At 38.3% G+C, this 144,179-nt stretch overlaps 1 protein-coding gene across 1 annotated transcript; it reads left to right on the forward strand.

Moving 5' to 3' along the window:
- Positions 1-100,661: 100,661 nt before the first annotated feature.
- Positions 100,662-100,958, forward strand: LOC308514441 (putative monooxygenase p33MONOX; the record flags this gene model as incomplete). The annotated part of the gene is made up of 1 exon (XM_081084608.1): positions 100,662-100,958. One exon carries the CDS (start codon positions 100,662-100,664, stop codon positions 100,956-100,958), a length of 297 nt encoding a protein of 98 aa, XP_080940734.1.
- Between the last annotated feature and the right edge of the window lie 43,221 nt (positions 100,959-144,179).

Below are 144,179 nucleotides of genomic sequence, written 5' to 3' on the forward strand. Positions count from 1 at the left end.
CCTCAAAGATGGCAGCCCCCACAGCCAATAAGGAGGGAATATGCTAATTGACTGTTCCACCCTCAAAGATGGCAGCAACCACAGTCACAAGATGGCGGTGCCCAGTCCCCTCAGCCCTGCCAAGGTGGCAGGAGTGTGGCAAGGCCGGGCCCACTCCCAGGCAGGCCCCGCCTTGCCGCCCTCTTGCCTTCAGAGTCTGCCAGTCCCCTCAGCCCCCTAGCCAGCCAGGGCCAGCCCGAGGCACAAGCAAGCCTCTGTCCAGTTTCCCAGGGCTGCCCAAGGCTCAGGTAACCAGGGCCGGCCGAGGCTTGTGCTGCCGGCAGTGGCAGCAGCAGAAGTGTGATGAGGGCGTCACCTTCCCCTGATTGCTGGGTTGCCTCCTGCTTCTAGGGCTCCTGTGCTGTGAGGGGGACAGGCCTGGCTGAGAGAACACCGGCTTCAGTGCATGAATTTTCATGCACCGGGCCTCTAGTTAATCATAACACACCATTTTGAAGCCTAGGTAAAACTGTAGCGTGGTGTACAAAGTTGTGTCTACCAAGTAACAGTCATTTTTTTTTAATCCTCACCCGAGGATTTTTAAAAATTGATTTTAGAGAGGGAGAGAGGGAGAAGGGAGAAGCATTTATGTGATAGAGAAACCTATTGGTTATCTCCTCTACATGCCCTCACTGAGGATCGAACCCACCATCTAGGCATGTGCTCTGACTGGGAATCAAAACCCACGACCTTTTGGATATGGGACGATGCTACAACCAAATGAAAGCCACCAGGCCAGGGCAGCAACAGCTAGTTTTATTATTTATATCTATGATCTGGTCACCAGGGGACGTGCACATTAGCTTAAGTAATGAAACCACATTGGTACAGTAGCCGTAATTGTAGTTACCACCTGGTTAAACCTATGGTAATCTACTTTAATTTCCTAAGAACCATCTGTCTTCTGCACAGGCCAAGCAGATGAACTGAATGGGGATATGGTGGGAATCACATCTACAGCCTTCAGTTTCTTGATGGTGGCACACATATCAGCAAACTTTCCAGGACTGTGATATTGCCTTAGTTTACTATTTTACCAGGTAAAGGAAGTTCTATTGGCTTCCATTTGGCCTTTGCCATGATAATAGCCCTCACTTTGCAGATCAGGGTGTCTATGTGGGGGTTCTGTCAGTTACTATGTCTATTCCAAGTATGCATTCAATAACGGGGTAATAACCACAAGATGGGTTTTGAGACCCATTGGACTCACTGTAAAACAGACCTGAGCTAAAACTCTATTGGTCATCTGACCTCCACAGCCCCTATTCTGACGGAACCCTACATTTTGGGTCTTCTGGAATTAGTATTAGTTCAAAGCCAGTGTTCAGAAGTCCTCAAAAATTTTTATTACTTCCTTTTCTCTAATGCGCAGTTACTCTGGTGAAAGTCCATCTGTCCCTTTGAAGAAAGCTAGGAGAAAGATAAACAGCCTACATTTTTGGCAGGGTATTGGGATCCTTCTGTCAAGGGAACCTGGTCTCCCCTTCATTCAAGGGGTCCTAGGACTGACTGTAAACTGGCTCACCTTTAGTCATCGATTGAGGGGTCATGACTTTTGTTCATTTGACCTAGAACTTTTCTGCTTATTCAGATCAAGCAAACATTTACTAGGCTTCCTAACTATTTCACTTCTAAGAACACCACAATCAACTATTAATAAGTCTGTGTGAGTCAGACTGTTGTGCTCTTTGCTTTTACTCTGCCCGTTAGAGTAACTATGCCCACTTTGTCTTTGGCAGTGGAGTGCTGTCACTTGGCCTCTGCCACCCTGGGATGCAATTACTCCCATTACATTTCACTTTCCCAGTTCAGTGACCATTGCCCACTGTCAGGCCTGGATCACAGAGAAGAGAGATTGCTGAGCTCCTCAAGGATGATGAGACCCTTCCTCACAAATTCATTTCTCATCGTAAAGGTATGTCTCCGGACTCCTCAATTGTGAGGGAGCAGATGATGGCAAATGACAAATCCACTCTAACATTCCAATCTCCCGAAGACTTTTAATCTTAATCCCTTCTTCTACTTTAAACCAAGGCAGATCTGGAATTTTCAACTCACTGTGGGCCACCTTGTGATTCCTGTTTTAGCCAACCAAGCAACCAACCAGCCAGTCTTTTTCATCTCCCTGAACTGCAGCATTAACACAGAATCTCTGCGTGCTGAGCCCACCAATAAATCTGGCCTGACTCAATTTTGTGTTCCTTTCATTATTCCATATATTTAAAAGCCATACCCATGCATGTTCCCCAAATTTCTTTCTGAATAAATTAGAAAACTTGAGTGGTTCTTTTGGAATGTGGAGCACCTCTTTATGGATCACATTTGTACCTCATCTTTAGGGGCTTGTGGCGACATTAATTTAGTTTTTAGTCTAGAAGCAAAGATGGGTGGTGGGGTGGGTCCTGAAAAGAACCAGCATTATCTTGCATGGCAACTACTTCAGGGGGGGTTATTCCAGTTTCCTTGGCCAATGCAGGGTTCACACCTCAGAAGGGGTGGAGAGGTCGCTTCCATGGGGGGTGCAGAAGCTGTTTCCACTGTCAAAGAGGTTTCATCAAAATTAGGGGCTCATCATCCCCAGCTTCATCAATGTCTTCCCACATGTACACATCCCAGCTTCCAGGAACCCATTCCTTGCCAATCAATATACTCAGTTGAACAGTAGTCACGCTGACAAACTGGGAGTTCAAGTTACATTTTGTATCAGCCACATGCAGGATGGATGAGATTATGAGTTTGATTTTTAGCAATCTCAGCCCTGCTGCTACGGAAGATAAGGGTTTCCTTCAGGGCACACATAGAAGTCTTCAGGCCTTTAATACAGCACATAAACTGGAATGGAAATTCCTGAGCTCAACTGTTTCTTTTAGCACTTTGTTCGGTTACATTAGGAGCAACCAGACAATCTCATCCCATTTGTGACTTTGTAAAAAATATCCATAGGTAGTATATACGCAGTCTCCCAGCTCCTTGCTTCGTATAAGTAGTTAAGGGTATCCAATGGTGATATTTTGCCTATATCTTTTGCCAGATTGCCCCATGGATTATCACTTCCCTATATTCTATTGGAAAGAGAATCATGAGCACCCTTTAATCTATTTAGTTTAGAGAGCCAAATCCAGAAACCTTCCTCCTCAGGGGAAGGTCAGTATTTTTATTCCATTCAGGTCTTTAGTTGACTGGATGAGGCCCATCCACATTGAGGGCAATCTGCTTTACTAATTTTACCAATTTAAATGTTTATCTCACATAAACACACAGGATAATGTTTGATCAAATATCTGGGCATTTCATGACCTAGTCAAGTTGACACACAAAATTAATCAGCACAGACAATCTGTATTAACAGTTTATAATAAATAATTCGAGGAGAACACAATTTGTTTATAGGCATACATAAATATGATAGATTCCTATTGCTGTATAATAATGTCTAGTATTTTAGATCAACCCACATTAGTTGTCTCATAATTTCCTTGACCAGGAAGCTGTGCATATTTAAGCTGGGTCCTCCAGGTACTTGATTTTAAGGTTGAGATCAAGATATTGACTGGGCTGAGTTCTTGAGAAGCTTTGAGGAAGCATCCACTTCAAATCTCATTCCAACTCTTGGCAGAAATCATTGCCTTTTGGCTGTATGACTCAGAGTCCAGCTTCTTACTGTCTGTTAAATGCAGGTCACTCACAGGTCCTATAGTCCTAGTGCGGTTACCTGCCATTTGAACTTCTCACAAGCAGTTCACAGCATAGTAATTTATTCCTTATTATCTTGTTTTTAAAATTATTCAGTGATAGCCCTGACCGGTTTGGCTCAGTGGATAGAGCGTCGGTCTGCGGACTGAGTGGTCCCAGGTTCGATTCCGATCAAGAGCATGTACCTTGGTTGCGGGCACATCCCCAATAGGGGGTGTGTAGGAGGCAGCTGATTGATGTTTCTCTCTCATTGATGTTTCTAACTCTCTATCCCTCTTCCTTCCTGTCTGTAAAAAAAACAATAAAATATATTAAAAAAAATTATTCAGTGATAAAACAAAAGATTCAGCAAATAGATTAAAGGCTATGTGGCCCTAAGATAAAGGAAAATCCACATAAGTGTTATAAATTTTGGAGTATCACAAAGTTGTTAAATAAAACACAAGAAATGGTGATGTTATTATGGAGAGGAAGTCTAGATTGTAGCCATAAATATCTCAGTAATTTAAAAGTAAAGTAGAGGAAGGCTTACTGTGAATTTAGACTGACATGTGTTTGGTGAAATATGAGGATCTGATGTCACCTAAGGCTGGCTTCATGTGCATATGATCTGTGCAGTTACATAGGGCCTCACACTGGGTTTAATGCTCTGCTATCACCATTTTGAAAATTTTACTAATTTAGGAACAAGGCACCCCACATTGTTTTGTACTGAGCTCTATAAATTGTGTGGCTGGTCCTGGTGCTGTTAAGCTGAGAGAAAAACAGGGATTTCTCACATGGGTAGATGTGAATGGATATTTAATAAGATAGGGATTAAAATAATGGTGTTTTGCTTGTTTTGACAACATGGAAGTCAACTACTGACTTAGCAAATATCTATGAGTAAAATTTTGAGAGTGAAGCCATTTACACTAATAAAAGACAAAGATGCTAATTGAACATACCTTCGCTACACCCCCAAGCCATGCCTACCAGCCAATCAGAGTAACTATATGCAAATTAACCGAACCAAGACGACAGCCAGCAGCCACGGAGGTGGAGCAAGCAGGAGGCTTGGTTCCCTGGGTGATGAAGGAAGCCAAGCTTCCTGCCTGCCCTGAGCTGGCTGTGGTCTCCGTTCATGGCAACAAAGTTTCAATTATAGAAGACAAATAAATCCCAGATACCTGCTTCTAGCCAGGCTCCATGGGGAGCTTGGGTGGCTGGGGGCTGTGGCCAGCCTGCAAACAGCCATCAGCCCCTCACCCAGGATGGCCACACCATCATGGGGTGAGGCTCCCTGCTGGGGGGCTTAGCCAGCCTGAAAATGGCCCTCAGCCCCTCACCCAGACTGGCAAGGCACCCCAGGGGGGAACCCCACCTTGAAGGGGCTGTGGCCAGCCTGAAAACAGCCATCAGCCGTTCACCCAGGCTGGCCAGGCACTCCTGAGGGACATCCCCCATGCACAAATTTTTTGCACCAGTCCTCTTAGTACAGGGGTCCTCAAACTTTTTAAACAGGGGGCCAGGTCACTGTCCCTCAGACCGTTGGAGGGCTGGACTATAGTTTAAAAAAAAACTATGAACAAATTCCTGTGCACACTGCACATATCTTATTTTGAAGTAAAAAAACAAAACGGGAACAAATACAATATTTCTATTTGCATGTGGCCCGCGGGCGATAGTTTGAGGACCCGTCTTAGTATATATGTATTTCTCAGGCATGCTAGAATATAATGGGTAAGAATCTAGTAAGAAGCTGAAGATATAGTCAAATGGAAGTTAACAAAAAGATTGAGGTTCATGAAAGAAGTCAAAAGAATGAGATTTAAAACATGTGTAGAAATATTGGCATTTCAGTGGAGAATCACTTTCCTTTGTTTTAACAACAGGGAAGATACAGACTTACCCAAATTCAGCTAGGATTTTATTTTTATTTTTATTTTTTTGTTTTAAATTAAATCTTCATTGTTCAGATTATTACATTTGTTCCTCTTTTTTCCCCCCATAACTCCCCTCCTCCCAGTTCCTGCCCAACCCTCCGCCCTCACTCCCCACCCACTGTCCTCATCCATAGGTGCACGATTTTTGTCCAGTCTCTTCCCGCATCTCCCACACCCCTTTCCCCCACAAGAATAGTCAGTCCATTCCCTTTCTATGTCCCTGATTCTATTAAAATCACCAGTTCATTCTGTTCATCAGATTATTTATTCACTTGATTCTTAGATTCACTTGTTGATAGATGCATATTTGTTGTTCATAATTTGTATCTTTACCTTTTTCTTCCTCTTCCTCTTCTTAAAGGATACCTTTCAGCTTTTCATATAGTCCTGGTTTGGTGGTGATGAACTCCTTTAGCTTTTCCTTATCTGTGAAGCTCTTTATCTGACCTTCAATTCTGAATGATAGCTTTGCTGGATAAAGTAATCTTGGTTGTAGGTTCTTGGTATTCATCACTTTGAATATTTCTTGCCACTCCCTTCTGGCCTGCAAAGTTTCTGTTGAGAAATCAGCTGACAGTCGTATGGGTATTCCCTTGTAGGTAACTGAGTTTCTTTCTCTTGCTGTTTTTAAGATTCTCTCTTTATCTCTTGCTCTTGGCATTTTAATTATGATGTGTCTTGGTGTGGTCCTCTTTGGATTCCTTTTGTTTGGGGTTCTCCGCGCTTCTTGGACCTGTAAGTCCATTTCTTTCACCAGGTGGGAGAAGTTTTCTGTCATTATTTCTTCAAATAGGTTTTCAATATCTTGCTCTCTCTCTCCTTCTGGCACCCCTATAATTCTGATGTTGGTACGCTTGAAGCTGTCCCAGAGGTTCCTTACACTATCCTCGCATTTTTGGATTCTTTTTTCATTTTGCTTTTCCGGTTGGGTGTTTTTTGCTTCCTCACATTTCAAATCATTGACTTGATTCTTGCACTCCTCTGGTCTGCTGTCGGGAGTCTGTATAATATTCGTTATTTCAGTCCGTGTATGCTTAATCTCTAGTTGGTTCCCCAATATAACATCGAGGGTCTCATTAGTTTTCTTCTAGATCTCATTAAGTTTATCGGCGGCTTCTAAACAGTTCTTGAGAGACCTTAAAAGTGTGGTTCTGAACTCTATATCTTCCACTGACAATTTTGTCCTGTTTCTTTGTCTCCGCATTTTGTTATGCTTCCTTGGTGCACCCTTTAGTGGTCTTTGTGCGCAGTCTTGTTGTAGTTAAGCCTTGATTGTTTTTGGCAATACCGGGGGTGATTTGACCCCCAGGCTAACTGGCTATGAGAGTCAGCTGTGTCTGCAGTGGGAGAGCTTCTGTGCTGGATCTCTAGGGTGGTGCTAATCTAGCATTTGCCTGAGGCTATCCGGCAAATGGCTCTGAGCAGGGCTTGGGCGGGGCGGGTCCCCGGGGATCTACAGGGCGGGCAGAGTGAGCAGTTATGGCTGCTTTCAGTTCCGTCCCTAGGGGCTCTGCCTCACAGAGTCCCAGCAACCGCTGCAAACCTTGGAGAGAAAGCTGCCTTCGAGTTCCGACCGAAGCCAGACAGTCCCGCTTCTCCCGTTTGAGTCTGGGTCCCTAGAGACTCGCCCAGATCTGGAGCTCAGAATCTGAAACTCCCTCCCGATTGAAAACAAAAACCGCGCCCTCCGCCGCCAGCCTGCTCCTCGCGCACTCCACACCTTAATATTTCACTTCAGCACTGCGCCTCCTCTGAGTCTGGGTATGATATTCTCTTTCCTCCTAGTTGTAGAATTTCCACTCAGCCAGCCTTCCTGTGGTTCTGGATGATGTCTGTTCCGTCTTTTAGTTGTATTTTTGATTGGTTGTTCGAGGCAGCAATCTCCGGCGTTAACCTATGCCGCCATCTTGGGTTCTCCCTTTTCTGTCATTTGTGATCTGTGTCTTTGTCTCTGAATTTTGGCTCCTTCCCTGTGTTGATAGAGTGGTTTTGTGTGCTAGGTGTCCTATAGGGCCCAGTGGCTCAGCCTCCCCAATTACCTGAGGTGGACACTCTTCTTGCACCCCTTTGTGGGCTTTGTGCACAGTCTTGTTGTAGTTAAGCCTTGATTGTTGTTGGTATCACTGGGAGGAATTGACCTCCAGGCCAATTAGCTGTGAGAATCAGCTGTGTCTACAGTGGAAGAACTTCTGTGCGGAAGACACCCTTATGGGGCAAGACCTGCTTCAGTGGGGCTTTGGTGCTCACTGAATCTGCCCCCTGAGTGTGTCTTTTATGGATCTGAGGAGTTGTAATCTGGATGGTCCCACTCTGACCACTAGGTACACGGGCTCTTGGATCTCTAAGGAGGTGCTAATTTAGCCTCTGCCTGAGGCTACCCAGCAGAAGCTATGGAGAGATCTGCAGATTCCTTTTCCTTGTTTGGCGTTTGGAGATGCTCAGATGAGGCCCAGCTGTGAAGCAATGCAAGCTGCTATGGGGCCTTGAGCCTTATTTTGGATGTTCTGGGTCTCTCTGACCCAGCTGCAGTTTGTTAGGTAATTTTAGATCTCAAAGGGCCAGCCCATTTATATGCAAAAGCCTCTGCTCGCAGCTTGGGTGAGGCGGGGCCTCAGGGAATCAACAGGGTGGAGCAAGCAGCTATGGCTGCTCCTCAGCCCTGCCCTAAGAGACTGCCCTCAGTGTCCTGCGGTAGTTGCTGCAAGCACCTCTGAATTCTGCCCTCAAGTTCCGCCTGCTGCCAGCCAGTCCAGTTTCTCCCCGTATGAGTCTGGGTCCCCAGAGACTCACCCGGAACTGGAGTCAGGTGGTCAGGAGCTTGAGACTCCCTCTTGATTGAAAAAGACACTGGCCTCCTCCGTTGCCAGCCCTTTCTGAGCGCGCTCCTCCGTACCACTGCACTTTACTTCCGCACCTCTTGAGTCTCAGTGTGCTTTTCTCTTTCCTTCTAGTTGTAGAATTTCCACTCAGCCAGCCTTCCTGTGGTTCTGGGTGATGTCTGTTTTGTCTTTAGTTGTAGTTTTGAAGTGGTTGTGTGAGGCAGCAATTTCAGGTGTTTACCTATGTCGCCATCCTGGTTTCTCTAAACATACATATCTTTTGTTGAATATGTAAGGACACTTTTTGGGGGTGAAAACATTTCCAAGACCCAGGTGAAAACTTTTTAATATTCTTACCTTCTGGAATTACACAGTAACATACTGAAATGGAAAGATTCTCACATATGATAATAAGATGGGTTGTGTTGGCTGTGTGGGCCTGGGTAGCAAGGGACAGCCATTTTGTCCAAAATCCTAAAAGGCACAAATTATTAATAGACATTTTTCTTTTTCGTTCAAACCCCCAGATAGACGTGAGCCATAAAACATAATAATAATTTGAATTATATTTGTGGAAGTAGGCAAGTTATACATAGGAAGTGAGAGATGTAAAGCAGTGATATTTCTACTACTTATGAAATTTAATAAAAGTACATACGGTATTTGTCTTCAATATATTCTGTAAATATACCATGAAAATATTGAAACATTTCAGGAAAACATTTAAAATTAGGGTTAAGGATAATATTTCATTTTAATTCCACAAATGGAGGAAGTTTGCTTAATTTTTGGACACATCCACCCTACTCCCCAACTATACATGTAAACTTTCACTTCCTATTGCTAACTCAACAAATACAATGACTGAAAAGTAATCTTAAAATAATTAAAATACATTTCTCTTTTTCCATAAAAGAAAATAGCATTTGATATAGTTGCATTGATGTGCATCTCAAAAATGAGTGTTATTTTAATTAGGTAATTATGCATGATTGTAATTATACACATGAAATTATAATTATACATTATTTGAATTATACTGTACATTATGTAATTACACATAATTTTAATTATATATTTGCCATAAAATCTAAGAAGTTAGAGATAAAATATCTATGAATTCACCTAGTCAACATTTCAGAATTCTGCCCAAAGATTTTCTTATCTGAAGAATTATCCTTATTTTTCAAAGTAGATAATGAGACTGATCTGTGTTCCATTCCATGATTTTTCTTGTAGTCAATCAGTAGTTTATTTTTTAAAGCCCGACATTATGCCCCTCAGTATGCATTGTGTGTTATGTTTCTAAAAATTTCATGTAACTCATCTCATTTAGAGAAAGGTAAGGTGTATTAATTGAAGCTACCTGAGAAATTCCTTTGTTTAGCCTGATTGGTATCTCTGGTGTTTGACAATCAGAATGGAAACCTACAGAAGTGTTGCTGAGGAACTTTGACATCCAACATCCTTGGCTTACATTACAGTTATCCCTGACTAAATTGGAAACTTGCTTTTTTTCAGTCTTGAACTGGTGACATAGATATTAGAATACTATGGTGCACATACAAAGGTTAAAATTGATGCTACCCCCACAGCCACTAAAATGGCATTTACTCTAAATGCTGGGTTTTGACATCCAGATCATTTGGGCAGATACTTTTAACTTGAAAATAAATTGAATACATAAGTTAAAGCTTTCCACAAGCAGTATTAACTTACATGATCAGCACTTTCTTAGAAATCACCTCAGGGCTACTGATCTTAGCAATATGTTTGCAGTATTCGCACATGACTGAATTATTCTTTTGCACTATTGCTAAATTAGAAATAGACACTACTTTCCTATCAGTGACAGGCAAGGTAAGCAGATTTCTGCTGCTGCCTCTCCCTTCATCTTAAAGTGTGTGTGTGTGTGTGTGTGTGTGTGTGTGTGTATGTGCATATGCTTTTATATTTTTATGTATATAGTGTGTGTATATACATGCATTATGGATGATAATTTACTTTTATTTTCTATGAATAACTGTTTAGGATTATTTATCTCCCTACCTCCCTCCCTCTTCCCTCCCCCCACTCCCTATCTATTCGTCTATCCATCAATTCACCCACCCTAAATTGCAATCACCATCCAATAGTGTTTTACGTAAACTGTAGACACATGCCTTAATCTCTCATGTAGAGAGAACAGAGGTGTCCTGCTGACAGCATTTACAGTGATAATTACTAAGAGAGCACTTTTTTAAATCAGGAAAGTCGAATAATGCATCTTCTATTTGTTATCAATGGATTTGACTCCTAATAGTCATCTGCTACCAATAGAATGTGTTCCATTTGGCAGTGTGTCAAAGTGCAGTGGAAAAAGAATGAGCTTTGTATCCATGAGAACATCTCTAACATTGAATAAGTTATATAATCAATTTCAACCATCAGTTCTTCACCCATGAATTAGTATTGGTTATACTTCCCTTCTAAATCTTAAGTGAGAGTTTTCTCTAAGCCACTTAGCAGAATGTGTAGCACAAGATAATTGCTCAATTAATGTTGATTTTCATCCATATATCTAGTCAGCATGTTCTATTAAAACCTGACTTATGAGATCTGTCCCGGACTGAGCCATCTGGTTACCTGCTACATTCTGAATACCTGGATCCTGCTCAGGATGCCTATGTTTATATGTTCCCTTGGTAGCCGTTAGCATTTACTGTGTGTCAGGCAATTATGTCTTAAGGATTCAAAGATGAAAAAAGCATGCCTTAGATATATTAGTATTTTAATAGAGAATTTAGTCCTAAGCCCAAGCTGAGCAAACATCGAGACCATAATTATGTCTCATGCATGGAAATAAGGTAATAGAAACTTAATTTCTACATCATCAGGGATGTTATCTCCATTTCCAAGACAGTTTCCATTTTCCTTTCTGCAAATTAGAATACTGATGGTACCTGTCCCATAGGATCTTTGTGAGGATTGAATGAGTTAATAGTATATGAAGAAACATCTCACATACAGTAAACTCTAAATGGTTTGAACAAGAAAGGAATTTTGCTTTAACTCCTGGATTAAGGCTTTCTTAAAGAATTAAAAAAAATAATAACAATAAAGTAAGGTCTTCAAATCAGGCACCGAGCCAGGTAATCTGATCTTTCTAACTTGCCTCTTGTCTGAGCTTCTGAAGCCGTCTTGATTTTTCTCAACCAGCAGTGTATGGGCATAATTTGTAAAATAAATTGTGATGAGATGCCATAGTTGCCTCTTCCTATGTGGTTTTACATATTGGTTAGTATGCTTTTAATTTCACACTGTATGTCATGGCCCTAGCCAGTTAGGCTCAGTGGATAGAGCATTAGCCTGCAGAACAAAGGGTCCCAGGTTTGATTCTGGTCAAGGGTCCATATCATGGTTTCAGGCTCCTCCCCGTCCTGGGTTCGTGCAGGAGGCAACCAATTGATGCATTTCTCTCACATTGATGTTTCTCACTGTCTTTCCCTCTCTCTTCCACTCTCCCTAGAAATCAATAGAAAAATATCCTTGGGTGAGGATTAACAACAACAAAAATACTGTAAGTCATGAAGTGTACACAGTGCCAGTGTACTGGCATATTAAGTGCTTTGATCAAATATTTGTCAAGTGCCCTAGCTGGTTTGGCTCAGTGGATAGAGCGTAGGTCTGGGGACTGAAGGGTCCCGGGTTAAATTCCGGTTCAGGACACATGCCTGGGTTGCGGGCTTGCTTCCCAGTGGGGCGGCATGCAGGAGGCAGCTGATCAATGATTCTCATCATTAATGTTTCCATATCTCTCTCCCTCCAGAAAAGCAGATAGCTAAGTGAAATAGAGGAATGCAACATGTCAGAAAAAAGAATTCAGAAGGTTCCTAGAGTTTATATTCCGGATGAAGGAAAAAATCAACAACTTGTGTAAGAATCAAGAAGAAATGGATTAAAAAATCAACAACTTATGTAAGAATGAAGAAGAAATGGATGAAAAAATCAATAACTTATGTAAGAATCAAGAAGAAATGAAGAGTGATATAGCTGTAATAAAAAACACCATTGAAAGTTTCAACAGTAGACTAGGAGAAGCAGAGGACCAAATTAGCAAATTAGAAGACAGGGAAGCAAAACACACTGAAACTGAACTGCAATTGGAGAAAAAAATTAAAGGACAGGAGGAGAGCCTAAGGGAGCTATGGGACAACATGAAATGAAACAACATATGAGTAATAGGGGTGCCAGAACAACAGGAGGAGGAACAAGGGTTAGAAAACCTATTTGAAGAAATAATGTCAGAAAACTTCCCTGAGGTGAGGAAGAAAAAAGTCACACAAGCACAGAGAGTCTCAAACAAGATGAACCCGAAAAGACCCACACCAAGACACATCATAATTACCATAGAAAATGTTCAGGACAAAGAGAGAATCTTAAAGGCCGCAAGAGAGAGACGGAAAGTTACATACAAGGGATCTCCCATTAGATTATCAAATGATTTCTCAACAGAAACACATCAGGCCAGAAAAGAACGGACAGAAATTTACAAAGTGATGCAAAGCAAAGGACTGAATCCAAGAATACTCTATCCAGCAAGGCTATCATTCAGAATTGAAGAGGAAATAAGAAGCTTCACAGACAAAAAAAGGCTAAGGTAGTTTATCACCACCAAGCCAGCAATGCAAGAAATGCTAAAGGGACTGGTGTAAATAGAAGAAATAAAAACCTAAGAAAGGAAACAGGTACAAAAAATAGAAATGGCTACAAACAAGTACCTTTCAATAATAACTTTAAACGTAAATGGACTAAATGCTCCAATCAAAAGACTTTGAGTGGCTGAATGGATAAAAAAACATAACCCATACATTTGCTGTCTACAAGAGACGCACCTCAGAATAAGGGTCTCACACAGACTGAAAGTGAAGGGATGGTAAAACATCTTTCAGGCAAATGGAAATGAAAAAAAAGCTGGGGTAGCAATACTTATATCAGACAAAATTGACCTCAAAGTGAAGGCCATAACAAGAGATAAAGAAGGCCACTTCATAATAACTAAAGGGATTGATACAACAAGAGGATATAACCCTGATAAACATATATTCACCCAATGCAGGAGCACCCAAATACATAAAAAAAAAAACACCTGGAAGATAATCAAGGGAGAGATCGACAACAATACAATCATAGTAGGCAACTTTAATACACCACTGACAAATCCTCTAGACAAAAAATCAGCAAAGAAACAGCAATTCTAAATGGCTCACTAGATCAGATGGACTTAATTGACATCTTCAGAACATTTCACCCAAAAGCCACAAAATATACGTTCTTCTTAAGTGCACATGGGATATTTTCAAAAATAGACCACATATTGGGTCACAAGCAAAGTCTCCCCAAATTCAAGAAGATTGAAATCATACCAAGCATCTTCTCAGACCACAATGGCATAATATTAGAAATAAACTACCATAAAAACAACCCTCGTGCACTGCTGGTGGGAATGCAGACTGGTGCAGCCACCATGGAAGACAGTATGGAGTTTCCTCAAAAAACTAAAAATGGAACTCCCATTTGACCCAGTGATCCCACATCTAGGAATGTATCCCAAGAAACTAGAAACACCAATCAGAAAGGATATATGCACCCCTATGTTCATAGCAGCACAATTTACCATAGCTAAGATCTGGAAACAGACTAAGTGCTCATCAGCAGATGAATGGATTAGAAAACTGTGGCACAACTACACAATGGAATTCTATGCTGCTGTAAAAAAGAAGGAATTCTTAGCATTTACAACAGCACGGATGGAACTGGAGAGCATTATGCTAAGTGAAATAAGCCAGTCAGAGAAAGATAAATATCACTTGATCTCACTCATTTATGGATAATTAAGACCAATTTAAACTGATGGACAAAAATGGATACAGAGGCAGAGCAACATCGAACAGACTGTCAGACTACAGCGGGAAGGCCGGGGAGGGTTGGGGGGATCGGTAAGAGATCAACTGAAGGACTTGCATGCATGCATATAAGCATAACCAATGGACACAAGACACGGGGGTTGGGGGGTATGGGAGGTTAGGGGAAGGTCAAGGGGAGAGAAAAAAGGAGACATATATAATACTCTTTGTAATACTTTAAGCAATAAAACAATTAAAAAATATCTCTCTCCCTCTTCCTCTCTGAAATCAATAAGAATATATATAAGAAATATTTGTCAAGTACCTGGATAATGCACATGCAGTAGAATAAAATATTTAAAAATTAATTCTGGCTTAGCTAGTATGGCTCAGTGGTTGAGCATCAACCCATGAACGGAGGTCACTACTTTGATTCCTGGTCAGGGTATATGCCTGGGCTGCAGGCTTGATCCCCAGTAGTGGGTATGTTCCTCTTTCATTGATGATTTTTTCTCTCTATCCTTATACCTCTCTCTCTCAAAATCAATAAAATAATATTTACAACAAATAATTCTAATTGTAGTATATTGTTCTACACAGACTACAATCTGAATCCAAGAGGAGTTTTATTACTTTATTTTTTTCCTTTTATTGATCTGAGTTTCTTAAATTTCAGTCCACAATCTCTTTTTTCTCTATACACTGGGATGACAGTCTTAAAGTTATAGCTTCAAGGACGCAAATTCCAAGTTTGTTTCACCCACATTGTATTTCTAGTGGTCTCTACAAGAATCACTAATATACCAATGACCTTCAAATATACATATTTCAGATCCATTTCCTAGGCTTCACTCCCGTATTTCCTATGCCTACTGGATATTATCCATTGGATACCCTATAGGCATCTTGAATTCATTTTGTCCAAAGTATAAATCATCACTTTTTTCCACTTAAACTTAATATATTTTCTATCTTATTTAATAACACTGTCACTCATCCAGTTGCCCAAGGCAATTTTTTTTTGGGAATCACTCTCTATTTTCTCTCTCTCCTTCTCAAATGTAAGTTTTCCTGTCTCCAACTGAGTGTCTCCAATTGCACAGAGACTGTCTTATAGTCATACTATCTCTAGTGCAAATTATGATGACAGGCTGCTGGTCTTCACCTTCCAGTCTGTCCACTGCCCTGTCAATCCTCCATAATTCTGTCAAGGCCTTTTTACTAAATACAAATCTGATTCTGTCACTGTCCTACTTAAATTGCTTCTTTCCCCATTTCCTGAGGGCTAAAATTTAATTTCTTAGAAAGTCTGTAAGAAGTCCATGATTCAGTGCTATTCTACATGTTTTGTCTCATATCAGTAACAACCAAAAAAATAAAAAAGCGCTTCAGGCATTCTAAACTTTGTGAACTATACCGAGTGAGACATATCCCATCAAACCTAACACTCTTTCTCAGGTTTTTCTTTAGTCTTCATTGCTCTCTTCTACTTTTGTTGCCTCCTGTTACTCCTTTAATCTGATTGAAGGTTTCATACCCTCAAAATCCTTTTTTTCTAAGAGGCATAGGCAATGTTTGCAGTTCTATGTTCTTGATAACTGCTTAAACATAATTCTAACATGGAAAATAACATATTACAAATGTATATTGGGATTTCATCACATCTTTTCTGTTGAAAAGTAAATATATAGGCATTCACTTGGATAGTATTTGATGCATTTGGAAATATGGGAATGAAACATAGGAAATGGGTCTGAAATATGTATATTTGAAGGTCATGAATATATTAGTGATTCTTGTAGAAACCACTAGAAAAACAATGTGTATGAGACAAACTTGGAACTGGCATCCTTGAAGCTATGACTGTGATTAAGACAGTCAACCTAAGTGTACAGAGAAAGAAGACAGACTGTGGCTAATATTTAATGATTGTTTTTAAGCAACACATCCTAAGAATAATATACTGCTTTTCGTGTTTTGCAAAGATACAACTGAGACATGAAATCATGGTTTGAAAAAGTCAATGTTATATGTAAACAGCAATAAATTGTATTTGAGGTAAATCTTTTTCTTCAAAATTTTTGTAACCTCTATTAACATTATGTTTGGAAAATACATGAATAATTAACCAAATTTGTAAAAAAATCAGACCCAGAACTTTTTCTGAAAAATCCCTAGGGTGATTATTAGAAGGCATGAGAAAGAAACCAATTCATAACTGTTACAGAACAACCTGGGGTAGACTGTAAATGGATCAATGTGGTGTCATAGCCACAGATCACATCCTGTCAAAAGGTCCTCACAAACTAGTAATGAAAGACAACCTCTGTCAGCAGTAGTCATGGAGTTGTTATACACTTTTAACAGAGCAATTTTGAGATGATGATGTGCACAGAATCCTACTTGAAATGGCTCATATGAGTTCCCCTGTCTCAGCAACACTATAACTCAATTATGAAAAATTTTCCACATACATTTAGTTTTAGGCTACAGGTATTTTAAAAAGTCACTGTCCCAATTTTGTTTTTAATTCTCATGAACCTCAACTGCCCCCAAAATTATGGATAAGAATTACAGCAAACATTTTGGAAAGAATATAATATATGGTCAACTTTTTTTAAATATATTTTTTATTGATTAAGATATTACATATGTGTCCTTATCCCCACGCTATCCCCTACCCCCCCACTCATGTCCTCATCCCACCCCACCCCGTTGTCTGAGTCCATTAGTTAGGCCTATATGCTTGCATATAAGTCGTTTGGTTGATCTCTTCCCCTTACCCCCACCCTCCCCTACCTTCCCTCTAAAGCCTGACAGTCCAATTAATGCCTTTCCGTCTCTGGATCAGTCCTTGTTCATCAGCTTATGATGTTCATTATATTCCACAAATGAGTGAGATCATGTGGTATTTATCCTTCTCTGAATGGCTTATTTCACTTAGCATAATGCTCTCCAGTTCCATCCATGCTGTGGCAAATGGTAAGAGTTCCTTCTTTTTTTACAGCAGCGTAGTATTCCATTGTGTAGATGTACCACGGTATTCTAAGCCATTCATCTGTTGATGGGCACTTAGGCTGTTTCCAAATCTTAGCTATGGTAAATTGTGCTGCTATGAACATAGGGATGCATATATCCTTTCTGATTGGTGTTTCTGGTTTCTTGGGATATATTCCTAGAAGTGGGTTTACTGGGTCAAATGGGAGTTCCATTTTTAACTTTTTTGAGGAAACTCCATACTGTCTTCCATAGTGGCTGCACCAGTCTGCACTCCCACCAGCAGTGCAGGAGAGTTCCTTTTTCTCTGCATCTTCTCCAGCACTAGTTGTTTGTTGATTTGTTGATGATATCCATTCTGACAGGAGTGAGATGGTAGCTCATTGTTGTTTTGATTTGCATCTATCAGATGATTAGTGACTTTGAGCATGTTTTCATATATCTCTTGGCTTTCTGAATGTCCTCTTTTGAAAAGTGTCTATTTAGGTCCTTTGCCCATTTTTTATTGGATTGTTTATCTTCCTTTTGTTAAGTTGTAAGAGTTCCATATAAATGCTGGAGATTAAACCCTTATCAGAGATAACATTAGCAAATATGTTCTCCCATGCAGTGGGGGTTCTTGTTGTTTTGTTGATGGTTTCTTTTGCTGTACAAAAGCTTTTTATTTTGATGTAGTCCCATTTGTTTATTTTCTCTTTAGTTTCCAATGCCCTAGGAGCTGTATCAGTGAAGAAATTGCCTCGGCATATGTCTGAGATTTTGTTGCCTTTGGATTCCTGTAGTACTTTTATGGTTTCCTGTCTTACATTTAAGTCCTTTATCCATTTTGAGTTTATTTTTGTGTATGGTGTAAGTTGGTGGTCTAGTTTCATTTTTTTGCATGTATCTGTCCAATTTTCCCAACACCATTTATTAAAGAGACTGTTTTGATTCCATTATATGGTCAATTTTTACGTACTTACTTCCCCTGTTCTTACATTTCCTTTTCCATGCCATCAATTTTTAGATTTCAACTTATTTTTCCATATTATAAAATACTAGTAGCCCGGTGCACCAAATTTGTGCACATTAAAACGGAATTAATTGTCCTAACCGGTTTGGCTCTGTGGATAGAGCATCAGCCTGCTGACTGAAGGGTCCCAGGTTCGATTCCGGTTAAGGGCATGTACCTTGGTTGCGGGCACATCCCCAGTGGGGAGTGTGCAGGAGGCAGCTGATCGATGTTTCTCTCTCATCAATGTTTCTAAGTATCCCTCGCCCTTCCTCTGTGTAAAAAACCAATAAAATATATTTTTTTAAAAAGGGAATTAATTAGCAGAGGTATTTTAATATTTCTATTTGCCCTTTCTCTATAATAGAAGTGTGAGAGATGAAAGGAAATTAGTGAAATGTATATGAAAATAATATATAAATTTATTAATAAATAAACAGTAACAAAAGGATATAACAATAGAGGCATGATATAAAAATGACAAAAACATGATATGAAAACAACAGTGATGCAAACAATGACTGATAAAGTGATTAAACTTATTCTAATATCTTCCTGTACACATTAAGAGTGAAAACACTTTCAGAATGCTTGACTAATTTCCCTTGTGATGAAGTACTTAGAACTTTAACTGTAACATCACATGCTCTTCAAACTCGAGAGAAAGCAACATATAACTGACCATGTGCAAAAACGGGTTCAGGTAGGAGTATGCCTTCTCTGTCTAGAGTTTGTCCTTGTGATTTTTTTTTTTGAATATATTTTTATTGATTTTTTACAGAGAGGAAGGGAGAGAGATAGAGAGTTAGAAACATCGATCAGCTGCCTCCTGCACATCCCCCACTGGGGAAGTGCCCGCAACCCAGGTACATGCCCTTGACCGGAATCGAACCTGGGACCCTTCAGTCTGCAGGCCAAGGCTCTATCTACTGAGCCAAAAAGGTTTTGGCTCCTTGTGATTTCTTAACACATTGTATGAGGGAAACGTATTTATACGTTTTATGTTGACTGGTAGTAGAGCAGTGCGGGACACGTATTAATACGTTTTTTATAGACTAGCAGTAGAATGCGGGTAATGTATAAATATGTAAACTAAAGTTATCGTAATTTTACTGAACGTTGCCATTTGCACAAAAAATTAAGAAAAATGGCCTGCACCACCTGTTAGCATGCGATAAAAACTACCCACAAACAATGTGTTAATAGTCATCACAAATGCTACCATCATGGGAAACCGTTGTCAAATCAATTTAAATGGGAGGCCAGTATCAGATGGGGACAAATTAATTCTTTGAATCAGAACAGCCTCTCAGTCTGCAGATCCTGTTAATACTTCAGTTTCGATAATGTTAGGTTGTAATCTTTTGATAATAAATCTGGTACCAAAGAAACCAAGATGGCGGCATAGGTAAACACCAGAGTTTGCTGCCTCGCACAATCACTTCAAAAATACAACTAAAAGATGGAATGGACATCATCCAGAAACACAGGAAGGCTGGCTGAGTGGAAATTCCACAATGAGAAGGAAAGAGAAAGCATACCAAGACTCAGAGGAGGTGCAGTGCAGAAGTAAAATACTAAGGTATGGAGGTGCATGCAGAGAGGGCTGGCGGCTGAGGGTGCGGTTGTCATTTTCAATTGGGAGGGAGTCTCAGGCTCTGAGCTCCAGTTCTGGGTGAGTCTCTGGGGACCCAGACTCATACGGGAGAAGTGGGACTGTCTGGCATCGGTCAGAACTCAAGGGCAGCTTTCCCTTGGAGGGGCTTGCAGCAATTACCAAGACATTGAGAAGCAGAGCCTCTGAAAGCAGCCATAACTGCTAGCCCCCCCCCCCCCCCGTAGATCCCATGTGACCCGCCATGCCCAAGTCCTGCAGGGAGACTTTTGCTGGATAGCCTAAGGCAGAGGCTAGATTAGCACCTCCCTAGAGATCCAGGAGCCAGCAGCCACCCAGAGGTCAGAGTGGGACCATCCAGTTTGCAGCTCCGTGGAACCATAAAGGACACACTCAGAGGGCAGACTCAGTGAGCACCAAAGCCCCATTGAAGCAAGTCTTGCCCTGGAGGGGTGTCTCCAGCACAGAAGTTCTCCCACTGCAGACACAGCTGATTCTCACAGCCAATTGGCCTGGAGGCCAATTCCTCCCAGTGATACCTACAACAATCAAGGCTTAACTACAACAAGACTGTGCACAAAGACCACAAGGGGGTGCACCAAGAGTGTCCTCCTCAGGTAATTGGTGAGGCTGAACCACTGGGCCCTAGAGGACACTTAGCACAGAAAACCACTGTATCAACACAGGGAAGCATAAAAAATGCAGAGACAAAGAAAAAGGAAACAAATGACAGAAATGGAGGAAAGCAAACGACTGGATATAGAGTTCAAAACCACACTTTTAAGGTTTTTCAAGAATTTTCAAGAAACTGCTGATAAACTTAATGAGATCTACAAGAAATTGAATGAGACCCTCGAGGTTGTGATAAAGGACCAACTAGAAATTAAGCATACACGGACTGAAATAAAGAATATTATACAGACACCCAAGAACAGACTAGAGGATTGCAAGAATCAAGTCAACGATTTGAAATATGAAGAAGCAAAAACACCCAACCGGAAAAGCAAAATGAAAAAAGAATCCGAAAATACGAAGATAGTGTAAGGAGCCTCTGGGACAGCTTCAAGCGTACCAACATCAGAATTATAGGGGTTCCAGAAGGAGAGAGAGAGCAAGATATTGAAAACCTATTTGAAGAAATAATGACAGAAAACTTCCCCTATCTGGTGAAAGAAATAGACTTACAAGTCCAGGAAGCGCAGAGAACCCCAAACAAAAGGAACCCAAAGAGGACCACACCAAGACACATCATAAATTAAAATGCCAAGAGCCAAAGACAAAGAGAGAATCTTAAAAGCAGCAAGAGAAAGAAACTCAGTTACCTACAAGGGAGTACCCCTACAACTGTCACCTGATTTCTCAACAGAAATTTTGCAGGCCAGAAGGGAGTGGCAAGAAATATTCAAAGTGATGAATGCCAAGAACCTACAACCAAGATTACTTTATCCAACAAAGCTATCATTCAGAATTGAAGGTCAGATAAAGAGCTTCACAGATAAGGAAAAGCTAAAGGAGTTCATCACCACCAAACTACTATTATATGAAATGCTGAAAGGTATCCTTTAAGAAGAGGAAGACGAAAAAGGTAAAGATACAAATTATGAACAACAAATACACATCTATCAACAAGTGAATAATCTGATGAACAGAATGAACTGTTGATTATAATAGAATCAGGGCCATAGAAAGGGAGTGGACTGACTATTTTTGGGTGGGAAAGGGGTGAGGGGGATGCGGGAAGAGACTGGACAAAAATAGTGCACCTATGGATGAGGACAGTGAGTGGGGAGTGAGGGAGGAGGGTGAGGTGGGAACTGGGTAGAGGGGAGTTATGGGGGGGAAAAAAGAGGAACAACTGTAATAATCTGAACAATAAAGATTTAATAAAAAAAATGAATCTGGTACCATTACAAAGATCCCATTTACTATTGAGATTTCTCAATAGCATGATGATTGCACCCACTTTCAATTCTTTTCGCCACATTACAATCACCTGGGAATCTTTTTAAAATCCTGATTCCTGGGCCTCGTCCTCCAGAAATTGTTTCTTTGTTATGGGGTGGAGCCACAACATTATTAACAAAGAAACAGAATTAAAACTTTATTGTGGGGAGCCGCTACAGTGTTTTGGACAGGTTCAAGCCTTGGACTGATGAGAGGGCACAGTCCTCTCATTGCCACGTGCAAGTCCCAGCTTGGAGGGCATGGTCTGAACACGTGGCCCCACGTGCCTGAGTGATGTAGGCTTGATAGAGTTCAGGTGCATGTAGTTGAGTAGGAATGAAACCCAGGAGAATGTTGTAAACAAATTGGTCATGCCCTTACTTTGCCTGGTAGCATCTGCTATAAAATAAAGGCATGGCTGTGGATGTGGTCACTGTCTCTCAGAGAAGCAGCATCCCACTGAGACTTGGCTTTCATTCTCTTGCCTGTCTTTTCTAAGCCTTTCAGCCGCCCCTGCTCAGGTTCACCCCTGGCTGTGCTGGCACAGCACACTCCCAGGGAACCATGCTCCCAGGGCGGGTTCCTGCCTCAAATCCCACCGTTGCCGGAAACAGCTCCGGGAAACAGCTGGGGAGGGCGCAGCCCTTGGCAAAGCGACCCAGGATTCAGTGGGTCCACACTCCAAGGGCGGGTTCCTGCCTCAAACCCCGCCCTTATAGGAAACAGCTCCTCGACAGCTTGGGGGAGGGCGCAGCCATTGCCAAGACAACCCCTGCAGGACTGACTTCCTTACAGTTGGTTGCCAGCCAGACCCCGGTCATTATGAACATCACCCATGGTTTTTATATAAGTAGATTTGATATTTACCATGTAATAAAACACTGTTTCCTGGGTAGCTAAAAATTCTTATATTTAAAGGTAATAACCTATTAGCATGTTTTAAAAATAAATTCTGTAATATCTCAAGGCTACATTATTTGATAGTGGTAATTCTCATTAGTAAAATAAAGGAAAGGTTGCTGAAATTCAGTCAGGGTATTGTTGGGAAAGAAAATACAATAAGAAGAACATAATTACATTTATTTGGAAAATGTATTCAAGTTAGAAAATATTGGAGAAAATATAGTAAAACTTGGATTAGTAGTTCACAATAAAATTTAGAGAAACTGAAACTAAAGAGAATACAATATTTGGCAATAGAAGTAGGTTATAAAAATGCTAAAAGTAAAGTACAAATTTGAATTATCCAAATGGTATGTTCAGGTTGGGGCAAATGTAGGTCTACAGTTATGAGTACATGAATACAGAGTTTATTCTTGTATTATTTATTTATTTTATCTATATTGTTGAAAGTATTGCAGATGTCCCCTTTTCCCCCAGCTGATCCTCTCCCCAACCCCTCTCCCCAGGTTTTCACTGCATTATTGCCCTTGTCCATGGCTTATGGACCTACAACCAAGATTACTTTACCCAGCAAAGCTATCATTTAGAATTGAAGGTCAGATAAAATGCTTCACAGACAAGAAAAAGCTAAAGGCGTTCATGACACCAAATAAGTATTACATGAACTGTTGAGGGGTATTCTTTAAGAAAGAGAAGAAGAAGAGGAAGAGGAAGAGGAGGAAGAAGAAGAAGAAGAAGAAGAAGAAGAAGAAGAAGAAGAAGAAGAAGAAGAAGAAGGCAATAAATACATATCAACAATTGAATTTAAAAATCAAAATAAATGAACAAGGAATTTCATGAACAAAATAAACTGATGAATAAAATAGAACAAGAGGCATGGAAACATGGAACAGACTGACGAATTTCAGAAGAAAGAGGAGGAGGTGAGAAGAGATTAACCAAAGAACTTAATGCATACTAGAGGCCCAGTGCATGGATTTGTGCACTGGTGGGGTCCCTTGGCATGGCCTATCAGGATTGGGCCAAAACTGGCAGTCCAATGCAGCCTGCTGCTCCCGCTCATTCTGGCCCTGCTGTGCCTGCTGCGGGCTCGCGCCCAGTCAGTCCTAGTCGGGAAAGGCTCACGTCACTGCAGCAGTGCTTGCCAGCCATGAGCCCTGCATCTGGCGCCCGTTGATCAGCTGAGTGGCGCTCCCACTGTGGGAGCACACTGACCACCAGGGGGCAGCTCCTGGTTGAGCGTCTGCCCCTTGGTGGTCAGTGCACATCATAGTGACTGGTCAACTGGTCGTTGGGTCATTCAGTTGCTTAGGCTTTTATATATATAGATATGCATTATCTATGAACACAGATAATAGGGTGGTGAAGACCTGGGGTGGGGCAGGAATTGGGTGGAGGGGGACAATGGGGGGAAAGTGGGGGACATCTGTAATACTCTCAACAATAAAGATTAAAAAAAAGATTTATAGAAGATATGTCAATTGAATACTTACTTCAATTACATTTAACCAGGTACATTTGCAGTTTTGTAAAGTGGATGCTTTTTGTCTATTTCTGTTATAGTCACATCAAAAAACACTATCAAGAGAAACCAATTTTTTTTTCATTGACTCATATATTTAGAAGCTTTTTAAAATTTGTCAGCACTGTTGAGGAGAGGGGAGCAGAAGATAAAAAGGTGAAAAATTAGTAATGGAAGAATACTGATTCATGTGTGGCATGTTATCATCTTACCTTATCTTGCTATCCTTAAACTTATTTGACTCCAACTTGTGTTTAATCCCCTAATAAAAATTTGTAACACTATTTTTACAATCAGCTGATTTTGCATTTTTCATAATTTGGATTTTCCAAAGCAGACTCCAGGAGACTAAGGTAAGCTCAGCCATGAAGGCACTCAGTGTTGGTTGGTTGTTGATGATAAAAGCCCATTAGAGAGTAGGATACAGAACATTGATGAAGGGGTATGAGAAGGCGTTGACAAGCAACACTAGCATCCACTGCAGCCTTGGATTCACTCATGCCTCACAATGGATTCTCTGTGCTGGTTCTTTAGAATAGTTACTAGTCACGATTCCAAAAAGGAAAACACTAAAAAGGTGATAAGCTGTAGTTCATTCGTTCTGCTTAAGTTGTTACAAAGCCTGTAATTGCCATAAAGTATTTCAATCCTGGTTGGGGCAAATCACTACACTTTCAAAGGTGAAAGGACTACCTCTACCACCCGTTGTAGTCTATGATGCTCTTCTAAGTAATCTTCACTGCTGACAGCCCTGAGCCCCTTGGTTGCCATTCACTTGTCTATGAGGTCGGTGCTCCACCACTGAGCCACGCCATCTGGGCCTAATGCATTTTTTAAAGACAGATCCATAGAACATAGGATGTACCAGAGTAGAGGCTGCATTGTCCTCTTCTGGCACAGAAAATAGTTAAACAGTTGTTTAAGTTTGTAATGATGAACCACCATCTGCCATAAACATTTTTTCAGGAGCTAAACTATGAAATAAATGGGGACATGGCAGCGTTATCCAACTCTTTATCCTGTACAGCTTTGAAAGGGCAGTAATCTCTGGCTTTTTACTCAATATATGGCACTACTTCTGGTTTATAACCTTGGGCACAGGTGGAACTTTCAAGAGGCCTTGCTCCGGTGTTCAAGGACATAATTGAAGTTTTTCCTATGCTAAGTTTATCCATTTTAGATACACAACCAGGTACTGAGACATGAGTGCCTTGGATGTACTGTAACCTTTGACAGGTGTGCTTTGCCATGCCTCTATTTACTATCTGGCTTTCATATACTTCCATGCAAATGCTGGTCCCTGGAATCAATGTTAGCCTGTTCACAATGTTAAAAACCTAACCAATGGACACAGACCCCAGGGGGCTGAGAGCAGGAGTGGCGGTGGGTGGGTGGGGGGCAATGGGGGGGATACGGACATATATGTAATACCTTAATCAATAAAGGAAAAAAATCTCTTGTAAGATCTGGGTGCTTCTTCCTCCCCAGTGTACAATTACTCAGATGAATGGCCACATATCCTTTGGAGAAAAACTAGAGAGATTACTGCTGCAAACACTGTGTCATGTCATGATTCTTTCAGGGATATTAGCCTCTTCAATTGATTGTCTCTGGTATGAGAAATGTCGCAGACATAGTAATGTATGAAAGATTGTGATTTTCCATTGGAACAGCTGCTATTAACCTTCTAATCATCCACTTTTTAAAAATCAAATATATCAGTTGATAGTTTGGGCTGTCAATTCATATTTTCCCAAGGAGTTGTATGATAATTGGCCACCGGTATAGATTTTTATGGGTCATGGCCCTTGATTTCCATCTGATCCCAGAGTCTGTTACAGTTATTATGTCTGTTTTGCCTCTATTGGTTAAGTACTGCCTCTTGACCTCCACTGTTTCAGAATTCTCTCCTTCACTGACAGAGAGCCCAGCTACACAGCAGCATCTTATGTGGTCTACAGAGCCCTGAACTAGGCAGAAGTGATTTGGTAAAGCTTCAAAGTTAGCTTTCTCTCTAGTTTGCTAGTTTTATGATAAAAGTCTGTTGCTGGAGATAAAGTTCTTTTTAATGCTTTCATGAAGGCATTTTTACATCCTCATTATGCCCTGAGTTGGTAATTAGCTGATTTGATTGCTTAGTTTGCCTTATTCAGAGCACCAATTGAACTTGTCAAAAACCAACAAACTCCATCTCTTTAATTACTATTTTCTCATATTTATCTAATGCCACTGATTTTTCACAAGCCAGCAGATTCCCTTCAATATGAATCCCATCTATGTACCTATAAGTAGTCTTAGTAACATAGTATAATGCCAGGACACAGCAGGGATAAACAATACTTACTGTGGACCTTGTGGCCCTATTGTAATCTGGCCAGAGAGGGATCCAACTCCAGAGTCCCATTCTGAGAGTCTGCTACCTGGGAACCAGCTATCTCAATTCCCCAGAAGCAAATGCTGAAAGAGTAATCTATGTGGCAATGCATAGGAAACAATCCAGGAGCAGTTTGGGGCACTGAGAGCAGGAATAAAGGTTCAGTAGCAAGCATAGTTTTACAGGTGGTAACTTTGACTCAATCTTATATTAGAATTTTGGAGACAATGTAGATCCTGCATAAATTGTGCTAATCAGGAATAGAAAGCTGGAATATTCACACCTGAAGTCCAAGGACATGAAAATGGTAAAGGCATCAGAAGTAATCGTGGATAGAGCATTGATAGATACCATCTGGTATCATGATATTTACAGTTCTTTGGAAATTTCTACAATTTCAATAGGAAATAATATTTCTGGTGGCTCCAACTCATATAGTGCTTTGAGATAAATTATTATTATAAAGCTAGCACGGGGAACAACAGCTTATGTACTTGCAATTCTATATAACCTGAAATAGTCTGATATTATATTCCATTTGCCTGAATGCTATCCTTGTGTCAATGTTAAAACAGTTGTGCAGTTTAAGTAACCTTGATAAATCATTTAAAATGCGATTTCCCCTCCAAACTGATAAGAGGTGGTATATGAAAATTAGCCTTTCAGTAAGTGCTATGTGGGTATCTATAATAACAACAAGTAAGTGTTAGGTCTGACCAAATATTCGGATCAATATCCCCTCTCTTGGGAAACTGACCTTTAGATCATTTCGCAACCGATATTCCCTTTTGCATAGATCACATTCCATTTGCTAAGACCAGGAACTTTCCCCTCCGAACTTGCCCAGGATCTGGACCTGCCCAGAGAACTCCCTGCCGAAAAAACCCTCCTAGTGACTTTAAAATCTCTGACTCCCTGTCCCTGAGCCATTTTGGGGTTTAGCCCATATGGTTTCTAGATGACCTAATAGATTTGTAATTCTTTACCATGTTTGGCCTCCTGTGTACCTCTTCAGAGCCTAACAGTAAATATTGTTTCTGATGATTAAAACTTGGCAAATTTTTTACATAGAAATAATTGTTACAGTTAAAAAATAATTACTACAAGAAGTTATACTTCAGCTCATATGGATATATTGAAACACAGCTTTCCTACAAGTATGCAAATGGCTGTATTCACTTGCTTCATTTTTGTGTGTTTGTTTTGGGCTAGGGGAATGGAGCTATCTTAATCTGAAATAAGCTAAAAAAGTAGAAGTATTTTTTGTTTGTTTGTTTGTTTTGTTAATCCTCACCTAACGATATTTTTCTATTGATTTTTTAGGGAGAGTGGAAGAGAGAGGGAAAGATAGAGAACAACATCGATGTGAAACACATCGACTTGTTGCCTCCTGCAGGAGCCCCAGCCAGGGCCCAGGTCAGGGAGGAGCCTGCAACTGAGGTATGTGCCCTTATCAGGAATTGAATTCGGGACCTTGGTCCACAGGCCGGCACTCTACCCACTGAGCCAAACTGGCTAGGGCAGAAGTATTTTTTTTTTTTCTAGAGGTTTCTTCAAGTGGCTACTAACAATAAATTTTAAAGTAATAAAAAATATCAATATCAATTTTCAGTTATAGACATAATTTACTACAATATACTTTTTCAAGAAGTTTCATGGTATAAAGGTGATACTGCACAAGAAAATGGTGTATTTATTCAGTCATTCGGCATCCACTAGAGAAAATACATTAGTTTTCAATGAAAACATTGGCTGGGATTGAATGTAGGGGATTTTGGTACAAGAAGGAAAATACTGGTTGCCAACAAGACAATGAAGAAAAGAAGAGGCATATAGAATAAAATCAAGAACTGGTAGAATTGCATTGATTTATGTCATGAATAGATAATTGCACTTGAAGAGGCAATTTACTATATAGTGACCCATTCCCTGTCCTCTGTCAAATTCAATTCCCCTCACCCAAATGACAGGACCTATTTGTAGGTTCTGTCTACACAAGCAAAGTGAAATGGACAGTTGAGCATTTATCCAGTGACTTTAATTAATGTAAGTAGATTCTTTATAAATTCTTGGTCTTTAAGAGAAACAATTTGTTTTTCATTAATTATCTGGACAACTGTCTTCATTCTTCTCTAAATTTTGATTTTCCAAATGTTTGCCTAGGCACTACTTTGTTCATAGTAATTCAATGTTTGTATACTCTATTCCATTCTATGAAAAACAACTTAATTACTTTTCTTGTCTTTTTAAATTTTATTCAGTAGTTCACATTTCAGCAATGTGCTAAAATGAGAATCATACTGGTTGAAATATCTTCACTTTTTTCATGACACGATTTTGGTAGTAGGGGTGAAGTTAACTTCCAGAAGCAAAAATTCCTAACACTGGAGTAGCTAGGTGTTCATTGTTTGGGAAATGGTTGTGTCTTCTGGCCTAACAACCATCTTTGAGATTTATATTTTATTATAAATTCATATGTCTGTTTATAATACCAATTGACTTTGACATGTGCTATACCATTTAATAAAAGATCTTTAATAACAGATATCTGCAAATACAAAAGGGAAACATCTATGAAACACTGATATGCTTCTAAAATTTCCAAACAAAAGTTCAAAGATGAAAATACAATACCTCTACTCTAATTTACACACACACACACACACACACACACACACTCACACACACGTGTGTGTATATCTGAATCTATGGGTGTGTATACATATATATGAAGTTTTTCCAAATGGTTGTGAGGAAGCTATTTGCACCTTTTATGATATTGTATTTTACTCTAATAAAATGTTACCATTCATTGAAGGATTAGTCATGTCACATAAATAACAAGTTCTTGCTTACATAGGGCATAAAACTAAAACAGGAAATAGAGAATTTGGTCAAAGAAAAGGAAGAGAAAAAAGAACATGTAGATATCTTGATTAAAAGTCAACTTAACAGTAATTTATCCCAGTTAGAGCCAAATTCAGATCACTGATAAAAGCCTAACTATGATTTTCAATATATTGAGAATATCTGTTTCCCTGACAACTTGTTTGGGAAGTAACACAATAGTGTTTGAAATAATTTATATGAATAGTTCCATAAGCATAGGAAAGAAGACTCAGAGGAGTCACTGAACATTCTCACCTTCACTAAAATTTCAAATTATGCTCCAAAATAAATCTACTTTCATACTGAAAGTACATAAATGCTCACAATTAAACAAATTCCCATTAGCTTTTGATATTACCAAACCATTACATTTCTATCCAAAGGTATCATATACCATATACTATTTTACTATTATTACAAAATAAATCAAATATAGAAAATAATACACGTAATATTTGTGTGTTGCTTACAACTAAGATGAATATGAATGTGCTTACTTGTAATTCCTGTGTGTACATTGTTAAATTTCAGACTCTCCATTTCCCTTAAACATACCTTTTATCCTGATTTTTTGCTTATTTGTACACCTTTTCTTTTTCAAACCAAATTTATAGACATTTCTTTATATAAATGGAATCACACTATGTGTATTTTTCTGCAACTTGTCTTTACATTCAACATTGTATTTGAGATTTTAGATTTGTGATATTTACCAGTTCAGTTTTTAGCTGTCATTGAATCTTTTTCATCCTATATAATAAAAGGCTAATATGCTAAGTGTCTGGTCATCTGGTCGTCTGTTCAACCAATCAAAGTGTAATATGCTAATGGTATGCTAAGGCTGCTCAACCGCTTGCTATGATGTGCGCTGACCACCAGGGGGTAGATGCTCTGACTGGTAGGTTAGCTTGCTGCTGGGGTCCAGCCAATCGGGACTGAGTGAGATGGGCTGGACATGCCCTGGAGCCCTCCCGTGGTCTCTTCCCAGCTGGCCAACCTCCTGCGTCCCTCCCTGGCCCTGATTGTGCACTGGTGGGGTCCCTCAGCCTGGCCTGTGCCCTCTCACAATCTGGGACCCTTGGGGGATGTTGGCGAGCCAGTTTTGGCCCAATCCCATAGGCCTGGCTGAGGGACCCTACTGTTGCACGAATTCGTGCACCGGGCTTCTAGTGATTAAATATTAGCTTATGTATTAATATTGAACAGTACATTTATATGTTCTCCTGCTGATGGTTTTTGCTATTGTTTTAAGAATTCTGTCATTCACAAAGTTGCTATTAACAATATTATCCATAACTTTGAAGACAAGTGAAAGTGAACTTGATGATTAAAAATTGAATGTTTGAGAACCAAGTCATTTTACCATGTATAAATGACATGCCATGTACTGATGAACAAAATATACTGGGAAAAGAGAAGATAAAAAGGTAAGCCTACAATTAAAGCTATGAAAAATACTATGAGAAAAAAAATCAGGCAATGGATAGGTCTTATAGGAGCTTTCATAATTATCCTGATTCATCAACCATGTTACAGTTCATCTTCTAAGTTGGTGCTTATGAGAAAAGGACAGGCAGAGACACAAGATTTCAAGACTTCTGACTCCTAGCCAAATATAAATAAAAAATATCGACTGCTATTGTCATCAATCCCTAGATTGTGCCCAGATAGTCTTGGGCCTGGTACCACTGCTGCACATTGGGGAAAAGTAGGATGGAGGAAACCAGACATGAGTTCAGATAAATTACAGTGGACCACTGCGAATCTGCCACGGAGGTGATCTCTTGGTTGCAGGGGGCATTCACTCTTCTAGAGAAAGCAGCTTCTCTCCTTTTAACTTAATAAACATAAAGCCACCTGCAAATACATAACCATAGTATTCTCGAGGTAGAAGATGATCCACAGTGCAGGATTTTATTGAGTTGTTTAATTTTCAAATGTTAACTAATCTAGCAACAATCCTAAGGTAAATCTGATAGTTTTATGTTAACTACCAGTCCCTATATTCTGACGTCAGAGCTGTCCTCAAGACCTGCAGAAATGACTCATTACTTTCACCTCATTTCCAACCAATTGCCTCCAACACTATCCCGAAAGCCCTAACCCAAGGTGTCTTGTGATTTTTGTCCTATGTAATCTGTAACCTACAGGCCGCTGGAGGGTTTGGGCTTTTGAGCCTTAGCTCCCAGTTCTCGTGGGTAGTGCCATTCATAGTAAAAGGCCAATCTTCCTCCACTGCCATTCTTGGTTTTGCTAGTACGGGGTGAAGGGACTCTCTGTTCTAAAACAGATTGGATGTTAGATTTAAAAGACAAAGCTATCAAAGCAGTCATTACAGATTTGTTCAAAGAACTAAAGGAAAGTATGATTATAAAAGTAAAGGAAGACAATGCCTCATCAAATAAAGAAAATCAATGAAGGGACAGCACCTATAAAGAACAGCCAAGTGGCAATTTTGTAGTTAAAAAGTACAACGGAAATAAAAAGAATTCACTAGAGAGGCCCAGCAGATTACATCTGGGAGAAGAACAAGATAAATAAGTGATTATATAAGTTGAATATTCCTAACATTTCCAGATAATTAAAAAAAATTAATCTTCAAATATTTTCCATGTACCAACAAATAAAAACTGTTCTTATAAAAACTACCAAAAAGGTTTGAGAATTCGATTTTATATAATTTGAACAAATCATTGGCAAACAAGCCTATTTTAATAAAAATAACTGTTTTCTGGGTTACCAGTGTTAAGTATGACATAGCACACGTTTTTATTCTACATGGCATGCTCCTTCTCAACTTACACAAGTTGTCAGTTAAAAAAAAGCTTCATTACATCCACTAAATGTATAAGATTATGAAAAATGTAAATTTGTGTTTAAATTGAATCACTGTAACAGGCTATTTCATCAGTAATTATGTTTTGTAGTATGCCAGCTTGAAGATAGTTTCAAAAATCTTTAGATCACTTAAAATCTTATACTTAGACTAAATTAAGTTAGTAAATGGATATTCATTACATAAGTAGATAATTTATAAGATACAATACTGAAATATTAATTACCAAGTATATTAATTTTATGTGTTTTTGCCTCTCATTTTTATACAATACACTGAGGCCACATTTATGTTGGTAAATGTGTTCAGTTTATTTAAAAAATATTTTTATTAATTTCAGAGTGTAAGGGAGAGGGAGAGAAAGAGATAGAAACATTAATGATGAGAGAGAATCATTGATCAGCTGCTTCCTATTGGGATCAAGCCCACAACCCAGGCATGTGGCTTGACCAGAATGGAACTGGGGACCCTTCAGTTGGCAGGCTGACACTCCATCCACTGAGCCAAACCAGCTAGGGCAAATGTGTTCAGTTTTTAGAAAGATATGTTTTTGTTGATTTTTTTAGAGGGAGAGCTAGAAACACTGATGATAGAGAAACATCGATTGGCTGCCTCCTGCACTCCCCTTTCTGGGTATCGAGCCTATAACCCAGGCATGTGCCCTGGCAGGTAATTGAACTGGTGACCTCTTGGTTTATGGGTCAATGCTCAACCACTGAGCCACACCAGCTGGACAAATGTATTCATTTTTGTCCAACTGAGTTGTACTCTATGGAAGTATATGGCTATAAAAAGTTGTGATATGCATGTTAATAAGCTTTGCTAGTTTGTACAAAATGCTGGTGTAATGACTGTTGAAATTATTCACATCCTACTTTTCTCTATGAATGTGGTTAAAAGTTATAATCAACCTATTCGAAAAAGACTCTACGAGGAGGAATAGTGGCAGAGAACTTTTTATGTGAAATATACAGGGTATGTTTTCTTAAAAAAAAATAAGGAGTCATCTATAATAATAAAAGTGTAATATGCAAATCGACTGAAAGGCTGAATGGCTGAACAGCGTAACGACCACCCAGACCTTCTGGATGAAGCCGGGGCTGCAAGGGCTGCTGACCAGCCAGGGATGTGAAGGCCTACTCTTGCATGAATTTCGTGCATCGGGCCTCTAGTTTTATCATAAAGTAAAATGACTGGTTGTTTTCAGGATGAAAAATAAGAATGTGTAGAACAAAACCTGAACGAATATAAAAAGTTACAGAATGTTAAAAAAAAGAGGGGAATCTTATTTGCCAGGTTCAAAGCTAGCTAAAATTTGTAAGATTTTTATTGAAGACCTCTAGTTTTAAATATTATAATAATGCAGAAATAAAATTTGGTTTTCTCTCTGTTAAAAACCAAAACAAAATTTTCATGGATAATTACTATGCTCTTAATGAGAGTTGGTAAAAGGTTTTTCTTTACCACTGATTAATAGACCTTGCAGGCAAAGATTCTCTGTCTTATCAGAATTATTTTCTGTGTTTAATGTTGATTTTTTTTCATGTCATTGATTATTTAAGAGAACAAAGCCTCACTTTTGAAAGAGCTAAGGTTCTTTAAAATCATGTTATCTCCTAGGTCTACTTTTAAATTCTTTTATTGGCACTTGTTTAAATAGGTAGCCAAGTATTGTTCTCACTAACTCATGATCCTATTCAATCAAATGTTAAAGCCTCCTGACAACTTTTGATATTTTGCTTTCTCCAAATCAAATCCTGAATGACATATTTTGCACTTTTAGATGCCCCAGGTGCTCCTGGGAGTATCAGAAAGGACTTGTTCTCTCACCTTGTAAAAGGAGAGATGCTGGAAATAATTAGGTTATTTGATATGAGTTGCAGGGGAAGTGCTGTCAAGTAGGAAGAGGATGTTACCCTTACCTGGGTTAAATTTGTCTGAGTAAAACGTTACTAATATAAATATTGCAGAAATCACCTGAGATTTCTAGAGTTTGTCACTGCACTGTGACAAATCTGTGACAAATGTGACATGTTCCTATTTACCAGAGTCCTGGTGCTACTTTGCCCGATAGTAAACAGGAGTTTAGCATGATCAGTCATAATTTCAGTTGCATTTAAATTATTAATTTGGGCACAATTTTACTTATTTGAAATCAGTAATGACCTTGATATATTCTTAGTATATGCATAATACATGATGTCTCTGGGTTATTATACATCTGAATATTTTTTCTTTTGTAAAGAGGTTGTCCTCAACTAGTTTTATAAATTAGATTATTAACCACTATTCTTTGAAAATAGAGATTTATATCTAATCATAATATATATTTGATCTAACATTTTTTGATTGACTTTAGTTTGTTTTGCATGTCACAGAAATAACAAAATTTTCTTGTCAGTTGCATTATTCCTGCAATGAACTCTCATCAGATCTGTCACTTTTGAAATTTATAATTAGTAAGTCAACCACAGTGATTTTAAGTTCTTTGTCATCTATAGATAGCTGTTTGTTATATTCTGATGCTTCCCTGAAAACACTTGCAAATCTGTTATTGCAGATTGCTTTTCTTTAATAAACAGTGATTATTTCCAATGTGAGTATACCAGTCAGATACTCTTGGGCATGGCCTTCTGATGACATTGCATAAATAACTTTAAGACCACACAGTAGACTAAATCAGGATTTCCGGAATCTTAGTGGAGAAGCAGATGTGTTCATGAGATTGCTAAACCAAGATAAAAAAGAACAAGAATTAAATAAATAAAGTTAAATGAATTGATAAAGGGTGAGTATGAGTATGAGTTTTGTTCAGAATATTGCTGATGTTTTAATATTTTATTTTCTGAATATATGGAACCACTTTCTCTTTTCTCTTAAGCTATCTATAACTCAGAACAATTTAGTAGACTATGCTTTTATAAACAGATGTGAAACATTTAACTTTTTATCCCTGTGGAACCCTCCACAATTTGGAAACTCGTATTGAGTATCTTTAACTTCATGATAATGTAGTTAATTGTATAGGTTCATCAAGTGTTTGTCTGACCTGTTAGCAAAACTTCATTGGAAACATTGGTTATGTGAACTGTTAATTCTTCTAGACAATTCTTCAATATCTACTCCAACCCTTCAAACTAACATTTCCAATGTAGTCCCCAAAAAACGAAAACCTGAATACTGGGATCTTTTTTTTGTTTTATTTTTTTAATATATTTTATTGATTTTTCACAGAAAGGAAAGGAGAGGGATAGAGAGTTAGAAACATTGATGAGAGAGAAACATCGACCAGCTGCCTCCTGCACACCACCCCCACAGGGGATGTGCCCGCAACCAAGGTACATGCCCTTGACCGGAATCGAACCTGGGACCCTTCAGTCCGCAGGCCGATGCTCTATCCACTGAGCCGAACCGGCCAGGGCAATACTGGGATCTTTATCAGGACTCTAGGATGACTCATACCTTTCCCCCCCTCCCCCTATTCCTCTTCCCCCCACCTCCCTCAGGATCTGAAGAAGTACTGTTTTCAAAAATCTTGACAAATTCACATATTCACCTATGGTCTTGTCACTACAGCAGACCAAGCATGGGTTAGATTTCTCCCTGAAAAAGCCAATGTCTAGACCTCTAAATCAGTCTTGTGAAATGGTTGGACCATGCATGCCTCTATTCAAAAAGTCATCAATATTGTGGACAACATCATTAAAAGCACTGACACCTTATTTTTTTTAAAAAAACATAATGAGCAGTGTGGCACAATAGAAACATTTTCACCCACCAACCTCCTGGTATTTGCTGGACTGGAGACTCTCCATCTTCAACTCCTGGTACTTTAATACTATTATATGAGTACTAGAGGCCCGGTGCATGAAAAATTTTGCACTGGGAGGGGTCCCTCAGCCCTGCCTGCCCCCTCTCACAGTCTGGGAGCCCTCACGGGATGTCCTAAGCTGCAGTCTGGCCTCCCTCTGCGGAAGGCGGCTGGGCCTATCAGGAGAAGGCACCGCCTCCACCCCCCTGCCGCTGCTGCTGCTGTCAGCCGCTGCAGCTGCCTGCCCTCAGCCCTTGCAGCTGCTGCAGCTTTGTCCAAAAAGACATCCGGAAGGACGTCCAGCTGTCCAGTCTAATTAGTATATTATGCTTTTATTATTATAGATTTATCATCTTCATTTCAGGTTAGTACTCTTAAAAGTACTAACCTCTAGGACTCTATATCAACTGATATTTACTATCATGCCTCAATAGGGTTCAATTATCTTTTACACCCAGATGCACCATTCTCAGGAGGTTTATGACTACTTCTGGGCAAACTAAACCCAAAGCAAGCAGAAGGAAGGAATAATAAATATTAGAGTGGTGACAATGATGCACTTTACTTGAGGCCTGTCCATTCTTTTGTGTCTGGCTAATGGCTCACAATAAAGAACCAACCTGCTCTGTATGACTTACATAAGACTGCTGCTACTCTTCTCAGGCCTCCCATTAGACTCAGGGATGACTCACTCCTTTACTTGTGACATGGCCACACAGACGTTTCCCCTTTACCTGAATGTGCAGATAGGGCAAGGCATAGAACCACTGATTCCCTGTTGTTGTTTTTCGTCTTATGAATGATTAGCTGAGAAACTAGGTGGATGGAAAGATAAACATTTCCTATTCAGCTGATTGAGACTTCCCATGATCACAGAAAAATCCCAAGTGTAAATTACCCAGTTATAACTTGCTTGTGTGTCTATAAAGTAAAGTATAAAGCAAAACTACCCTGCTGGGATACTTTGATGTTCAGATCAAGAGTTTCATCCTATTTCAATATCCTGAATAAAAGTAATTTCCTTACTTTATCAGTGTGGCTTTAAGCAAAAATTAATGAGACAGTGAAAATCAACAAAACTAAAAGGTCTTTGAAAACATTAATGAAATTGATAAGTCTTTATCTAAAATGACCAAGAGAAAAAGAGAAGACTTAAGTTACTAAGATTGGAAATATAGAGAGCGAATTTACCATAAACTTTACAGAAATAAAAAGAATTCTAATAAATACTATGAACAACCTATTAATACTATGAATAAAAAATAGATAACTTAGTTAAAATAGCCAAAAATGTAGAAGGACTCAACTATATAAACTTATTCAATAAAAATAGAAATTCTGAACAGACATATATGAAGTAAAAATCAATTAAATTAGCAACAAAAAAAGAGAACTACTCACAAGGAAAGACCAGTCCCATATTGCTTCACTGGTGAATTTGAACTTATTCAAAAAATTAATATCAATATTTTATTGACTCATCAAAAAATAGGGTAAGGGGCACTACTCAACTCCTTTTATGATGCTAGTGTTACAATGATAGTAAAACTAGATAAAAACATTATAAGGTAAAAAAACATCCAAAACTGCAGACCAATACTTCTTTAAATATGCAAATATCTTCAACAAAATACTAGCAAACTTCTGAGGAATTTACTAAAGAACTATTATAACTAGCAAACAAGGCCAGCAATGTTTCAGGATATAAGATTGCTACACAAAAATAAAGTATTTTTATACACTTGCAATGAACAAACCAAAAATAAAATTATGAAAACAATTTAATTTTAAATAGCACAAAAAGAATAATACACTGTGGATACTTTTAACTAAAGGAGTGTAAAATTTATACTTTTAAAACTAAAAAATATTGCAAGAAATTAAAGATGACCTAAGTAAATGGAAAGGGCATAGATCATGACTTAATATTATTCAGATGCAATACTCTGCATATTGATCTACAGATTCAATGCAATGCTTATCAAAGTTATAGCTTTTTTGCATAAATTGGCAAGCAGATCCTAAAATTCATATGGAAATTCAAAGGGCCTAGAAGAACAACAATAATTTTGAAAAAGCAAAACAAATTTGGAGTACTCACACTACCTAGTTTCAAAACATGTTACAGAGCTACCATAATCAAACAGGAAAGCATTGGTTAGACATACAGATCAGTGAAATATAATTAGGAGACCAGAATTATACCTTCACATTTAGGATCAACTGATTTTCAACAAGGCACCAAAACAATGCAATGGGCAAGTAATTGTCTTTTAGAAACAGTGCTAGACAAGATTGAACTCTCCCATACACATAATATACAGAATTAATTCAAAATGGATTAAAAAATTAAATGTAAGATCTAGAATTATAAACCTCTTAAAAGAAAACAAAGGCATAAATATTTGTGGCCTTATATTACATACTTGTTTTTTAGATACCACACCAAATACCACAGGAATAAAAATCTATCTATCAACTATCATCTATCTATCTGTGTGTATGTGTATATATGTATATATATGTATATATGTATGTATACACATATATATGTTCAATGAAATGAAATGTGCTACACATAATGGTGTTATGTAACACATCATATATATATATATATATATATATATATATATATATATGAATTAGACCTCATCAAAATGAAAACTTTTGTGTTACATACATCACAATTAAGAAAGTAAAAAGACCTCACAGAATGGAAGAAAATATTTGTAGATCATATATATATTACAGGGAATAAGCCTCTATAATATGTAAAGAAAATTTATACTCAGTAATAAAAGATAAATAACCCAAATAAGATATTAGAAAATAATCTGAATAAACATTTCTATTTGGAGAAATATGTATATAATATGGTAATATGCACATGAAAAGATACTCAACATCAGTCATTAGAAAAATGCAAAATAAAAGCACAACAATATACCATTTTACACCACTAGGATGGGTATAATAAAAAGACATATAATAACATACAGTACTAGGCAAAAATAAATATGGGAAGTATTACAATAATTAATAAAAGTATTACAATAAACTGTGTTTTGCATACTCACAACTATAAACCTACATTTTCCCACACCTGTATTTTGGTGAGTACATGGAACTATAGGCAGAAATGTAAAATAATGCTGTGTAAAATAGTTTGGCAGTTCCTCAAAATGTGTAATATATAATATACCAGAGTATTAAGCAAACTCACACCTAAGTATGTACCAGAAGGAAAAATATATGTCCACACAAAAACTTGTACCTGAATATTCACAGAAGTATTATTCATCACAGCCAAAATGTGTATTCAGCCCAAATATCCATCAATAAACAAGTGCATAAAATTTTTTTGACAAAGGAGCCAAAACCATACAGTGGAGAAAAGAAAGCTTTTTCAATTAACTGTGCGAGGAAAATTGGAAACACTTCTATTAGTTCCCATATACAAAAATTAACTCAAAATGGATCAAAGACCTAACTATGAGACCTGAAACAATAAATTACATAGGGGAAAACAGCTACTAAACTTATGGACCTTGGTCTTAAAGAAGATTTTATGAATTTGACACCAACAGCAAGGGGAGTAAAGACAAAAATAAATGAATGGGGCTCTATCAAACTAAAGAGCTTCTGCACAGCAAAAAATCCCACCAACAATATCTCCCATAGATTTAATATCCCAAATATATAAAGAACTTATACAACTCAACATCAAACAGATAATCCAATTAATAATTGGGCAGAGGACCTGAACAGATACTTCTCCCAAGAAGACATACAAATGGCCAACAGATATGTGAAAAGATCCTCAACTTTACTACCTATTAGGGAAATGCAAACCCAGACTACAATGAGAGACCACTTCACACCTGCTAGAAGGGCTGTTATCAACAGGACAAGTAATAACAAGTGCTGGAGAGGTGGTGGAGAAAAAGGCACCCTCCTTCACTGCTGGTGGGAATGTAAACTGGTACAGCCTCTGTGGAAAAGAGTATGGAGGTTCCTCAAAAAATTAAGAATAGAGTTACCTTATGCCCCAGCAACCCCTCTTTAGGGCATCTACCCAACAAATTTGAAAAATTCATATGCAAAGACATATGCACCTTTATATTCATTGCAGCATTATTCACAATGGCCAAGACATGGAAACAACCGGATAGTCCTTTGGCAGGTGACTGGATCAAGAAGGTATGGTTCATGTACACGATGGCATACTACTCAGCCGGAGGAAAAGATAAAATACTGCCATTTGGGACAACATGGATGGACCTTGAGAATGTCATGCTAAGTGAAATAAGTCAGACAGAAAAAGTTAAGAACTGATTTCACTCAGATGTGGAATATAAAACTGAAAGCAACAAATGAACCAACTAGAAAAATAAACAAAAGGTCAGACACAGAAAACAGTATGGTGAAGGGGTTTGAAGGGGTCAACTCTATGGTGACAGAAGATGATTTCACTTTGGGTGGTGGACACACAATGCAGTAGGAATATCATGTATCGTAGAAATGTACACTTGAAACCTATGTAATCTTATTAATCAATGCCACCCCAATAACTTAATAAAAAGATGCAAAACATATTATATTGGTTCAGGAGCCAACCATTTGAGGTAGGAATTGAGCTATAATTGGCACATACTGCCCCCTAGTGATAATCTGTGATTACACCACGCAGACAGTAAGTGCTTTTAATTTATGTGAGTAATGAGAATATTTCTGTTCTTGTACAATACAAGTTTTAGGGCTAATGGCAGGAACATTTCAGTCAGAACACAGTATTTGCACTGAATTAGAAGATACTGCCACCTAGCATATATGAGGCAGACAGGCAAACTCTGAAGTGTTGGCTGAGTTAATTGACCTTGAACAATTCTTGGGAATGAAGATTTGGCTCACTCAGTGTAGCAAAGTTTCCCATGCAGCTGAAGATGTGCTTGAAAACAGGAAGAAAGTCAATAAGCAATGTAGCAAAGGAATCACAATTACTTCTTGCAGTAAGAGTGCAGCCTATTCTTGTATTCCCTTACTTGCTAGATACACATGCACGTACACACATACACATGTATATGTGCACCAAGCATTTATTATATGTGATGTTTAGGTTATTTTATTTTTTCCTTTTCTCTCTTCTTTCCCCATAATCGTGATGAAATTAGAGGAGAAATGAGGAAATGCATCATCAGAGGTTAGAGAACCTATAAAAATGCCTCTGAATAGAAGGGACTTTGTATTCTCTCCCAAGAGGGGATATCTCAGAATCACCACGAACATTTTTTTAGAATTATCCACTTAGCAAAACATGTGTATGTATAGGAATGTACATGTGTATTTGCTTGACAGTCAAAGAGGAAAATGGAGGGAAACATTTTTTTAATTGTGATTTTTATCTCTTCAGCATTAGTTCATTTAGGGGACTGCTCCTATCATCTCCTGAAGGTTGAATACATGACATAATGGGAAAGAGGCTCACCCTTCTGGAAATTTGAATATTATGCAGACAGAGTATCTGTAGGAAACTTGACTTGAATTATCCAAAGAAATACTTTAAAGCAACCTCCACAAGCTCCAACTACCCTAGTAGTCCCAAAGCTACTTTATTTTGTAGTTTCATGTTATCTGGTTTTCAAGATTCATTTCAATTATGTGAACTGCCAAGTTTCTTCCCAGTAAATTATTTTTGCTTATGTTATATTTGGTTTCTCATTAAAATAAAGTTAGTGGAGGAAGAATAGCCTTTGTTGTTTTATGCCTGATTTTTGATGGATTGTTTTCTCATATATCTGAGTTTGAATACTACATTCTAGTAGTTTTTTTTGTTAGTTTTTTACTAAAATAGCCTATATGACTTAGAATTCCCCTTGTCTTAAAATAAGAGCAAATTTTATTTTTGTGTAGCTTTTACAAAAGTGAGATTGTTATTTTCACACGTTTGAGAGGTTGGTTGGGGATTGTGAATTGAAATGTAGAATGTAACATGTTATAATTTTATACTTTTAAAATAATAAATGTAAGCTTTAAGTTTCAACCAGAACATCTGATTTCCAGAATGGATCACAGATGTTAATTAAGTGGGAGTTGCCTATATTTAGCTCTTGCTATCTCTTTAATAGAAAGAAGCAGCAGAGAAGGTGTGAAAATGAACATTGGTTCAGGAAATTAGCTCTATCTGTCACAAACGCTGTATCAGATAACCAGTATCTGCTCCCCTCCTCCATCCCTTAAATGCTAAGAGATTCTGGGTTTGGTTTGGTTTCTGTCTAATTTAAAAAGACGTTCTTGGACATATGCTGACGGCAGCATATTTCACAGAGAACAGTCAGTTAATAATGAGAGTTACAGTCAGTCTAGGAATACTGAACGGGGTATAGAAACAGACTTGTAATTGTTTCAGAATGAGTCCCTTCAGTGTTTTGTGTGTCCCAGTATTCAGCCCAGGACACTCCCACTCAGAGCTTGTCCCTTTCCTCCACTATTGCCCCATCCCCATATGTTTTCCACAGGGTAGACGGATAAAACTTTCTGGATTATAATTCTGGCTCTACTACCTCATGATGCATATCTTTTTAAGAGCACCCACTGGCCCTCTGGATAAGATCCAAACCCATTTTCATCACTTCTGTATGCTTTCCTGTAATGGCATGAATAATATTAATTAAAATTAAGTTTGCAACACTTGGAAAACTAGGAAATACCAAGTGTAAAATAAAGACTAGACAGAGCAGCCAGTGAAAAGGTTAAAAACTAACAACATATCATCAGTAACCGAGAAATCTTCAGCAGGTATAAAGTGTGTCCAGGACCACGTAAAAAGAAAACCAATGGGAAGAAAAATAAACATATACTGGTAGGAACCTATTTAAGGGAATTCATCTCATATAGACATACAATATTACACATGCATAATAAAAGAAGCACCTGTTTTGTGCGGAAGATCTGTATTTAGAGATAAATGTTTTGAAATACAGATCTTCAATAAATTTTATGAAAATTACATTGGTACTAAACTCATATTGTTAAAAATATGGGAAACTAAGGAAATATAAAAAGCTAATGTAATATTCCTTTTTAATGAAAGTTTATAACTCAGTATATATACTAAATAGATCAAGGGTCTAATAAACTAGGTTGTGGAAAAACTGGGGGCTGCAATGTATAGTAGAAAGAATACCTGATTAGAAGTTTAAATATCTGATCTTTGCATTGGTTCAGACACTCTAGTATTGTGGCCGTACAAAGGCAAAGAAACTCTTAAATATATTACTTGCATCTGAAAGAAGCATAAAGTTGTAAAAGAAAGTGAATGAATTTGGAATCTGACAGGTTTTTTTATTTTTATTTTTTAAAAATGTATATTTTATTGATTTTACAGAGAGGAAGGGAGAGGGATAGAGAGTTAGAAACATTGATCAGCTTCCTCCTGCATGCCCCCTACTGGAGATTGAGCCCTCAACCAAGGTACATGCCCTTGACCAGAATCAAACCCAGGACCCTTCAGTCCATGGGCCAATGCTTTATCCACTGAGGCAAACAGGTTAGGGCAAGTTTAAAAATAGTCTATCATTCACTGGATATATAATTTTAGCAAATTATTTAACTTCTTTAATCGTACTTTCTAACTAATAAAAATACGTATAATTATAATTTAAGTTCCTTAAATTTTAGTCTCCTTTTTTTCTACAAAATAGAAATAACATTTATAATTTACTCAGAAATCTCACAGAAATTATGTGAGTTGAATATAAATTTAAAATGTTCCTAGTAATTGTAACAATATACATTTAAATAATATTTATTCATTTTTGTGCCATATTCATTTTCTTAGAGATCTGTATTATCATTCACAAATACACCTCTTCCTGTTAATCAATTGTTAAAATCTCTGACTGAAAATTAGAGTTTCTAGAGGTTGTGACATACAAGGAGACCGGGCAATTAAGTAGACATGCAAGGTTTGAAGAACAGTTTGGACATTTTCCAGAGGTCAAGTAGGTCCCTTTAAGTGTGTATTAATAAAAAATATGATGAGAATTATAATTTAGAAAGATTTATCTATATGCTATGAGAAAATAGATTGTACTACAAAAATTCTGAGGTAAGAGACAAATTTAGTGGCTGTGGAAATACCCAGCAAAGAAATGACAACATCTAAAACTAAAAATTAGAATAGAGATAAAGACATGGATCCAGCCCTAGCTGGTTTGGCTCAGTGGATAGAGCGTCGGCCTATGGACTGAAGGGTCCCAGGTTTGATTCCGGTCAAGGGCATGTACCTGGGTTGCGGGCACATCCCCAGTAGGGGGCATGCAAGAGGCAGCTGAATTGATGTTTCTCTCTCATCGATGTTTCTAACTCTCTATCCCTCTCGCTCTCCCTTCCTCTCTGTAAAAAATCAATAAAATATATTTTAAAAAAAGAGACATGGATCTGTACTCCAGGTAACTGACTTGTAATGGAACTTTGGGAAGAATGAGGAAGAATTTTATGAGGATGATGCCAGAAAGCAAATTTTCAGGATGGCGTTCTGGAATTATTTAGATCACTTGCTGGACAAATCATATTGAAGGAAATAGAAGGCAAGAATTATGCATCCTATATAATAAAAGGCTAATATGCAAATTGACCAAACAGTGGAATGATCAGTTACTATGATGCGCACTGACCACCAGGGGGCAGACGCTCAATGCAGGAGCTGCCCTCTGGTGGTCAGTGCACTCCCACAGGGGGAGTGACACTCAGCCAGAAGTTGGGCTCATGGCTGGTGAGCGCAGCAGTGGTGGCAGGAGCCTCTCCTGCCTCCGTGGCAGTGCTAAGGATTTCTGACTGACAGCTTAGGCCCACTCCCCGTGGGCTGGCAGTCAGATATCCTCTGAGGGCTCCCGGACTGCGAGGGAACCCCCCCCTCCAAGTGCACGAATTTCGTGCACCTGGCCTCTAGTATTTCATAATTGCTACTCAAACTGTGGTTCATGGACCAGCAGCATTGGGTTCACCTGGAGGTTCATTAGAGTTTCAGAGTCATGAGCCCTACCCTAAAACTACTAGATCCAAATCAGAACTTGCTCATAAGTCAGCTGGCCTACGTGGTCATTTGAAACAAAGGATAAAATTTGGGGTAAGCCCTCTCACCATTGCTCACACTCCCTTGAGAGATTTATGTCCCCTGCCTCTGTAACATTAGGTTCTGCAGATCTAGACATCCTGGTTTCTAGAAATGGGGTAGAACACTTATTCCACTGGACACAGTATGTAGTCCATTAAAATTGAAGCCATTGTTGCTAATGCGTGTTTTGGGCTCTTGTGAGAGTAAACATGTAGGTTACCCTGGCCTGTGTCATTCAGTAATTAGAATGCTGGCTTGCGAATTGAAGGGTAAAGGGGTGGATTCCCAGTCAAGGGCACATATCTGGGTTGCAGGTTTGATCCCCTGTCCCAGCTGGGGTATATGCAGGAGGCAATCAATCGATGTGTTTCTCTCACATTGATGTTTATCTCTCTATCTCTCTCTCCTCCTCTATCCCTTCCTTCCAGTCTCTCTAAAAAATCAATGAGAAAGCCCTAGGCCCTAACCTGTTTGGCTTAGTGTATGGAGCATCAGCCTGTGGACTGAAGAGTCCCGGGTTTGATTCAGGTCAAAGGCACATGCCCGGGTTGTGGGCTAGATCCCCAGTGAGGGACTTGGAGGAGGCAGCCAATCAATGATTCTCTCTCATCATTGATGTTTCTATCTCTCGCTCCCTCTTCCTTCCTCTCTGAAATCAATAAAATTATGTATTAAAAAAATCAATGGGAAAAATGTCCTCAGATGAAGATTAACAAAAAAAGAAAAAAAAAGAGGAATAAACATGTAGTTACTTTCCAGTCAAGAGAAATAGCCATTATTATAATAAAGGAGAAAGTATTTTTGCCACAAAATGTGAATAGTAAGAGTACTTCTTTTTTTTAAAATCTTATTTCAAACATTTGATTTTTTATTGTTTTTTTTAAAGAGTACTTCTTAAATTCAGTATATTCTATGAGTCTGTGCTTGAATGTGTAATACAGCAATGATGGCCTAACAAAAAATGTAATCAAGGGTTTATAGGCCTCAGGGATAAAGATCTAGGTTACCCATTGAGCAAGAGAGCTCGACCAGTAGACGTGGTGATTAGAGTGAGGAATTTTAGAACAGGTGCTAGAGAAAAATGATGGATACCAATTACTGACTTGAGATCAATTGTATCAATCAATTGGGAACATTGATTGGTTCAATAAAGTTTCCTTTGTCTTTTTAAAAAGTTATGATTCCTCACTACCTTACAAAATCAGTGATAGGACAGTGTAAACTTTATGTGGTTTGACCGGCTCTAACTGGCACAAAGATGGACTGGAGCAGAGCCTGAGCTTGGCCCATGCACATTCTCCCACCCTTTCGATTTCTACACATGCCAGCCCAACTTCCAGCTCCCTGCATTTATGTGTCTTTGCCTAAAGTTTTCTCTGCACCATAGACCTCTCTCTCTGCAAACAGGCAAAAAGTATTGGGGAGTCCATTACAAAACAACGAATAAATATTCCTACTCTCTTGCAGCTCTGGTCATACTATATACCGAGTCATATATTCTACCGTGGCTCTAAGAATTACCCTGAAGAATTTATCTCCGTTGTTCACAGTATTAACTCACCAGATAATACATTCCTTTTTTTTTCCTGCCTTCCTTACCATCTTTATCTCACATCTACCTGCCACTGTTTCCTGAGATCCTCTCACATGTAAACTACTAGCATCCAAATCTTTATATCTGAAAACTCTAAAATGGATGCCATCAGTATATGATTACATTGGGTCACGATGTTGGAAGAAATTGCTTATGGGGACTTTGTAAATTATAGAGGGTCAAAGAGAGATTCATAAGAATCACCAACATTTGGGGAAGAGATGAAGAAAAATGTCTACAATGGTTCTAGAAAAAAGTAGTTAGAAAAACAGGAGAATAATTGTTGGAATTGCTATCAATGAGCAAGAAGGCAGGGAAATCAGGAAATAATCACAGCGCCAACAATTTCAGAAATGTTAAGTATTTTAATAATTAAAATTGTCCATTGTTTTCAGCACACTGATCATTCCTGTGGCATGTGTAGGCAGGGGTCAGATTCTGAAACATTTACAAAGTCAATGGAGGGAGTCAGGAGAGGTTAATTTGGTGGGTGAATGACAGGGGAGGGCAATGGGAAAAGTGCAAGTTGTTGGTAAAGGTATTGTAGAAAAGGATTTGGGGGAGAAGAGGTTAGTGAAGATGGGAAACTGCTGATGGAAGAAGATTTGAATTGGGGTGTTGGGCACACAATGCAATATATAGATGACGTATTATAGAATTGTACACTAGAAACCTATATAATTTTATTAACCAATGTCACTCCAATAAATTAAAAAAACACTAAAACTAATAATTGAAAAAAATAAAGTTAATATTTGAAACTAAATTTCAAAGAAGGAGAGGTTGGAAGACATTTTCTTTTTTCTATAAAATGAAAGCAATGATTTTGTGACCTGCAATCCCAGACACCTGAGCTTAAACTCTCTTCAAAGCACAATAAACTAAACTAAAGGTCCCCCTTCATATTAGAGGAATTATAGGAAAGATGCATGCTTCATGAGAAGATATTTTTAAAATCTGAATTTTAGGTATTTATTATCAAAATAGCTGTACTTATGAAGTAAACAAAAGCTCTCCACTTAATTAAAGCTTGATGAGCCATTGCCTGAAGGGAGCCATGAGTAATTGGCATTTGCCAAAATTACTCTAGACAAGGTGGCTGTATAAAGGAGTCAGGTAATTCATGCAGGATTTTGGTGCTAATTAATAGTTTGATAATCTGTATTCTAGGTTTACTAAGAAACTGTCATTGCTTCATTTAACTTTTACTTTTGATTTATTTTTACTTAATGACTTAGTTTTAAATTGTAAATTATGACCTGTATACAAAAATGAATGATTCATACATATTGATTCTAATAAATTATCATAAAATGAAAATATGCGTAACCACTACTCAAGAAAGAAATAGCACATTACCAGGAACCAAGAAGCCTCCTCCTTTCACCTTTCCATCAATATCCATTTCTTAGTCCCCAAGGGGAACTGCTATCCTGATTTCTAAAATAGACTTCAGAAGTGCCTGCGATTTCACTTACGTAGGATCATACAGTATAGATTTCTTTATATATGATACTAGTGGCCTGTTGCACGAAGATTGGGGCAATAGGCCTTCCTTCCCCTGGATTCTGGCACCGGTTTTCCTCCAGCACCCGGGACTTAGGCCTTTGGTTTGGCCTCAGCAGCGAGGCTTGGCTTCTCCGCTCCAGCTGCTCCCAGCCCCTCCTTTTTTTCTTTTCCCAGCTCCAACAGCAGAGCCTAGGGCAGACTGGAAGCCTGGGATGGCCCTGGCAACCCTGGCCCCCTGCGACCCAGGCCCCCAGCCCCTCCTTGAGTGGAGCCCAGGGGCGGCGGGAAGCTTGGCTTCCTCCATCGCTGGGAGCAACCCAAGCCTCCTGCTCGCTCCAGCTCCTTGGCTGCCGCCATCTTCAGTCATCTTCAGTCTTCTCTCTGTGCCTGCATATGCAATTTAAGACCCTCTTTGTTGGGTTAATTTGCATAGTCGCTCTGATTGGCTGGTGGGTGTAGCAGAATGGCGGAGTGATGGTTAATTTGCATGTTTCTCTTTTATTAGTGTAGATGACTTCTTGTGTCCAACATTAAGTTTGAGACTAATTCTTATTGTTGCAGATAGCACTAGTTCATTATATTTATTTATTTATTTTCATTTTTTAATTTTCTTTATTGATTAAGATATTACATTTGTGTCCTTATTTCCCCATCCCCCACCACTCCCCTACCCCCCACTCATGTCCTCACCCCCTGGTGTCAGTGTCTATTGGTTAGGCTTATATGCATGCATACAAGTCCTTTGGTTGATCTCTTCCCCTTACCCCCACCCTCCCCTGCCTTCCCTCTGAGGTTTGACAGTCTGATCGATGCTTCTCTGTCTCTGGATCTGTTTTTGCTCATCAGTTTATGTTGTTCATTATATTCCAAAAATGAGTGAGATCATGTGATATTTATCTTTCTCTGACTGGCTTATTTCACTTAGCATAATGCTCTCCAGGTCCATCCACGCTGTTGCAAATAGTAAAAGTTCCTTCCCTTTTACAGCAGCGTAGTATTCCATTGTGTAGATGTACCACAGTTTTTTAATCCACTCATCTGATGATGGGCATGTAGGCTATTTCCAAATCTTAGCTATGGCAAATTGTGCTGCTATGAACATAAGGGTGCATATATCCTTTCTGACTGGTGTTTCTAATTTCTTGGGATATATTCCTAGAAGTGGGATCACTGGGTCAAATAGGAGTCCCATTTTTAGTTTTTTGAGGAAACTCCATACTGTCTTCCATAGTGGCTGCACCGTCTGCATTCCCACCAGCAGTGCAAGAGGGTTCCTTTTTCTCCACATCCTCGCCAGCACTTGTCATTTGTTGACTTGTTGATGATAGCCATTCTGACAGGTGTGAGATGGTACCTCATTGTCGTTTTGATTTGCATCTATCAGAGGATTAGTGACTTTGAGCATGTTTTCATATGTCTTGGCCTTCCTTATGTCCTCTTTCGATAAGTATCTATTTAGGTCTGTTGCCCATTTTTTAAGTTGTATGAGTTCCCTGTAAATGTTGGAGATTAAACCCTTATCAGTGATAACATTGGCAAATATGTTCTCCCATGCAGTGGGCTTTCTTGTTGTTTTGTTGATGGTTTCTTTTGCTGTGCAGAAGCTTTTTATTTTGATGTAGTCCCATTTGTTTATTTTCTCTTTAGTTTCCATTGCCCTAGAAGCTGTATCGGTGAAGATATTGCTTTGGGATATGTCTAAGATTTTGCTGCCTGCGGATTCCTCTAATGTTTTTATGGTTTCCCGTCTACGTTTAAGTCCTTTATCCATTTTATTTTTGTGTATGGTTTAAGTTGGTGGTCTAGTTTCATTTTTTTGCATGTATTTGTCCAATTTTCCCAACACAATTTACTGAAGAGACTGTCTTGACTCCATTGTATGCTCTTGTCTCCTTTGTCAAATATTAATTGAGCATAGTGTTTTGGGTCAGTTTCTGGGTTCTCTATTCTATTCCATTGGTCTATGTGTCCGTTCTTGTGCCAGTACCAGGAAGTTTTGAGTAGTTCATTATATTTAATCAAATTATAACATCCCATACTGTGATTATAGTCTAATTTATTGATCCATTCTATTTCTGATGGCTGTATGAAATTAGTCCATTTTGTACTGAAATATTTTCTCTCACTCTGTGGTTTAGAAAATATTTGCTCTTTTGTTATGATGCTATATTTAGATCTGCATTCCATTATGAATGAATTTTTGAGCACATAATTTTGCACACATTACACATAAAACTGCTTTGAACATTCTTGCATATGTCCTTTGACACACATAGAGATGCTGGGTAGCAAATTATATACATGATAATGTGGATAGGCAATGTCATCAGTGTTTGAGAGCTCTATTTACTTTCTATTCTATCCACACATTGGTCTTGACAGTCATTTTCTAGCTATGTTGGTTGTAGCATTTATCCAATTTAAACATTTCCATTACCACAAAATATATTTTGCATTTAACATGTTACATTAGGAAAGTTAAAAGGATCCGGAACTCACTAATAAAGGTAATCATATTTAGTCACCAGTCACAATCAAGCATTGCAAGATATTTTAATATTTGGATATGAGGAAGTAAAAGAGACCCCATAGTTGGTCTAGCATAACCATTCTGTAGACATAAAAATATTATAGAGTTAGTTCCACTTATCTCTCTATATAAAAGCCTAAGTGACTGTTATGATGGAATGACCAGAAAGACTGCTAGGACTGGAACGATGGGTTGCTATGATGCAAACTGACCACAAGGGGGCAGATGCTCAATGCAGGAGCTGCCCACTGGTGGTCATTGCTGCTCAGCTGACCGACGGGCTCCAGACGCTGGGCTCACAGCTGGCAAGCACTGCTGCAGTGGTCCAAGCCTCTCCTGCGGCCGCAGCAGTGCCACCAAGTAGCTGCAGCAGCAGGCGCAGCAAGGCTAGGATGAGCGGGAGAGGCACAGTGCCAGGCTCCGCACACTACTACATCCCTTGGGAGATGTCGGACTGCCGGTTTCAGCCCAATCTCCTGGAGGCCAGCCTGTGGGGGATCAGGCTGAAACCGGCAGTCCGACATCCCCTGAGGGGTCCTGGATTGTGAGAGGGTGCAGGCCAGTCTGAGGGATCCCATTGGTGCACGAATCCGTGCACTGGGCCTCTAGTTTAGAATAAAAAGTATTACTTGGAGTGAATCTGAAGTTAGGCCTGAAGCATACAAGCAAATTATTTAACTTCTATAAATCTAACTTTTGTCTTACCTCATAATGTTGACTAAAAATTATATTTAATAATAAAATAAAATGGAAGAACTCAGACATTATATGTGGTCAGTAGGTCTCAATTTCCTTACTGGTTTATTTTGCAAATGCAGAAACAAGATCAGAGACTTAAGCTGACTAAGTCTACATTTTCTTTTCTTAAAGAAAAATATATTTTATTGATTTTTTACAGAGATGAAGGGAGAGGGATAGAGAGTTAGAAACATTGATGAGAGAGAAACATCGATCAGCTGCCTCCTGCACACCCACTACTGGGGATGCTCTATCCATTGAGCCAAACCGGTTAGGGTGACTAAGTCTACATTTTCATAAGTATTTAACTGATGCCCTGGGGTGAAAACCCAGACCTTCCTATTCATTTCCCAGTATTCTTCTAATAAAACTTTATGATTTCAACTTCATTGCATATAAAATCAATAAAGAGAAAAACTATGTATTTTGACTATAGGAGTAAGGCACTTATAAATTAATTAGACCATCTAAACCAGTGGTTCTCTACCTTCTGGCCCTTTAAATACAGTTCCTGAGGGAGAACCAAGATGGCGGCATAGGTTAACGCCGGAGTTTGCTGCTTTGAACAACTACTTCAAAAGTGAAACCAAAAAACGGAAGGGACATCACCCAGAACCACAAGAACGCTGGCTGAGTGGAAGTCCTACAACTAGGAGGAAAGAGAAACGCATTCGGACACTCAGAGGAGGCGCAGTGCTGAAGTCAAATTCTGAGGTGCGGAGTCCGCGGAGCGGGCTGGCGGCGGAGGGCGCGGTTGGCGTTTTCAATCGGGAGGGAGTCGCAGACTCTGAGCTCCAGATCCGGGCGAGTCTTTAGGGACCCAGACTCCAACGGGAGAAGCGGGACTGTCTGGCTTCGGTCAGAGCAAGTGCAGCTTTCTCTCCGAGGTTTGCAGCGGGTGCTGGGACTCAGAGAGGCAGAGCCCCTGGGGACAGGACTGAGAGCCGCCATCACTGCTCTCTCCGGCCCACCCTATTGATCCTGTGCGACCGGCCCCGCCCAAGCCCTGCACAGAGGCATTTGCCGGATAGCCTCAGGCAAAGGCTAGATTAGCACCTCCCTAGAGGACAGCAGTTCTCTCACTGCAGACACAGCTGATTCTCACAGCCACTTGGCCTGGAGGTCAAACCCTCCCTGGTATTAACTACAACAATCAACGTTTATAAGACTGCGCACAAAGACCACTAGGGGGTGCACCAAGGAAGCATAACAAAATGCGGAGACAAAGAAACAGGACAAAATTGTCAATGGAAGATATAGAGTTCAGAAACACTCTTAAAAGGTCTCTCAAGAACTGTTTAGAAGCCGCCGATAAACTTAATGAGATCTACAAGAAAACTAATGAGACCCTCGATCGTATATTGGGGAACCACCTAGAAATTAAGCATACACGGACTGAAATAACGAATATTATACAGACTCCCGACAGCAGACCAGAGGAGCGCAAGAATCAAGTCAATGATTTGAAATGCGAGGAAGCAAAAAACACCCAACCGGAAAAGCAAAATGAAAAAAGAATCCAAAAATGCGAGGATAGTGTAAGGAGCCTCTGGGACAGCTTCAAGCGAACCAACATCAGAATTATAGGGGTGCCAGAAGATGAGAGAGAGCAAGATATTGAAAACCTATTTGAAGAAATAATGACAGAAAACTTCCCCTACCTGGTGAAAGAAATGGACTTACAGGTCCAAGAAGCGCGGAGAACCCCAAACAAAAGGAATCCAAAGAGGACCACACCAAGACACATCATAATTAAAATGCCAAGAGCAAAAGATAAAGAGAGAATCTTAAAAACAGCAAGAGAAAGAAACTCAGTTACCTACAAGGGAATACCCATATGACTGTCAGCTGATTTCTCAACAGAAACTTTGCAGGCCAGAAGGGAGTGGCAAGAAATATTCAAAGTGATGAATACCAAGAACCTACAACCAAGATTACTTTATCCAGCAAAGCTATCATTCAGAATTGAAGGTCAGATAAAGTGCTTCACAGATAAGGAAAAGCTAAAGGAGTTCATCACCACCAAACCAGGATTATATGAAATGCTGAAAGGTATCTTTTAAGAAGAGTAAGAGGAAGAAAAAGGTAAAGATACAAATTATGAACAACAAATATGCATCTATCAACAAGTGAATCTAAGAATCAAGTGAATAAATAATCTGATGAACAGAATGAACTGTTGATTATAATAGAATCAGGGACATAGAAAGGGAATGGACTGACTATTCTTGGGGGGGAAAGGGGTGTGGGAGATGCAGGAAGAGACTGGACAAAAATTGTGCACCTATGGATGAGGACAGTGGGTGGGGAGTGAGGGCGGAGGGTGGGGTGGGAACTGGGAGGAGGGGAGTTATGGGGGAAAAAAAAAAGAGGAACAAATGTAATAATCTGAACAATAAAGATTTAATTAAAAGAAAAAAAAATAAAAATAAATACAGTTCCTCATGTTGTGACCCAACCATAAAATTATTTTTGTTGCTACTTCATAACTGTAATGTTGCTACTGTTATGAATCATAATGTAAATATCTGATATGCAGGATGGTCTTAGGCGACCCCTTTGAAAGGGTCGTTCGACCACCAAAGGGGTCGCGACCCACAGGTTGAGAACCACTGACTAAACCTATGTAACTTTCCATTAATTACCATTCTTATATGTAAGGGGGCCTGAAAAAAAAGTAATAACTAACTATAAATACTAACATACATTTTTATATTTTATATGAAATTATCTTCATTTATTTAAAAATGTTAATTACATTTTAATTTCATTGATTACTTATAACAAGTCAAACTTTTATAGTTTTACTACTTAGGCCTAAGACTTCACTTATGTCTTTGGGATGCCTTTATTTGTATTCCTTAACACATATTTTAACACCTTCCTCAAAATATATTGAATGCTCTTATATTTAACACCTTCTTGTTGCTTATACATGAGATACCTGTATGACTAGTCTTTTTTTTTTTTAAAACTTTTAGCATGTTCCCATTCTTTCTCCTGTATATATATTTATTTGAGTATGTTTGACTTTTTGTGCCATGAGACAACAAGGGAGGTATAATTTACTGTCGAGTTTCTACTTACAAGAGAGTTTTGAGAAAACATTTTTATTCCTTTCTATTACGATCTGTGATATTTCCAATGTCTCTGAACAATTAACCCAGGCACTGTAGGTTAGCCAGAAGGATGCTAACTCAAGCCAGATGAGCGAGCTTAATCAGAACCCCACAGGCATTACCAACAAGAGCAACTAACAACTCATCTGTGCTGTAAAAATAGGAGAGGAACTCCACAAGACACAAGAATATTCTAGTGCCAGCACTGGGCCCTGGCATCCCAACACTGATTTGAAAAAGAGAGCAATTTTTTTTCTACAAAGATTTAATTTAGACCTAGTATCCATCATTCAAATAGCCATTTTTAAAAAAACATCTCCTTACAGCCCTTGTTACACATTCCAGAAAAACTCTTTTGCTTCAGTGCTTACAAATGTATCTCATTAGCAATGCACATCAGAGCTTAGCACTTTGAATTTTTTTTAAATTGATTTTTTACAGAGAGGAAGGAAAAGGGATAGAGAGTTAGAAACATCGATGAGAGAGAAACATCGATCAGCTGCCTCCTGCACACCTCCTACTGGGGATGTGCCCGCAACCAAGGTACATGCCCTTGACCGGAATCGAACCTGGGACCCACGGATAGGGCCGATGCTCTATCCACTGAGCCCAACTGGTTAGGGCAAAGCTTAGCACTTTGATTCTATCAAACATATGAATCGAATTTTGTAGCCATATTCTTATGATTCTTTTTTCAAATTTTCTTTATTGATTAAGGTATTACATATGTGTCCTTATCCCCCATTGCCCCCCATGCCCCCAGTTATGATTCTTTTCTTCCAATAAAGATAGCAATCTTTTGATGGTAATTCCTCATCACTATTAACCATTATTTTCTATTCATCCTGCTTCTCAAACCTACAGTTCCTAAGCATTTTATGTGTTTTACTTAAATCCTTGGCTAGGTAAACATTACTTTGGCATGCGTTTTAAACCAAGCACTTGCAATTATTTTATCCTATAGAACAATTAAGTAAAACGTAAAACACATTTTCTTCTTGTTTTCTTCACGTGATAATGTAAAGGACTGAAACAAGAATAAAAAAAAAAAGTGGGTTGCTGTTAAGATGCTCAGGACATTTTTTCCTCTGAAGGTCAAGTTAATAATACAAACTTAAGATAACCTGTGTGCTTAATGAGAACAATTAACCAGTCAATTTGCTACACTCTTACACCTGACCTTCTATGGATGAAGTTATCTCCTAATTCTTTTATTAGCTTTTGATTTTTTTATACTGTGCATTTCAGAATGACAATAAGTCACACATCATAGACTAATGATGCTATTAAAAGTCAAACTACTGCTCATAAAACAGTTTAAGTTTCTTCGCCCTTTATAAGCCCCATCTCTGTGTATACAGCAGTCAGAGGTGGAGAAGCATAATGGGATCCCCAGGCTTTTCTCAGCAGGTAAGCATGTTTCTTGAATACTCACCGCACCAATTCCTTCTGAGCCACTGTTTCACCTGGAGGTACATGAAAATGGAGGCAGGTGGGTCCAGTCATTGTCTGCTGTGGCTGGATCTTCAGGTTTTTCATCAAGCTCTGATATCTACTTTTGAGTTTCATCTTCTGCAAGCTCTTCAGGAAACACATTTGAGTGAGATATTTGCTGAAAAAAAAAACCAAAACAAAACAAAAACCTATACTGAAGTTTCAAGGTTGAGTTACTTAAAAATCTCCCAAACACTTCTGAAAGATAGTGAATGCATGTATGTCTGAAAGTCGTCATGAAAAGAACTAAGGGATATGTTTGATACATAACACCGGTGACATTTCCAATGTTCTCATGAAACAGAGTCTGCAAAATACAAGGGCAATCCTGTTTAATTTGCATGTCACTAAAATCGTGTAGCTTCCAGAGAGTATGTTTTATTATAAGTGGTACTTGAACCTAAATTCAGATCTGATACTACTTCTAACCTGAAAGTACCATGCATTAGTTTTCATTCAGAGCTAAACTGTCACCCACGTTTTTAAGAGTGTTTTTCTTTTCAAGGTCAAATATGAAAGGTAATTCTCTAAAAAGGCCCACATCATCTTTTCCAAACATCTCACATATTTAAGAAAAAAATCAGAATATACTAATAAAAGTATAATAATAAATATACTTATGGAGTATATTTTCTTGACTATTGTCTCTTTTTTAAAATACCACTACAATTATATATAAAAAGTATGTGCATTTTTTATAATATAGCTGTATATGTGAATCTCAGTGACTAAACATGCTCACTTTTATATTTCATTTTTCTCTGATCTTTCATTCAATATTCCCTCTTGGATTATTTAATTAAAAGGACACTATACTAACTATTAATAGTACTCTCTTGGATTATTTAATTAAAAGGACACTATACTAACTATTAATAGTAAAAACAATACAAATTAATTGCAAGGATGTGTTTGTCAGAAAGCAGATTCAGCCTCATCATCATAAATCCTACATAAATTATTTGACTTCTCTATACCACCTGCCTTGTCCAAAGTAACTTTGGCAAATGCCAATTGCTCAAGGAACCCCTTAGAAACTGTACAATTTTCTATTCTGTTTAATGTGTAGTATTCATTTATTTATTTATTCTATTTTCACAGTGATATAAGTTAGGCAGAGGAGATACTTCTAACCCCAACTAACATATAAAAATTGCACTTTTGGAATATTCAAATGAATTTTTAAAAATTATGCATCTATCAAATTGTCCAGCAGCACATTCTAGAAAAAATCCAAATAGTTGGGATTTTAAATTTAAAAAAATTTTGTTTCTCTGATACATACAATTTATGTATCATCAGTCTAGGTTTGGCAGGGCAACTCCATGCTGTTTTATTTCCCTGACTCTTTCTTTTGCTTGCTACCAATTCTAAAACATAGTTCTTGCCTTTATGGTTCAATGTGCCAGCTGGAGTTCCAACAGAGAAAGAATATATCTATATTTATACTTATATCATTGTTGAAAATTTAGTAACATGTCTACATCCAGCTGCAAATGAAGCTGAAGAATTTTGTATTTTTACTGGATGAATATAATCAGGCAGATGAGGTAAAAGGGGAAATCAGATTGTGGGGTAGGCAACTGATGATTTTCCATACAAATGAATTAGAATATATGTCTCTAGGTTTAGAATGTCCTCTGTGTATTGTTAATTTTCCCTACATACTTCACAATTTTTTTTTCTGTGAATTCAAACTCTGAATAGTTTTGCATATCATAATACTTCAGATAAATATCAAAGTAAGATCAGGCAGCTAAATATATATATTATTCCTATTATATAATATTTATATGGTAATATCCTAAATAAATGTATGTATTTAGTGACATATATTTTATATATAAGAGAAATATATAAAATAGGTAAATAATTTTAAGGTACTATTTCTTTTTTTTTTTTTGCCTTTTTAACATTTTTTTTTTTTTTATTGCTTAAAGTATTACAAAGGGTATTACATATGTGTCCATTTTATCCCCCCGCCCTAGACAGTCCCCTAGCCTCCCCTATCCCCCAGTGTCTCATGTCCATTAGTTATGCTTATATGCATGCATACAAGTCCTTTAGTTGATCTCTTACCCCCCTACCTCCTGCCCCCCAACCCTCCCCGGCCTTCCTGCTGCAGTTGGACAATCTGTTTGAGGCTGCTCTGCCTCTGTATCTATTATTGTTCAAAAGTTTATAATGGTCTCTATTATCCATGAATGAGTGAGATCATGTGGTATTTTTCCTTCATTGACTGGCTTATTTCACTTAGCATAATGCTCTCCAGTTCCATCCATGACGTTGCAAATGGTAAGAGTTCCTTCCTTTTTACAGCAGCATAGTATTCCATCGTGTAGATGTACCACAGTTTTCTAATTCATTCATCTACTGATGGGCACTTAGGCTGTTTCCAGATCTTAGCTATGGTGAATTGTGCTGCTATGAACATAGGGGTGCATATATCCTTTCTGATTGGTGTTTCTGGTTTCTTGGGATATATTCCTAGAAGTGGGATCACAGGGTCAAATGGGAGTTCCATTTTCAGTTTTTTAAGGAAACTCCATACTGTCTTCCATAGTGGCTGCACCAGTCTGCATTCCCACCAGCAGTGCACAAGTGATCCTTTTTCTCCACATCCTCTCCAGCACTTGTCGTTTGTTGATTTGTTGATGATAGCCAGTCTGACAGGTGTGAGATGATACCTCATTGTTGTTTTGATTTGCATCTCTCGGATGATTAGTGACTTTGAGCATGTTTTCATATGTCTCTTGGCTTTCTGAATGTCCTCTTTTGAAAGGTGTCTATTTAGGTCCTTTGCCCACTTTTTGATTGGATTGTTTATCTTCCTTTTGTTGAGTTGTATGAGTTCCCTATAAATTTTGGAGATTAGGCCCTTATCAGATATGACATTGGCAAATATGTTTTCCCACACAGTGGGTTTTCTTGTTGTTTTGTTGATGGTTTCTTTTGCTGTGCAGAAGCTTTTTATTTTGATGAAGTCCCATTTGTTTATTTTCTCTTTAGTTTCAAGTGCCCTAGGAGCTGTGTCAGTGAAGAAATTGCTTCGGCATATGTCTGAGATTTTGTTGCCTTTGGATTCTTCTAGAATTTTTATGGTTTCCTGTCGTACATTTAAGTCCTTTATCCATCTTGAGTTTATTTTTGTGTATGGTGTAAGTTGGTGGTCTAGTTTCATTTTCTTGCATATATCTGTCCAATTTTCCCAACACCATTTATTGAAGAGACTATCTTGGCTCCATTGTATGTTCTTGCCTCCTTTGTCAAATATTAATTGAGCATATTGGTTCGGGCCGATTTCTGGGCTCTCTATTCTATTCCATTGATCTATATGCCTATTCTTGTGCCAGTACCAGGCAGTTTTGAGAACAGTGGCTTTGTAATACAACTTGATATCTGGTATTGAGATCCCACCTACTTTGTTCTTTTTCAGGATTGCTGCAGCTATTCGGGGTCTTTTTTTATTCCAGATGAATTTTTGGAGAGTTCGTTCTAGATCTCTGAAGTATGCCGTTGGTGTTTTAATGGGAAGTGCGTTGAATTTATAGATTGCTTTGGGTAGTATGGACATTTTAATGATGTTGATTCTACCAATCCAGGAACACGGTATGTTCTTCCATCTGTTTATGTCTTCCTCTATATCTTTTTTCAACGTCCTGTAGTTTTCTGAGTAGAGGTCTTTTACCTCTTTAGTTAAGTTGATTCCTAGGTAGCTTAATTTTTTTGGTGCAATGGTAAACGGGATTGCTTTTATAATCTCGCTTTCTGAAAGTTCACTACTGGTGTATAGAAATGCCTCCGATTTCTTGGGGTTAATTTTGTATCCTGCTACATTGCCAAATTCATGTATTAAGTCTAGTAGCTTTTGGATGGAGTCTCTGGGGTTTTGTATGTATAATATCATGTCGTCTGCAAATAAGGACAGTTTTACTTCCTCTTTTCCAATTTGGATGCCTTTTATTTCTTCTTCTTGCCGAATTGCAATGGCTAACACTTCCAGTACTATGTTGAACAGGAGTGGTGAGAGGGGGCATCCCTGTCTTGTTCCTGTTCTTAGGGGAAATGGTGTTAGTTTTTGCCCATTGAGTATGATGTTGGCTGTGGGCCTGTCATATATGGCTTTTATTATGTTGAGGTATGATCCTTCTACTCCCACCTTGCTGAGAGTTTTTATCAAAAATGGGTGTTGAATTTTGTCAAATGCTTTTTCTGCATCAATTGATATGACCATGTGGTTTTTTTCTTTCAGTTTGTTTATGTGATGTATCACGTTTATTGATTTGCGGATATTGTACCATCCTTGCATCCCTGGGATAAATCCTACTTGGTCATGGTGTATGATCTTTCTGATGTACTGCTGGATCCGATTTGCTAAGATTTTGTTGAGGATTTTGGCATCTATGTTCATGAGGGATATTGGCCTGTAGTTCTCTTTCATTGTGTTGTCTTTACCTGGTTTTGGTATTAGGGTGATGCTGGCTTCATAGAATGAGCTTGGAAGTGTTCCTTCCTCTTGAATTTTTTGTAGTAGTCTGAGGAGGATAGGTTTTAGTTCTTCCTTGAATGTTTGGTAAAACTCCCCTGTGAAGCCGTCTGGTCCTGGGCTTTTGTTTGATGGAAGCTTTTTGATGACTGCTTCAATTTCTTCCATAGTTATTGGCCTGTTGAGATTTTTAGATTCTTCCTGATTGAGTTTTGGAATGTTGTATTTTTCTAGGAATTTGTCCATTTCCTCCAGGTTGTCTAGTTTGTTGGAGTAGAGCTGTCCATAGTATTTTTTAATGATCATTTGTATTTCTGTGGGGTCTGTTGTTATTTCGCCTCTATCGTTTCTGATTTTGTTTATTTGGGTCCTCTCTCTTTGCTTCTTGGTGAGTCTGGCTAGAGGTTTGTCAATCTTGTTTATCCTTTCAAAGAACCAGCTCTTGGTTTCATTGATTTTCTGTATTGTTTTTTTGGTCTCTATGTCATTTATTTCTGCTCTAATCTTTATTATTTCCTTCCTTCTGTTCACTCTGGGGTTTTCTTGTTGCTCTCTTTCTAATTCTTTGAGTTGTAGAGTTAGATGATTTACTACCATGTTTTCTTGTTTTTTGAGATAGGCCTGTAGAGCTATAAACTTCCCTCTCAAGACTGCTTTCATTGTGTCCCATAGGTTTTGGATTGTTGTGTTTTCATTGTCATTAGTTTCCAGGATGTTTTTAATTTCTTCTTTGATCTCATTGGTAACCCAATCAATATTTAATAGCATGCTATTCAGCTTCCAGGTGTTTGAGTATTTTTGGTTGTTTTTATTGTAGTTTATTTCTAATATTATGCCATCATGGTCTGTGAAGATGCTTTTTATGATTTCAATCTTCTTGAATTTGGGGATACTTTGCTTGTGACCCAATATATGGTCTATTTTTGAATATGTCTTATGAGCATTTGAGTAGAATGTATATTCCCTGGCTTTGGGGTGGAGTGTTCTGAAGATGTCTATTAAGTCCATCTGATCTAGTGAGTCATTTAGGATTGCTGTATCTTTGCTGATTGTTTGTCTAGAGGGCTTATCCAGTGCTGTCAGTGGTGTATTAAAGTCCCCTACTATGATTGTATTGTTGTCGATCTCTCCTTTGATATCTTCCAGGAGTTTTTTTATGAATTTGGGTGCTCCTGCATTGGGTGCATATATGTTTACCAGAGTTATATCTTCTTGTTGTATTGATCCCTTTAGTATTATGAAGTGGCCTTCCTTATCTCTTGTTATGGCCTTCACTTTGAGGTCTATTTTGTCCGATATAAGTATTGCTACCCCAGCTTTCTTTTCCTTTCCATTTGCCTGAAAGATATTTTTCCATCCTTTCACTTTCAGTCTGTGTGAGTCCCTTCTAATGAGGTGGGTTTCTTGTAGACAGCAGATGTATGGGTCATGTTTTTTTATCCATTCAGCCACTCGATGTCTTTTGTTTGGAGCATTTAGTCCGTTTACGTTTAAAGTTATTATTGAAAGGTACTTGTTTGTAGCCATTTCTGTTTTTGTGTGGCTGTTTTCTTTCTGAGCTTTTTATTTCTTATTTTTATACCAGTCCCTTTAGCATTCCTTGCATTGCTGGCTTGGTGGTGATAAACTCCCTTAGCCTTTTTTTGTCTGTGAAGCTTCTTATTTCCCCTTCAAGTTTGAATGATAGCCTTGCTGGATAGAGTATTCTTGGATTCAGTCCTTTGCTTTGCATCACTTTGTAAATTTCAGTCCATTCTTTTCTGGCCTGATGTGTTTCTGTTGAGAAATCATTTGACAATCTAATGGGAGAGCCCTTGTATGTAACTTTCCGTCTCTCTCTTGCAGCCTGTAAGATTCTCTCTTTGTCCTGAACATTTGCCATGGTAATTATGATGTGTCTTGGTGTGGGTCTTTTCGGGTTCACCTTGTTTGGGACTCTCTGGGCATGTGTGACTTTTTTCTTCCTCACCTCAGGGAAGTTTTCTGATATTATTTTTTCTAATAGGTTTTCTAATCCTTGTTCATCCTTTTGTTGTTCTGGTACTCCTATTATTAGTATGTTGTTTCGTTTCATGTTGTCCCAAAGCTCCCTTAGGCTGTCCTCCTGTCTTTTAATTTTTTTCTCCAATTGCAGTACATTTTGGGTGTGTTTTGCTTCCTTGTCTTCTAATTCACTAATTCGGTCCTCCGCTTCTCCTAGTCTACTGTTGATACTTTCAATGGAGTTTTTCATTGCAGCTATATCACTCTTCATTTCTTCTTGGGTCTTACTTAAGTTGTTGATTTTTTCATCTGTTTCTTCTAGCTTCTTTCATATGTTATCGATTTTTTCATCTGTTTCGTCTTGCTTCTTGCAGAGGTTGTCGATTTTTTCCTCCATCCGGTTTATGCACTCTAGGACCCTTATTCTGAATTCTTTTTCTGTCATGTTGCATGCCTCTGTATTGCTTAGCTGCTTTTCTGGAGAGTCCTCCTTCTCTTTCCTTTGGGGGTTTCTTTGTCTACCCATGTTTGATCTCACTGACATATCTAGACGTTGAGTCGTTCAGTGGTTGCTCCCTTGGTGGCAGTGACTCCTTGATCTGTGGTTGCTCTTCGGGCGGTTGCGGTAGCAGCTGCTCTTCAGTTGGCAGCAGCTCCTCTGGTGGGTTCTGTTCACAGCTGTGGTGGCTCTTCTGGCTGGTGGGGTGAGGTTTCACGTACAGCTGCTGTTCCTCGGCAGAGGGTGTGTTGCTCAGGAGGTTGCTGTTGCTTGGACCTGCTGCGTTGATTTAAAGGCACAAAATACAACACAACAAGGCACCACGTACCAGGCACTATACACAAATATATTCACGATATTAATAACCCCAAATAAAGGTGATCAACCGAATTAAGAGAATTAGGGAACAAGGAAGAAGAAAGAGAAAAAGATAAAAGAGAAAAAGAAAAGAAAAGTAGGGACCAAAAAAAAAGGAGTGCAAAAATGAAATCTGGAAAAAGAAGGGGGGAAAATAAAAGCGAGAAAAGAAAAGAAAAAAAAAAAGAGCGAAAAGAGAGAATGAAGTGGAAGAGGGGGAGAGACTTTTTATATGAGGAGAATACTCCTATAGAACAGCCATTAATCCCAACAAATTCCAGCAACAGCTCCCTGGAGATGAATGCAAACTAGAAACAACCAATAATATAACGATGAAAATAGAATGGAGAACACTAATCCCAAAATAAAATAAAGAGAAAATAAAATGGCACTTTAAAAAATGGTAAAATGGTAGCAGTAGTAATACTGGTTAAAAATAAGAAGGTAGTAATTAAAAGGGTAAAATCAGGTGATGGAAAAAGAAGAAAAGAAAAAAAAAAAGAAAAAAAAAAGAAGAAAAAAAAAAAAAGAAAAAAAATTGGTTTCTTAGTTAAAAGGTGGAAAAAAAAAAAATTGCAGTAGTGAAGGTCCCTTGGTTCTTCTATTCTTCAGTGTGGCTCGCCTTAGACCTGCCAGGTATTCAGGAGAGTGTTGAGTTTCCCTGCAATACACTGTTCCTCTGTGTTGTAAACCACAGTCCTTATTTTAAAGCAGACCGCTTTTGTTTCCCAGACTGCCTTATTTTGTGTTTAGCAAAGAGTCAGTTTGTGGGTCAGCCTCTGGGTGGCAGTGTTTTGGGGTTGGCCTCTGAGGCTATAGGGCCTTTCTGTCCAGTGGAAGTTCACTGCCCGGAGCTGGCTGGCTGCGTAATAGTTAGTTACCAGCGCTGTGTTGTTGCTGGGATTGAAAATCCCTCTATAGGCCAGACCCTGTTAACTCCCAGGGACTGATCAGGTTATTTTAATCCTTGATCTTGTACAGGGTGGAATCTGGGTGTGGCTGTGCTCCTTGCCTGGGGGCTGGGGGGAGGAGTCTCACTCTCTGGAGAGAATGGCTGCCCCAGTCCTGTGTTCAGGGGTGTCTCAGCACTCAATTCGCTGCCACCTCTCCCGGCTCCCCCTCTCTCCTCAGTCTCTCCCCAGATTCCACTCCTCCGCACACTCTCCCTCTCTTCAGCACAGGTGAGTGTCTGTATCCGAAATGTCCCATGAACAGGATTCAGTGAAAACAATCAAACAAACGCCGGCCGCGGAAACGGGGAAGGCTTGGTTTCTGTAAGCTTCTTCTCTTACCGGCACTGCATGGTCTGGTCAGCTCTTCAGGCTGCCCCCTTTAGGCTCAGTCCTCTGTGATCACAGCACTGAGCTCTCAATTCCCCCGGCGGCGCCAGGAATCCCGCGGTTCTCCTTTCCCCCGTCAGGGGCTGTGCCTGTCCCAAGGGACGCGGCTGCCGCGCGGTCTCCCTCCGACTCTCTGGGTTCAGAGGTCTGGCAAACTTTCCTGCCCAAATCCCTGGTTTTTTTTTACCTTTCCTGGGGAGTTCTGCTCTTCTCGGCTGCAAACCGTCTCACCAGCTGAGCAATTTCGCCAATTCGGTGTGGGTGTTACTAGTTTCAGCTGCTGACTCCATTTGCTCCGGGACACTACCTGGGACGCGTCTGCCTATATCGCCGCCATCTTCTCTAAGGTACTATTTCTTATACTAGAAATAAAAACAATTTATTATAATAAATTATTCTTGAATTCAACTTCAATTTATTTATAAACATAACTTAATTTTTCTTGTTACTTTATATATAAAAGTTAAAAGCCAAATAAGCAGTAGAAATGCATTATAAGAATACTGAAATATAGAAACAATCATATCTAGAATATATTGTACATATTTTAATGTATTTGTATTATCCTCATCTCTGAATTACTAACAAATGATCTACAAAATACATCATGGTCAACTCAGTACCTGATGAGCTTAGAATCTGCTGTTCTTCAGACTTTAGTTTAATAATCAACAATGACAATAGCATTAAGAGTCCAATTTAATTGCTGGTGGTGAGGATGGTTTCAAATACTGCATTAGCTTCCATAATTTATGTTAACATTCATTTTTAAGAAGAAAAATGTAATTTCTTCCTAAGGAAAAAATGTAATGTTTTTACTTTGTCTTAACTGGGTATCTTTAGACTCCAATATCATTTAAGAACCAGTAATATTCCCCCATGTGGGCAAATTTATTTTTCATAGTTTGCTGCCTCTTCCCAAACCCTGGGATTTTCTTCAATATACCATCTTTCTTTAATTCAGGTATAAAAATAATATACTTCTATTTCCTCTTTTTAAAATGATATTGCTATTTTCTTTAGAGACTTTATTAAAAATATATTCTTAGCTTTAAGATAGGAAAAAAAAACCTCCGTTGTTGTACAACTTTGACTCTTTTCACTAAAAATTACATGGGGCACAAAATTCAGTGTTTAAAGTTGTAAAAATCTCACCCAATTTGATATGCATTCCTTTTAGAGATATCTATCAAATAGGATAGAAAACTACTGTCTTAAATTGCCAATTAAAAAAAACCTTAAAATATCACTATAATTTAATACAAATTGAACAATACGGTTAACAAATGTCACGAAGCTCATCATTTCCAACGTCTGTCTTAAGAGAAAATTAGCAAAAACTCTTGAAGACCCAAAATAAATTTAACTTAACCTATGTGATTAGAAAGGTTAATTTTACTGCATATCTGTCTAGTACAATAAATATTTTTGAAATATTGAAGGACCTAAATGCAGCACCAAAGAGTGGCATTCTAGAAGACTCTTAAAGTATTATGGACAGACTTCTTCTACAATAAACATTCTCTACTAGACTGATTCTCCCTGCAAGAACTGCAAAAGTAGTAGGGTCAGATTTTTAAAAATCAGTTTGATATTATTAGGGAATTGCAAAGTAGAACAACATCAAAATACCTCTATGTACCTATTGCAATGGCTAAAATCCAAAACAATGATAACACCAAATGCTGTCAATGATATGTAGCAATAGGAGCTCTCATGTATTGCTGGTAGAAATCCGAAATGGTACAACCACTTTGAAAGGCATTATAGCTTCATCTTATAAAATATATCATACGCTTACCTAATGATGCAGTAATCATGCTCTCTGGTATTTACCCAAAGAAGTTGAAAACTTAGATCCATGCAAATACTTGCATACAAAAATTTATATAAGTTTTATTCCAAAGCTTGGCAGCAGCCAAGATGCCTCTCAATAAACGAATGGGTAAACATCTGCAGTATATCCATATGGAAGGATATCATTCATTGATAAAATGAGCTATCAAGCTGCAAAAAGAAGACACGAAGAAACCTTAAATGCATATTGCTAGGTAAAAAAAAAAAAAGCCAGCCTAGCCGAAACCAGTTTGGCTCAGTGGATAGAGCATCAGCCTGCAGACTGAAAGGTCCCAGGTTCGATTCTGGTCAAGGGCATGTCCCTTGGTTGCGGGCACATCCCCAGTAGGAGGTGTGCAGGAGGCAGCTGATCGATGTTTCTCTCTCTCATCGATGTTTCTAACTCTCTATCTCTCTCCCTTCCTCTCTGTAAAAAATCAATAAAATATATATTTTTTTAAAAAGCCAGTCTAAAAAGACTACATATAGTATAATTCCAACTGCATGACATTCTGGAAAAGGCAAAACTATGGATAAAGTAAAAAGATTAGTTGTTGCCCGGCAAGTATGGCTAAGTGATTGAGTGTTGACCTATGAATCAGAAGGTCATGATTTGATTCCTGGGTTTCAGGCTCTATCTCCAGTAAGGGGCATGCAGGAGGCAGCCGATCAATGATTCTCTCTCATCATTGATGTTTCTTTCTCTCTCTGAAATCAATAAATATATTTTTATTTATTTATTTTTATTTTTATTTTTTATTAAATCATTATTGTTCAGATTATTACATTTGTTCTTCTTTTTCCCCCCATAACTCTCCTCCACCCAGTTCCCACCCCACCCTCCTCCCTCACTCCCCACCCACTGTCCTCATCCATAGGTGCACGATTTTTGTCCAGTCTCTTCCCGCATCCCCCACACCCCTTTCCCCCAAAGAATAGTCAGTCCATTACCTTTCTATGTCCCTGATTCTATTATAATCACCAGTTCATTCTGTTCATCAGATTATTCACTTGATTTTCAGATTCACTTGTTGATAGATGCGTATTTGTTGTTCATAATTTGTATCTTTACCTTTTTCTTCTTCTTCCTCTTCTTAAAGGATACCTTTCAGCATTTCATATAATATTGGTTTGGTGGTGATGAACTCCTTTAGCTTTCCCTTATCTGTGAAGCTCTTTGTCTGACCTTCAATTCTGAATGATAGCTTTGCTGGATAAAGTAATCTTTTTTTTTTTAAAACATATTTTATTGATTTTTTACAGAGAGGAAGGGAGAGAGATAGAGAGTTAGAAACATCGATGAGAGAGAAACATTGATCAGCTGCCTCCTGCACATCTCCCACTGGGGATGTGCCCGCAACCCAGGTACATGCCCTTGACCGGAATCGAACCTGGGACCTTTCAGTCCGCAGGCCGACGCTCTATCCACTGAGCCAAACCGGTTTTGGCGGATAAAGTAATCTTGATTGTAGGTTCTTGGTATTCATCACTTTGAATATTTCTTGCCCCTCCCTTCTGGCCTGAAAAGTTTCTGTTGAGAAATCAGCTGACAGTTGTATGGGTACTCCCTTGTAGGTAACTGAGTTTCTTTCTCTTGCTGCTTTTAAGATTCTCTCTTTGTCTTTTGCTCTTGGCATTTTAATTATGATGTGTCTTGGTGTGGTCCTCTTTGGATTCCTTTTGTTTGGGGTTCTCTGCGCTTCCTGGACTTATAAGTCTATTTCTTTCACCAGGTAGGGGAAGTTTTCTGCCATTATTTCTTCAAATAGGTTTTCAATATCTTGCTCTCTCTCATCTTCTGGCACCCCTACAATTCGGATGTTGGTACGCTTGAAGCTGTCCCAGAGGCTCCTTACACTATCTTCGTATTTTCGGATTCTTTTTTCATTTTGCTTTTCCAGTTGGGTGTTTTTTGCTTCTTCGTATTTCAAATCTTTGATTTGAATCTTGCGATCCTCTGGTCTGCTGTTGGGAGTCTGTATAATATTCTTTATTTCAGTCAGTGTATGCTTAATTTCTAGTTGGTCCTTTATCACAACATCAAGGGTCTCATTAGATTTCTTGTACATCTCATTAAGTTTATCGGCAGTCTCTAGAAGACTCTTGAAAGACCTCAAAAGTGTGGTTTTGAATTCTATATCCAGCAGTCTGCTTTCCTCCATTTCTGTCATTTGTGTCCTGTTTCTTTGTCTCAGCATTTTTTATGCTTTGCTGTGTCGATAGAGTGGCTTTCTGTGCTAAGTGTCCCGATTACCTGAGGTAGACATTCTTGGTGCACCCCCTTGTGGTCTTTGTGCACAGTCTTGTTGTAGTTAAGCCTTGATTGTTGTAGGTAACACTGGGAGGGATTTGACCTCCAGGCCAATTGGCTGTGAGAATCAGCTGTGTCTTCAGTGGGAGAACTTCTGTCCTGGATCTCTAGGGCGGCACTAATCTAGCCTTTGCCTGAGGCTATCCAGCAAATGCCTCCGTGCAAGGCTTGGGCGGGGCGGGTCCCAGGGGATCAACAGGGTGGGCCGAGCGAGCAGTTATGGCTGCTCTCAGTCCCGTCCCCAGAGGCTCTGCCTCTCAGTGTCCCAGCAACCGTTGCAAACCTCAGAGAGACAGCTGCCCTCGAGTTCCGACCGATGCCAGACAGTCCCGCTTCTCCCGTTTGAGTCTGGGTCCCCAGAGATTCCCCGGAACTGGAGCTCAGAGCCTGAGACTCCCTCCAGATGGAAACAGACAACCGCGCCCTCAGCCGCCAGCCCGCTCTGCACGCACCTCCGCACCTTTGTATTTTCCGCATTGCGCCTCCTCTGAGTCTCAGTATGCTTTTCTCTTTCCTTCTAGTTGTAGAATTTCCCCTCTGCCAGCCTTCTTGTGGTTCTGGGTGATGTCTGTTCCGTCTTTTAGTTGTATTTTTGAAGTGGTTGTGCGAGGCAGCAATCTCCGGTGTTTACCTATGCCGCCATCTTGGTTTCTCCAATAAATATATTTTTAAAAAAGGATTAGTGGTTGACAGATGTTGAAGGGAGGAAGAGCGAAATGAAGAGGTGGAACATAGGGGATTTTTAGGGCAGTTAAATTACTCTGCATGATGCTATAATGGTGGACACCTGTCGTCATACATTTGTCAAAATATGTAGAGTGTACGATAGAGTGAACCCTAATGTAAACTATGGTCTTTAAAATGATGTATCCATGTTGGCTTAATCGTTATAAAAAATGTACCATATATAATGTAAGACGTTAATTATAAGAGGAACTGAGGGGAACACAAGGAGGTATATGGTAATTCTCTGTAATTTCTGCTCAATTTTTCTGTAAACCTAAAGCAGCTTAGAAATGGACTATTCATTAAAAAAGCCCACAAAACCACAAATAATGTTTTCCAAACACAGTATTACATTCCTCTGATGCAATTGCTAGGCAAAATTATTATTTTGAATTACTATTTTGAAGAGTAAAGCAGAACCTAAAACACAATATATGGTTTATAAACCAACAGCTGACAAATGCTGCAAGGAAATTTGTTTTATTTGTCATCATGCTTTAAAATATTTAAATTTGTGTTGTGTTAAGCAGTGGATGTATTTTATTTCTTCAGTTCCCTAAGTTCTGTGTATAGTCAGGGTTCTCTAGAGAAACTGCGCTTATAGATATAAAGAGGAGCTTTGTTATAGGAATTGGCTCATTCAACTATGGAGACCAAGAAGTCCCAAGATTGCTGTCTCTACCAAGCTTGAAAACCAGAAAAGCTAGTGGTGTAAGCCAGTTACTCATAGTAGGGGATTACCATTTTTCACTACCTTACTGAATATATTGTCCACTTTTCCAGGGTTTACCAAAATGGTGAGTTTATATACTTACTGTATTTTTAAATGTCACTGCTTCCATCATCTTTTATTCACCCTGTTGGTGAGGAAGGGATTTTATCTTGGGCTATAGGATGGCCTAACAGGTCACTGAACATTAGGAAGATGAGATCAAGACTAATTTATTACTCACATACATTCAGAGCCCAGGGAAGGGCCGGAGCACACCATGCCTGGCCACATGGGTGGGTGCTGCACTTGGGAATGCAGTGATCATCCAGGAGCAGTGAGGGGTAGACTTTGCAGTATCAAGAGGATGAGTTGTTCCTTGGGTTCTGCTGGGAAATGTATGTGATTATTTGCATATTTATGAGGCTGGTAGGCAACTGAAACCTGCTACTTAAGGATAAGCAGGATATGTATGTATGCACTTGATCCATTTGGCAATGTTGGCTGTTTGACAAGGGGACCTTGAGAGCAGAATGAGGTGGGGGAGACTGTGGTTAGGCCAAGGCTCGAGATCTTAGCAAATGTCATGGCAGCACATTATATTAATATCACAGTCATTGGTCATTTACTCTTTTTACGTGAGCTGGCCACTTATTGATCTTCTGTGAATTGCCTCTTCTTGACTTTTTTTCCTATTTGTAGTCACTCTTTTCATTTTACTAATATATTTAGTAAATATATGATTCACAGATATACTTTATATTTTCTGGTTCCCATTCTCATATTGAAAATACTTTTTCTCCGTGTTTGGTTTATCTTTTCTCTTTCATTTTACATGGGGCCCAGTGCACAAATTCGTGCCCCTTGAAAGGAACTATGGGCCGCGAGGCTGTGGTGGGCACAGGGGCAGGTCTCAGCCCATCCTCTATGCCCTGCCTGACCCCTCCTGCCACAGCTCCCAGTCCCCTGTCTGCTGGCAGCCCTGCTCCCGCTGCTGCTGCTCCCATGCCCTGAAGGCACCGGCCCTGCTTACACCTGCTGACAGCGTGGAGCAATTGGGGCCGGCGTCAGCAGCGGGTGCAAGTGGGGTTGGTGCTGTCAGCGGGTGCAAGTGGCGGCTGCTGCCCCAATCGCTCCTCAAGAGCAGGGGGAGGTGGAGAGGCCCTCAGGGGCGATTGGGGCCAGCAGCCGTCGCTTGCACCCGCTGACGGCACCGAGTGATTGGGGCCAGCACTGGGTGCTGGCAGTGGGTGCCAATATCCCACTTTTTTCTTATTTTTCTCCTTGGCTATTTATGACCTTTGTTCTTCCTTCCAATATTAGTGTGAGACTGCCAAGTTTCATAAGCCCTTTTGGGATTTGATTGCATCCTTTTGAAAATATGCAAGTTTCTTCCTTTGAAACACTCTCAGCCCTCTAATTATAATTATGATTTTTTTAAATCCAATATTAGAACACAATAGTGTTTTTTTAAAAGACATAAGTAGCTACCATGTAGTTCCATGATCATTTGTTTCATCATAATATACGGGAGTTTCAATGTTTCATTCACTTACTTTCATATTCTCTTTCCTCCTAACATTTGTATTTTGTTTTGCTTTTCAATTCATGTATTCCATGTATTATGAAAAATAAAAATAAATCTGCTCTATCAGCTGAAAGAAACTAGATTTTTAAGTTAGTGCTTAATTCTTCACTAGAATAAATCTAGTCAATGTGAAGGAAAAAAATCCAGTTCATGGGCTGTCGAGTTCTGTTAACTCATAATCCTATCTAATAACTGGAGAGCATTATGCTAAGTGAAAAAAGCCAGTCAATGAAAGAAAAATACCACATGATCTCAGTCATTTATGGATAATAAAGACCATTATAAACTGATGAACAAAAATAGATACAGAGGCAGAGCAGCATTGAACAGACTGTCAAACTACAGGGGGAAGGCCGAGGAGGGTTGGGGGGAGGGGTAAGAGATCAACCAAAGGACTTATATGCATGCATATAAGCATAACCAATGGACACAAGACACTGGGGGGTAGGGGAGGCCAGGGGAAGGTCAAGGGGGAAAAAAGGAGACATATGTAATATTCTTTGTAATACTTTAAGCAATAAAACAAAATTAAAAAAAGAGGGAATATGCTAATTGACCCTCATGTCATCACAAAGATGGCAGCACCCACAGCCAATATGGAGTGAATATGCTAATTGACTGTCCCACCATCAAATATGGAGGCGCCCACAGCCAATAAGGAGGGAATATGGTAATTGACTGCCCTGCCCTCAAAGATGGTGGTGCCCACAGCCACAACATGGCCAGCAGGGGAGGGCAGTTCTGGGCGATCAGGCCTGCAGGGAAGGGCAGTTGGTGGGGACCAGGCCTGCAGGGGAGGGCAGTTGGGGGCAACTGGGCCGGCAGGGGAGGGCAGTTGGGGGTGATCGGGCCGGCAGAGGAGCAGCTAGGCATTGATCAGGCTGGCAGGGGAGTGGTTAGGGGTGATCAAGCTGGCAGGCAGAAGCAGTTAGGGGCCATCAGGCAGGCAGGCAGGCGAGCGGTTGGGAGCCCGCAGCCCCGGATTGTGAGAGGAATGTCCAACTGCCTGTTTAGGCCCGATCTAACAGGGACATCACCCAAACATCCTCCGAGGGGTCCCAGATTAGAGAGGGTGCAGGCTGGGCTGAGGGACACCCCACGAATTTCATGCACCAGGCCTCTAGTAATGTAATAATCTATAAAAACTAATTTCCATATATTGTGTTTATACATTAAATTGGACTACTATGATTCTTATAATTTAGAGAGCTAATGATTATCTCTTAAACTAAATATACAGGGGGGTGGGAAAAAAGGTTATAGTTGTTTGTATGGAAAATAATATAATGACTAATAAATAATAATAAACTGTGTTTCGCATACTCACAACTGTAAACCTACTTTTGCTAACCCCTGCATATATTTACTTGTGCTGCATATGTTTAGCTATCTTAGAGATAAAATTAAAGAAAGCAATATATTTATTTTATGACAGTAATGAAAATTTAGGGTAAAACATATGTCCTAAATTGTTTTAAATAAAACAGTCATATTTTTATGTAAACATTTAAACTCATTCAAAAATTGATTACATTTGTGTCTCTCTTCTTATATTGCATGTAGTTTCAATATTATTTTAAAGCTCAAAGGCCAACTTTGAATAAACTATGGATGTGATGTTAATTAGACTTTGGAAAATTTACCAGTAAGTGGCAATATTATTCCTTTTTAAAGCTGGATTTACAGAAAGTTGGTAGTACAATGAATACTCTTAATCTTTGGATACTTAAAATAAGGTTAATTTCATGGAAAAAGAACAACCAGAATTTTCACTACGTGGTCAAAAATAACTGAGTTAATTGGAATATGTTTATTTGCAACTTTTAAGCACTTACTAGTATATGTTTTCTCCACAAAAAATAGAGAAGCCCAAAATTTGTTTCCATTTTATTATTTGTGTGTAATGATTATTCAATTACATCAAATATTCTTGGCAAGGACTAAATATCAGTTTTGTCATACTGAAATCTGGTGAACCAAGATCAGAACTATGACATTTTTAACAAGTGCACACTTCTGAATTCTTTTCAACTTAACAAGGAATTCTACTTCAGTGATTCACTGTCATTAGAATTTTATCACATATAAATTCAACTATTATAATTTTCCTTTTTAAGATTTTTAAAAGGGCATGTATGATCTTAACATCAGATATATTCTGATACTTGATGGTCTGAATAAAAAGCGACTTACATAGAAATATAGAGATATTATGGGATCACTGCTGGAAATTCTATTGGCTCTTCTATAGCATGAATCCAAGATACATGAGTAAAGATTAGTGACTTTTATTAGCATTAATGGTAATTATGCATAAGAATCAAATGGGAAGAGACTAGACTTTCTTAATTATATACATTATAACGGTGTGAGTATTTAAACTGAGCATTATTTCCAAGAAATATTTAAAGTTAAAGCATGAAATTATTAGGGTTTCAGGTAATTTCTTCTTAATATATTTCACAGAATTATACATCTTTCTTATTCTGAATCGATGACCTTTACTATAGAAATCATTTTTTTTTCCCTGCTGGCAATAGATAGTGCCAAGTGCTTCCTATTTAGCACACCAATGCTTTACAACATAAATTGGCTTACTGCCTACTCATTTTTCAAGGTCTAGTGCAAATGTATAGCTTTCATGAAGCTTTTCCAAAAGCCACTGTTACCAGACAAATTTAGTTATTAAAACCTGAGGTGTTAAACACATAATGTGATATTTACACCTGTATTTCAATGTAGAAAAATATTAAAAGTATAACCTATGGAATTGTTGTCTGAAGAAATTTCTGTATTCATACAGTCATTTTTACCATATGAGGGGCCTTGATTAAATATATTGGCAAGATTTGCAAAAGATCCATTATAAACTGAAATAGAAGTCATTCTACATGAGCAGTTTTAGACATCTTTGAGCTCAAGAATTAGACTCTTCTTTAGTAAAAAAAACTAGCATATGAATTTAAAAAATCATAAAAATACTAGATAATAGATATTATAGAATAAAATTAGACAAAGGCACAGAGTATTATGTCTAAAAGAATAGTATCAGAGATAAGAAAAAGAAAACACAAAAATAATTGTCCCCTTTATAATATATAGTTTCAAAAATGTAATCCCTTATTACTCAGTGAGAAAAACATCATTTTCTCAAATGTTTTCTTTGACAAGGGAATAGGTGTCATAAATTTATAGAAAGTTTTCTCTGACAAAGTGAAAAAGAAGAAATATCTTGCCCTTTTTTTTTTTTTTTTTTTTTTTTTTTTTTTTTTTTTTTTTAGATTCAGCCTTTTAAAAAGAGAGAAAATTAGTTAGGTGTATTTAAATGTATCATTTGAATGACATTCTTATCTAGAGTTGCCTACTTGATACAATTTATTCCTAATCAAATTATGCTTATGTTCTCAAATTTTAAATGGGTACTTTAAAATAAATGATGTAGTTATATATGTTTTTTTTTTGTCCCCAAATCTCCCTTTTCTTCAGAAATAATCATATAGTGCTCAGGGTGTTTTATAATTATTCAGTGGTATTAATTTAATTTGGCTTCCTTATGCTGCCTTTGTTTTTCCAAAATTTGCCAGTTGCCCTTCCAAAGCAACGTCTTTTTTGGCAGCCCCTCCTAGGAAAGGTTTGATTAACTTAGGGGTGGGCACCAAGCCATGTAAACAGATGGAGAGAGTGTAAACAGAATATTATCTGTCATACAGCCACTGTGCTGGTACAGTCCATGACTTCATGCTAAAGAACTATATAATTACACAGATTAAACTGTACACACCTAGTACGTAACCTCTTTAATGGTGAAACGGAACTTGAGAAGCTGCTGCAATTTTTTTTTAAGCCCATAGGATAATGGTTCATCGGAGAAAGCAGCATAATAAATTAGACAAATAGGAAAATTTGCACTCAACCAATCCATTTGGAGAGTAGTGATGATAGCCTAAAGGCAAGCTATATCTCCATGCATTGTTTTATTTCTTCTTTAATCAAGTGTTAAATGCCTCCTGATGTTTAGGCAAGGTGGCATGCGTTTCAACAAGTTATTTACTAGGCAAAAAATTCAACCTAGCAAATAATATTCCCAATTTTAACAAAAAAGGAACACAGACACAGAGATTGCTCCATCTCTCCTTTTTTTGTCATTATAACTAATAGTTATGAAAGAATTTGTATAAAATTTACAATCAACTAATAATAGAGAACTTGGATATCTTTACCTAACAATCAGATTGTGTAAATGTAGATAAACTATTTTGGGTGTTGATCCTGCAGTTTATGATTCTCTACAACTGTGGTTTTGGTTTCATCCCAAATTAACAAGATGACCTGGATAGAAGTAAGAACAAGTACCTTCTATAGCACTTTTCTTCTGAGACCCATGACTGCTGTAAGTACACAGTGTGGTCCAGAAGTGAATGTCCAGGCTCCTGTTTCCCTGAATTTATCTGAAAAATAAAAAGTCGATATTAAGAAAAAAATTGTAAATGGAAGATTATAAGAGAGGGTTTCGCGTGCCAGCAAAAGTTACTGGCATGCCATGTTTGGCACTCATACCAGGGTTGCCCACCCCGGTCTAGGAAAAGGACTTTTTAAAATTGTTTTATTGCTTAAAGTATTACAAAGAGTATTATATATGTCTCCTTTTTTTTTTCTCCCCTTGACCCTCCCCTAGCTTCCCATGCCCCCCAGTGTCTTGTGTCCATTGGTTATGCTTATATGCATGCATACAAGTCCTTTGGTTGATCTCTTACCACCATCCCCCCGCCCCCCGCCAACTCTCCCCAGACTTCCCGCTGTAGTTTGACAGTCTGTTCGATGTTGCTCTGCCTCTGTATCTATTTTTGCTCATCAGTTTATAATGGTCTTAATTATCCATAAATGAGTGAGATCATGTGGCATTTTTCCTTCATTGACTGGCTTATTTCACTTAGCATAATGCTCTCCAGCTCCATCCATGCTGTCGCAAATGGTAAGAATTCCTTCTTTTTTACAGCAGCATAGTATTCCATCGTGTAGATGTACCACAGTTTTCTAATCCATTCATCTGCTGATGGGCACTTAGGCTGTTTCCAGATCTTAGCTATGGTGAATTGTGCTGCTATGAACATAGGGGTGCATATATCCTTTCTGATTGTTGTTTCTGATTTCTTGGGGTATATTCCTAGAAGTGGGATCCCTGAGTCAAATGGGAGTTCCATTTTTAACTTTTTGAGGAAACTCCATACTGTCTTCCATAGTGTCTGCATTCCCACCAGCAGTGCACGAGTGTTTCTTTTTCTCCACATCCTCTCCAGCACTTGTCGTTTGTTGATGTGTTGATGATAGCCATTCTGACAGGTGTGAGATGGTACCTCATTGTTGTTTTGATTTGCATTTAGGAAATGGACTTTGATTGTATTTTGATTGGGCCCTTTTCCTGCCAAAGTTCTGTAACTAATTCACTCCATAATCACACTTAAATCCTTTAACTTAAAATAGTAATAATAATAATAATAATAATAATAATATTCAGCCCTAGCTGGTTTGGCTCAGTGGATAGAGCGTTGGCCTGTGGACTAAAGAGTTTCAGGTTCAATCCCGGTCAAGGGCACATACCCGGGTTGTGGGCTTGATCCCCAGTAGGGAGCATGCAGGAGGCAGCCAGTCTATGATTCTCTCTCATCATAGCTGTTTCTATCTCTCTCTCCCTCTCCCTTTCTCTGAAATCAATAAAAATATAGTAAAAAAAAATGTTCAGTCAATGCCTTTCTCTCTTTTAAATCCATTGTGTAATTGGCATACAAGTAATTAAACTATAAGGTCAGTGAAATACATGGAAATAGAATTCAACCCTACTCCCTCCTACATAATGAACGATTAGTGAAGCAGAAAGTGAAGAGACTGGAAAGGGAGTCCTCGGCAAGGGAAGACACTGGAGTAATGAGGTGAGACGTTTGAAGTGCACCTAAACATTAAAAGATTTGTCTGTTTTCAGACTAAATACAGGGAGATCTACCGTGCTGATCCCCATGCAGTGCTTAATCTGGCACAAATCTGGACAGAAAAAAAGCATTTACATGGAAATAAAGCCATTTAGCAATGTGTAGGTAGGACAGAAAGTCTAGTATGTACACCCTGAAATTAGCTGTGTTAAGTGGCAAATGCAAATTTGTTGCCAGATGGCAGTACACATAATTGCTCATTTTTTCTCTCGTCTCTTTCCTCTTTTTCCCCCTCCCTCCCTCCTTTCTTCCCTTCCCCCTTTTCTTCTATTCAATAACAGTAGCGAACTCGGTGCCAATTTTCTCCGCCATCCAGTGCCTTCAAGTAACTAAAAAGTTTGGATCCCCCAAAGAGTGAAGATTCCCAAAGTTTATTTTCTCCAAAATTAAAAGGTTGCTAGTTAGTTCTCAACAGTGGAATAGGAATCAGTGACTTAATTCTAATGACCCTTTACTCTTTTTAGTAAAAAAACAAAAATAAAAACCCAACCCAAAATTGGGTTAATTGGGTTAATTAAATATATTTAATATAAACTGATTCCAGTTACACTTAAACTATGTGCAAATTACATTTCAAGTACGGATCAACCGGGTAAAATTAACAAATTTTCTAGAAAAATAGCCGTAATAGAAGTACTCATTGTCTTATAACAAAACTTTTAAAAGAAAATATAAGGATAAAACCTGTTCCTGTCATTGACATATTATCACTGGCCAGTGTTTGCTCAGAGGCATAGAGTACAGCTGAGACATTCCACTAGAGATGCTATTGCTTCACCTGGAGTCATGTTGGAATCCAAACATTTAGTTTATAGTGCAACTACCAAACATATTCTTATTGCAGCACAAATCTCAGCAAATACAACTAGGCTGTTTATTAATTAAGAAAATAATGCTGTGATTATTCCCCTCTTGTTGATTTGGCTAATCATAGTTTTGGTACCTCAGCAAATGTAACATCAGTGAATGAACTTGGCTAAAAGGAGTTTATGCATAGCAAATTACTTTTTGATAGATTATTTTATGGAGAGGAGAGAGAAATGTTTTACCTCCTTTGTGGTAACATAAATTAATTTTATATTTTTCTATGACAAAATATAGTGCACAGTGTTAGTAAGAGAACTGTTACATGACGTGTCCCTAACCTTCCACAAATCAACTCATATTTATATTTGTCAGAAACCTAAATATAAATATACACTTAAATTGTGTTTTATGATTATAGTTATTTAAAACACAGTTTTTGTTATGTTTTCTTTCAAAGCTGCTTTCCAGGTTATTTAGAGTGATAATAAAATAGATTCCCTCCTGTGCTCCTTGTACCACTTTAGAGCACTTCAGGAAGTCAGCTGTATTGTGAAGAAAGATGGCCTTTCTTCATGCAGAAACCATTTAATTATATTCTATTTTATTTTATAATGTGTTCATGGATAATAGATATGTTTTTATTTTTACATTTGAGTTGAGAAAGTCTGGCATTATGCAAATCTAAAGTGGATGATCTCTTTGAAATATTATTTGCAAAGATTGTAGGGCCAAGCATCTGTACCTATATCCATACTTATATTTATTTCTATACATGTATCTCTCTCTTATTTGTATGTATATACAAAAATGTATAATATACTATAAAGTATGTGTGTACATACGTGTGTGTATCTGTGTTGATGTCATATCATTAAGAAATACCTATATGTATACTTACACATATACCTCTAACATTATCATAGATTATAGATTATATACTACATATTATATACTATATACTATGTATAATACATCACATCATATGTAATATATGATATATGGAACTTTATATATCACACATCATATATTATATAGTTTTAGAGTCCTGGAATTTAAATCATTATCATTATACTAGTGGCCCGGTGCACAAAATTTATGCACGAGGGGGTGGGCGATGTCCCTCAGCCCGGCCTGCACCCTCTCACAATCCAGGACCACTGGCTCCTAATCACTCACCTGCCTGATCGCCCCTAACCACTCTGCCTGGCGGCCTGATCAACCCCAACTGCCCCCCCTTCTGGCCTGAGCACCCCTAACTGCCTGCCCCTGCCAGGCTGATTGCACCCAACTGCCCCCCCCCATTGGCCTGATTGCCCCTAATTGCCTCTGCCTTGGCCCTGCCACCATGGCTTTGTCCAGAAGGACGTCCAGTAGATCTCCGGAAGGTCTCCCAGTCTAATTAGCTATTACCCTTTTATTAGTATAGCTAGAGGCCTGGTGCATGGGTGGGGGCTGGCTGGTCTGCCCTGAAAGGGGTCCCGGATCAGGGTGGGGATCCCTTGGGGAGCAGGGTCAGCCTGGGCGAGGGGCTGAGGGCCGTTTGCAAGCTGGCCATGCCCCTTTTGGGGTGAGGGTCCCCGCTGGGGAGTCTGGCCGGCCTGGGTGAGGGGCTGGGGGCCGTTTGGGCGCAGTTTGCAGGCCGGCCAAGCCCCAGGCTTTGTCCGGAAGGTCTCCGGAAGGTCTCCTGGTCTAATTAGCATATTACTCTTTTATTAGTATAGATAAACAATGAATTTTAATTGACTCATGGCTTTTCACATTGATGTACTGTGGTAATAAGGTGCAATGGTGGCCATAAATATACACAACTCATTTGGATTAGATTTCTTGTCACCTACTCCCAACAATTCACTGTTGATTCAGACATCAACTTCCATGCGACTAGCTCAGAATTACTTCCCGCTTGCCTGTTAAATGAATCCCACTGCTAACATTCTTCAATTTTATTGTGATGTCCTATATTTGACTCCACTAATTACACTTACTACATCATTATCCCCCTTTCTTCATTTCTTTCCTTATTTAGAGTTACGGCTACATTGTTATTGTAAAAGTTCACTTTAAAATATATCTCCCTGTTCTTGGCCAATTTCATCACACATGCATATTAGCTGGGAGGCTAGTTTGAGGCAACAAATATTTAATACTAATGTCAGCTCACTCCAGTTGTTGATTTGGCCCATGGCCTGTTTCAGTAAATAAAGTTTTATTGAATACAGCCATGCTCATTTGTTTATGTATTGTCTATGTCTGCTTTGCATTACAGTTGCACAGTTGAGTAGTTCTGACAGAGGACTTGTAGTCCACACAAAACGTACTATCTAGCTTTGTTTTCAGAAGAAAAAAAGAATACCTTTTACAGGCTTAAAGCAATTGAAATTGATTTTCTGTTCACAAAAAATCCTAGGTCGTCATAAGTTTCATTTTGTACTACTCTTTCAGGTGGTCATTCAGGGAAAGTGTTTGGTGGTTGTTCTGCCATGGAGACCATGTGACTTTCATGAATGCCTTGACTTGCCAGTTGAATGGAAAAACAAAACAAAACAAAAAAAAAGCGAGACCATAGAAGAAGAGATGGGAAAAATTCATGTGCCAGACCTGAACACACCTAAGATAAATTTCACTCACTTGCCTTTGCTGGAAACCAACCACTGGTCATATCCAGATGCAGGGAAGGATGGAATAAGTGACCTAGTTTTGTACCCATAAAGAGAATACGGACTTTGCTGAAAAAGCAGCATTTGCCCCAAGCTCTCTGTAAATTCCAATCCTGAAGAACTCAACTATTTGGTTTTTCAAGGCCTGCCATTGAACACCCTAATGATGATGTAGAAATTTTAAAAAATAGGGTTCATTATTGCCATAATAATAAAGAGCTATCAGTCTCAAGTGAGCTCTCAGGGTGGCCTAGAAATCATGTCAAATTTCTCTGGAGAACACTCATACTTTCAGAGTAACAATTTCAAACTTTCTTTACTTTGTCCAACCATTCACTCCTCCTCCATTTGTACCATACCCTGTCCTAGCACACAAAATTGCCCATGGCTTAAAAAAAAAGAAAAAAAAAGAAAAAAAGAAACCATCAGATGTTCATTTCTCAAACATTTGTAAGAGTTGTGTCAACTTACCTGCAACTGTAGCCATCTTTTCCTCTTCCTTCCTTTATAACACAGGAGTTGCCCATACTGTAACTGAAGGACAAAAGTGCACCAGAGATGTACATTTTGACTTGTTAATAATGTTACATAATATATGTAGTATCCCTCATGCTCATTTTATTCAAAATATGCTTCTCAAATGATAATGCCCCTTTGGAATGCCTCTTATCTTAACTCAAACAAAAATAAATTATCAAACTTTACATGGCCTCTAACTGATACCATTCTTCAAAACTAAAATTTTGCTCTTTTATTTTTGAGATCAGAGGGGAGATGATTCATTAACAAGGACCATCTACCCATAGCTGTGGCCATGATCATTGATCTCAGCTCTGAAACCTGTGCTCAGATTCCTGCATCATATTGTACAAAATCACACTAATGGTCATCCTGTTAAGCATATATTTTCATCCATTTTTAAAAATCTCACCGAATGCCATATTCGCCCATTCAGTTGCACAAACAGGAAAATGAATATAGCTGAATGTAATAAACCCAAAATATCTGTCATCTTCATATCATTCTTCCTCTGCCCTACCTCCATGACACATCCATTATTAACACACATTAATTAAAAATATAGAATGTCAAAACACCTCAAACTCTGTATAAATGTCTTCTTTTTAGTCCACATTATCATCTTTTACTTGAAATAATATAATAATTTCACCTGATTATATCCATTAGTAAACCATCCTTTCAATTCCTAGTCTCCACGATATAGGCAGAGCAAATAGTATTAGCATGCAGAGATAATTGTTTCACTAAATGCAAATATAATTATTTCTCTTTGTATTATAGCCTCTTTGCCAAATATAATTGTTCCCTTTTCAGCAACATGCTCAAGACCAAATTTCCCCCATTGCTATTATTATGAGAAAAAAATGTTTAAACCTGGAAGAGTCAAGCCTCTTCTTATCTTGCATCCCATTCCATCGAGTCTTCTTTCCTTCATAGCCCATTCTACTTCTTCCTTCAGCGGCTACCCATCTCACTCCTGAATGTTTTATCTTTAAAGATTTAAAATCTGTTCAGGTACCAGAACTCAGCTATACTATTTCTTTCTAAAAGAAAATTGGAATTATATCAGATTCCCATTCCCTTCTATCATTGAACTTTTTAAAACATATATTTTATTGTTTTTTTACAGATAGGAAGGGAGAGGGATAGAGAGTTAGAAACATCGATGAGAGAGAAACATTGATCAACTGCCTCCTGCACACTCCCTACTGGGGATGTGCCTGCAACCAAGGTACATACATGCCCTTGACCAGAATCGAACCTGGGACCCTTGAGTCTGCAGGCTGAAGCTCTATCCACTGAGCCAAACCGGTCAGGGCCCATTGAACTTTTTGTAGCATTTACTAGAGTTGTTAGTTGGTTTTAGCGTGACCGTTATTCATGTGCCCATTCAATTAGTGTGTGTGTAACTCATGAGACTGTGAACTCAAGGAAAGATCTTTATCTAATTTTGCTTTTCATTTTATCTCCAGTGCCCAAAGGGTTGAGGAAGCTCTCTGGTAGCACTTTCATAGGGCACTAATCCCACTAATAAGTGCTCTATCCTCATGACCTTATCACCTACCTAAGGCTCCACTTCTTAATACTATCACATTGGATATTAAGTTTCAACATATGAATTTGGGGGGTAAAAATTCAATCTACAACACAAATCCCATTTTTCTAGTGATATTTATGTAGGGTAGAATTTTTTAAGGTTAAATGTAAATTTAAAAAAATATATTCTTATTGAGTTCAGAGAGAAAGGAAGAGGGAGAGAGAGAGATAGAAACATCAATGATGAGAGAGAATCATTGATCAGCTGCCTCCTGCACGCCCCCTACTGAGGACCAAACCCGTCACCTGGTCATGTGTCCTTCACTGGAATTGAACCCGGACCCTTCAGTCCACAGGTTGGCGCTTTATCCACTGAGCCAAACCAGCTAGGGCTAAACGTAAATTTTTACCTAGTAGAGATAATTTTTGAGTCACATTCCCATGTAAGAAATCATACAGAGAGATCACATATAGTATGTAACCTTTTTGGAACAGCTTTTTTTAATACTCATAATTCTCTGAGGTTATGTTGTTAAAATTAATGGTTCATTTTTTTTTTATTGATGAGTATTTCATGGTGTGTTTGTATGTATATGTGTGTGTGTATAAATACACATAAGTGTGTGTGTGTATCAAAGTTTGTTTAACCACTCACTCCTTGAAGGGACATCTGGGCTATTTCCAATTTAGGGCTATTATAAATAACACTAGAGGCCTGGTGCACAAAAATTTGTGCACTCGGCAGGGGGGTGCCTCAGCCCGGCCTGTGCCCTCTCACAGTCTGGGACTCCTCAGAGGATGACCACTTGCTGGCTTAGGCCCGCTCCCCGGGGGATTGGGCCTAAGCTGGCAATCAGACATCCCTCTGGCAGCCCGGCAGCCCTTGGGGGATGTCCACTTGCCAGCGGGGAGCAGACCTAAGCTGCAGTTGGACATCCTTAGCGCTGCTGAGGAGGCGGGAGAGGCTCCGACCACCATCGTTGTACTGGCAGCCATCAGCCTGGCTGTGGCTGAGCAGAGCTCCCCATGTGAGAGTGCCCTGACTACCAGAGGGCAGCTCTTGCATTGAACGTCTGCCCCCTGGTGGTCAGTGTGTGCCATAGTGACCAGTCATTCCCAGTCTTTCTGCTGTTAGGGTCAGTTTGCATATTACCCTTTTACTATATAGGATAGAGGCCTGGTACATGGGTGGGGGCCAGCTGGTTTGCTCTGAAGCGTGTCCCGGATCAGGGTGGAGGTCCCGCTTGGGTGCCTAGCCAGCCTGGGTGAGGGACTGATGGCTGTTTGCAGCTGGTCACACCCCCTTCAGGGTGGGGGTCCCCACTGGGGTGCCTGGCCAGTCTGGGTGAGGGGCTGAGGGCTGTTTTCAGGCTGGCAGGTGACTGAAGCTCCCAGCCCCTCCTTTTTTTCTTTTTATTTTTATTCTGGGATTTATTTACCTTCTATATCTGTCACTGGAGCTGAGAGCCGGCTCCAGCTCTGAGGCCCGGCTCCAGCTCTGAGGCCCTGCTGGCTGAAAGCAGGTATCTGGGGTTTGTTTGGCTTCTATAATTGAAACATTGTTGCTTCAGGAGCTCAGAGCTGGGCCGCGGCAGGTGGGGAACGTTGGCTTCCTCCTTCACTGGAGCAAGCAAACCTCCTGCTCGCTTCAGCTGCGTGGCTGCTGGCCGCCATCTTGGTTGGCAGTTAATTTGCATATCGCCCTGATTAGCCAATGGGAAGCATAGCAGAGGTACGGTTAATTACTCTATTTGTCTATTATTAGATAGGACTAGTATGAGCATTAAAAAATGTTTTTGTGTAACCATATCTTTACAGTGTTCTGGGATAAATGAAAAAAAGCATAATTGCTGGGTTGTTCAGTACTTGCAAGGAATTAGTGTTGAAATACTTCTCCCTAAACTTTCACACATTGCCATAAGATAGTATTTTCTTGATTAGCAAAACTACTGGAGCTTTAGATTCTTAGTGTCTTTGGATTTGATATATTAACTGAGATAACATAAAGGTCAACTCACAGAAAGCATATCTCTTACCCTAAATGAAGTTTTACTAATAGTTCAAAGGATGCAGACAATCACAAGCCACCAGTTAACAAATGTGGTGACATCTGCAAGCAGCATTATAACTTTTGAAATCCTTTCTTCCTGCATTAGGGCCGGCTCTTATTCAAATTTAGCATACAAGTTCCCAAGGATGCATCAGGGCATCACCTGTACAAGTGGACTAGTTTCAGTCATACAATATCTTCACTAATACTCTGATAATTGCAAGCTGTCAGTGACATATTCTAGTGGTCTATGCCTTATAAATCCATACTTTTAAGATCTACAAAGCATTAGGACAGGCAAGGCATATAAAATATTTAATAGATAAAAACTCTCCATTGCGTTTCCACTAGTACATACCATCAGGAAACCAAATAAGCTTGTTTACTAGGAGGTTTGACCACATTATTGCTTTATATTTCTCCATGAGCATTACTAGGGGAGGGAAAATGTAATGTATTGCAGGCCAGCTACTAACCCATCCTTTCTGGTTCACATTCTTTACTTTGAAATATACTAAAAGTTTTATGATATATTTTGGATAAGATAGAAACACATCTATATATATAAAAGCCTAAGTGACCGGCCAATTGGCCAGTAGCTATGATGCACAATGACCACCAGGGGACAGACGCTCAATGGAAACATGGGATGGAAACATGGAACAGACTGATGAATCTCAGAGGGAAGGGGGGTGGGGGGAGGGTGAGAAGAGATTAACCAAAGATCTTATATGCATACTAGAGGCCTGATGCACGGATTCATGCACTGGTGGGTCCCTTCGGCCTGGCCTGTGGGAATCTGGCTGAAACCAGCTCTCTGACAGCCCCTAAGGCAGTGGTTCTCAACCTGTGGGTTGAGACCCCTTTGGCCAGGGGTCCTCAAACTTTTTAAACAGGGGGCCAGTTCACTGTCCCTCAGACCATTGGAGGGCCAGACTATAGTTTAAAAAAAAACTATGAACAAATTCCTATGCACACTGCACGTATCTTATTTTGAAGTAAAAAACCAAAATGGGAACAAATACAATATTTGTATTTGCATGTGGCCCGCGGGCCGTAGTTGAGGACCCCTGCCTTTGGTGGTCGAATGACCTTTTCACAGGGGTCGCCTAAGACCATCCTGCATATCAGATATTTACATTATGATTCATAACAGTAGCAACATTACAGTTATGAAGTAGCAATAAATATAATTTTATGGTTGGGTCACAACATGAGAAACTGTATGTAAAGGGCCAGAAGGTTGAGAACCACTGCCCTAAGGGGTTCCAGATTGCGAGAGGGCACAGGTTAGGCTGTGGGACCCCACTGGTGCACACATCCGTGCACTGGGCCTCAGTACTATATGTAATTCTATGCATTTTGTGTGTACTGGGAAGAATAAAAATGATCTGTCCATCTTTGTCCACTGGTGTTTTTTCTCTAGCAGGATTTACCCAGGCTTTTTTAGAGAGAAAAATAGTGATAATTCTCATCATAAATGTGTTTTCAACCTTTCATTCCATCTCTAAAACTCACTTGTAATCTTGACCTACATAATAATATAAATGTCACCTTTTGTTGTATTGATTTCTTTCTTTTTGGTCTTTGGTCATGTCTTGTGATGCCTCTGGTAGGAATTTAGGAATTTTATATCATAAGCTATTAGAACTTTTCTTAGGAAACTTACTTTATAGAATAGTTTCAATTAGTATTTGATATGTACTTTAAAAATATAAATATTTTAGTGACATGGAAAAAGGACAAAATATATGAAAAGTAGTATTTACATATTTATTTTTAAATTTATTTTTATTGTTGAAAATATTACAAATGTCCCTTTGTTCCCCCCATTGACCCCTTCTAACCTGCACCTACCTCTTCCAGGCCTTCACCACAGTATTGTCTGTGTCCATGGTCTATGCATATATGTATATAAATTCCGAGGTTAATCACTACCCACCAACCCCACCCACCCACGCCTTCCCTCTGAGATTCCACAGTCTTTTCCATGCCTCTATATTTCAAGATCTATTTTGTTCATCAGTTTATTTTGTTCATTAGATTCCACATATGAGTGAGATCATGTGATACTTATCTTTCTCTGACTGGCTTATTTCACTTAGCATAATACTCTCCAGGTCCCTCCATGTTCTCTCAAAGGGTAAGAGTTCTTTTTTTATAGCTATGTAATATTCCATGGTGTAAATGTACCAGAGATTTTATCTACTCATTTACTGATGGGCACTTGGGTTGATTCCAGATCTTAGCTATTGTAAATAATGCTGCTATGAACATAGGTGTGCACATATTCTTTCTGATTGGTATTTCCAGTTTCTTAGAGTCCAGAAATCGACCCAAACCATTACACTCAATTAATATTTGACAAAGGAGGCAAGAGCATACAATGGAGTCAAGACAGTCTCTTCAATAAATGGTGCTGGGAAAACTGGACAGGTACATGCAAAAAAAAAAAAATGAAACTAGACCACCAACTTACAAAATACACAAGAATAAAATAAAAATGGATAAGAGACTTAAACGTAAGTTGTGAAACCAAAAAATCTTAGAAGAAACCATAAGCAGCAAAATCTCAGACATCTGTCGTAGCAATATGTTTACTGATACATCTCCTAGGGCAAAGGAAGCTAAGGAGAAAGAAAACAAAGGGGACCACCATAAAATGAAAAGCTTCTGCACAGCAAAAGGAACCATCAACAAATGAAAAGTAGTATTTAAACAGTTAGGCAAAGTATGAATAAACAAATGAAGTCAGTGGCCTTAACACCGAGTATAAGAGAAACAAAGCAAACAACAACAAATAATTTTTTTTAAAGACCACCAAAAAGCAGGAAGTTGAGAGAGTCATTAAGCCTTTACTTAGACAGATTCACATATCAAGTTGAATCACATATTAAGTTGAATGTATTTCTTTTTTTTTTTTTAATATATTTTATTGATTTTTTTTACAGAGAGGAAGGGAGAGGGATAGAGAGCTAGAAACATCGATGAGAGAGAAACATCGATCAGCTGCCTCTTGCACACTCCCTACTGGGGATGTGCCTGCAACCAAGGTACAAGCCCTTGACCAGAATCGAACCTGGGACCCTTCAGTCTGCAGGCTGACGCTCTATCCACTGAGCCAAACCGGCCAGGGCTTGAATGTATTTCTTTACATAAAAGTAATAGAACATGAATGTTGTCATGATGGAAATAACAGTATCTTAGCTTAGAATAAAAATAGTAGTTTTGAAAGATGGACTCACTCAGCATTAAATACTGTAGGACTATTTTTCTATTTCATTGGTTGTCTCCATTTAAAATCATACATTTAAATAAATTCATTAAAGAGAAATAAAGATATATTTAATTCAAATCATATATAAAAGTTAACTTTGACAGTATCAGCAAATTAACAAAGGGAAAAAAAGACAACAGAGAGGGAAATAGCCAGTCATATGAAATTTACAATATATATGCAAAATTAAAAATATAATTTTCTCATAAACACGAGGGTGTTTTTATTTTATTTTATTGACTTTTTACAGAGAGGAAGGGAGAGAGATAGAGAGTCAGAAACATTGATGAGAGGGAAACATCGATCAGCTGCCTCCTGCACATCTCCCACTGGGGATGTGCCCACAACCAAGGTACATGCCCTTGACTGGAATCGAACCTGGGACCTTTCAGTCCGCAGGCCGATGCTCTATCCACTGAGCCAAACCGGTTTTGGCACGAGGGTGTTTTTTAATCTTTCATGTTTTATTGTATATTTACTCCATAGATAACAAAAACAACTGAATGTAACATTTAACATTTGAGTATATTTTGTATTTTATATAGTAAAACAATCTGCAGCTTGATTTTAAAAACAAATAGATCCACAATCCTCATAACTTTTTTATTATATTTTTTATAAGCAAGAAGGTCATTATCTCTAACTGAGAAAGAACAGATCACATTTAAACCCCTGAACCTGGTTTCTTTTTTTTTTTTTTTAACTTGGTTTCTTTGTGAGCATAAACAACAAATAAGAAGAGAACTCTCTTATTTTCAATCTTTGAGACCTCCTACAGAGGCAATTTCCCCACAGTTCCCATTGTGAGAAGTCAGAGGTATGGATCTGTAGAAACAAGAAATTCTAAGATATGAAGAGAAACAGTGTGTGACTATATTATCTTTAATATACCTACCTATATACCTAAAGGTATATACTTATATATTTAATATATCTGATTTTATATAGTTCTATGATTGCCTTTAATAATATTGTAGCTAGCAGTGCCAACTCTGAAAGATTCCCTAAGGAGCTATGATCCTGAAATCATGTTACACTACCCTGTCCCTCCACCCTCTCCTAAGTAAACAGATCAACTTACTATTCTTTAAACTCCCTTTTATTCTCCCTCTTCAAGATCTCATTCAAAATTTTAAAACTGGGAAATCATTCCTTTTAAAAGTTGTATTGAGTCAGCAATTTCTGTTCTGAGTATCTATCAGAAAAACTTGAAAACATTTATTTGCAAAGATATATTCACTCCTTTGTTCATTGCAGCACTATTTATAATGGCCAAGACATGAGAACAACCAAAGTGATCTTTGACAGGTGACTGGATAAAAATGATGTAGCACATATATACTATGGAATACTACTCAACCATAAGAAAAGATGAAATACTGCCATTTGCAACAACATGGATGGGCCTTGAGAATATTATGCTAAGTGAAATAAGTCAGAAAAAGCTAAGAGCCATATTTTACTCATATGTGGGATATAAAACTGAAACTTATAGACACAGACAACAGTATACAGGTTACCAGAGGGAAGAGGAGTGGGGATAGTAAAGGGGGCCAAATGTATGGTGACCGAAGATGATTCGACATTGGGTAGTGGGCACACAATGCAATATATAGATCATGTATCATAGAAAACGATATAATCTTATTAACCAACTAAAGGCCCGGTGCATGAAATTTGTGCATGGTGGGAAGAGGGGGATCCCTCAGCCTGGCCTGCACCCTCTCCAATCCGGGACCCCTCAGATGTCTGATTGCCGGCAATTGGACATCCCTCTCACAATCCAGGACCACTGGTTTCTAACCACTCACCTGCCTGCCTGCTTAATACTCCCAACTGCCCTCCCCTGCTGGCCTGGTCACCCCCAACTTCCCTCCCCTGCCGGCCTGGTCGCCCCTAACTGCCCTGCCTTGGCCCCCACCACCATGGCTTTGTCCAGAAGGAAGTTGGACATCTGGAAGATGGCCGGTTGACCTGGTCTAATTAGCATATTACCCTTTTATTAGTATAGAGAGATTATATAGGATAGGATTGCTTAAATGGGGGCGGGGGGCCTTTTTCAGCAGGAGGAGATGCTCTTGGAAGACAAAAATACATAATCCCTATATCTGGACTGATAGCCAGCCATCTGCACTATATTGTCAAACCTGTTATTAAAAAATTGAACCGCTTCCTTACACCTTACACCAAACAGCTGTTGCCCTTAAAACCCCTCCTCAGCCCCCACCTTAGGTTCTGCCTTTGCAGTTCACCCAGATTAGGTTCAGAATGGTGGGTTTCTATGCCAATCAGCATCAAAAGCTCCACCTCCTAGGCAGCCATTGGCTCCTCTGGGAAATACAGAATGGCCCCACATTCACATCAGTGCCAGCCCTTTAGTCGCACCCCCAGTCCACTACCGGGTGTATCTCTGGCTGCTCTGAGAAGTGGCACCTCAGGTCTGTGCTGGTGGCAATTTTGAATTCTCATCCCTGACCTAACCTCCTTACAGTGTGAGCTCCATGAAGGCAAGTGTTTGTCTTGTTCATTCTTAATTCACTCATAGACTTTACCTGTGTCTATGTATCTATGCTACACCACATGGTGACCGGTCGAACGGTCATTTCAGTCATCGCAGTCACTGCCTTTTTATATATATAGATATCACTCCAATAAATTTAATTTAAAAATAAATCCTATCTACTAAAAGAGTAATATGCAAATTGACCATCACTCCAATTGATCAACACACAAGATAGCTGCTCCCATGTGGTCAAAGATGGCCCCCCCAATGTGGACACAAGATGGCCTGCAGGGGAGGGCAGTTGGTAGGGACCAGGCCTGCAGGGGAGGGCAGTTGTGGGGAACCAGGCAGACAGGAGAGGGAAGTTAGGGACAATCAGGCCGGCAGGGGAGGGCAGTTAGGGGTGACCAGGCTGGCAAAGGAGGGAAGTTAGGAGTGACTGGGCCAGCAGGGGAGGACAGTTGGGAGGGACCACCAGGATCAGGCCTAAATGGGCAGTTGGACATCCTTTGAGGGGTCCCAGATTGGAGAGAGTGCAGGCTGGGCTGAGGGATAACCCCCCCTCCCACTGTGCACAAATTTTATGCACTGGGCCTCTAATAATAAAAATAAAAGTTATATTGACATTTCAGACATAATTAAAACTAATTTCCTAAAATATGCTTTTCTTATCCAAGCTCAATATATTTCATCTTTTTAAAGAATTAGGTTTCCATATTTTATGTAGCTTTTACCATGCTTATTGGTCTTCACACTTTCCAACTATGCTTTGAGCTTCTAATGAGCAAGGATTTATTTTAAATTAAATGTATTGGGGTGACATTGGTTAATAAGGTTATATAGGTTTCAAGTGTACATTTTATGATACACCATCTGTATAATGCATCGTGTGCCCACCGCCCAAAGTCAAATCTTCTTCCATCACCATATATTTAACCCTCTTTACCCTTTACTATCCCTCTTACCCCTTTTCCCTCTGGTAACCATCATATTGCTATCTGTGTCTATGAGTTTTTGTTTATTTTTCTTGTTTGTTCATTTGTGCTTTTAATTTTATGTCTCACACATGCGTGAAATCATATGGATCTTAACTTTGTCTGACTTATTTTGTTTAGCATGATATTCTCAAGATCCATCCATGTTGTCTCAAGTGGAAGTATTTCATTGCTTTTTTATGGCTGAGTAGCATTCGTTGTATATATGTACTTGGTCTTCTTTAATTATCTCATGAAGGTCACTTTGGTTGGCCACTATTTATAATGCTGCAATGGACTTAGGGATGCATATACCTTTGCAAATAAATGTTTTCAAAATTTTGGGGTAGATAACCAGAAGAGGGGTTGCTGGGTCATATGGTAACTCTAATCTGATTTTTTTGAGGAGCCTCTGTATTGTTTTCTATAGTGGCTGTGCTAGTTAACATTCCCACCAGCAGAATGAGGGTTCCTTGTTCTCTATAACCTCTCTTAACATGTTACTACTTGTCTTGTTAATAAATAGCCATTCCAACAGAAGTGAGGTGGTATCTCATTCTAGTGCTTTCTTTTTAAAAATTGTTTTTAGAGAGGGGGAGAGAGAGAGAGAGAGAGAGAGAGAGAGAGAGAGAGAGAGAGAGAGAGAGAGAAATTGTTGTTTCACTTATTTATGCATTCATTTGTTGATTCTTGTATGTGCCTGGACCAGGGGCATTAAACCTGCAACCTTGGCATATCAATACGACTTTTTATCCAACTGAGCTTCCCAGCCCATTTTAGTTTTGATTTGCATTTTTCTAACAGCTAGTGAAGTTAAGCATGTTTTCATATATCTGATGGCCATTGTAGGTCTTCTTGGGAGAAGCGTCTGTTCAAGTCCTCTGTCCATTAAAAAAATTTTTTAAAAATATATTTTATTGATTTTTTTACAGAGAGGAAGGGAGAGGGATAGAGAGTTTGAAACATTGATGAGAGAGAAACATCGATCAGCTGCCTCCTGCACACCTCCAACTGGGGATGTGCACGCAACCAAGGTACATGCCTTTGACCAGAATCAAACCTGGGATCTTACAGACCGCAGGCCGATCCTCTATCCACTGAGCTAAACTGGTCAGGGCCTCTGTCCATTTTTTAATTTTATTTTTTGTTTGTTTGTTTAGTGTTGAGTTGTATGAGCTATTTATATATTTTGGATATTAACCCCTTGTCAGAACTGTTGTCTGCAAATATCATCTCCCATTGGTTCATTGCCTTTTTGTTTTGTTGGTGATTTCTTTTGCCATGCAGAAGCCTTTTAGTTTGATATAGTCCAATTCATTTATTTTTGCCTCCACTTCCCTTGCCTTTGGGGTCAAATTCATGAAATCCTCTCTAAGACCAAGGTTCATAAGTTTAGTACCTATGTTTTTTCCTATGCAACGTATTATTCCAAGTCTTATATGCAGGTATTTGATCCATTTTGAGTTACTTTTTGTATATGGGAACAAACAATAGTTCAGTTTCATTTGATCCATTTTGATATTCACACAGTACCTACCAAATACAGCACTTTCCTCATAGTACATGCTCAACATATGCTTGATTAATGGAACTGCAAGATATCCAGGTTGTTACTTCCAAGTATATCTAAAATGCCAAACTTTCATCTGTGTAATACCAGGTTTCTTCACTTAACAAAAGGATCCTTTTGAAAGTATTCAGTAAAAATTTCCTTAAGTACTATTATAAAATGTTTAGTGTTAATTATTATTCACTGAATCCTGCAACCATCTCATGAAAGATGGAAATAAAAAAGATGCCAATTTGTTCAAGGACATTTAGGAAGTAAATCTTTGTTTTATTAGTTTGTTACTTTGGTGACTAAAATTCTCTTTCCAGACAACCTAACTTAGGCTCCTTGGGATAAATATTCTATTGTAAACATTTATTTCATTAGGAAAATGCAATCATTTTTTTTCTAAATTACAATAAATAATACAATAAAATTTTAAACCAAAGCATGAGATTTGGTGTTTGCTTAAATGCTTTTAGAAAGTATATCTTCCCACTGCACTAGATTAAGTATAAATGATAACAGTTGAGTTTCTGCTCACTGTTTGATTATGTGTGTGATTTATTGTAAAAATATTTCAGGTCAGACATTAATGGAGGAAAATATGATGACTTGCTATAGTCACATTATGCTTCTTAACATATAGCTTTTGAATTATACTTCATTAAAAATATTCAAGAAAATATAGGTATTGTTTTAAATGATTAATATAGGTACACCTTTTCCTGGGAGGAGGTTGTCTTAATGATAGAATTAAATATAAATTGTCTCATAAGATTTGAAAAACCAGTCTAATTTGTGTAGGCATGATATAGCTTACATTTTAAGACAGCTTATTTTTATGATAGGTAGAGAGCTTAAAAATATTAACTGAAGAAATAATTGAATGTTCTTGAAGCCACTTTACATTTACATATTTGTCATCACTGAAATAGCACACTTGATAGAATAATGTAACTGTTAAAAGAAAATGGAACAAACATATTTTACAAAAACCAAAGTCAGAGTTATATAAATTTGAGGTAAGCTATTCAGTATAGCCCTAAATCATTTTATGTATCTTCCTATCTTTCTGTGATCGATTATAGTTAAGAATGATAAATTAAGCTTACTATATTTGTATGATCCAGGCAAATAGACTTTTTTAAAAAAATTGATTTTATTTATTTTTGTTGTTGTTGATCCTCACCTGAGGATATATTTCCACTGATTTTTTAGGGAGAGTGGAAGAAAGAGGGAAAGACAGAGAAACATCAATGTGAGAGAAACACATCAATTGGTTGCCTCCTGCATGAGCCCTGACCAGGGCCTGGGCCAGGAAGAGCCTGCAACCAAGGTTCATGCCCTTGATTGGAATTGAACCCAGGACCCTTTGGTCCGCAGGCCGATGCTCTATCCACTGAGCCAAACAGACTAGGGCAAGGCCAATAGACTTTCAATGAATACAACTATAACTAGATAATATATTTATTATTTATTTATTATTTATGATGTATATTCTTGACAGTGATAAACGAGGGGTAGTATGCTCATAATCAAGGCCGTTTAAATACTGCCACTGCAAAGTAAAAAAAAAAATGAACATAGTCCAAAGTGACATTAGAAATTATGTGTAATTAAAAATAACATATGGCTTCATTATGTGTCCCAGGTTTCTATTTGGTATATTTTTCCTTATTAGATCTTAGGAGAGTGTGGGAAAAATGATTCTGGAGGCACTGAAGACAACACTGTCTCCTAACCTATCTTAACCTATACATTACCTTAACTAGTAGGATAATGTATACACTCTATTTTTTATTTCCTTTCCATTCTCACAATACAGTGATGATTATTCCAAATGGCATAACTTCATCAAAAATTTTATACCATCACTCTAACAGTTGATCTTTCAAATGTATAATTTCAGATGTTTTTCTTTATCCTTTAGTGAAATTAGAAAATTAGTTTCATCGTTTTCATTTTCCCTAAATTAATAGTTATATCTCAAAAATTATATTCTTAATTTAAAAATTACTTAGATTAATTTAATTGTTTTTCTATTTTTTATTTTATAAAATGCAATATAATTTTTTATTTTTATTTATTTACTAGAGGCCTAGTGCATGACATTTGTGCACTTGGGGGTTAGGGGTCTCCTCAGCCCGGCCTGCACCCTCTCACAGTCCGTGGCCCTTTGGAGGATGTGTGCCTGTTGGTTTAGGCCCGCTCCCTGCTCCCCGCTCCCCCCTCCCCGCTCCCCTGTGGGAGCACACTGACCACCAGAGGGCAGCTCCTGCATTGAGCTTCGCCCCATGGTGGTCAGCATGCGTCATAGAGACTGGTCATTTTGCCGTTTGGTCGATTTGCATATTAGCCTTTTATTATAAAGGATTGTTTAAAATTTTACATGTGCCTCCTTTTTCCCTGTTTGACACCCCCCCTCCCCCCAGCCATTTCCACCCCAGGCAAGCACCCACTGTCCCAGTGTCTGTGTCCATTGGTTATGCTAATATACATGCATACAAGTCCTTTGGTTGCTCTCTAATCCCCTTCCTCTCCATACAAAATAATTTAAGATAATATTTTATTAGGTATTATGAGTTGAGGTGGTAGTAAATGACAGAATAATCAGATAAACAAAATTTAAAACTAAAATAAAAATGTACATATACTTTTACAAAATATATTTTGTTATATATTTCCAGAAACTGTCAATTAGTATTACATCGTTCTTAATGAGAGTGTAATTTATTGTTTTGTTGTTGTTACCTTTCCTCACTTTTGGCATTTCTCTACCTCAAAGGTTGTATTAAAGTATTCTTTAGAGATTTTACTTTATATTAATGAAAACACTGGGGTCCCCATTGAATCACATCCACAAAGAAGAGTGTATGGGATATTATTTTTTATCTTTTGTTTCCTTACCCTATGTAGTCTTTTCAACATATATTCTTTAATCACTGCCTGTTTAAGCTTTTTAAAACAAATTTGTAAATCTTAAATAGTTTACTTTTTTATTGTTTATTTATTTATAAATTGCATGATCAAATCCATATGCAGAAAAAAGCACTTGACAAAATTTACCATCCTTTCATGATGAAAATGTTCAACAAACTAGGTGTAGAGGAATATTGTCTCAATATAATAAAGACCACATATAAAAAGCCCATAGTTAACATCATACTGAACTGTGAAAAATAGAAAGCTTTTCCTTTAAGATAGAGAACAAAACAAGGATGTGTACTCTTGCCACTATTCAACATAGTACTAGAAGTCCTTGCCAAAGCAGTTAAGCCAGAACAAGACATTTAAAAAATCCAAATTGGAAAGAAAGAAGTAAACTTATCTGTGTTTACAGAAGATATGGTTTGATAAAAAATTCTAAATACTTCACCAATAAAACCACACCAACTGTTAGAACTAATAAACAAATACAGTAATGTTATTGAATACAATATCAATATACAAAAATCAGTTGCCTTCTATACAAGCAATTCACCATCCAAAAATAAAATTAAGAAAATAATCCTATTTACAATAATATCAAAACCAATAAAATCAGCTTAGGAATAAACTTAACAAGGAGGTAAAAGACTTGTCCACGGGGAACTATGAAATGATGAATAAAATTTAAGTACACATACTGACGTTCCATATTCATGGATTAGAAAAATTAATATTGTTAACATAGGCATACTACCTCAAATGATCAATAGATTAATGCCATCCCATGAAAATCCAAATGCCATTTTTACAGAAATAGAAAAAAAAATCCTAAAATTCACATGAAACCACAAAAGACTCAGAATAACCCAAAATCAGAAGATATCACACTTTCTCACTTTATAATATACTAGAGGCCTGGTGCACAAAATTTGGGCACAGGAGGGTGGTATCTCTCAGCCTGGCCTGTCCCCTCTCACAATCCAGGATCCCTGCCTGCCTGATCAGATCACCCCTAATCACCTCTGTTTGCCTGCCTGATAACCCCTAACCATTCTGCCTGCCTGATAGTCCCTAACCACTTGCTTGCCTGCCTGATTGCCCCTAACTGCCTCTGCCTGCCTGCCTGATCACCCCTAATCACTTGCCTGCCTGCCTGATTGCCTCTAACCACTCACCTGCCTGCCTGATAGCTCCTAACTACTTGCCTATTGCTTGATTACCCCTAACCGCTCTGCCTGCCTGATCACCCCTAACTGCTTCTGCCTTGGCCCCCACTGCCAAGGCTTTGTCAGGAAGAACATCCAGAATGTCGTTTGGCTATTACACTTTTATTATTATAGACTAGAGGTCTGATGCACAAAATTTGTGCAAGGAGCTTGGCCCTCACAGCCCTAGCTGCCTTGGCCAACCCTTGCAGCCTTCACCAGCCCTCACGGCCCCAGCTGGCCCTCGCAGCCCCAGCTGGCCCTTGCAGCCCCGGCTTCATCTGGAAGGTTGTCCGGACAGTTGTCCGGATGGTCGTTTGGCTATTTGGTCTAATTAGCATATTAGCTCTTTATTATATAGGATTAGAAAGCTACAGTAATTAAAACGATATAGGACTGGCATAATGACAGACATATAAACCAATAGAACAGAATAAGGAGTCCAGAAATAAACTCAAACATATTATTCAATTGATCTTTGACAAGGCTTTCAAGAATACACAATGAAGGAAATATAATCTCTTAAACAAATGGTGTTGAAAAATTGGTTATCCACATGCACCTTCATTTGCACCTTATCTGACATCATATACAAAAATAAACTAAAAATGGATTAAAGATTTATTCCAAAGACCTGAAACTGTAAAACTGCTAGAAGAAAATAAAGGAAAAGTTTCTTGACATTCATCTTGAAAATGATTTATTGGATATGACACTAAAAGGATAGGCAAAAAAACCCAAAAATAGACAAATGGAACTATATCAAACTAAAAGCTTCTGTACAGTAAGGAAAATCAACAGAATGAAAGACAACCTATGAAATGGAAGAAAACATTTGTAAACCATATATCTAACAAGGGATTAATTTCCAAAACATAAAGTACTTACACAATTCAATAGGAAAATTAATCCCATTAAAAATAGATGAAAGGATCTTAGGCTCCCTGCTCAGTTTTGGGGGCTTTAAAATCGAGATTAATACCACAGCGCTCATGCCATGGCTGGGATCCCAGTTGCGGCACAGCCTCTAGAGCAGTGGTTCTCAACCTGTGGGTCGAGACCCCTTTGGGGGTCAAATGGCCCTTTCACAGGAGCGCTTAAGACCATCAGAAAACACATATATAATTACATATTGTTTTTGTGATTAATCACTATGCTTTAATTATGTTCAATTTATAACAATGAAAATACATCCTGCATATCAGATATTTACATTACGATTCATAACAGTAGCAAAATTACAGTGATGAAGTAGCAACAAAAATAAATTTATGGTTGGGGGTCACCACAACATGAGGAACTGTATTAAAGGGTCGCGGCATTAGGAAGGTTGAGAACCACTGCTAGAGAGACGTGGATTCTCCGAGCCTGTTTAGTACTGGAGCCCGGGCTGCAGGCAGCTCCGTGGCTGCAAAACAGAACCTCTGGAATGCATGGGCTCTTCCCAAGCACCTTAGCTAATGTGCAGCAGCTGGACAATGTTCCTCGTTAATATCTATCTGGCAGCATAAACATCACTTCACTCCGGTGGCAGGGACTCATCCCTGAAATCTATATAGAAAAAGTACCCAGGTCCAGTCTTTCAATGGCTTCGAGACCATCAGAAGTGCCTGCTCTTGAGCCTAGTGGGCCTCTAGGCAAGATGTCCCTACCCATCGGGATGTGCTGTGGGCATTCAGCTATGATGATGCCCTGGAGGACCCTACGCCCGTGACTCCTCCTCCATCGGACATGGGCAGCATCCCCTGGAAGCCAGTGATTCCAGAGCGCAAGTATCAGCATGTTGCCAAGAAACTAGAACAACAGAGTGGAGAGAGAATGAGGGAAGAGAAGCAGCCGGCCTCCGCCTGCCGGAAGCCGGTCCATCCTTGCTGCTTGACACAGTCGCTGCAGGAAAGAAACATCTGCACAGCATATGTTTCAAGGGACCTGGTGTATATGGCATACTGTTCTTAATATGTTTGCTCCCCTTCTTGGCGATATGTGTTTTAACCAAGGTCACCTCTCCGAGAAAGGTTGTTTCCTCAGGTAGGGGTTTTTCCCTGAAGTTAGGGAGGGAATAAAACTCTTTAACTAAGTGCCAGGCGGGTAGTTAATCACTTTAACTACGAACAATCACGCTTAAGCTACATAATATTTACTCCCTGGAATGGAGATAAGAAACGCCCTAACCTTTGGAATAGAAATTGATAGGATTAAAATCAACTGGTATAAATACAGATGTAACAAGACAATAAAACACAGAACCTGGCTGGAGAACCTAAAGACAGAACCTGGCTATGCTGATCGACTGAACACTGCCTCCATGTCATTCCTTCTTCGCTGACTTGGTCCACACCTTTGGGAACCCCTGGACCAGCTGGGGCTGGACCCCAACATCCGTCCAGGCCACCTCCAGCAGCTTCCCCCACTCTTCCCCTAAGCAGAAGCCAGGAGGCCGGTTCTTTTCTGGCTCTTCCACAGCCTTACCTGGCCCATGTTTTAGCACCATGGATTCTGGAAGCGGGGATAAAGACAGAAACTCAGCAGATAAATGGAGCCTTTTTGGACCAAGATCCCTCCAGAAGTCTGATTCGGGAGGCTTTGCCACCCAGCCCTACAGAGGAGCCCAGAAGCCTTCTCCAATGGAACTGATGAGCATGCTGGCCACCCGAAAGGCCGAAGATCCAGCCACCTTCAAGCCGCCCAAGATAGACCTGCCAGTGATGGGAGGGAAGAAACAACCACCTCAGACCCCTAATCTCAAACCCCGTGACTTGAATGTGCTCATACCCACCAGCTTTTAGAGCTTTTTCCCGATGACTGAATAGAGGTGTCTTTGTTACCCTGGCTCTGACATAGGAATGGTGTTTTTGTTTTGTTTTGTTTTTTAAACCTTAACCTGAGGCTAGAATTGCAGACATAATTGGCTTTTGAGAAACATTAGTGCAAAGCTTGTCCTTGTGTGGAAGAAGTCATTGTGCAATTGCTTTAATTTAAAGTTAAACTAGATACTCTCAGCAGCGATGTATGGAGGCCTGATTACCTATTTTTGCATTATTTAGCCAAGAACTTGATCATTGCTTATGAGGTAGAAAATGCTTATGTTGTTCCCAAACCAAGACTTCTTGATTCCTTTAAAGACCAGGGTCAGCGAGGGCATGGGTAAGTTGGGGAGTAGAGGTGCTCAGTGACTAGTCTCTGGCCCTCTTGACGGCTGGTGCTGTGTGCTCCATCCTTGTCGGTGCGGGTACCTACAATCTGGTTGAGATCTGGGCATGAAGAAAACCCAGACTTTGGCAGGGACCCTTCTCCTGAGTGGAGACCGGAGCCGTCGCTATAGCTTTTGCTATAGCTTTCGGTCAGAGCTAGTTCTTACTGTGATGCCTCCTGGCAGTTCTGTTGGGCAGGGCTGCTCTTTCACCTGTCAACAAACACAAGTCTTGCATATCCTCTGCTGCACTTTGAAGTGAGATTAAGTTAACTCCAATTTGGTAGAAAAGTTTCTAAGAGTGTCTTTATTCTGCTCACTGACACTGCAGAGAAGTTATTCTTCATCACTGCTCAGCAAAATCATATATGCTCACTGCTTAATCATCACTTGTACTTTTTCATTTTATTTTTCCAGTTTCCTTGCATTATTATAGTGTCACTGGTTTTTAAGAGATTGTTTATGACTATAGATGTTAACCATTTCTCATGCACTGCAGATGCAATACCATGTTTTTTGTTACTATTTTCTGGTGTTTTACTTTTTGGTTGTATCAAACTTGTGTATTAAATATAATCATATTCTGTTTTAAAAAAAGAAAAGTTTCTAAGGGAGAAAAATTCAGCCTACTGCTTTGGTATAGATCAGTGGTTCTCAACCTGTGGGTCGTGACTCCTTTGGGGGTCGAATGACCCTTTCACAGGGGTCGCCTAAGACCATCGGAAAACACATATATAATTACATATTGTTTTTGTGATTAATCACTATGCTTTAATTATGTTCAATTTATAACAATGAAAATACATCCTGCATATCAGATATTTACATTATGATTCATAACAGTAGCAAAATTACAGTTATGAAGTAGCAATGAAAATAATTTTATGGTTGGGGGTCACCACAACACGAGGAACTGTATTAAAGGGTCGCAGCATTAGTAAGGTTGAAAACCACTGGTATAACTTAATGGATGTTAAGGTTTTTTTAAAATAAAGATGGTAGTAACTATACGTAGATTCTAGTCCAGACGTTCATGTGAAACAAGTGTCACCAGGACCTGGAACTTTTTCTGAGAGCCACGTGGAAGGTTGAAAAAAGGTCCTATATGCAACCACTGCCCCCCAAACGAGCCTCAGACCTGTGTACTAGTAAGCACAGAACATACTGGGGACAGGAGCCAGGGAAAGCACCTGCTCATTTCTCCTCATCGTGGACGTGTGTGGTCCTTGTCCTGAGCACTCTCAGGTCCCTGCTCTTCTTGCTTTGGAGGGGTCGTGTCTACATAGGAAGCTAGGTGAGCCTTCCACAGAGAGGTCCTGGAGTCTCAAAGGATGAGAACAATTAATTTATTTGTGTCTTCTGTTAAGCACATATCTCTTACTTGTTTTGACAGTAAAATTCCTTACTACTTTCTCAAATGTGAAAAAAAAAAACCAGATGAAAGACTCAAATAGATATTTTTCCTCAGAGAAAATATTCAAAAGGCCAACAAGTACAGATAGTCCTTGACTTACGATGGGGTTATGTCCCAATAAACCCAATGTAAGTTAAAAATATCGTTCCCCAGAAGGGGGGACTGCAGGAGGCAACGTATCAATGATTCTCTCTCATCACTGATGTTTCTATCTGTCTCTCCCTCTCCCTTCCTCTCTGAAATTAATAAAAAATATAAAAACTTTAGTGAATGATTTTTATTGGTCATTTACTCAGGCAAATATCCATTCCAGAAATTGGGCTACTAATAGTTGTCAAAGAAATCCAAAGTTTCAATTTAGGAAATCAAATGTAAAATAAATCTTATGGCATTTTCCATTTATCATATTTATATGAAAAATACAGAAGCAAAACCATGTGAAAGCTAACAAGGCCAAATGAACAGATGCAAAAGTATTTTTATTTTCTTCTCCTTCCATCTTTACACAGAAATGATGCATTCCCTGGACATCACACATAGATGTGTGCTTTATTTATTTATTTATTTATTTATTTATATTTGTCTTGTAGCTCTCTGTAGGCCATAATCTATTTGATTTGCTAAACTTAACTTTGATCTATTTTGTTCTTTATTTGTACGAGCCCTTCATTTTATCCTAAGACATCTTCATCTCTTCATTCATTAATTCAAAAATATATTCAAGGAGTTTTGTTTAATTAAGTGAATTTAGTGTTGTCCATATAGATGTTTAAAAAAAAGAGATATTTCTGATCTGGAACATCCCATTCTACTCAATCGCCGAAGTATATTTTAAGCAAAGCTAGTAATGTTAGCTTAATGGTTTTCCTTGTTTATATATTTGCTGAGTTTACAGAGTGAATATACATCCATGCCATATCAATAAAATAAAAGGAAGAAATTGAAGTGATTCACAATATGCTGAGTTCTGGCTAAGTATCAATGGGGAGAAGGGGATTTGCAGGTCTCAGCATACATTCTAATCCTTGTATCTCATGTAAACTCTGAGTGGGCTGTAATAGAACTGAAGCACTTTGACCACTCAGGATTATAAAATATATACGTAGCTTCTGCTTCTGAAATGGTGGTGTAAACGCAGTTAACTTCTAACTCTGGGTAAAATAAAAAATCAATTATTCAATGGTGGTGGAACATGAACAAAAACAGAAAGAGTTCTGAGAGGAGGAAAACAACGAGGAAGCTTTGACCATGAATTGAGTACTGTATTTTGAGGCTTTGAACTGAGGGAAGACTGCGGTCATTGTGTGGAGCAGGAGGGCAAAATGTCCAATTGCTAGTCTGACTTTTCTTTTCATATGAAGAACCAGGGGATGAGCACAGGCAACCATGACTACTAGAGCCTTGGTCAAAGGAGAGAGGGGAAGAAGGGTAACTGAGATGTAGCTGAGCCTCAAACTGCTGCTCACAGATACATGTACACACTGCGTGGGAGTGTAAAAGGCAGGATAGGTAACATCATGTAGGATTGGCTGTATAATACTGCAGAAAAAGCAACTCTGATTTCTCATTGAATTAACACATTTTTCACTTATTTGTACTCCAGGCTCACTGTTAGTCAGCTATGTACTTATTTTGCTTCTATATAATTTGTCTTCTCAGATCCTGAGCTGGACAGAGTCAAATAAGTACTGAGAATGTGCACATTGCAGGGAACAGAAACCTGTGTTTAGAAGTGCACTACTAACAATTTTAATTTTGTGTATGTTCTCTTTTGTCCCTTTTAAAACTAAGATGCTCTTCAATATTTTTGCTTGTTCCAGATATTTTCTCTGAAGGGAAGAGTTTTTTAAAATTTATTTTTCTAGTTTCTCTTTTTCTAAAATTAGGCTAAAATTGAGGAAAAATAATAATATAACCATGGGGGTAGATGAGTGTGGCAATGTTTTTCAAAGAGAAAGGTGAGGTGGTAAATAAAACGGTGGATTGCTAGAACCAACTGAAACTTCTCACCTAGAAACTTTCCTTTTGGCTCTAAATTCTTGGCAATATTGTGTTTCAATATATTTATTTACTTATCTTCCTTCACAATTAAAAATTGTAACATTTTCTCAAACTGAGTGTTTCATACAATAAAATTATTCTGAAATAAATGAATATGGAAGTGAGGAAAGAAAAGTAAAAAAAAAAGATCTAAAATAAAAATACATATTGTGTTCTTTTGTTCTTCTAGGAAATATTGCATAGCTTCTAGGAATTGACAAAATCTAATGCTATAATCTAGAACAATTTCCAATGATGTATATTTCCTAATGTATGAAAATTTATGCCATAATTTTCTTACTAATTTTTTCTTCCTAATAATGTGTACATTTTGAATAAGTGTTATGATGGAAACAGTACAATGTTATTGAAAATCCTGCCAGAAGCCGGTCCATCCTTGCTGCTTGACACAGTCGCTGCAGGGAAGAAACATGTGCACAGCATATGTTTCAAAGGACCTGGTGTATATGGCATACTGTTCTTAATATGTTTGCTCCCCTTCTTAGCGCTATGTGTTCTAACCAGGGCCACCTCCCCAAGAAAGGTTGTTTCCCCAGATGGGGATGTTTCCCTGGAGTTAGGGATTAACAGGACTAAGGAAGGGAATAAATCAGTAAAACCCTTAACTAAGTGCCAGGCGGGTAGTTAATCACCTTAACTATGAACAATCACGCTTAAGATACATAATCTTTACTTAGGCCATAGAATAGAATAATCTCCTTCAGTTACTTCCTTGTAGCTTAACAGAACAGTAGAGTAGTGACCTTGGAATGGAGATAACAAACTAGCCCTAACCTTTGGAATAGAATGGTTGGGATTAAAATCAACAGAACTAGATGGAGATGGGATTTTTGGCAAAGGTCAGATAAGAAACTATGGACATGAAACAAGGAACTGTAGAAGGTCAAGGGAGGACCCAAAACATACCATGATGTGACTACAGAGGCATGCTTATAGAATCGAGTAGTATAAATACAGCTGTAACAGGACAATAAAAAAGAACCCAACTATGCTGATGATCTGAAAGCTGTCTCCCTGTCCTTCATTCTTCGCCGACTCCATCCACACCTTTGGGAACCCCTGGACCCGCTGGGGCTGGACCCTGGCAAATTCTTTTAAAGAGCATGTAGACATGATAAAAACTGTCCTGTATTTTCCAGAAAATGGCAATGTTTTAGAGGAACTCAGAGACATCTATTTCGTCAAAGAGAAACTTTTCTTTTAGCTGACTTTCTGCCTCTTTTCATTGTTGTTGAAGTTTGAAGCCTTTCTACAAAGATAGGATTGTAAAACACCTAGCTGATTTTATAACTTAAACATTTCACGCCTGTTCCTTCAGTTTTGTTATCCTCATTTGCTAATCATCTTGTCAGTCTACAACAATCCATCCTGGAAATGAAAAGGTGCTTTCTTTACCCTGCTAAATTACAGAAAGAATGAGATTCTGGCAATGATAAGAATTCATTTGCCCTCCTCCCTCTCCCCCCTCCTAAGAAACCAAAGGAATGAACTGTAAGAATGTTCATTGACTGTCCTAAATTGGCTATAAGCAACACAACCATTGGTCTTCTCAAAACATGTATGTCAGCGTATTCCCTTTTGTCACTCCAGAATGCAACTTCTTTTTGCCTAACCAAAACAAGTACCTTGGGGGAAAAAACCTTCCACTCTGCCCCATTATTAAGATTTCCAGTTCTGTTAAATTTCCGTAAGGCTACACAAGCTCCAACACCTGGCTTTTGGTAATCCACTGGAGCTATCAGTCTCGCCTTTCAAAAATGTTCCAATTTTAACGTCTTTCATTCCACATCACTGTCTGATAACCACAATCCTCCTGAACATTCACTTTCCCCAAAACTTTCAAGAAAAAATCGAGAATTCATTCACACAGAGTTCTCCAAACACTGATATGCTCCATATGGAAATCAGTCTTCCCAGGAAACATATCCCAATACTCCTTGTATGACAACTATTTGGAAGACAGAAATTGGACTTGAGGGAGGGGTTTCATTTGGTTATTTATTAGAATATTCACAGAAGCAATTTTGTTTAATCCATTTCTATGCTTTTTGGGCCCATACAACAAGTGGGACTTTGCACAGTTAGTAATTTAGTGACTTTAAAAATTTACTTTTTTGAATAATATAAATAACTTTATAGCTATTTATGTTCTAAATGTGCAGATAGAAAAAAATAGAGTGACTATGTTTTAAAATCTGCAAAAACTAAAACATCTTCTCTGAGGTTGTGCATCACATTTTAAAGGTACATTTCTCTGATGTCTTTAGTCTTTGCTGTGGAATTCAGTAAATAAACACGTTGATCATTATCCATCTGACTATGTTTAGCCTTGTGTGTTTTAAAATGCTAATGTATTTCATTAAAGCTGCACCTGTTACCATCATTGAATTTAAGGGTCTCATGTTTCTAGGCCACTCTCCTATTTTTAGAACCATATCTGGTACATCAGCTCTGTCAAACATTTTCAATGCTTTAATGATGCAAACTAGATTTCAATAAATAGCCAAGAGTATTCCTCCAAGAAACTCTGTTGTTATTACTGTTGGGGCTCTTCTTGTTTTGTTTTTGAAAGCTTCTAAGAAAGTATTGGGACAGTTATTCTGTTTCTTTATTAGCTAATGTATGATGTAGAAGCTAAAATATTCATAAAGTACACCATGTTTCTCACAAATTTTTAATGAGAATTATACCTCCCATATGCTTTATCTTTCTTATTATATTAAAAGATATTCTCCACTATGCCTAGCAAATGTTCCTGAATAAGATAAGCTCCGAGTTAATATCTTTATAATTAAAGGGAAGGGAATAAGAGCCATTATAAACACAATTTTAAATTCACTTCATTATATACAAAAAATTTTACTCTGCTAAGTGAGGTTCCAGGGCTACATGATATGGCGCTTTTCTTTTTCTTTTTTTAAAATATATTTCTTTATTGATTTCAGAGAGGAAGGGAGAAGGAGAGAGATAGAAATATCAATGATGAGAGAGAATCATTGATTGGCTGCCTCCTGCACACCCCACACTGGGGATGGAGCCCGCAACCCAGGCATGTGCCCTCGGCCAGAATCAAATCTGGGACCCTTCAGTCCGCAGGCCAGTGCTCTATCCACTGAGCCAAGCCGGCTGGGGCAATATGATGCTTTTCTATTTTCATACCTGAAGTAAGTCTTCAGATACTCAGCCTGTTTCTTTCTTTTGAAAAATAACTCTGCACATTTTTCCCCTCAACATTTTGTTCCTTCCCAACTTGACTATCTGCTATCTTTGGATACTCAATTTTTGAAATGTCTGAAAAAATTAGGAATGTACTTTATCATTTGATGGCTTATAACTTAAACTAAAGTTAAATGTAAAGAAGATTGCAATGTTACGATTTGCTGCTATCAGAAGGCCCTCGCTTTAGAATCTTGTTTCATACATGTGAGTGCTGACTCCATTCACGAAACATAAAGGAATACACAATACGGTATGCACATCTGTTCATTAAAAAAATATTTATTTTACAATTGTTCTGAGCCATACATGATACAATCCATTAGGATTTCAACAAAGCAGAAAAAAAGGCCCCTTAATAAAGAATAATTATGATAGTTCTAGGAATGATTTGGTCACCAATGTTTTGTTTTGTTTTTCTCTCTGAGACTTTCCTGTAACAAATAAAAACTTAATATGTTTGATCTATTCAGAGCTGGATACACATAATTTGGATCCCGGTTGTACATGAAACTGAATGTCAGATATCATATCTTCAAATATTCATTGATTCATTTATTCATTCAGTGCATATGTATCCATCATCATTTCTGTGGAAATATTCTAAGTCTGGAAAAGACCACTGGACAAAAGACTCTATGATCCTATCCTCAAAAATTTTTTTTTAGTCTATATAAATGAAAACATGTTAAAAATAATTATATCATGGGGACAGAAAATATTTTAATATTAAATGTAATATCAATGCATTTTTCAACTCCTAGAAATTATGAAGATAAAGATCCCATATTTCTTTAATAAAAATACAGTATGACTGCCCAGCTGATGTGGTTCAGTAGTTGAGCATCGACCCATGAACCTGGAGGTCACAGTTCGATTCCCAGTCAGGGCACATGCTTGGGTTGTGGGCTCAATCCCCAGTAGGGGGCATGCAGGAGATAGCTGATTGGTGATTTTCTCTCCTCATTGATGTTTCTCTCTCTCTGAAATCAATAAAGTACAGTGTGATCAAGATATTTGATGATAACAATAAAATTAAACAGAATAGCTAACAAAATACTTGCACTTAGTATATGGTTCCTCTGAGAGAATAAAAAGTATTTAGGCTCCCTATAGGCTCTATCCTCCATTTGAGGAAATATCTTTAATTTAATCTGATTTGGACCAATATTGGAACAAATGCCTGCCTCTTAGCACCCTTGTTACTTTTCTTCTTCTTTCTATGTAAGCATTTTTACTGCAAAGCCATAAATTATCCCTTAAGTAGTACTTTTGAGACTTAAATTATCATTAAACAAAAATGGAATATGGAAGCTACATAGGCTCTTATTAACTGTGTTTTTTTTATTAAATGGGTAACAAGAAAAAATTTCTGATATGTTCTCAAGTAAATTACACTGGGCCAGAGAATGAGAGAGAGACAGGAGTAATTACCCAGTTAATAGCTGCAGGCCTGCTAACAAAAGACTGCTCACATTCCTGAATATATATTGCAGCTTCGAATCAAACTCCAAGCCTCTTATGAGTCAACCACTACACACAACAGTATCCTGCATATGCACAGACCTTTCATGACTCCTGCCTGTACCCAAACAAAAGTAGCAAATATTGGGGAGAAACCAAGATGGCAGCATAGGTAAACACTGGAAATTGCTGCCTCCCACAACAACTTAAAAAATACAATGAAAAGACAAAACGGACAGCATCCAGAACTACAGGAAGGCCGGATGAGTGGAAATTCTACAACTAAAAGGAAAGAGAAAAGCACACTGAGAGCCAGAGGAGCTGCGGAAGTAAAGTGCAGAGGTACGGAGGCTTGAGCGCATGGAAAGGGGCTGGCACCTGAGGACACGGCTGTCTTTTTGAATCGGGAGGGAGTAACAAGCTCCCAATGGCTCTGAACTCCAGTTCTGGGAAGTCTCTGGGGACCCAGGACTCATACAGGGAGAAACTGGACTGTCTGGCAGCAGGCAGAACTCAGAACTTGAGGGCGGCTTTCCCTCAGAGGTGCTTGCAGCGATTACTGGGACACTGAGATGCGGGGCCCCTTAGGGCAGGGCTGAGGAGCAGCCATAGCTGCTTGCTCCTCCCTGTTGATTCCGAGACCCCGCTCCACCCAGACTGTGGCAGAGGCTTTTGCATATGAATGCCCTGGCCCTTTGCAATCTGAAAATTATGTAAAAAATTGCAGCTGGGCCAGAGAGACCCAGAACTTCCAAGAGAAGGCCCAAGGCCCCACAGCAGCTTGCATTGCTTCACAGCTGGACCTCAGCTGGGCACCTCCAAACCCCAAAAAAGGAAGGGGAATCTGCAGATCTCTTCGTAGTTCCTGCTGGGTAGCCTCAGAGGCTAAATTAGCACCTCCTTAGATCCAAGAGCCAGTGTACCCAGTGGTCAGAGTGGGACCATCCAGATTACAACTCCTCAGATCCATAAGGGACACACTCAGGGCGCAGACTCAGTGAGCACCAAAGCCCCACTGAAGCAAGTCTTGCTCCAGAAGGGTGTCTTCAGCACAGAAGTTCTCCCACTGCAGACACAGCTGATTCTCACAGACAATTGGCCTGGAGGTCAATTCCTCCCAGTGATAACTACAACAATCAAGGCTTGACTACAACAAGATTGTGCACAAAGCCCACAAAGGGGTGCACCAAGAGTGTCCACCTCAGGTAACTGGGGAGGCTGAGCCACTGGGCCCTATAGGACACCTAGAACACAAAGCCGCTCTACCAACACAGGGAAGCATAAAAAATGCGGAGACAAAGAAACAGGTCACAAATGACAGAAATGGAGGAAAGCAAACGACTGGATAGAGAGTTCAAAACCACGGTTATAAGGTTTTTCAAGAATTTTCTGGAAACTGCCAATAAATTTAGTGAGACCCTGGAGGATATGAAAAAAGACCAACTAGGAATTAAGCATACACTGACTGAAATAAAGAATAATATACAGAGATCAAACAGCAGACAAGAGGATTCCAAGAATCAAGTCAAAGATTTGAAGTACGAAGAAACAAAAAATATCCAACCGGAAAAGCAAAATGAAAAAAGAATCCGAAAATACGAAGATAGTGTAAGGAGCGTCTGAGACAGCTTCAAGTGTACCAACATCAGAATTATAGGGGTGCCAGAAGAAGAGAGAGGGCAAGATATTGAAAACCTATTTGAAGAAATAATGACAGAAAACTTCCCCTACCTGGTGAAAGAAATAGACTTACAAGTCCAAGAAGTGCAGAGAACCCCAAACAAAAGGAATCCAAAGAGGACCACACCAAGACACATCATAATTAAAATGCCAAGAACAAAAGACAAAGAGAGAATCTTAAAAGCAGCAAGAGAAAAACAGCTAGTTACCTACAAGGGAGTACCCATACGACTGTCAGCTGATTTCTCAACAGAAACCATGCAGGCCAGAAGAGAGTGGCAAGAAATATTCAAAGTGATGAATAGCAAGAACCTGCAACCAAGATTACTTTATCCAGCAAAGCTACCATTCAGAATTGAAGGTCAGATATAAAGAGCTTCACAGATACGAAAAAGCTAAAGGAGTTCATCACCAAACTGGCATTATATGAAATGCTGAAAGGTGTTCTTTAAGAAGAGGAAGAAGAAAAAGGTAAAGATACAAATTATGAACAGCAAATACATATCTATCAACAAGTGAATCTAAAAATCAAGTGAATAAAAAATCTGGGAGACTTGAAACCAAGATGGCGGCATAGGTTAACGCCAGAGATTGCTGCCTCGAACAACCAATTCAAGGGTACACCTAAAAGACAGAACGGACATCATCCAGAACCACAGGAAGGCTGGCTGAGAGGAAATTCTACAACTAGGAGGAAAGAGAATATCATACCCAGACTCAGAGGAGGCGCAGTGCTTAAGTGAAATACTCAGGTGTGGAGTGCGCGCAGAGTGGGCTGGCGGCGGAGGGCGCGGTTGTTGTTTTCAACCAGGAGGGAGTTTCAGACTCTGAGCTCCAGATCCGGGCGAGTCTCTAGGACCCAGACTCAAACGGGAGAAGCGGGACTGTCTGGCTCCAGTCGGAACTCGAGGGCAGCTTTCTCTCCGAGCTTTGCAGCGGTCGCTGGGACTCTGTGAGGCAGAGCCCCTAGGGACGGAACTGAGAGCAGCCATAACTGCTCGATCCGGCCCACCCTGTAGATCCCCGGGGACCCGCCCCGCCCAAGCCCTGCTCAGAGCCATTTGCCGGATAGCCTCAGGCAAATGCTAGACTAGCACTGCCCTAGAGATCCAGCACAGAAGCTCTCCCACTGCAGACACAGCAGACTCTCATAGCCAGTTAGCCTGGAGGTCAAATCACCCCTGGTATTGCCGACAAAAATCAAGGCTTAACTACAACAAGACTTCGCACAAAGACCACTAGGGGGTGCACCAAGAAAAGATAAAAAAATGCGGAGACAAAGAAACAGGACGCAAATGTCAGAAATGGAAGATACAGAGCTCAAAACCACACTTCTAAGGTCTCTCAAGAACTGTCTAGAAGCTGCCGATAAACTTAGTAAGGCCCTCGAAAAGACTGGTGAGACCGCCGATAAAAGTGAGATCCTCAAGAAATCTAATGAGACCCTCGATATTGTGATAAAGAACCAACTAGAAATTAAGTATACACTGGCTGAAATAAAGAATATTGTACAGACACCCAACAGCAGACCAGAGGAGCGCAAGAATCAAGTCAAAGATTCGAAACGCGAAGAAGCAAAAAACACCCAACTGGAAAAGCAAAATGAAAAAAGAATCCGAAAATACGAAGATAGTGTAAGGAGCCTCTGGGACAGCTTCAAGCGTACCAACATCAGAATTATAGGGGTGCCAGAAGATGAGAGAGAGCAAGATATTGAAAACCTATTTGAAGAAATAATGACAGAAAACTTCCCCCACCTGGTGAAAGAAATAGACTTACAGGTCCAGGAAGTGCAGAGAACCCCAAACAAAAGGAATCCAAAGAGGACCACACCAAGACACATCATAATTAAAATGCCAAGAGCAAAAGACAAAGAGAAAATCCTAAAAGCAGCAAGAGAAAGAAACTCAGTTACCTACAAGGGAATACCCATACGACTGTCAGCTGATTTCTCAACAGAAACTTTGCAGGCCAGAAGGGAATGGCAAGAAATATTCAAAGTGATGAATATCAAGAACCTGCAACCAAGATTACTTTATCCAGCAAAGCTATCATTCAGAACTGAAGGTCAGATAAAGAGCTTCACAGATAAGGAAAAGCTAAAGGAGTTCATCACCACCAAACCAGTATTATATGAAATGCTGAAAGGTATCCTTTAAGAAGAGGAAGAAGAAGAAAAAGGTAAAGATACAAATTATGAACAACAAACATGCATCTATCAACAAGTGAATCTAAGAATCAAGTGAATAAATAATCTGGTGATCATAATAGAATCAGGGACATAGAAAGGGAATGGACTGACTATTCTTGGGGGGGGGGGAAAGGGGTGTGGGAGATGCGGGAAGAGACTGGACAAAAATCGTGCACCTGTGGATGAGGACAGTGAGTGGGGAGTGAGGGCGGAGGGTGGGGCTGGAACTGGGGAGTTATGGGGGGAAAAAAGAGGAACAAATGTAATTGAACAATAAAGATTTAATTAAAAAAAATCTGATAAACAGAGTAAACTGGTGAATATAATAGAACCATGGGCATAGAAAGGGAGTGGATTGACAATTTTTTGGGGGAAAGGGGTGTGGGGGTGCAGGAAGAGACTGGACAAAAATCGTGTACCTATGGATGAGGACAGAGGGAGGGGTAAGGGCAGAGGGTGGGGTGGGAACTGGGTAGAGGAGAGGTATATGGGGAAAAAAGAGGAACAACTGTAATAATCTGAACAATAAAGATTTAATTAAAAAAAAACCCATAAAAAAGTAGCAAATATTTCTTCCTTTCAGACTGAGTACCTAACATAGAACTACCACCATTTCACCCTTTCCCACAGCCCCTTACCTGTAGCCAACGTAAATTGTTTCCAAGGAATTTACATCTTCCTTCCTCAAAACATAATGTCTAAAAGTACCTGACAACTCCAAGTTGGAGGACATACATGCTTGTCTTTTCCACTAGCCATGCTGCTGGTGGCTTTGATTTCATACCCTGGGACCTGGTCCTTTTATGGCTAGCATTTGGCTCAACAAAACCTTTCTTTAAAAAAACTTTGGGCAGTGAGAGTTTAACAAGAGTAAATTTCAAATGCTCTTGGGTCTATTCAGACTTAAGTCATATGTATTATTCCAATACAAATTATCCTCCCCAAATTAAGTTGAGTATACTAATAAAAGAATATGAATACTGTTTGGGTTGAAAAGAGTCCCATGCTGTCATTAGTACTAATTATGAAAACAGAACATAAACAAAACAATTCAAGCAACACCATTTAAAGTAGAATTTAGGTAGAACCAGAGTCATAGAAGCATCGAACAGACTGTTCAACCTATGAGGGAAGGCGGGGGGTGAGGGGAATAGATCAACCAAAGGACGTGTATGCATGCATATGAGCATAACCAATGGACACAGGCAGTGGGGGTGAGGGCATGTGCTGGGATGGGGGTGGGGGGTGGAATGGGAGCAGTCAGGGAGAGGTCAATGGGGGAAAAAGGAGACTTATGTAATACTTTAAACAATAAAGAATGTAAATTAAAAAAAATAAAGTAGAATTTAGGGAATGGCTGGGTGTGAATTAGAATATTTTAAATAACTATAACATATAATTGATGAAACAATTTTAAGACAATGTAAAATATATATGCAATTGAGTAGTTGTGTTAGAGAATGAATTAATACAAGGATAGAGAAAGTTGTTATAAATATGTAAGTATATAAAACAATTCTCCTTTATCACTGTCTTGAGCACATTAATTCCTTCATTTGCTGCATCACTGCTGACTATTATATATTTGACAGACACTAGGCATAATATGTCTATACTCTAGTTTTGCTCTACCATCTCAAATCCTGTTCTTTAGGGAAAATAGCAGGAAATGGGTTATTTTTTATAAAATATACCATTATTGGATTAGCAAATGCCCATCATACTGTGGAAAATGTTCAGGAGCCCCCTAAAAGAGACTTTTTCTCTGGACTACAAGTGCTGCTGTTTCCAGGGACTACCATGAGTAAAAATTTCCAGAATTGATAGCCATTAGCTGGAATCCAAATAGGAGTTCAGAATCCAAACAGGATTTGTGGCGGAGACTAGGACTGGTAAACTTTGGGGAGGTAAAACCTGCATGTGTTTCTTGGAAAATGAAAAGGCACTTTAATAATCAAGGAGAAACTCAGAAATATGGTATTTAAAAGTTCAAAAAGTATATATAACCTCAGTACATACTAAGTAGCTTCATGAAGTAATAGTCAAGTAAAAGCAACCTCGGGGAACATCTGATATATATTTGAAACGTCATAGAATATTAAATATTTTCCAAGGTCACTGCATCTAAACTGTTTTAAAGCTAATATTCAGTGGGATATAGAGAGAAACTCATGTCATCTTTTAGCATTTGAAATTTTTACATATATACTAATGTCAGAGATGCTATTTCTTTTTTGGAAGAATTCAATGTTTCCCCAATTCCCCTTCCAATTTATGTATAAACTAAATATAACAACTAAAATAAGTCAGAGATGCTATTTCTTATTCTGAGGGATCCAATATTTCCCAAATCTCTTACTATTTCCCTACCCTCTGTCCTACATATGATTAAAGGGAAACACTCATGGGAGAAGGTCATTGGAAGGATCAGGAATTCCGTTTCATAACCCTGACTTAATTAGGTTCACAACAGTGGCACTCTAGATATGATGATAAATGTTTCTACTTATCTCAGAATGACGGAAAAACTGGCAAGTAACCTAACATCACAAAATAGTCTTGTTATCTTTGAAATCCATGGGCCAAACGACTCTTGAAAAATATGTACACAGTGATATCTAAACTATCTGACTGGAAGACTGAATGATCTGTAACAAAATGCAAGCTAATAAGATTTCAATAGTGTAGGGCATGACTTCAGGGGAGCATAAAGAAGCCCAACTATAGGAGTTTTCCCTTTGAATAGAAAAAAAGAAGAAAAAAAAACCAATAGAAGACATTCTAGTTAGTCGTTGGAATCCCTTGAAACCTTTAAATGTGGGGATGAATAAGAGCCCAATAATGTGAACAAACCAAAGGAGACGGATTCATTCTAACAGTGGCTGACCTGGGAAACACAGAGTTCTTTCTTTCTGGAAATGTTAAAGCAAAGGCAGAAGAATAACTTCCCCAAAAGGCTGTAAATAGAATTTCAGTCCTGCCCTGGAAGAGCAGTTGCATGAAAAGAATTACAGGTCAATGGTGCCATGGTTCAGGAAGAGTCATCTTTCCCCACGTTGGAGCTATCATTTCTGTTTTTCCTATAATTGTCAGCAGGCCCCCTGCTACCTGACAGACACACACAGGCACACAAAGTAGGTAATGACTGCACTTCATGACGATGCTTCAGTTAACCTGTCTCCATTTTTGAGTGTCTCAGTTTCATTGTACTTAGTCTTCAAATACACAGTGGTGACCCTTTTTAGTAAGAATGGCCCTCAAACTGTGGGAGCCCATACCCCCTAATGAATAGAGAGCAGGAAGTTAAAGTTCTTGTCACCTTCCCTTCCTCCTCACTACGTGTACAGATGTTCTCTGCAGCTAGGATGGGTAAGAGACTCTGAAAGCCCCGTGCTCCTTTGGCCCCATCCAGAGCAACTCCAGACCATAACCGAGCACTCCAGAGTTCTGCTGGATCAGGCTGAGAGTGCCCACTGCATGGTTTTACCCCAAACAAAATCTCCTTTTCTATCCTCTTCCCCTCAGACTCTTAGAAACACTTTTTATCTAGTGTTTGCTTCTAGAATACCTAACACATAAAACATGTTTACATATCGTTACTCAACCTGTTCTTTAAGAGTCCTCAGAGTTCTATTTTCTCCAAGCACTTTTTCTGTAAACTTTAATACAGACTGACAGTGCTCTAAAATATTTTTGAAGTGGTGAGAAAACTTTAAAATCAATCTCAATCTCTCAGTCTCTCTCCCTGTCCTGTGTATTGTCATATTTTGTCCCCTTCCCTAATATCACAAACTTTTTCAAAATTAGAAATATGCTTTTCATGTTTCCTTTTAAAATATGTATATGTGGTATATTGTTAAGCAAGGAAAAAGAGATCAGTGAATACTTAGTGAGTTAAAGAACTAAATCCATGTGGAAGAAAATAAGAATGAAAAGTTGCCTATTTTGTTGCAGCACTATACAGTAAAGGAGGTTTATTTTCGTCTTTAAAATTCATATAACTTATATAGCCATATGAACCATGGGTGTAACTTGATGCAGCTATTGAGTGAGTGAACTGGGATTTAAACACAAGTGCATGTGACGTAAACACCCATGAATTTAATCAACTATTGTGACTGAAAATTTAATACAGATACTGCAGTGGATCCTGTGAAATTGAAATGCTCATTACATTCAATAAAGATTATGCTAAAAAGATAAATTACCTTAGATCCCCAATCATTTAATGAACCCTTGTAGAATAATGACCTGACACTGAACTAGTCATTTGGGTCATAAAAATATGACAGTCTTTATTCTCAAGTAGATCAGTCTAGTACAAAACACATAGTATGAATTAAAAAAACCTGAGATGAGTTCTTGGATCAGAAATATATGCCATATGTCTTGCAAGATATAGAAGATAAATGTCTAATTCCAACTAGGGGTGAGAGTATACCTTAGGAGTTTTTATCTATTTTAGCTATAATCATGATCACCAAGGCTAAAATTATTTTTAATTTTAATTCAAATCAGATGGATTGATTGAAGATTCCATATCTGGTTATATTACAACTGACTTACTTAAAGATTTTTTTAAATATTTTATTGTTTTTTTACGGAGAGGAAGGGAGAAGAATAGAGAGTTAGAAACATTGATGAGAGAGAAACATCGATCAGCTGCCTCCTGCACACCTCCCACTGGGGATGTGCCCACAACCAAGGTACATGCCCTTGACCGGAATCGAACCTGGGACCCTTCAGTTCGCAGGCCGACGCTCTATCCGCTGAGCCAAACCAGCTAAGGCTGGATCCATGTCTTTATCTCTATTTTAATTTTTAGTTTTAGATGTTGTCATTTCTTTGCTGGGTATTTCCACAGTCACTAAATTTGTCTCTTTGAGCCAAACCGGTTAGGGAAAGATTTATTATTATTCAATATTGCTGCATTATTGAGAAGTTTTAAATTTTGTTTGCAATCTTTTTTTTTATTAGATAAATAATCTATAGAGAACTTATTATATTCCTAATATTCTCTGGTTATTTTGAATTCAAAACATTCCAAATTATTGAAAGATTAAACAAAACTAAACTATGAAAATGCAGGACATTATTCTTATTTTGTCTATATATTTGAAAGTAATTTCAACATTTATAATTATAATTTTTAAAATCTGACAAAGATTTAGAACTACAAAAGAAAAATCAGTTATTCTATTTTAAGAAATACATACTGATTTTATATAGGAACACTTTTTAAGAGTTCTTTTTTGTACTTTACTATATTTATCATCTAATGTATATGTGTGCATAAGTTTAGTGAGTTACTTTATACTTTTTTAATGATGTTTAAAATATAGAATTAAAAAAACAAAGTAGAAGTAACAAACAATATAGTGTACAATTTTAGCATCAGATATATGAGAAGATGTATTTTATGTACTGCAGAAATAGTAACCAGTAAATCAGAAAAAATGGAGAAAAAAAATAAGAAGAAAAAAAAGGAGTGCATAGCTGATGAAAAAATTTCCATGCTAACATTGATTCATTACTTTATTTATCAAATATAATTTATAATTGAAGCTGTGATGAAAGACAATGCACTGGCTGGTGTTGCTCAGTGGTTGAGCACCAACTCATGAACCTGGAGGTCTTGTTCAATTTCCAGTCAGGATATGCCCAGGTTGCTGGCTCGATCCCCAGTAGGGGGCGTGCAGGAGGTAGCCAATCAATGATTCTGTCTCATCATTGATGTTACTATCTCTCTCTCCCCCTCTCCCTTCCTCTTTCTGAAATCAATAAAAATACCCATATATTATATAAAGAAAGGCGATGCTAGAGTTGATCTATCAGCTTAGTATTTTTATGTAGAATATCATGAAATAATTCAGTAAATCAACATAAAAATGAAATCAACTGAAATTGTATTTATGTGTTAACATTAGAGCTATTTTAAAATCACCACATTTTTTTTTGAGCACATAAATACAAAGGATATGATATAAGATATATGGGAGAATACTATAATAGTATTATCTTTCAGTGGCATTGCACATCGTCCTCCACGTGAAATAATCCCAAGTCAGTCATTTGTCAATAATAACAAAAAAATGTCATTCCCATTCTATCCTTCCCTCCCTCTTTCTCTGTCTGTTTCTCTTTCTCTATGTTCAAGGCCAAGGCAGTACCATGCATAAAGTGGATATAAATGAGCTAATTTGCAATTTTAATATAGTATATTCTATTTCATGGAATAGATTATTCTCTAATTAAATGTAACTTAATAATTGCATGCAATCATTTTATATAGATTTGTAGCTATGAACCATCAATATTTAATATTTTTCAAAATCTGAGTAAAAATCAATGCTTTCGAAAGCAACATTCAGATGGGCTGTGGTTTTAACTTTACATTACAGTTAAATTTTGTAAGAAACAGCTTTGATGTAATGAACCAAGTAGATATTTGTATCTAACTGCCTGAATACACACACTATTGTTAAAATTTCAACTTTGAATTTGTTTACAAATATAACAAAATCATGCTGGAAATCACTAAATGCACACTATAGTATTACATCAAACATGGTCTGAAATCCATTCCAAGCTCCATTACTTTCCCATAAATAAACTTACGATTTAGTGTTTGTTTTAATGTAAGAACATTCACTGGTACTTCTTTTTCCCTGTTTTGAGTGATTTTACTCCTGATACAGAAGATTATCACCTACTAAGCATTTGATTTGCTGTGTAGTCTTTCTCATGTTTGATCTCATTTTTCATTTAATTTGAGATGATTATAGACTTTCAAGAAGATGCAAAAGTAGCACAAATAGTCCCATGAGCCCTTCATGCCCCTTCCCTCAAAATGGCATCTTCTGTAACTGTGGCACAATATTAAAATCAAGGAACCGACAGTGCAATATTGTTAACTTGATTACATGCACTTAATTGTGTGTGAGTGTCTGCATCGGCATGTGCTTCTGGGTATAGTTTGAGGCAATTTTACCATAGGTATACTTTTGTATAGCTATTATCTCAAGATGGAAAAAACCTTTCCCATTATTATACAGGAACTCTTGTGCTATCCTTTGTATTTGCAAACCTTAACAGCTAGCAAAGCATTAACCAGTCCTCCTTCTTCACAGATTTAAGAATGTTCTATAAGTAGATTCATAGGGTATATGATATTTTGAGGTTGTTTTTCTTCAAGCTTAATGCCCTGAGGTCTATTTATGTTGTATCATGTATCTATAGCTCGTTCCACCCCCCTTTTTTTTTTACAGAACAAATTTTCTTTATTTCATTACTTTACTCCATTACTTTCTCATAAACTTGCAATTTAGTGTTTGTGAGTTTACATGGTTTTGAATTTGCCATTTTTTAACTCAGGGGTTTTAGGGTCTTCTTTAAAAAAAAAAATTAAATTCTTTATTGTTTAAACCGCCGGCAGTGGTTCTCAACCTTCCTAATGTCGTGACCCTTTAATACAGTTCCTCATGTTGTGGTGACCCCCAACCATAAAATTATTTTTGTTGCTACTTCATCACTGTAATTTTGCTACTGTTATGAATCGTAATGTAAATATCTGATATGCAGGATGTGTTTTCATTGTTCGCGACCCACAGGTTGAGAACCGCTAACGTATTACATAAGTCTCCTTTTCCTCCCATTGACCTCTCCCTGGCCGCCTCCACGCCCTCCCGCCCCCCAGCATGTGCCCTCCCTCCCCCCCCCCCGTGTCCATTGGTTTTGCCCCCCTGTTAAAAAATATATTTTTATTGATTTCAGAGAGGAAGGGAGGAGAGATAGAAACATCAATGATGAGAATCACTGATTGGCTACCTCCTGTACGACCCCTAGTGGGGACCAAGCCCACAATCCAGGCATGTGTCCTTGATTGGAGTCATACCGGGACCCTTCAGTCTGCAGTCTGACACTCTATCTACTGAGCCAGACTGGCCAGGGCTTTTCCCTTTCTTTATTGCTCAGTAGCATTCCATTGTATCAATGTGCCAGAGTTTAACTTTCTACCCACAGAGGACATATGGATTATTTTCAATTTTAGGCTATTACAAATGACAGCAACTGGAAAAATTTGTGTACAGGTTTTTGCTTTTACTGATCTTATTTTAAAGTCTCAAAAAGACTCTGAAAATTAAGAAAAAAATTATGTAACTAGAAAGGATTATGGTTTATATTCTAGTACAGGCCTGGATTACTTCAAAACCAAATTTGTTAATCTCACAGGGATACTAATTATTCTGTTTCCTACATCATTGGATTTCATATTTCAGAACTCCAAATAATAACTAGCATCCTACACTGAGAACATCTTTAAGTATTTCATATTTGTACATTATTATTTATGAAGCTTTTAGTTCACTCCAATGAGCACTATAAAATACTGGCTTACTGCTTTGTGATGAGCATAATGACAGATGCTCTAGGTACGGTAATCCTGGTCCTGTGTTTATGTTTTACTGCTGCTCAGATAAGCAAGCTCCATGCTTAATTATTGGAAGGGATATTTAAAATCCTCTTTTTTTGATTGACAGTGTTATTGCCTCATTGAAGAATAAACAGAGCATATCTTTTCTGCTTTATTTTTTGAATGTTTGTGGAATATCATTAAATATTCCTAGACCTCATGACAACTCTGTCAATTTACATTTAATAACTTTATACCAATATTTTAAAATTAATGAAGTTGAAATATTATGTAGAAATAGAGAAAATGAAAGGTATAATAATGGTCCCCAAACTGTCCACATGCTAATACCCAGAATTTGTGAATATGAAACGTGACCGAATAATTGAGGTTGCCAATATAACTAAAGTTGTTAGTAAACTAACCATAAATAGGGAAATTAAATAATGATTGTAGGCTATTCAAGGATCATTTCACAAGGGCCTATCACAAAAATATGTTCACAAGGACCTCTACAAGTTGAATAAGGAGGGAAAAAATGACTAAGAATTAGAGAAAAAGATGGGACAATGGGCTCAGAAAGATGGCTATGCAAGGAAGACTCTGCCCAATGTCGCTGACTTTAAAGTTGGAGCAATGGGACCAAGACCCAAACAATGTAGGTGGCCTCTGGAGTCTATAAACAGCATGAAGGGACCTGGAGAGCATTATGCTAAGTAAAATAAGCCAGCCAGAGAAAGATAAGTATGACATGATCACACTCATATGTGGAATCTAATGAAAATAAACTGATGAACAAAATAAATCCAGAGATATAGAAGCATGGAATAGACTGACGAATTTCAGAGGGAAGGTGGGTGTAGGTGGGGAGAGATTAACCAGGGAATTTATATGCATACTCGAGGCCTGAAGCATGAAAATTGTGCACGGGTAGGTCCTTAGGCCTGGCCTACGATCAGGGCAAATCTTCCCTGGCTGCCAGGAGCCGGCCCTGCCCTCTGCTGACGCTGGTCGCACTCTGTGTGTGGGCGACTGGCATCGCCTACATCTGCCACCACCCACCCCTGGTTTCCCATTGGGTGATTGGGGCCTATGGGCTGGGGGCAGCTCCTGTGTTGAGTGTCTGCCCCACGGTGGTCAGTACACATCATAGCTGACTGGTCGCTCCACCGTCCGGTCAGTTTGCATATTATGCTTTTATATACACTAGTGGCCTGGTGTACAAAATTCATGCACGGGGGGGGGGGGGCTGTCCCTCAGCCCGGCCTGCACCCTTTCCATTCTGGCACATCCCTCTCATAATCCAGGACCGCTGGCTCCTAACCGCTCACCTGTCTGCCTACTTGATTGTCCCTAACCACTCTGCCTGCCAGCCTGCTTGCCCCTAACTGCTCCCCCCAGCCTTCTTACCCCCAACTGCCCACCTTTGCTGACCTGCTTGCCCCCAACTGCCCCCCCCTTGCTGGCCTGCTCACCCCCAACTGCCTCCCACTGCCAGCCTGCTCACCCCCAACTGTGCCCCCCTGCTAGCCTGATCACCCCTAACCGCCTCTGCCTTGGCCCTGCCACCATGGCTTTTTCCGGAAGGACGTCTGGAAGGTCTCCCAGTCTAATTAGCATATTACCTTTATATATATATATATATATATATATATATATATATATATATATATATCCCAGATAGATATTAACACAGACAATAGTGTGGTGAAGGCCTGAGAGGGGTGAGGTGAGTGCAGGATGGAGGGGGTTAATATTTTCTTCCCCATTCAATAATAAAGATAAATACATTTTAAAAAGGGCAAAGAAACTGATTCTTCTTCATGTACTCAAAAGGGATACAGACTTGTTTTGTATTGAACACAGTTAATAATTTGAATTTTGCCTAGTGAGACCCACTTCAGAACTCTGATATTCAGAAATCTGAGATTATAAATGTGTACTGTGTTTAGCTACTAAATTTGTGTTACCAATAATAGGACTCTAATATAGATAGGTAGTCAGACAGATATATAAATGATAGACAAACAGAGTGGTAGTTAATTTTATTGTCAACTTGGCTAAATTATGGTGCCCAGATATTTGGACAAACACCAGTTAATATGTTGATGTGAAAAAATGTTTTTAGATAATATTAAGATTTAAATAAGTAGACACTGAGTAAGGCAAATGATCATCCATAATATGAATGGGACTTAGCCCATTTGGTTCAGTGGATGGAGCATTGGCCCTTGAACTGAAGGGTGGAGGGTTCTAGTCCAGTCAAGGTGAAGGCCTGAGAGGGGTGAGTGAAGGATGGGAGGGGGTTAATATTTTCTTCCCCATTCAATAATAAAGATAAATACATTTTAAAAAGGGCAAAGAAACTGATTCTTCTTCATGTACTCAAAAGGGATACAGACTTGTTTGCAGGCTTGATCCCCAATCCTAGTTGGCATGTGTGCAGGAGGCAACCATTGGATGTGTCTCTCTATGGTCAATGTTTCTTTCTTTGTCTCCCCTAGCCCCCATCCATTCTCTCTAAAAATCAATAAAAAATATCCTTGGATGAAGATTAACTACAACAACAACAACAAAAATAATGTGAATGGGCCTCATCTAATCACTTGGAGGCCATAAGAGAAAAAGACTGAGGTCCCTGTAGATAAAAAAGTTGTGGTACATATACATGGAATATTAATCAGTCACAAAAAAGAATAAAATCTTACTATTTGTGACAGCAATGGATGAACCTAGAGGGCATTATACTCAATGAAATAAATCAGTCAGAGAAATACAATTATCAGATGACTTCACTTATATATGGAATCTTAACAACAAAATAGCCATGTCTGGGTAGCTCAGTTGGTTAGAGCTTCACCTGATATGCTCTATGGGTCTGATTCCCAGTCACGGCACATAGAAGAATCAACCAATGAATGCATAACTAAGTGCAACAACAAATTGATCTCTCTCTCTCTCTCTCTCTCTCTTTCTCTCTCTCTCTCTCTCTCTCTCTCTCTCTCTCTCTCATATGTGTATGTGTGTGTGTGTGTGTGTGTGTGTATTGTGTGTGTCTTTTCCTCTCACTCTAAAGTCAACCAATAAATAAAAAATTAAACCCTTAGTTGGAGAAATTATATTAAAAATAATAACAAAATAAACAAACAAAATTAAAACATACTCAGACAGTGGGGAGGAGGGCTGGGGGACAGGGAGAAAGAGGTGAAAGGATTAAGAAGTACAAATTGGTAGTTACAAAATAGTCATGAGGATGTAGAATAAAGCATAGGGAATACAGTTAATAACATTGCGATAACTATGACTTTGCCAGTTGGGTACTGGAAATATTGAAGGGAACATTATGTAAAGCATATGATTGTCTAACCCACTAAGCTGTGTACAACTGAACCCAATACAAATAATATTTAAAGTAAACTGTAATTGAAAATGAAAAAAAAAAAAAAAGACTGAGGTCCTTCTAAAAAGAAGGAATTTTTCCTCCAGATTGCCTTAGGACTCAGGACTACAATATCTACTCATTCCCTAGGTGTCTACCTGGCCGGTTGGCTATTGACCAAACATTTCAATATTTCTTCCTGGACAAAGGGAAAACTATGTTTTTTGGACTTCCTGTGGGTCCATGTGATTTAGTTCTCATTAATGGACTGTGATAAAAAATGTCCTGAATCACGCATGTAAGTTGTCAGCCTCACAAGATGAAGAGAGTCTGGATTCCTGACTTGTTATAAATATTATGACTGAGAAATAAACCTTTTTAATATGAAGATATTATTAATATCTGAGATAATTGGGTAAATTGTTTCATAAGCTAGCATTAAATACCTTGCATACTTTCTGTTCAATTTTCTCCTTTGAATGGCTACTCTCCTCATGTCTTTTTTTGTGTTATCTAGTGACCTAGACCCTATTCCAATTCACATTTGGTCTTCTAACTCAGATGACATAAATGCTCATAAAACCAACAGGAGATTCTAGGCATAATAAAAAGCTATATCTCATACTTGATAGAAGGGGAACTCTTCTTATGAACCCCCAAACAGTACATCAAGTAATAGAGGAGAGCTACCCAAATTTCTCTCTATTCCTAATGTGATTATTTTTTAGATTCACAAATCATTACAACCCCCAATCCCCCCCAAAACATAAAACATTTTCTACTGCTGAATTGCCAAGATGATAGAGGGAACTATAAATAAATATGAAAAATTGTAAAAACTGAACTTGCAGAAAGAAGTGTTCAAATAGATTTTGAAATCATAATGTCATTCTTTCCTTGATTCTTGAAGGACGTTCTTTAAAGTTGCTGGTGGCGGGGCGGGGGTGTAATTTAGAAGGAGAAATGGAAATAACATACTACAGAAAATATCAAATATATTTAATTTTCAGTACCTTTGTTCAGAAGCTGATTGCAATCAAATTGTTTCCACCATGGATGACAGCGTTTCCAAGATTTTCATCATGAACATGATTGGACCATCTCAATGACTTGACTGCAGCTTGAAGATTCATTGGAGTTTGGTCCAAATAAAGCACCAGAATGCTTCCCCTTAATTCACATTTGCTTTTTACTACAGATAAAATTGCGACTATTAGAGAAACCTGCAGCTTATTTTTACTCACTGAAAAGACTAAAATTTATTGGTATAGTATCCTTGATCTAATACAAGTGATAAAAACAATATAACATTTTGTTATAGCACGATGATAGCATCTATCCCTTTTACTTGTATATACCATTTGAAGGAAAAATACATATTTTTATTAAATTAATACATTTTATTAAAAGTTACCCAAGTGTAAGATGTCTTCAAAATGCATTTTCTATTTGTAAATTTTAATTTAATTGCTTATCTTTAAGCCATTTATGATAACTTAAATATACAGCTTATAACATGTAATGCTTTTGATTTTTGCTATTAGTCAATTTAGGTATCATTAGGTACTTAATGAGCTATTCAATTAGTTTTTTTAAATTAATAAGATACCAATTTTAGATGGAAGCATTCAAAATCTTTAACATCTGGCATCTGTTATATGTCAGCAACCTTAGTCTCATGCCCATGTGTAGTAAGCTGACTGGTAACACAAAGATATTCACACCCTAACCACTGGAACCTTTTAATGTGTTTCATAGTAAAAGGGACTTAGTAGATTATATCAAAACTAGAGGCCCGGTGCACAAAATTTGTTCACAAATAGGGTCCCTAGGCCTGGCTGGCGATCAGGGCCAATCTGTGGGGTGACTGGTGGGGTGGTCAGGGCCCCCGCTTGCACCCGCCTTTCTTGGTCTGGTGCTGCCTGCTCACAGGCCCCACCCCCCATCACCAGTTGCCTCCCTCTGCAGGGTGATTGGGGGGGGGGGGGTCCCTGCTGGCTCCCGCCTTGGCTGGTGGCCTAGCGCTGCCCGCTTGCCGGCCCCACCCCCTGCTGCCATTGCCAGTGGGGGCTTGTGGGCTGGGGGCAGCTCCTGCATTGAGCATCTGTCCCCTGGTGGTCAGTGTGCATCACAGTGACCGGTTGTTCTGCTGGCCGTTCCGCTGTTGGGTCAATTTGCATATTAGGGTTTTATTATATAGGATTACATATTGAAGAATCTTAATTAGGTAGATTATGGATTATCTAGGTGGGTCCAATCTAATCCCATAAAATCAGAGAACTTTCTGTGGCAGGAGTCAGAAAGATGCAGTGCAGGAATCTGAAGAGAGGCAACAAAAGAGGAAGGCAGATTATTCCAAGAATGAGGTAGGTTCAACACACCATTAAAGTGTAAGTGTGCCATATGCGTAGGTCTGAGAGAGAGAGGCCTCTAGGAGTTAAGGTGGGAAACAAGTACCTCAGCCCTAATTCTGCCAAAACCTTAAAGGGCTTGGAAGCACAGTCCTCCCTAAAGCCTGCTAAAGGAACCCGGACTGGCTGACCCCTTGATTTTGACCTTATGATCTATATTGTGCCCAGAATTGTGACCTATGAAAACTGTCATAAACTAAAAAGGCTTTTGAAAACTGTGAAATCTGTAGTCTTAGATACATTGAATATTACCAGTTACTTAGAGCAGCCCTCTTGTTTTTTCCACTCTCTGCATGCTTGAGCATCAGTTTTAAAATACATCTTGTCAGGAGCCAAATATTAAATATAAAGAAGAAAACAAATGTTGTGAATCGAATAAATGTTAGTCTTTATTAAAAGAAAACTAGGTATTAGGTTTGTTTTGTAGCATCATTCATTCACACAATAAATAAGACACTTTACATTTGGTGTTAATTATGTGAGAGAACTACCTGAAATAAAGCAGATTTTTCAGAAAACAATAACTAAATCTCAGAGTATAGTAAACATACAAACTGCTATACATATATACAGTTATAAATATTACATATTACTAGTTGATTAAATGTGACTTATAGCTAGGCAGTGATATAGTACATGCAATTTTTTATTATGCAATATTTATAATATTACATCAGTTGTATTTTAAGTTAAAAAATATGAAATGATTTAGAAAGTGGATTCAGTTCAGAAAAACTGTATACTTTCTATATTAAAAATATGTAAATACTGCCCTAGCTTGTTTGGCTCAGTGGATAGAGCGTTGGCCTGCAGACTGAAGGGTCCTAGGTTCGATTCCAGTCAAGAGCACATGCCCGGGTTGCGGGCTCGATCCCCAGTGGAGGGCGTGCAGGAGGCAGCTGATTAATGATTCTCTCTCATCATTGATGTTTCTATCTTTCTCTCTCCCTCTCCCTTCCTCTCTGAAATCAATAAAAATTGTTTAAAAAATATGTAAATACTTTACATTTTACATGTAACACATTCTAATAATTAAAAGTATAGCTTTGATCCCTAAAATAAAAATTATTATAAACTATCATATATATATGTATATGTGTGTGTATATATATATGTATATATGTATATATATGTGTATATATATATATACATATATATATGTGTGTGTGTGTGTGTGTGTATATATATATATATATATATATATATATATATATATATATAAATTTACATAGTTTCCTTTCAGGCAACCAATGCTATAACATAATATCCTTTATGGAAATGGATTTCTTTTCCCAAGGTGAACATGTTTCTCTCAACAAACTCTTTATTTGGTAACAATTACAGTTTAGTGGTCAAAATAAAATGTTCATTGTTTTGGCAAATATTTTCTATCAGAAATATCTATATCAGTTATTTCAGTGAAGTAAACATCTGCTCTAGGACAAAGAGAATGGTAACATGCTTTTGGTCATGTGCCCTTTGGCTAGAAAATATCAGAGGAAGATTGCCAATTGAAAAATAATTTTGATATAAGAGAAGACTGATAGAATTTTAAGTGAGAATTTACCAAAGTTTTCTTAAAAACACTTGACTAGCCTGGCCAGTATGGCTCAATGGTTGACCTATGAACCAGGAGGTTACGGTTCAATTCCCAGTTAGGGTACATGCCTGGGTTGTGGTCTTGATCCCCAGTAGGGGGCGTGTAAGAAACAGCCAATCAATGATTCTCTCTCATCATTGATGTTTCTATCTCTCTCTTCCTCTCTGAAATCAATATATATTAAAACAAAACAAAACAAAACACTTGACTAAACAGGAACCAAAGAAGATATATGGATAGCAAATAAGCATATGAAAGAAGTTCAATATCTTTTATCTTTAGAGAAATTCAAATTAAATGCACTCATTAAAATGGCTATAATTCCAAAGATGCAATACCAAAAATACTGGTGAAGAGGCAGAGCAAAATGAACTCTCACAAGTTGCTGATAAGAATGCAAATTGAAAATGAAACAATTAGGAGTCAGAGGGTCCCAGGAGGGAAGGAAGAATGTGCTAAAAGTATCAAATTTTATTAAGATAAATCATTTACTAAATGTCCTAATTTATTTCATTGAAATTATCCACTAGCCATGTTTTCCACTATAGACACTAAATCATAAAAGTATTTGTCTATCATAATTATGCAAAAGGAATACTGCTTCTGTTTTGCCTACTTTGTTCATTGGTGACTTTAAGTCAAAATTATGACTAATATATGATAGCTCTCACAGAGAAAAAATTTTCTATGCTTTATATAACTGATGACTTCACGCATTTGAAGATTTAAGACAAAAGTTCAAAGTGTCCTTTACTGAATTTCACTAGTTCTTACTTGCAGTATGTTTGAAGTGGGTAATTCAGATGACTCTCTTCAAGTCAGTTTTAATTAAAGACTGCACACTGAAAACCCTAGTTTAATGCCTTTCTTTTTTTTTTTTTAAATCCTCACCAAAGGATATTTTTTCCATTAATTTCTAGAGACAGTGGAAGGGAGGGAGGAAAGGAAGGAGAGAGAAAAACATCGAGCTGAGGGAGACACATTGATTGATTGCCTCCCATTCGGACCCCTACTGGGGCTGGAGAACCTGCAACTGAGGTACTTGACCAGGAATTGAAACCATGACGCTTTGATTTGTAGTCTGGCGCTCTAACCACTGAGCACACCAGCCAGGGCTGAACTCTTTCTTCATGCTTATTGATAAGTGTATCTCTCTAAAGGAATAAGAAATATGACCTGATATATCCAGTAAAATAAATTAGAATTTCATAGCAGTTACAAATTATAATTATACTAGAGGCCTGATGCATGAAATTTATGCAAGAGTAGCCCTTCCTTCCCCCAGCTGCCGGCACCAGCTTCCCTCTGGCACCCGGGGCCCAGGCTTCCCTCGCAGCTCCGGCTTCGTCCGCAGGACATCTGGTCTAATTAGCATATTATGCTTCTATTATTGTAGATTTTATCATGGTATAATAATTTTAGCCAGAAAGTTAATATGCAGTAATAAATATTACTTTAACAGAGTGGCTCTGCTAAAGGATGCAGATAAAGGCAACCCCCTGCCACACATTCCTTAAACCTGCCCCAATCTCAATGAGCAAGCTCAGATTCTGCACTTATTCAGGTAGTTGATGCTACTAGTATTCACCTTCAATCAGTGATCCAAAAGTAACGTAGAATTACATTTATATTGTTTAGGCAATGTCCAGTTTTAAAGTAAACACATTCTAAAACCTGTGATCTGGTATCCTGAAAATTCCATTTCATTGCATAAGGAAGGATCGAAGTATGTTCTGGACAAGAGGGCCACAATATCCTCAAGTCTATGCTATAGAAAATCATTTAACAATTTCTGGAATCATCTTACATATTGAAATAATAAAAGAATCACAGTCATTTTCAGCTTTGTTTGTGCAATGAAATGAGCTCTGAGGACAGAGAGGAACTTAATCATCCCAGAATATTACTTCATTTATCCATTTTAAAGGCACACTTATTATTTTAAGACTATTTAACATTTGTCAGTGGGGAAAAACCACATTTTAAAGAAATAATTGGGCCTTCATTTAAGTTTTCTCAATCTTTTCATCCTATGAACTTGAGTTCTCAAACTATGGAATAGATCTTAAAATTAGGAACATTTTGTATAAACATAATGGTAACAACACTCAAAAAAATCTAGAACTGAGACACATAACATTGAAAAATAGGAAATGGAGAAAAAATGTAGAATACAACCAAAATAAAATGACAGAAGCATAAAGGAAAGAAATAGTAGAGACATAGAGCTACCAGAAAACAAAAGATAAAATGGCTATTAAAAAATCCTTATAGCCCTAGCCAGTTTTGCTCAGTGGACAGAACAATGGCCTGGGACTGAAGGGTCCCAAGTTCGATTACAGTCAAGGGCACATTCCTGGGTTATGGGCCCAATCCCTAGTAGGGGGCATGAAGGAGGCAGCTGATCAATGATTCTCTCTCATCATTGATGTTTCTCTCTCTCCCTCTCACTTCCTCTCTGAAATCAATAAAAATATATTTTAAAAAATCCTTATACATCAATAATTACTCTATATGTAAATGGACTGAATTCACCAATGAAAAGGCAGAGAGTAACAAGTTTGGTTAAAAAACAAAATCCAACCGTTCGCTCCCTTCAGGAGATACATTGTGAAAGGGTGGAAAGTCATTCTCCAAGCAAACAGCATCCACAGAAAAGCAGGTACAGCCATATTTATATCTACAAATTAGATACATGGTCATTTGTATCAGTGTCTTTCTATAATGTGTTGAGTTCTTGGTTTGTCTTCGAGTATTACCCTTACTTTTGCTTTTCATATGTTTTGTTATATTTCTGGGTATGGCACTCACTCTTTGATCAAATTATCTAAATTCTTTAATCTGTAAATTATTTTCCTTCCTTAATAGTTTCCCTCACTTCTGAAACTTCATTAATGTGAATGTAAGACCCTATGATATTGTCCTACATGTTCCTGAGACTTTTTTCATTTATATTTTTCATTTCCTCTTTAAAATAGATTTATACTGCTCTATTTTTAAGTTTACCAGCGTTTTTCCCCCCCCTGTCATTTTCATTCTACTATTGAGACTGTCCAGTACATTTTTTTTTAATTATTGAATTTTTTCAGTTCCTGATTAAGCCTTCTGTCTTCAAATCATTTCAAGTGTACTTGGCTATATTTAATGCTGCATGGTTATAATGGTTTCTTTAAAGTCTTTAATAATTTCAAACACTTTCCAATGCTTGTTAATTAACATTCCCTTGAGGGCTGTTATGATGTTCCTAGTCCCATGTTTTTCTAGGAATGTTGGTTGATATTATTTTCTATATACTGTTTTGCAACCCGGAGTCTTATGATATCTTTTGGAGCATGTTAATTTTGTTTAAAAAAAGTATTAAAGCAAAATATCAACCTGGTTGTTTGTACCAGAATACTTTCTGTGGGCTTTGTTTCCGATGTCAGTTTAGTCTTCAAAGATTCTCTGGTGCTATTTGGGTGAACCCCACATGCACATGACTCAGGGCCCAGTGTGGAGTCTGAGCAGTGTTTTGGACCGACCACAGCTTAGTTCTTAAAGGTACTGTTACTCCTGGGTTGGGTCAGTTTCAGAAACGCACCATTCAGTGTTGAACTAAGGACGTTACACACAGAGGTAGGGGCTTGGTCTCTCCAGCTTTTTCTTCATGTTCTCTGGCTACCAGAAGACCTTTCCTGACACTATATGGTCTAACCTCACATGGTATCACACACTTCCTGCTTGTGTCACTGCCTGGGAAGTGAAGCATCAAGAAAAAAAAGAGGAAAAAAAAAAGAGGATTCCATTAACATTGTTTGTATTACAAAGCCTGCGTTTCCCTGTTCTAGTAAATATATATATATTCCCTTAGAGTTTTAGATATCAGCTAGATAACACATTATTACTCCTAACACAAGACTGTAATTTTGTGGCTGCGACTAAGACAGTAGGAAGAGAAAAAAATGGGAGGCGGTTTCCCTCAAAATCTCCATCCAAAAGGGAAGGGATGCCCTTTGCTCATCTTTGGACTGAAAGGGCTTCTCTTGGAGCATTTGTGGTACACACCTGCTTCACAGTCTGGGGTACTGACTCGCACAGGTACTAAGAGAAGATAACTCAGTCAACAACAACAATAACAAAAACACACAACAACAAACCACAAGCAGTGCCTTGTAACTATAGTGGGCGTTCTTTCATTTTCTATTTTCCTTTCAATTTCTCAGCAATTTGACAATTTTCAGAATCTGCAGTTGCATTTTTCAATGTTTTTTAGTATCACCAGTTTGAAAAGATCTGATAGGGTATGCTTACTCCAATTCAGCCACAACTGAATGTCCAGTACATAATGACTACACTTAATAATACTGTCAAGATTTTTATTTTTGTTAATCCTCACCCAAGGACATTTTATTTTTAGAGAGTGGAAGGGAGGGGGAGAGACAGAGAGAGAAACATTAATGTTAGAGAGACATCGATTGGTTGCCTCCCACAGAGCCCTGACTGGGATGGGGGGTTGAGCCTGCAACTGAGATACCTGCCCTTCACTGGAATTGAACCCGAGACCCTTCAGTCCGAGGGCTGATGCTCTAACCACTGAGCAACTGGCTAGGGCACTGTCAGGATTTGTTATGTGTCAACTTGGCTGGCCACAATCCCCAGTTATTAAAAAGTAAATACTAATCTAGATGCTGCAGTGAAGGAACTTTGCAGATGTGATAGAAGCCCAGAGTCAGATAAGTAAGGAAAATGACTTTGGACAATCAATCAGTCAAAAGCCTTAAGAGCAAATAAATTTCTACCTCTTTAGTCACTGAGATTTTGAGGGAGCTAGTATTTTTTAAAAGACATTTTTTATTGATTTCAGAGAAAGGGAGAGGGAGAGAGAGATAGAAACGCCAATGATGAGAATCATTGATCAGCTGTCTCCTGCATGCCCCCTACTGGGGGTCAAGCCTGCAACCTGGGTATGTGCACTGACAGAGAATCGAACCATGACCTCCTGGTTCATGGGTCAACGCTTAGTCACTTAGCCACACCGGCCAGGCTGCAAAGCACATTTTTAATACTTTATTAAGGGAGGAATAGAAAAGAGGAGAGGGCGGCAAGAAGTAAGAATGTATAAACCAAGCACATATATCTGTCAGTTTAATTAAAAAGTGTAAAATTTTTATAGATGTTAAGTATATACTTTAAATTCATGTAATTTTGGTCCCTTTTCACTAACTCTAAGTCTGACTCAAAGAGAAAGCTAAAAACCCACCGTCTTTTTATTTAAATTCTATTTAAAAAGTTTTATAGTTTTCACATTGAAAACTATTTTAAATGAAACTTGATTCTTCCATATAAATTGTTAGCTTTTTTTTTTTTTTTTTTTTTTTTTGGTAGATGAACACAAAACGAAGTTATTTGAAATTTTTTCTTCCTCTCCCCTTCCCTGCTTGACTTTTGGTGGTGGTGGTGGTGGTGTGTGAAGCATTTTGAACTTATTCTGTCACTTTTATTATATGTGACTTCAAATTAATTCTATAAAGGGTAAAACAGACTTTTAAATACAAAGTGGAGAAATTTCATAGACTGAAAGCAAATTTCTCACATACACTATCATTCAAAAGAGGAGAAAAATATGTCAAAATGCCACTTTTGTCTCTCACATATAACTTCCAAAATCTAAGAAATAAATTCCAAAATACCACATTTACCCATTGATTTAATACATACCTACTGAATGTTTATTATTACAGTAAAAACTAGAGATATGTAAATTTAAAAAACAATATCCTTTATGTTTAGTGAAAGAGAGCCCTAAATGAAATAAATATCTTATGTAACAAAGAGCTAATATACAAATGGTCGTTACGCTGTCATGCCGGGGCTGGGGGACCTGAGGTTGCACCCCCCGCGCTGTGGGGCCTTGACTCTGGGTTCCGCAGTGTGCCCCAACTCTGACAGGAGGGAGATTTTCATATACATTTTACTAATTTTCTTTCACCTCTGACACTTCTATTATAGAGAAAGGGCAAATAGCAATACTAAAATATTTCCTCTAATTAATTCCCTTGTAATGTGCACAAATTTCATGCACCAGGCCACTAGTAAGTATTATAATACAGTTAAGTGACAGATATATTGCAAGAAAGACATAGAGGGCTCTTTTCTAACACCTTAATCAGAGAACACCATGGTGTTGTTGAAACTTGAAGAAATATAGTTTTCCAAACAAAATTTGTACTTCAGCCTAAACAGAAACATCACAAATGTCTCCAAATGAAGTTTAGGGGAAACTAAGTCTTACGACCTTGCTGTAACAAAAGTTGTCAAAGTAAGAAGATTATGCAAGGAAGTTGGACAGAAAGGTAATATACAAATGGTGAAAGATCTTTTGCAAAGCTAAGAGTTTGCTTTAGACTGAAAAGAACCCTTAAGTGAATTGAAATGATTTTCATTATTTTGATAACAGAATGTCTTAAATCCTGAACTAATTATGAAGTCAAATCTGCTGTGGTGCTTAGCATTCCTATGCTTCCAAATTCAGAGATCAGTTGAAAATTCATATACTTAAATAAAGAGAATACATATTATAGCTAAAACCATTTTTCAGAAATGTTTCTTTAAAAAATATACTAATTCACTGAGGTGTTGCTATAGTATTCCATTTTAATATTTAATGCAAATATAGGCCAGATATATTGAGTTATTTGCTTAAGGGCATACTCTTGATAATAAATGAATATAAAATTCAAATTGAGGCTCCAAGAGCTAATATACATAACTACTAGATTATATGGAGAACATTTAACAGAAAAGAAAATAATCATCTATTAAAGAAAAACAAAAGTACAACTCAATAAGATGAAGAACTAGTACATATGGTTCATTTTAAATGGTTGTTTGCCTTTGAGTCAAATCTACAAAAGTAGCTAGATCATTTTTAAAAATGAAGATAACAAAGCAAGACATTGAAATGATCTGCATCTATGTGTATCTCTTGACAGCTACCCATTGTTAAAGGATTTCTTACATAATTATAAGATGAAAAACAGATTGCTGGTATTACCGTCTGTAATGGGACTCCTTGCATCCTTGCTGTTACAAATGGAAGATTTTTTTTTTAGTTAATTGACAATACAGCTTGATGCAGTTTAAATAGACATTCATTGCATAAATAAACAAACAAACAAACTATGGTAATGTTTCAATTTTGATAAATTAGTAGAATAAAAGAACTCTGAATTATATAGTTGCTTTATCATCTTCAAATATCTCTATATAACATACTACTAACAACATGAATTCTTCAGCAACTTATTCATTACAAGTCTTCTTAAATACTTCATTACATATATTACTAAATGAGTATGACTTTTATTCAATGAAAGAATACTGTTCTGAACACATCTTGCAAGTGGCTTGTTAAGAACATCTTTAGTGAATTCTTAAGTGGAAAACATTATTAAGCGGATGTTCATCATTTAGAGAAAGCATTCAAATTACCAGTGGCACACAACATCCAAAGTGAATAAAAAGATTTTGCCAGAGTCAATAAGTAAATAATAAGCATTTATATCAGTGCTTTCTTCTATAATATGTAGAAGATACAAACAAATTATCTCTCTGGGAAGATATTTTTATTATTCCCATTTCATTGGTGATAAAACCGAGACATGATGATCTTAGAAAGCATGCCAGAAAGCTAATGACAACTTGGTGACAAAGACAGTAACCATATCTGTGACTATTTAACTTATTTATTAACTCTACTACAGGACCCCTTCTTCCCTCCCCTTTTGTCTCCCCCTACTCTAGCCCTGCCCCTCCTAGTCCTTCACCACATTATTGTTTGTGTCCATGGGTTATGCATACATGCATATATATTCTTTGGCTGATATCTTCCTCTTCTCCACACTCACCTCTACTTTGGTGTCTGTCAGTCTGTTCCATTTACCCATGCCTCTGTTCCTATTTTGTGGCTCTTCAACTTCTAATGATCTTCTTCTCTAAATTTATCCAACAAAGATTTTGAAATAGGATCGCTCCTATGTGTTAGGACCAGAACCACAAACTATAGCTATAAAACTCATATTCAGTAGATGGATACAGGAAATAAACAATTAAATGAATAACCTTGTAATATAATTTATATGAATAAATTAATGCAGATTAAGTAATGCAGGGGAAAGGTGATGATATTTCCCATGGAATGGTCAAGAAAGGTCTTTTCAAGGAGGTCAAACTGGAATAAAATAAATAATTGAACCACAAAGATACCACTAGTGTATTTTTAGTCTATATATTTCTTTCTATACATATATATTCCATATCATATTGTTTTTTACATAAATATACATACATATCACATTTATGCATAAATTTATAAATAAATAAGCATATATATAATATTGTTAAAAATAATTTTAAATGCATTTTCTAAACTAAGTTTTAATTCCTCCAGGAAATAAAAATTCATAATTGTTCCAACCCTCATTCTGTAACCCTCATCCTCTACACAACAAAGCCAAATGTAGACACAGTGGAAATTGTTGTTTTATTGATTGAAGAATGTTGGATAAAGATGTATGAAATATGAATATATCAGAACATACTGTGTGTGTTCATATGACACACATATTCAAATATATCCTACATGTAAAAGTATGCATGTAGTATGTATAGCAGTATTAATATATATGAAGTCTATTCCTATTCCAAAATATCAATCCAAAACCTTAGGCATCCTAATCAGAGATATTACCAACCTATTAAATTCCTACTTCTGACTATGCAACTAAACCATGATCAAAGGTAAGGATACACATTTGACCATCTCCCTGTTCAGATGATGAAGACAAATGAATGTATTGACTTTGGTAATGACTTAATGGGGATGCTACTGAAGCTGCTGCAGCCAATTGCCAGTTGGAATAAAAACATTCTGTAGAGCCCTGGTTGTGTGGCTCAGTTGTTGCAGCATCATTCCATACACCAAAAGGTTGTGGGTTGGATTCCTGGTCAGGGCACATACAAGGTTGCAGGCTCGATCGGTTGTATGAGAGGCAACTGATCGATGTTTCTCTCTCACATAGATGTTCTCTAGCTAAAAAGCAATAAAAACATATCTTCAGGTGTGTACTAAAAAAACATTCCGTAAAATTTTCTAAAAAATATATTGTGACAAAAATCAAAGAACTGCTTTTGAGAAAACATGTGGATTGGAGGGGCGGGGGAGTGGGGAGAAGGCAGAAGTGGATACCAGAGTGAGAGAAACACACTTTTAAAATTTACTTGTGCCCGAGGAGGAACTGCTCTTGCTAAGTTAGGAGCATATATGCTATTTTAAATTTCAAAATGTACTGCTGTTACACCAAAGCCTGTAATGTGATGTATTAGTTATAATTTACAATGGCACCTCAAGGTTATATGGCTACCTTATGTCCCAAGGACATGTATTAAATTTATAAAGCCTGCCTGGTGGCAAGCTATGAAGAGTATCTCAGACATCTGAGGAAGAGCCCAAATCCTTAGGGATCTCCTCTGTGAATCTTCATTGGTTTTTTCCAGAGGTTTAAAATGACATATCTAACTGAATAGACTATTAAAGTGCCATTGGATCTGCTGAGTTAAAAAGACCAATTGAGAAGAAAATCTTTCATTCCACACTGGAATTGTTTTAGAACCTTTTCTTGCTCAAGGGCCCTCACACACCCTCCGGCCTTATGAATTATTTGAATGTCATGTAAGCTATCTCTAAAATTTAAGAGGCCCAACCAAGTTTTGTATGTCTTTGTTAGTGATAGGTCACATAAGTAGCAGCAACGTGTGCCCCAATACGAAGACAGTAAATACCATGACAACTTTTTAGACTATTAGATCCCTGGAAATTTTATTGAAGTGGAAGTACCCTCAATTTTCCAGGTATATTTCTCACCTGGAAATATATAGTAATATTTGCTACTTTATTTGCTCCTTTCTCCTCAAGTCTAATCAAGCATGCTGTTATAAACTGAGCTATTCTGTTATGTCAAGGAAATCAAGATTTTTTGCACTACTCTCTGAGAAAGGATGAGAATTATGACATACCTGAGGCAATGCCATGAAAATGTATTGTTTTCAGCTCCAAGTAAAAGAAAACTGCTTCCAGAAGACCTTCTTAATTTGCATAGTAAGAAAAGAAGTCACCAGGTCAGAGGCTTCATATTAAGTTACATGAGCCTTGTTCCACTAAGGAAATCACATTGGAAACTCCAGGGCAACTGAAATAAGGACCAAGTTAGATTCCACTGTAATGTATAGCCATTCTTGACAGTTAATAGACCTTCTGGGGAGACTAAATGTGTAAAATAAATAAGAAAGTCATAGAAACCACAAACATTTAAAAATAATAAGATTAATTTATTGGATTCTCCCAGCTATACAATATTGTTTTGTATTTACTATATTGTTAAAAAAAAAAGACTATCAAAAGGTTTCCCCATAGTGCTTACCTACCATAATAACCTGCAGTCCATTGGTTGGGGAGCCAGTATGGGGAATATGACTTCCCAAAAGTTCATTCCAATCTATATATATAAAAGTCTAAGCAACCCTTACAACAGGTTGACCAAATGACCGGTCTCTATGACGCACACTGACCACCAGGAGGCAGACATTCAATGCAGGACCTGCCCCCTGGTGGTCAGTGTACTCCCACAGCCAACCTCCCACAGCAAGCCAAGCTCCCATGGCCCTTCCCCCAGGCCAGGACTGGGTGAGATGGTCATTGTTGGCCAGGCCGAGGATTCCCACCCCTGCACAAATTTGTGCACCAGGCCTCTAGTTATATATAAAGGAACTAGAGAAATAATGACATTGTTTCCCTGGACACAGTGATATACCCATGTAAAAATTTGAGTGTCCAGGGAATAATATCTACTCAAAACCTGTGTCGACTAGAACATGAACAACTTATTTTGCCTTGGTAATAATACAATATATCAAATTTGAATAATCTTAAAAATATCCCATTGTATAAATTTAAGTCAGACTTGTGCCTTTGGATCTAGAAATTATGTATTTATTCAATCAAATAAAACATTAGTACATTGCTTATATATTTCATTTCTTGCTAAACTTCTGATAATTTGTTACCACCAAAATTTATGTAGTATAAACCATTTGGTGCCCTTTCACCCCTGCTTACAAATATGGTCATTTTATCCCCTTTATTGCTGGAGGTTAAGGACAACAATAAAAAGGTATTGTCATTCTGAGAATACCTCTGAAATTAGGGAGATCATCTTCAGAGCAGCATCTCCTACCATGATCCCCATCTAAAGGGCCCAGAAACCATAGAAGTTTATACAAAAACTGACCCTTCCTCACAACTGCATTTCTCATTTTCTTAGTAAAGAGATATTCTTCTGGGTAACAGGGTACATATGTGCATATCTTTCATAAAGAATACAATTCAGGTTTCCATTGCCTTCACATTTGATTAATTACTTTACATTATATCACAGGATTGGCACCATAACCTCATTTAGCCATAGCCACTATTGAGAGTAGCTTTCAATCAGTTTACTACCCAAATTGTTTGAACCACTTCCAACCACTTGAATATATAGAATTTAGAATCTCTGATGAATGACCTATAAAGTTAAACTTCTCCCACTGTTGTATTTTATCCTCCATATTTAACATATTTAGAATCCAATTTTATACATCTTCCTTAAACATCCATAAATACAAATCTTCAAAAATTTGCAGTTCTTCTTAAAAATATATTACCTCTTCCTGTGTCACATGCCATATTCAAATCCCTGCAGCACATTATGATTCTAGTTATAGATGAAATAAGGGACTAAAGTAGTGGACCTTCCAAAGGATAATCATTCCCTTATGAAGGACTTCCTAAGAACAGGTTATTACAGTGCTCTTAAGTAAAGACAAAAATGGGTTGCTTTCACTGATCAAGGAGACTCAGGACAATTTGGAGAATCAAGATTCTCAGTTTCATTTGAGCCCAAGTCATGAATCTATTTCCTTCCAAAAGAGGTTCTAGTCATTGCATTGGATACTTGATTAATCTTTGGATTCTGCACATATTGGAATTCTACAACCTACTTCATTACATTTTGCATATGGTTTTCAGTCATATCTACTTTACAGCTATACAAGAGGTCTGACATAGATCTCTGTTTCTATCACTGTGACTTGAAAGATGAAAGTTTTATTTCCTCAGCTTGCCATTTTCATTCTGTAAACCAGGGGTGGGGAACCTTTTTTTTTCCTGTCAAGGGCCATTTGGATATTTATAACATCAGTCCAGGGCCATATAAACTTATCAACCTAAAAATTAGCCTGCTATATTTGGTCAAACATTTAATTAACTCACCCCTAATGCCAGACCAAATGATTTTTCTGGCCTTATATGGCCTGTGGGCTGGAAGTTCTCCACCCCCGCTGTAAACTCTGCAGTTCAGTTACATACAACCATCCTAACTCATTAAGAGTTGTCACTCTAACAGTCATGTAGACAGGCACATGTCTTACCAAAACCTGTTCTCTCTCAGGTGTTTCATCCTAAGCAACCAGTGATGATCATATGATGAATCCACATGACAAGGCATGCCATATTCCCAGTAGACCTTTTCCCATTGTAAATAAACTCAATATGGAGCTAAGGCCAATCTTAGCATCCCCTCTGGGAGGGTCTATTTCCTAAAAACTGATAAACACAGAAAACACATTTTGTGCCAAAGTGGGACCATAATGATGAGTCAGTTGTGTAGTTGTCTCCTACTCCACAGTTTGACATAACGGGAGTGTTCACACATTAGAAATGAGCAGACTATACAAATCATGGATCTCCTTGCCCATCCTACCAAAGAGCAGTTGTTAAACATTTACCATCACATCTCTTTATTTAATGTATTTAAAGAAGTTTAATAGGGAGAATTAATTAAACATGTATTGGAGAGCTAAGAGCAAAATGGTGTCATAATTATGGGAGTAAGTTCCAACACTTACAGGTAGGAGATTAAAAGAAAGAGATGCAATTATGAAAACCTATTGGCTGGAAAAAAAAAAGCAAAAAATAAAAAGCAATGCTATGAGATGGGTTCTTGGAGGGATGCTGCACTCCTAGACCTCTAAGTTGTCCAGACCAAAGAGGGACACCCTAGAGAGGGGCTCACACTGCTATGTGGGAAATGGTCTGCTATGGTCTCAGATGAACCAGAATTTGTTTCCCAGTAGATTGAGGGAGTGGCATGGTGGGTGATACAGTATCTGACAATAGGACATGGCTCGTTTGCTCTTGGTACCTTTGAGTAAGCCCAGCGATGCTGTGCAGGGTATGCCACTGGAAATTGATCATAACTGACCACTATCACTGCAGGAATGCTGACAGGGCCCTGGAAATATAAGAAAGTCTTATTTTTTTCTCATCTTCTGATCTCCCCCTAATATCTTCTATTAGTAGGAGAGAGCTGGTCAGAGAAATTGGGAAGTATCATTTGCAGAGTCAATGCCTAAGGAAACAAAATTGAGTATAAAAGACAAACCTAGAATTAAGAAACAAGTAACGCCGAAACCGGTTTGGCTCAGTGGATGGAGCGTCGGCCTGCGGACTGAAGGGTCCCGGGTTCGATTCCGGTCAGGGGATTGTACCTGAGTTGCGGGCACATCCCCAGTGGGAGATGTGCAGGAGGCGGCTGATGGATGTTTCTCTCTCATCGATGTTTCTGACTCTCTATCTCTCTCCCTTCCTCTCTGTAAAAAATCAATAAAAATATATTAAAAAAAAAAGAAAAAAAGAAAAAAGTAACCAGAACTTGTAACGTAGGCATCTCAAAAAGAAGTTTAACATTTCATATTGAGAGCAACTGAAAAAGCATGAAATGCTTGATAGTTAAGGAACTAGCAAATAATACTCTAGAAAAATAACTTGGCATCAGAGTGCAGGGTGAATAGGAAACAGGTTGTAATTAATGGAAAACATTTAAGAGACTATTGTATTAATTTAGGTGAGCTATTTCAAGGGTTTGAGTTACAGCCGTTCCAGTAATCTGGACAGACAGGGTAGTTTAAACAGCCACTCAAGACATTGAATTTCATCCCATGTAGGTTTCACTGAGGAAATGCCAGATTTAAAATTTGAAACTATTGTTTTCCTACTGCAAAAAATTTTCAATGTGCTTAATCTACAAAAAAGAAGTTGTTGGGCACAGACTTCATTTCATTGCTTCTAATTTTGTTTTCAGGCCTTAAAAATAATTTAATAGCAAACATTATACAGAGTTTTAGAGGTATGTTTTAATTATCAATTGGATTTGGAAATTAAAAACCACAGAATTCCAAGTTAGAAATGCCATTATTATATCTCTATATAGTTAAGCTGGATATAAAAGAGTTAAGTCAATTATACAGTAATAAGATAAGAAGGTTTAATAATTACTTTTATAGTTTTAGAGCAATTTATGTATATTTATAATATGCTTTGACATCTAAAGCAAGAGGTTTTTTTCCATCTAGTTTCCATTTTAAGCATAAGCCTGTAACAGAAAATTATTTAAGGTCTTGATTATTCTCAAACAGCAAGATTCCAGAGTCCTCATATATCCTAATTAGCATAAGACATAGGATTAACAGTATTAATACAATCTCAGAGGGTAAATGTATATTGTTTGGAAACACATTTACTGATGAGTTCATGTGCAAGTCATTTATGAGCCTATGTACCACTAGGGCTTTGGAGAACCAGGATTAGGCAGGGATCTAACAGGGATGTTGGAATTACCAAAATTGCAAATGTTTGTCCCAATAAAAATAGCCCAGTGGTCAGATGAATACGGTCTAAGAATTTACTCATTTGGATAGTAGTCAGGTAATTTTTGGCCTCTAGAGTTTCAACCAATAAGAAGGAGATAGAAACAAGGCATCCTAAGCAGTTGTTCAAATTGAAAATAAAGGAGAATATGCTGAGGCAGAAGTCCAATGCTATAAATGGATTTAGTGGTGGGAGAGGCAGATCAT

Source organism: Myotis nattereri, assembly GCF_964212035.1.
Source record: "Myotis nattereri genome assembly, chromosome: 2".
In the NCBI taxonomy this organism is placed as follows: Eukaryota; Metazoa; Chordata; class Mammalia; order Chiroptera; family Vespertilionidae; genus Myotis; species Myotis nattereri.